The sequence below is a fragment of the Nomascus leucogenys genome, chromosome 11 (genome assembly GCF_006542625.1).
Source record: "Nomascus leucogenys isolate Asia chromosome 11, Asia_NLE_v1, whole genome shotgun sequence".
Lineage (NCBI taxonomy): Eukaryota > Metazoa > Chordata > Mammalia > Primates > Hylobatidae > Nomascus > Nomascus leucogenys.
Genome location: NC_044391.1, coordinates 2204629 through 2342878, shown reverse-complemented (window position 1 = coordinate 2342878; position 138250 = coordinate 2204629). Strand labels below are relative to the sequence as shown.

Genomic DNA, 138250 nt, shown 5'->3' with positions numbered 1-138250 from the left:
TTTCCTTCATCTTGGTGTTGCAGTGTTATTTCTGTCAGTATTATAAATATGTGGTTGACCCATCCTGTCAAATGTACCAACATTTTCGAAAGAATTGATTCAAATCTCTTATGCCAACAGAAAAGTTCCTTCTTGTGTAATATCTTTTTACCTCAGTCCTACATTTTGATTCTCTGGAGGAGATTTTAGCTTGTCTTAAAAAGCCAAATTTGGAGTCATCAAGCCTGCTGAACCTGATGGGGCAGCTTTTTGAACAGCTTTCTGGAAGCAAGAACTTCAGTGGAAAAGCCCTTTGCTTGCTTCAGCCCGGGACATGGCCTTCAGATGGCTTATTCTCAGTAAAGCTTTATGTAGACTGTGACACTGTGTATGTGTGACTCATACAACTTTGACGTGTTTCTGAGGTAGTTTAATCGTATTTGTTATTAGCTTCTTTGTGGAAATGCAATTTTTATACTAAAAACATTGCTTATTTGCAATGTAGTATGTTATAAATTTGTTGTTTATATTATTTGTATTAGTCTTAGCCTAATGAACCTAATTATTTTTCTTTCTGTATTCTTTGCTTCCTCACATAGCATCTGCAGCAATTGGAATGAGAAATCCAGATATGTGTTTCAAGTAGTACATTGCCTGAATCACAAATCACTTGATCACAGTATTGTATATAATCCCTGATCCTATTTGTCTCATTTTATTGTAAATTCCCATTTGCATCAAAACCTAATGATAGTGATTGGTAAGTAAAAACAAATGGTGTATTGCTTTTCATACAAGTGTTTTCACAAAAGCCATTTGCTTAGGCAGCAAAAAATATTAATTTGTTAAAAAAAATTTTCCTTCGTGTCCATCCTCCATCTAGTCTGTTCATTCATTCATTCTCTCTCTTTCTCCCTTCCTGACTCAGTGAAACTCAGACCACATGCCCTTTAGTTGCTCTGGAAAGTGCACAAAACCAAGGCCGGGTCCAAAGATCCAAGGCCCTTCCAGCCAGTGTGTTGCCTTCAGAAACCTCTGGGGTCTCCCTCTGTCCTGAGGTCTTGGGGTAGCCAGATGGCATGGGATGCTACTAATCCCCCAAGACACTGTGGATTGGCCTTGTCTTTGGGGCTTTCAGAAAACTCCCTTCTACACCTAACTCTCCCCACCGCTATAGTGGAAAAGCATCAAGGAGGTAAGGTGGGTCCTTGAAACACCCTCAGAGACTGAAACAATGGAGATTTGATTTTTGTCTTTTGGAAGATGGTGGAGGATGTGTGTAGTGAGAAGACAGTTATTAAACCTGCATACCACCAAGGCCCTCCTTCAGAGATACTGGCTCGGAACGCTTATTTGCCTATACAGAGAAAAATGTCTGTCATGCTGTCTGCCTAGATGACTTTGGTTATTCATCCTTGCCTATAGCAAAACACAGCTTTCAAGCCAACAACACTGAATCACAAACTTAACCCCCTGCTTTGCTCTAGTCTTGAATGCTCTTTGGAACATATTTCACAGTAATAGAAATTCTTTCTTAGAACATGTGAGCTTCTTGAGATTGATAAATGTATTACGATAGTCCAGCCTGTGTTAACAGACCCCCAAATCTCGGGGGCGTTAAGAATAAGAATTGTATGACTGATTCACATAGCCCAGGCCAGGCATCCCAGGCAGGCTCTGTCCCATGCAGGTTTTTCTGGGCCCCAAGGTCACGGGAGGCTTTGCTGTTTAACATGTGGCTGCTGGGCCAGGCATGGTGGCTCACGCCTGTAATCCCAGCACTTTGGGAGGCCGAGGGAGGTGGATCACCTGAGATCAGGAGTTCGAGACCAGCCTTAGTAACATGGTGAAACCCTGTCTCTACTAAAAATACAAAAATTAGCCAGGCGTAATGGCAGGTGCCTATAATTCCAGCTACTCAGGAAGCTGAGGCAGGAGAATTGATTGAACTCAGGAGGCGGAGATTACAGTGAGCTGAGATGATGACATTGCACACCAGCCTTGGCGACAGTGCGAGACTCCATCTCAAAACAACCAACCAAAAAAACGTGGCTGCTAAGGTGGCTGTGATCATTTCCATCCCAGTCAGTCAGGAGTAAGAGATAGAGGAACACTGCTGAGAGATTTTAAAGCGAGGCTGCCGCGCATGTGTCATTTATGTTCACATTTCCTGTGAGAGGACAGAGTCACAGGGTCATACCTAACTTAAAGGAAGACTAGGATGTGTAATCTTGCTGTGTGCTTAAGAATAAAGGGAACTTGAGAGCTAGCAATCTCTTGCCACAATGACTTTTTCTTGCCCACCTTTGTAAGCCTAGGACCTTCTATAGAGTAAGCTCCTGGGACATAGTATGAATGCACATATGGCAGGAGAGGACACAGTACATACGGCCCCAGTGCTGGGGGTCTTCCTGCTGGACTTGACCACTGTGGGTCTTCAAGGTACCAGAGTTTTCAAACCAAGAATTGTCATTTCATGGAGTTTGTATTTTACTTGGGAAGGTGAGTATTAGCAGGAAAACAGTTACAAGTGGAAAAGTTAACAAATGCTGTATGAGTTTATAAAAAGGAACCTGACCTAGGCTGAGGGTGTAGATGGTATGTGTGACCAGGAGGGCTACATTAGGGACTGTGGAGGCTGAGGTGGTACGGGACCCCTTAGGCACACACAAGCAACCTTTAAGCAGCATGTGTGGAAACAGAGGATAACATTTATCTCAAAGAGAATGTTGTTACTAAGCCATCATGGTAGATTCTTGCCCTCATTTTCTTTTTTATGAGGGAGTGATGGAGGCACAGTTTCTTACTAATCTTTGCATGAGCTTTTTCTCATTTCAATATCTTTGATATCCCAGTCAGTAGGCTGGGCAGTGGCTTACCCCTGTGATCCCAGCACTTTGGAAGGCCAAGGTGGGTGGATTGTTTGAGCTCAGGAGTTTGAGATCAGCCTGGGCAGCATGACGATACTCCGTCTCTACAAGGGATACAAAAATTAGCCGGGCTTGGTGGTGCCTGACCTTTAATAGGCTAATCATGTGACTCTCCAAGGATAAGTTTAGTTTCTAGCATTTCCAAACTTACTTGAAAAGTGATATTGTGAAATATATTTGAAAACCATCCCACTACAAAAACTAGAAATGCAGGCTAAAATATAACCAGTATCTTTTTAAAGATAGAACTGAGCTCAAAAGAGAGTAAGAAAAATTCACAAAGCCAAAAACCAAGAGGTCAATAAATATGATCTGATATCGGAACTGCGACCAGTGGTGGTGGAGAGAGCAGCTGCTCCCTTAGGTAACCAGAAAGAGCACATTTTATTGTCCATGTAGGTATAGGATGCAAAGCCTTGACTATAGCCAAGTTAGAAAGCTGGAACTGAAACTACATAAAATTCCCAGCTACATCCTTGGTGAAATAAAAAAATCTCACTAGAACATAGACACTTCAAGAAACCTTTTCTGTCTTGGCCTGGTCTATGTGTTGAAAAATAATAGACTTCCCTAAGAAATCACAATCAGTGGTCTGACCTTACACAACTTGGAGTTTGAATTTACAGCAACTTCATAGTCTCAAAAGGACCTAAACCAAAACAGTTCTCATAAAAAGGCTAATGGGGTTGGCGGGATGTGTACATGGTGGGGCGGCGGGGTGGATATACTAGCAGAAGCAAGCACAGAGCCGCTCTTGAAAACACCCTCAGTCTGGCTTAAAGATTCCCATAGATAAAGTCTCACTTAAAATAAACTCATAATGCGAAATTACAAATCACACAAGGAAACTGTTTATCAGATAGCAAGGTGAGACTTGCCTAAATCCTTGGGATAAAATTGTTAAATAGAAGCTTTAAATTAAAATAAAAATAAGCACGTAACACATAACACAAAAGAATTAGGCACTTTTTTTCCCCTCAAAATAATGTATTTTAGGTTCATCCATCTTGCATGTATCAGTAGTTCAATTCTTTTTATTGGTGTATAGTATTTCATTGTATAAATATTCAATGTGTTACTTATACCTTCCACTATTGACAGACATAGAGAGTTTCTATTTCTTAGCTGGTCCTTTGAATATTTTGATTGTGAGACATTCCGTGGACTATTTTACTAATAATCTTTGGGAGAAATGCCAAAATGTTAGAAATATATTCCTCAGGATTTTCCAAGATTTGTTCTTGTATCACCAGAAAGCAACATATATTACCCTAGCAAGGAGCAGATGTTTGAGAACACAAACACTGGAACGAGTCTTCCTGGGGTTGGATCCCAGGAAGACTCTGGGATCTGCCACTTGCCAGTGGTGTGAACTTGAGTAAGTTACCCAACTTCTCTGTGCCTCATATTTGCAGTGGGGATAATAAAAGACTTCTACATCCACTAATGAAGGTCTAGACAATTTTAACCACCCCTCCCAATGAAGACAACTAGGAAAGCTGATTTTAAAATATATGTATAGCTACACACTTGAAGGCATCAAAGTTTACAAGATGATGAAGAATATCAGGCCAAGATCTAGGAGCAATTGTAAGGTCAGGAATGTGATCCTGTTGTTTGGGGCTGTTTTTCTTTTGAGGGCATTTACTGTTCCTGGAGTAGGGGTAAGGGGTGTGTTGAGAGGCTGAGTGATGGTTATGAGGGCTTTCTCTTCTGAGGGGCAGGGATTGGCTAAGGATGGGAGGGCCTGTGAAGGACTCACATTAGGAATAAGGATGAACCATAAGTCAGCAGACCCCATAGACACTGAAACTCAGCCTTGGTCTATCCAACTTCTGAAATCAGGATGATGCAATCCTGGAAGTAAGTGTAAATGCTGGGGGAAGTTAACTGGTAGAGGTTGAGTTCCTAGGTTGGATGGCGGGTTTTCTAACTTTTTTTGCTATGAGATAGAAAGCCATAGTTTCAATAAATCCCAAGGTTCATAAAGCTTTATCATTGTGGACTATTGCATTCAAATGACTGTAATCTAGCTATCAAAAGTGAAATTGACTCTTTATTTTTCTTTCATTCTTTGCCTCTCTTAGTCCCCAAAGCTATCCCCCTGCTCCACTTCCCCTCTTTTTGTCTTTATGCCTGAAACTTCTCTAGGGTGTTTCCAAAGTGCAAACACTAATTGTTCTCTTTTCCTATTCACTCTCCTCTTACCTACTACTTCTCCGTCTTTACTCCTGAGAGAAAGCTCCTTTCTCCACAGTTCCCTTCTAACATAGATATCCCATCTCTGCTTATAGGATTCTTCTCACCGCATAATAAAGGCATGGAGCTCCAGGAAAGTAGTAAATACCAAATGGCATTGCCAGAATTTTCCTTGATTGGGGAGGAGGTGGGTGGGAGGCCATGAATATCCATGTGTCAAAAGGAGCTGTGCCTATGTGTCTATTACACTTTACATCTGCTGCCCCCCAACTTCTCTAATGTATACTGGGTAGATCAAAATTCCTGTCAGGCACTTCGCAAAGAAGTTCCAGCTTAGCTTCCTCCACCAAAATTCATTGTCCTCTCTGCAAACATTGGAGGCAGAGAATGGGAGAACTCCCTGATGGCCAACATATTACATTTAGGATTTAATGACACTCTCCTTCCCCCTTCCCCATTTGGAGACTCTCTAGTCCTCTCCTCCAGGCCCCATTTCTCGAGTAAGGAAAGATGATTCAGTATTAAATACCCTCAGGGTGGAAACTACCACTAGATGCTCCTCTTCTCCATGATAGAAGTAAACACTGATCATGTCCAGTCCTCCAAGTTTGGCTAGGCAGACTGGGGTGATCCTCATGTGGACTCATCCATGTTGAGTTCTTAAAATCTCTCATTGCAGGAAACCTGCTTGCCCTGGAGGCAAATTGGTGCCCAGTCGCCAAGAAGAGCTCTCTGTGGGCCCATGCTTGGGATTTGGATCCTGCTTATGTTCACCCTTATAAAAAGACTAATGAAGATGAGTGTCTTTACTATGACTTCTAGCTCCCTAAATCTGCTCAAGGCCTCCAGTGTGAGCCCCGTTAGATGGTCTTGGAGGCTGTTACATTTCATTCATTTTCCTCCTCAGGTTAGATCATCTTCACCAATAATGAGAGGTCATATGACTCTTGCTTCAGGATTAAAACCCAGAAAATCATGGCTTGCTCACTCATCTGCTCCAACCAGGACATTTGCCAAGCCCCATTCCATCACTCCTGGCAGACATTCCACCTTAGGAATTGTTTTAGCCACTTACTTCTTATGGGTACATCCTCTCAAAAACATCTATAACATGAATGGCAGCTTTTCTAGCTTTAACTTTATAAATTGCCCCTGGTTTAGGATAGTAGGTGCTGCATTTCTTATTTTTGTGTCCATACATCTTATAACATTTTAGTGCAATGCTCAAATCACAACTCAAGGTTTTTTGATTTGGCCCTTCCTTGGCCTGTTATTTTCCACAAATTTCTCAAGTTTCTGGGAGCTATTAGCCTGTTGCAACAGTTCCAAAGCCTGGTTGAAGCTGACTTCCATGGCAGCAGCCAGATGCCTTTGGAATGAATGTGCTCAGCACAGTAGGGCAGGCAGCAGATTTGACTGCTCCAAGCAGGATTGACATGGGCTGTCTGCCTCTCTTAAGAATGCAGTGTATGTTCGTGAGAAATGAGAGGGCCACTGAAGCTGTCTTAAACTTAATATCCAGTTTGCAGTTTCACAAGGGATATTTTTCTTTTAAAGATAATTTCAATTTTACTGCATTATATTTGTTTCATAAGTCTGATTTTTAAATTGGAACCATGCATCTGTCCTCCTCCCTACCAAATTACAGTTTTTATTTTATCAAAGCCTCAACCACATTGCTTGGGCTTTCTGGAGTTATAAGAACTCACTCTTAATTTCTCATTTATTTATTCCATTGTTCCAAGAGTCTGGTTTTCATGCCAAGTATACACTATTGACTCAGGTAATAATTTAAATCAAGGTGCAATTGGGTATCACAACATACACTCAAAGACTTGGAGATTCACGTCTAGAATGTAACCCATCTAAATTCCATGACTCTTCATGGCCCAGTATTTCTAGCCCATGAAACTCAGCCGAGGAGCCAGAAACATAAATTATTTTATCTCTGGAAAAAATAAAGAGAGTCTAATTTGTTATCTAGACTAACATTTCTTAAAAGCTCCATGCATTTCTTTTATTATTCTACTCTCTCATACAGGGGTCCCTGGGGCTACTCTTCGACTTCTATCTTCTTTCCCATTCTCCATTTTCTTCCCTCACAAACCTTCCCTTCCATGCTTTTTGCATAAGCTCTCGCTTTTTTCCTTCTCCTTCTCCTTCCCTTTCAAGCCTCAATTTTTCTCCTTTTGCAAGTCTCAACCTTTTCCACTACAAATATTTCTATTTTTCTCTTTCCTCTTTCCTCTTTACCTGACTGCCCTGAGTTTGTATAATAGGGTCTAAGGGTAGGTGGAGCGGACGAAGGAAGAAACAGGAGAAAGCTATGTTATTCCTTGCTGAGGCCAGGAGGAAGTCATCAAACACTTACAAATTAAAGCTGATATAATTTGTTACCTCTGTGGACTATATTTTTACTGACTACCGCCTCACTATCACCATCTTTGGGTCTTTGATCTAAAACCAGAAGTAAGACAATTGTTCTTCCTTCCTTCCCCAACATTTACTTATAGCAAGTTCACATTTGAGTGAAAGATGTTATATTGTGTTTCCAAGTTAGTGACATTAATCCCATTCAGTTTTTCCTGTATGCCCAGAAGTGAGTTAGCCTTGAGGGTGTAGAAAAAGAAAATCTCACACTTGCTGCTCCAGCATAGGAAAAGAATTGTCCTTCTGCCACTGTTTTTCCTCTCCATGTCACTGTCATAATGTTACCAAACAAGAGTATGGAATGGCTAAAGTATTTAATTCTGAAAGCTATTTAATTTTATATGTAAAAATTTATCCAGAGGAATTCGTTCATCTCATTTCATTCTTGTCTACTCAAGGAAATAGCCTTCTAGTCACAGAGATCATTATTAATTAGTTTTCTTTTTTGTAAAAGAGAAAAAATCTAAAGCCAAAGAGAAATTCGACAAAACTTATTGTGAAAGTTTGCACAAGTGTGGGCTGATTGTTTAGAACTACAACTTCTCTAGTTCAGCTAAAATTCAACAAAGACTTCTATTCTTGACATAACTCAGTGAACACAGAAAGATTGAGAGTTCTTGTAAAAATTTCTAAAACATGCATTGCTGCATCATTTGACCAAAAAAAAAAAAAAAGAAAGAAAGAAAGCACTTAGGCTGAAAGATTAGAATATGTTTCAGTTTATAGTAACCGCCATAAAATAATAATTTATGAAGCCTTCTGAATTCTGATTTCCTGAACCAACTCAGTGTTTTCTGCTATAAACTTAACCATGAGATTTACAGATTTGTTGTTACCTAAGTGTGGCACCATTTCAAAATCCTCAAAAACTCTCATAATTTACCTTTGGACTGGAAAATAGCTCTTTAATGATGAAAAATGAATACTTTGAGCTTTTCTGTTATAATAATCCAATTGAAAGTTGCTACTTAACAATTCTTTTGGAAGTGTAATGGCAATTGAGGATACTGTCTTTTGTGAAAATTATGATAACGTGAGTGGTTTGATTTAGATTCATGTGTTCTATAGAAGCAGCCTGGTGTGAGCACTACCTTTGAGTCAGAACACTTAAGATCTCCCTCGACTTACCCACTACTTGCATAATACTACGTAAATCATTTAACCCTTCTATTCAGAATACAAACTATCTATGGTTTAGTATCGAAAATAATCTGACTTGATTATTCCACAGTCTTCATCAACAAAATTTTTTTATTCCAGAAAACACTTGCCCAGAAAGATGAAAGTTACAAATAACTATACTGTGTTTTCTCCAGAAACTTTCTAAAAGACTCATCAGACTCTTCAATAGAAGGCATCAAATGATAGGGTTCAAGTTTTTTTGCCTTACAGTGTTCACTGACGCTGTTGTACTCTGATCCTTACCCAGGCCTAACCAATCCTCCTGCCACTCTCAAAGAAATACTTAAAGGAAACTTCCAAATATCAATAAATCTCCCAATTTTGCTATTCGTCCCTCTGAGATACAATTAAGACTATTGAGGTAATGCTGTGATACCATAGTAAGCAATAAGCTCAACTTTGTCCTATCAATAGATTGTTTTAGGGAGATTCTGGGAAGCCAGCATTGGACATGGGGCTCAGTATTTTTTACTTATTAAATGATATTATTGGACTACACTGGTGGTTCTCAGTTGGGGTTTTATACTAGAATAACTTGGCTTTTAAATGTTACAGATAATTTATTTCAGAATTATTTCAGAATCCCTTGAGCAAGGTGGGCCTCTAAGGATGTGACTGCAGTCCCATAGGATTCCATGCCCAGAAGGGCCCAGAGCTGTGCTTAGATGCTATGTTGTTGATGTTATTATATTTTATTAGTATTATTGAGACAAGATCTCATTTTGTCACCCAGGCTGAATTGCAGTGGTATAATTGTGGCTCACTGTAGCCTTGACCTCCTGGGCTCAAGCAATAACCCTCCTGCCTCAGCCTCCTGAGTAATTGGGACTACAGGCACTTGCCACCATGCTCGGCTAATTTTTGTATTTTTTGGTAGAGATGGGGGCTCGCTATGTTGCCCAGGCTGGTCTTGAATTCCTGGGTTTCAGCGATTCTCCCACCTTGGCCTCCCAAAATGTTGGGATTACAGGCACGAGCCACCATGCCCTGGATTTTCACTTTGCATGGAGCTTGCAAATTATGTAGCTGGCCCTGCTTTCCGGAGATAAAGCATGAACATTTTTTACCTCTTCAAGTGATTTTAATGTGCAGCCAGGGTTAAGAAACAGGACGAGGACTTCTCATTTAGCTATAAAACACAACAGTAATACAGCTGGCATTTATTGAGTGTTTTACATGCACTATCTCATTAAGAGATGAGATTTGAACCCCAAAAGTCTTAGTTCTCAATCTCTGTGCCAAATCATTATTGCAGTCACACATTGCTTAATGATGACACATTCTGAGAACTATGTCATTAGGCAATTTTATTGTTAAGAACATCAGAGTGTACAAATCTATATGGTAGACCCTACTATACACTTAGGCTATATGTAGCCTATTACTCCTAGTCTATAAACCTGCACACCATATTAACGTGCTCAATACTGTAGGCAATTGTAACACAATGGTATTTGTTTATTTAAATGCGTCAAAACATAGAAAAGGTTCTGTAAAAATATAGTATTATAATCTTATGGGACCACTGTCATATATGAGGTCTGTCTGTATATGTGCTGACCAAAACATTGTTTTGCAGCACCTGACTATATATTGCCTCTGTTGAGGAATGGATTCCTTAAGCCAATATCTACTGAATGCATCTATATTGATTTGCTATTGCTGCAGTAACAAATTTTCACAAGTTTAGTGGCTTAAAACAACCCAAATTTATTATCTTACAGTTCTGGAAGTCAGAAGTTATGAGTCTTAGGCAGCTAAAATCAGAGTGTCAATAAATTGTATTCCTTCTGGAGGCTTCAGGGAAGAAATTGGCTCTTCCAGCTTCTAGAGACTGCCAGCATTCTGTGGCTTGTGTTCTATCATTCCAATCTTTACTTTCACCATTACATCACATCCTGGGCTCATGCCTCACCCTCCTGAGTAGCTGTGACTACAGGCACATGCCACCATGCCCGGCTACATTTTTTTTTTTTTTTTTTAAGAGACAGGAGGTCTCATTTTCTTGCCCCGGCTGGTGTCGAATTTTAAGGCATTAAGGGATCCTCCTGCCTTGACCTCTTGTACTGCCAAGATTACAGGCATGAGCCACCATGCCTGGCTGACTTAAGTTTTTAAGTTTCATCATCTGGTCATCAGTTCAAATGAGAGAGGATGACGCTTGGATGAGGATGGTTGAAATTCACATGCTATTTAATGGTGGGAATTGGGATATAATTTCATGTTAAAACAAACAGGACTTGTTACTGAATTAGATGTAGATGATGAAAGGGAAAATAATTAGTAACGTTTCCTAGGTTTTGGTCTGTGCATCATGGGTGAATGATCATGAAAGATGAAATTATTGGATTCAGCTACTGTTAGAACTGAATATCTTATTTTGTATTTCCATCAGACATCTACAACTGATAGAGTTGTAAAATAGCTCAAAGATAATGGCAGATAAGTATCAGATAATCTGGAGTGCTGTGATCTAAACAATCGTAATTTTCCATTGAATCACATATATTTTTTTCCTACATATAGATACTCTCTGTGAAGGAATATTTATTAGAAATCTGTAGAACCTAGTTTGGGAAACTACTTTGGAAGTTGTTGCTTTTCTATAAGTGTGCCAAACAGAAGAGGTAAAAAAAGGCAGATAGACAGATAGATTATGTGCCTCACTAGTCGAATTTGAATTCCAAGGACGGCTCATTTTATTTGTATCTAAACATTTTGAGACCTTACGTATCCTCTATGTGCAGGAACCATTTATTAATAATATTATTAGATTTTTTCAGCAGTAGATAACTCCAGACTAGAAGAATCATAAAAATGCATTTTCTTTCTACTTAGAAATGTTGACTAAAATAAAAATCTGACTATATGACCGTAATTTTTAAGTCCATCATTTTATATTTCTGTGCTTTTACAACTGTCCATTGAGAAATTGTTTCCTGTAAATTGGAAATGATGCTATCTCTTTTCTGGAAAATACTGATGCCTATCAATACTGAAACCTTATTAACAGAAACTTTCCTGTTACTGAAAGCTGAAGAGGCAGAATAATTTGTATCATATCTATCCACACGATTTCTGGAAAATCCTATTAAGATAAAAGGGGTAAGAACTGTGAGCTGGCCTGCTTCCCAATGTTGTCTAACAACTGTCTAACTAAAGAGATAAATGCAGCTACTAAAGTGGAGAAAAAGCTAGAAGTGTGTGTGCTGAGGACTTGTGTGAAAACGAGGCTAATGTTATCGTTTCTAGAAGTGACATAAGAGGTCAGAGGCAACAATTGACTTAGATAATATTTTGACAGTCGCTTGATATTGAAAATGTTTGGATAGATTTTTTTTTCTAATTCTCTTTCTGCAGTAAATTCACTGTATTATTTTCAATGTTTCAATCTATTTTTTGTGTGATTTTTCTCTCTTAAGGAAGGGGTAAGGTAGAATTCTTAAATCTCTGTTCACTTAAATTTCACGAGTTATTCCACAGGCTGAGAAAATAAAAGAGCTGCAGCTGCAAGATTTCTTTTTCTTTCTTTCTTTCTCTCTCTTTTTTTTTGTTTTTTTTTTTTTTTGAGACAGAGTGTTGCTCTGTTGCCCAGGCTGGAGTGCAGTGGCACAATCTTGGCTCACTGCAAGCTCTGCCTCCTGGGTTCATGCCATTCTCCTGCCTCAGCCTCCTGAGTAGCTGGGACTACAGGCACCCGCCACCACGCCCAGCTAATTTTTTTTTGTATTTTTAGTCAGAGATGGGGTTTCACTGTGTTAGCTGGGATGGTCTCCATCTCCTGACCTCATGATCCGCCCGCCTCGGCCTCCCAAAGTGCTGGGTTTACAGGCGTAAGCCACAGCGTGAGGCCTCTCTTTTTTTTTCTAATTGAATAGATAGGGTCTTGCTATGTTTCCCAGGCTGGTCTCGAACTCCTAGCCTCAAGGGATCCTCCAGCCTCAGTCTCCCAAAGTATTGGGATTACAGGTGTGAGCTACCACACCTGGCCCACCAACAAGGTTTTATTATAACATTGTCTCATTGCAACTTGGAAAGAAAGCCAACCATGGAAAAACCTATGATGTGCCTCTGAGTTACCCATTGCTGGGGCTTTACAGAGACATAAAAAAATGGAACACCTGAAAAATGGTCTGTTTTTATTTTCTATAATGAAAATAGGTATACTTCCCTAGGTGCTACATAGAAGTTGACAAGCAGTCTTTGTTTTCCTTATTATAATGAGGCTATTCACATAAGGCAAATTCATAATAGCTTACAGAACCTTGGGAACATTCTTTTGTTTTTTATTATCCGGGAGACATCTGGGATAGTGATGGTCTCATTTAACACATTGAGTCTTTCTTTGAACTTGACAGCTGTTAAATGGGTTCATTAAGAAAAAAGGCCCATTACTCAGGACAGAATCCCATTGGCAGTACCCTATGGCAGTACAACTGTTAGGGTTAATATCCATTTAGATGCGGGGTTCAAAGTTAGATTTGTCTTGTATCTATCTTTTTGTGTAGAGCAGATAACTTCTTCAGTTAGGATTTCAAAATGCAAAGTGACCTGTCTTAGCAGTTGGTTAGATATTTTATCTCTTTCTAATGTAACAAACTATGAGGTCCTCCATTTTTTTGGCACATGGTTTTATAATAGGATTTTACAAGGAAACTGGAGGGCAATCCATCATTCTACTCTTTTGGCATCAGAAGCTACATTCTTGGGCACTTCGAATATTCTCAGAGTTTCTGTTCCACCCTCACTGACAGTGTTTGATTGCTTTAGAAAATTTCACTTGAGGCTGGGCACGGTGGCTCAGGCCTGTAATCCTAGCACTTTGGGAGGCCGAGGCGAGAAGATTGCTTGAGGCCAGGAGTTTGAGAAAATATTTCAGTTGATAAGAACCAGAACAGAATTGTCAAATCAATATTTTTCTTATAATATTGAGTATAAAAATCACAGAATATGCACACATATACACACACCCATGCTAGAGAAAACAAAACAAGAATCACTTTTAACGCGTATTTCTGGGATTTTACTCCATGAGACTAATTTCAGTGACTTCTAGCGTCTCTGGTCTTACAGATACTATATTAGACTATTGCTACAATTAACTTTCAGCTAACCATAAATTACAGCTTAGTTTATATGTAAGGTAAACTGCAATTTCATTTATTTGTATATATAAAACATTGTGTGTATAGTATATGTGCGTGTATCTATGTATGTGTATATAATATATATCTTCTTGTTAACCTTATTACATCCTGTTTTGGGCATCACAGTGAACTGAGATCTGGGTCACTGAGGAGCTGCGTTTGGATGCTAGTAAAAGACACCCCAGGCGGGTTGCGGTGGCTCACGCCTGTAATCCCGGCACTTTGGGAGGCCAAGGCGGGCGGATCATGAGGTCAGGAGATCAAGACCATCCTGGCTAACACGGTGAAACCCCGTCTCTACTAAAAATACAAAAAATTAGCCGGGCGTGGTGGCGGGCGCCTGTAGTCCCAGCTATTACAGAGCCTGAGGCAGGAGAATGGCGTGAACCGGGGAGGAGGAGCTTGCAGTGAGCCGAGATCGCGCCCCTGCACTCCAGCCTGGTGACAGAGCGAGACTCCGTCTCAAAAACAAAAAAAAAAGACACTCCAAACATATGGGAGGTCATGCTCTGCTGTGTGAAAGAAGTCAGGAGGCAAGCGGTTGGGGGTTTGTATGGCATCTTTGTGGGCCTCAGGACCCAGGATCCTGTCTCTTTCTGCCCTGTCATGTTTATCTCTGGGCCCCACTCTCGTGGCATCTCATCATCCCAAGACGCCGCTGGATCTTTCCGCATTCTGAACGGAAAGAGGAAGGGAAGCGCAAAGAGTGGGCCTCCCAGCCAAGCCAGCCCTCTTAAATTATTTAGGGGAGTGGCAAGGGGACCGGTGGAAGCTGGAGAGCATTTTTAAAATTTTATTTATTAACAAATAAAACTCATGCCAGTTGGGTAGTCTAGTGTACTAATATGAGATTTAACCATAGTTTCTATTTCCTAGGACCTGACAATATAAAATTTGGAAGATACTTGATGTACCTAGATTTAATATTAATTCACAAAAAAAAAGCCACTTGGTAATATATGAATGCTGGACTTAATTGGCAGAGAATGATACTGAAACATTCTCTGCATAGATCAGGGTGGCAGTTCCAGTGTTTGCCACTGAGGAATGAAGACTTTATTTAATATTTCCATCACCCTTCATGCCACTGGACCCAATGTTTCTAAAGAAGGGACAACCACAGAAATTGCCTTTCATAAGAAGAATTAATGTTTTCCAATTTTGCCTTAGCCTAAGATCTGTATATCTTTTGTTGAGTGAGTTTACATATTAATTGTATATATTATAATGACAATGAATGCATAATCATATTATATAATATATACCAATATAATGTTCAATGAATATATTTACAGTGAAAAGCAAAGAGACTATATTATTACAGCTTATGAAACCTAATGCTGGGTAAACTCATGATTTCCACTGAGAGTTTTAAAAAATTATTAGTATCAGTCCTCACATCATTAACTTATGTTGGTCACACTGAACATTTGCTACTAATGGTACCAAAGCAGATAAAAGAACAGTCCTGCCAAACAATCCCTTCATAATAATAAAGTAGAAGATGAACATTGTTTTCTTTCTTTCTTTTTTTTTTTTTTTTTTTTGAGACGGAGTCTCACTCTGTTGCCCAGGCTGGAGTGGAATGGCATGATCTGGGCTCACTGCAACCTCTGCCTCCCAGGTTCAAGCGATTCTCCAGCCTCAGCCTCCCGATTACCTGGGATTACAGGCACCCACCACGATGCCCAGCTAATTTTTTGTATTTTTAGTAGAGACAGGGTTTCACCATGTTGGCTAGGCTAGTTTCGAACTCCTGACCTCAGGTGATCCACCCGCCTCGGCCTCCCAAAGTGCTGGGATTACAGGCATGAGCCACCACACCTGGCCAAATATTGTTTTCTTATTATGCTATCTTTTGTGAATAGGCAACCATCTTTGCTTACCACAAAGGATATTTCCAGCAATTGAGTTGAAGTATCAGAATGTTTTTAAAACCATTTTACATGTCTTAAAAAGAATGAGTTTTTAATTTTTTACACTTATGGACAAAATGAAGAGAGGAGGGCTAAAAATTCATTCAGTGTGCTACTTTTCCCAAGTCCATTTGCTTATAATACATTTGCATGGCTCCCACACATATTTCACATAACAATATACTCTTTTTTAGTGATTTCCAAAAGAAATTGGTCCTAACTATTTTCTAGTTTTCTGATATGCTTCAATATGACTCAGCATTTAGTGATCAGAAATAATTTACATATATTTTTAAATGTTATATTTATAAATATGCTATTAATAGTCATCCGTAGAGGCTGAGGTGAGAGGACTGCTTGAGGCCAGGAGTTCAGACCAGCTTGGGCAACACAGTGAGACTCAGAGTCAGTCTCTACAAATTTTTTTTAAGTTAGCTGGGCAGTGGGCATGTTGGGCGGCAGAAGTGTGATATGGTCCTAGATACTCGGGAGGCTGAGGCTGGACGATCACTTGAGCCCAGGAGTTCAAGGCTGCTAGCTATGATCATACCATTGCACTGCAGCCTAGATGACAGAGTGAGACCCTGTCTCAAAAAAAAAAAAAAAAAAAAAAAAAAGAGAGTCGTCAATAAAATTCATAAAAGGGTTAAATAATTCAATACCTCTAGGAAGACCACACACATCTGTGTCTCATCCTCTAAGACAAGCAGCCTGAAGGATGAGAATCTATTCCAGGATGTGCCTCCAAGTGCAGTGATTTCCTTTCAGCATCACCTTTCAGGTAAAGCTACCCTTCCTCTCTAAATTCAAATTATCTACCTGAAGAAATTGTCGAATTTTAAATATTGGGAATTTTTCGTCCTAGCAGAAGACTATAGTTTAAACAAAACTGTACTGTTTAAGGTCATTTCAATTTGGATTCCTGATCTCTAAAATCAAAGCATGACATTCCATTAGCAGCCTACTCTCACTCACTGGTTCCAGTTACAACTGTGTTTTAGAAATAGCCTCCTTTGGAGATTTCTACATGCTGCTTACAGAAAACACAATTTCTAGCATCCATTATCCATCTTATTTCATCATTAACCTTGAAAATATGTTTATGTCTACATGGGAAATGTTTTTTTGATTAAACAGAAACATTAGTTTTTGGTTATATCCATGGTATGAAATATTCTGTCTTAACAAGTGTCATTAAATGAATGGAGAAAGAGGGGCTATTCACTCAGTGAGGGTGAGATAATTTGTTAGTTAATTGGAAAAATAAATTACTTCTTATCTTGGACCTTATGTGTATCAGTAAGACTAGGATACATTATGTGACTTTGGATATCAAAGATATAATTTTTGGCATTCAAAGTCACATACTATTTGCCAGTCATGTATTGCCTGGGGCTCTTCTCATCTTCACCCAGGCTGACAAAGCAGCTACCATTAGAATAGAGCTTGCTGATCTGCCAAGGAAAAGAGAGCTAAGACAGGTCTTGCACTGGCAACTAAATGCTTCAACTCCAATTTGATGATCATCAGACATTAACAATTCATTGGCCAGAACTGGTCATATGGCCCAGAACCAGCATGGCCCTATCCACAAGGAAACCAGAACATGCAATTTCACTATGTGACTTGAAGGAAACAGCTGGATATATTTGTTAAACCAAATATTTGGCCCACTTTGCTAACAGAAATAAAATAATGATTACACAGTGCACAAAGATCAGCTCCAGATGGAAGAAAACATGAGAAATGTTTTTAAGACTGCAGAAGGATTTTCCAAATGAGACTGAAAAGCCCAGATTCTCAGTAGCACTATTGATATATTTGACTATAGTAAACATTTAAATTTCTGTACAACAGATAACACAATTAAAACCATAATTAAAATGTTTAGAAATATGTGGACTAGCTTTACTGAAGTAAAGTCTTTTACAAAACATCTACAGATGTGAGATAAAATGTTATAAGCATATTTTACAATGTGTGGCTGAAATGGCAAGAAAGTAATGGATATTCTCAAGAACCCAAATATAAAATAAAACAAAAAGAACTACCAAAAACAAGTACAACCTCAACAGGCAGGTAAATGGCACTGAAGCATACGATTTCCTCAAGATCATCTACTAAGCCCTTATAGAGCACCTGTGTGTAGCTACATGTGGATGTGGAGACTAAGGCACGGAGACTAGTATATGACTATGGGAACCTGAAAGACGACATCCTCAGCAGAAGGATAGTAGGGGAAAATCCTTCAATGCAGGTGGCGATCCAAGGGAAAATTTCCATACTGGGTATGGGATAATGAAATAAAACAAAACAAAACTAGTGGCTGATTCTCTTTTCGGACTCAGCCCACCTGCACCCAGGTGAAATAAACAGCTTTATTGCTCACACAAAGCCTGTTTGGTGGTCTCTTCACACGGACGCGCATGAAATTTGGTGCCGTGACTCGGATCGGGGGACCTCCCTTGGGAGATCAATCCCCCGTCCTCCTGCTCTTTGCTCAGTGAGAAAGATCCACCTACGACCTCAGGTCCTCAGACTCAGACCGACCAGCCCAAGGAACATCTCACCAATTTTAAATCGGGTAAGCGGCCTCTTCTTACTCTCTTCTCCAACCTCTCTCACTATCCCTCAACCACTTTCTCCTTTCCACTCTTCAATCTCTCCCTTCTCTTAATTTCAATTCCTTTCATTTTCTGGTAGAGACAAAGGAGACACGTTTTATCCGTGGACCTAAAACCCCGGCGCCGGTCACGGACTGGGAAGGCAGCCTTCCCTTGGTGTTTAATCATTGCAGGGACGCCTCTCGGATTATTCACCCACGTTTCAGAGGTGTCAGACCACGCAGGGACGCCTGCCTTGGGCCTTCACCCTTAGCGGCAAGTCCCACTTTTCTGGGGCAGGGGCAACTACCCCTCAACCCCTTCTCCTTCACCCTTAGCAGCAAGTCCTGCTTTTCTAGGGGGCAAGGACCCCCAATCGCTTATTTCCGCACCCCGACCTCTTATCTCTGTGCCCCGATCCCTTATTTCCGTGCCCCAACCCCTTTCCTGCTTTTCTGGAGGGTAAGAACTTCCGAACCCCTTCCCTCCGTGTCTCTACGCTCTCTTCTCTCTAGGTTTGCCTCCTTCACCATGGGCAACCTTCCACCCTCCATTCCTCCTTCTTCTGCCTTAGCCTGTGTTCTCAAGAACTTAAAACCTCTTCAACTCACGCCTGACCTAAAACCTAAATGCCTTATTTTCTTCTGCAACACCGCTTGGCCCCAATACAAACTTGACAATGGCTCTAAATGGCCAGAAAACGGCACTTTCGATTTCTCTATCCTACAAGACCTAAATAATTTTTGTCGAAAAATGGGCAAATGGTCTGAGGTGCCTTACGTCCAGGCATTTTTCACACTTCGTTCCCTTCCTAGTCTCTGTTCCCAATGCGATTCCTCCCAGATCCTCCTTCTTTCCCTCCCTCCTGTCCCCTCAGTCCCAACCCCAAGCGTCGCTGAGTCTAATCTTCCTTTTCTACAGACCCATCTGACCTTTCCCCTCCTCCCCAGGCTGCTCCTCGCCAGGCCGAGCTAAGTCCCAATTCTTCCTCAGCCTCTGCTCCTCCACCCTATAGTCCTTCTATCACCTCCCCTCCTCACACTCGGTCCGGCTTACAGTTTCGTTCCGCGTCTAGCCCTCTCCCACCTGCCCAGCAATTTCCTCTTAAAAAGGTGGCTGGAGCTAAAGGCATAGTCAAGGTTAATGCTCCTTTTTCTTTATCCCAAATCAGATAGCGTTTAGGCTCTTTTTCATCAAATGTAAAAATCCAGCCCAGTTCATGACTCGTTTGGCAGCAACCCTGAGACATTTTACAGCCCTAGACCCTAAAGGGCCAGAAGGCCGCCTTATTCTTAATATGCATTTTATCACCCAATCCACTCCTGACATTAGGAAAAAACTTCAAAAATTAAATTCTGGCCCTCAAACCCCACAACAAACCCCACAACAGGATTTAATTAACGTCACCTTCAAGGTGTACAATAATAGAAAAAAGTTGCAATTCCTTGCCTCCACTGTGAGACAAACCCCAGCCACATCTCCAGCACACAAGAACTTCCAAACGCCTGAACCGCAGCAGCCAGGCGTTCTTCCAGAACCTCCTCCCCCAGGAGCTTGCTACAAGTGCCAGAAATCTGACCACCAGGCCAAGGAATGCCTGCAGCCCAGGATTCCTCCTAAGCCGTGTCCCATCTGTGCGGGACCCCACTGGAAATCGGACTGTTCAACTTACCTGGCAGCCACTCCCAGAGCCCCTGGAACTGTGGCCCAAGGCTCTCTGCTGACTCCTTCTCGGCTTAGCGGCTGAAGACTGACACTGCCGGATCCACCTCAGAAGCCCCGTAGACCATCACGGACGCCGAGCTTCGGGTAACTCTCACAGTGGAAGGTAAGTCCATCTCCTTAGTCAATACGGAGGCTACCCACTCCACATTACCTTCTTTTCAAGGGCCTGTTTCCCTTGCCTCCATAACTGTTGTGGGTATTGACGGCCAGGCTTCTAAACCCCTGAAAACTCCCCCAATCTGGTGCCAATTTAGACAACACTCTTTTATGCACTCTTTTTTAGTTATCCCCACCTGCCCGGTTCCCTTATTAGGCCGAGATATTTTAACCAAATTATCTGCTTCCCTGGCTATTCCTGGACTACAGCTGCATCTCATTGCCGCCCTTCTCCCCAACCCAAAGCCTCCTTCGCGTCTTCCTCTCGTATCCCCCAACCTTAACCCACAAGTATGACATCTCTACTCCTTCCCTGGCAACCAATCACATGCCCATTACCAGCCCATTAAAACCTAATCACCCTTACCCCACTCAACGCCAATATCCCATCCCACAGCACACTTTAAAAGGATTAAAGCCTGTTATCACTCGCCTGCTACTGCACGGGCTTCTAAAACCTATAACTCTCCTTACAATTCCCCCATTTTACCTGTCCAAAAACCAGACAAGTCTTACAGATTAGTTCAGGATCTGCGCCTTATCAATCAAATTGTTTTGCCTATGCATCCTGTGGTGCCCAACCCATACACTCTTTCGTCCTCAATACTTTCCTCCACAACTCACTATTCCGTTCTTGATCTTAAAGATGCTTTTTTCACTATTCCCCTGCACCCCTCGTCCCAGCCTCTCTTTGCTTTCACTTAGACTGACCCTGACACCCATTAGGCTCAGCAAATTACCTGGGCTGTACTGCTGCAAGGTTTCACAGACAGACCCCATTACTTCAGTCAAGCCCAAATTTCATCCTCATCTGTTACCTATCTCAGCATAATTCTCATAAAAACACACGTGCTCTCCCTGCTGATTGTGTCCAATTAATCTCCCAAACCTCAATCCCTTACAAAACAACAACTCCTTTCCTTCCTAGGCATGGTTAGTGCGGTCAGAATTCTTTCACAAAAGCCAGGACCCCACCCTGTAGCCTTTCTGTCCAAACAACTTGACCTTACTGTTTTAGCCTAGCCCTCATGTCTGCGTGCAGTGGCTGCTGCTGCTTTAATACTTTTAGAGGCCCTAAAAATCACAAACTATGCTCAACTCACTCTCTACAGCTCTCATAATTTCCAAAATCTATTTTCTTACTCACACCTGACGCATATACTTTCTGCTCCCCCGGCTCCTTCAGCTGTACTCACTCTTTGGTAAGTCTCCACGATTACCATTGTTCCTGCCCCGGACTTCAATCCAGCCTCCCACATTATTCCAGATACCACACCTGACCCCCATGACTGCATCTCTCTGATCCACCTGACGTTCACCCCATTTCCCCACATTTCCTTCTTCCCTGTTTCTCACCCTGATCACACTTAGTTTATTGATGGCAGTTCCACCAGGCCTAATCACCACACACCAGCAAAGGCAGGCTATGCTATAGTACAAGCCCCTAGCCCGCCTCTTAGAACCTCTCATTTCCTTTCCATCGTGGAAATCTATCCTCAAAGAAATAACTTCTCAGTGTTCCATCTGCTATTCTACTACTCCTCAGGGATTATTCAGGCCCCCTCCCTTCCCTACACATCAAGCTTGAAGATTTGCCCCCACCCAGGACCGGCAAATTAGCTTTACTCAACATGCCCCGAGTCAGAAAACTAAAATACGTCTTAGTCTAGGTAGACACTTTCACTGGATAAGTAGAGTCCTTTCCTACAGGGTCTGAGAAGGCCACGCAGTCATTTCTTCCCTTCTGTCAGACATAATTCTTCAGTTTAGCCTTGTCATTCCCTTCTGTCAGACATATTTCCTCAGTTTAGCCTTCCCACCTCTATACAGTCTGATAACAGACCAGCCTTTATTAGTCAAATCAGCCAAGCATTTTTTCAGGCTCTTAGTATTCAGTAACAGACTAATGGTCTATTAACAACACACCTCACCAAGCTCAGCCACCAACTTAAAAAGGACTGGACAATACTTTTACCACTTTCGCTTCTCAGAATTCAGGCCTGTCCTTGGAATGCTACAAGATACAGCCCATTTAAGCTCCTGTATAGACGCTCCTTTTTATTAGGCCCCAGTCTCATTCCAGACACCAGACCAACTTAGAATGTGCCCCCAAAAAACTTGTCATCCCTACTATTTTCTGTCAAGTCATACTCCTATTCACCGTTCTCAACTACTCATACATGCCCTGCTCTTGTTTACACTGCCGGTTTACACTGTTTCTCCAAGCCAGCACAGCTGATATCTCCTCGTGCTCTCCCCAAACTGCCACCTTTAGCTCTTGAAGTAAATAAATAATCTTTGCTGGCAGGACTATGCTGAATCTCCTTAGGCACTCTCTAATCAGATGTCCTAGGTCCTGCTAATTCTTAGACCTTTAATACCTGTTTTTCTCCTTCTCTTATTCCATTTAGTTTCTCAATTCGTCCAAAACCGTATCCAGGCCATCACCAATCATTCTATATGACAAATGTTTCTTCTAACATCCCCACGATATCACCCCTTACCACAAAATCTTCCTTCAGCTTAATCTCTCCCACTCTAGGTTCCCACACCGCCCCTAATCCCGCTTGAAGCAGCCCTGAGAAACATCGCCCATCCTCTCTCCATACCACCCCCCAAAAATTTTCACCGCCCCAACACTTCAACACTATTTTGTTTTATTTTTCTTACTAATATAAGAAGGCAGGAATGTCAGGCCTCTGAGCCCAAGCCAAGCCATCGCATCCCCTGTGACTTGCACGTATACACCCAGATGGCCTGAAGTAACTGAAGAATCACAAAAGAAGTGAATATGCCCTGCCCCACCTTAACTGATGACATTCCACCACAAAAGAAGTGTAAATGGCCGGTCCTTGCCTTAAGTGATGACATTACCTTGTGAAAGTCCTTTTCCTGGCTCATCCTGGCTCAAAAATTGCCCCCACTGAGCACCTTGCAACCCCCACTCCTGCCCACCAGAGAACAAACCCCCTTTGACTGTAATTTTCCTTTACCTACCTAAATCCTATAAAATGGCCCCACCCTTATCTCCCTTTGCTGACTCTGTTTTCGGACTCAGCCCACCTGCACGCAGGTGAAATAAACAGCTTTATTGCTCACACACACACACACACACAAAACTAGTAATTTATGACCAGTAGTTAGTAGTGAAATGGTTTCCCATATTCATACTGAGGGATCTAAAATATACCAGTTCAATCATCCTGCTAAAAACAGTAGTTATTTTAGATATAACAAATTATATTTCTGAAGATATCAAAATGCTCATAAAATAATAATGAATAAATAGACCAAAATCTGTGAGAGTAAGAACCTGGAGAAGTAAGCAGAGTCCTAAAGCTGCTTTACCCCCAAGAGCATGTGCTGAACCCAATCCTGTATTGGAGCTCTATTTCTAATGGCCTCATGGGTGCTGGGGGAGGTGCAGGCAAACCACATTACTTTAAAGGTGAGTACTGAAAAGGTTGTTAATTCAAGCTAATTGAGCAGTACATGCGAATACTTCTCACTCTGATTTCTTTCTTCACTCAACCCCCCAGGCAACAGCTTGCCAAGTTGTATTGTTGTTATAGAGCATACAAGAGGGAGTTCTTTCCCAGAAGCTTGTAACCACTGGCATACCTATTCAGCCTAGCTTAAATTCAGGACCTCAAAGGGCAACACATTTACAATGTGAACCAGAAAAACAAAACAAAAACAAAACCCTGAAAAATCTATCTAAAGGCCACTTGCCTATCTAGGACTAGGTTATAATTGCAACATGGAAAGACAGAGTGAGAGAGAAAGAGGAACAAGAAGAAGAAAATAAAGGTGAGGAGGGAGAGAAAAGGGAAGAAGAAATAAAAGAAGACAAAGAACATTAAGTTAAAGATTAAGAGTGGGGGGCACAGTGGTACATGCTTGTAATCCCAGTACTTTGGGAGGCAGAGGTGGGAAGATCTCTCAAGGCCAGGAGTTTGAGACCAGGTAGGCCAGGCAACATAGCAAGACCCTGTGTCTACCAGAAAAAGAAAAAAAAAATTCAAGCCAAGTGTGGTGGCATGTGCCTTTAGTCCTAGCTATGCAGGAGGCTGAGGTGGGAGAGTGGCTTGAACAAAGGAGTTTGAGGCTGTAGTGAGCTTCGATTGTGCTACTACTGCATTCCCACCTGGGTGACAGTGTGAGACCCTGTCTTTAAAAATAAATGAGTGAATAAGTAAATATGAAAACAAGGAGAGAAAAAGTAAGGAAAGAAAGAAATAGAAGGGAAGGGAGGGAGGGAGAGAGAGGAAGAAAGAGAAAAAAACCAGAATATCCTACCACATGCTCTCAATTATGCAGGTTTGAGGCTGACATTGGCATTATTCATATGTGAAAACAAGTAAACCTAGGAAAAATGTAACTCATACACATATAATCTCAAAGATCTATGGCCAAAAAAGCATAAAGAAAGCCTACCAATCAATAACAACAACAAAAACTCTAACATAAAAAAAGGCAAAAGACATTTCAAAAAGGTGAAAAAATTTAAGGCCAATAAACATATAAAAAGATATAAAGTGAGGATCGTTCCAAGATGGCCAAATAAGAACAGCTCCAGTCTACAGCTCCCAGCATGAGCCACACAGAAGACAGGTGATTTCTGCATTTCCAACTGAGGTACCAGGTTCATCTCACTGGGACTGGTTGGACAGTGGGTGCTGCCCACAGAGTGTGAGCTGAAGCAGGGTGGGGCATCACCTCAACCAGGAAGTGCAAGGGGTTGGGGAATTCCCTTTCCTAGCTAAGGGACGCCATGACACACGGTACCTGGAAAATCGGGACACTCCCACCCTAATACTGCGCTTTTCCAAAGGTCTTAGCAAATGGCACTCCAAGAGATTATATCCCGCACCTGGCTTGGCGGGTCCCACGCCCATGGAGCCTTGCTCACTGCTAGCACAGCAGTCTGAGATTGAACTGGGAGGCAGCAGTGAGGTGGCAGTGAGGCTAGGGTATGGGCGTCTGCGATTGCTGAGGCTTGACTAGGTAAACAAAGCAGCTGGGAAGCTCAAACTGGGTGGATCCCACGGCAGCTCAAGGAGGCCTGCCTGCCTCTGTAGACTCCACCCCTGGGGTCAGGGTATAGCTGAACAAAAGGCAGCAGAAACTTCTGCAGGCTTAAACGTCCCTGTCTGACAGCTTGGAAGAGAGCAGTGGTTCTTCCAGCATGGAGTTTGAGATCTGAGAATGGATAGACTGCCTCCTCAAATGGGTCCCTTACCCCTGAGTAGCCTAACTGGGAGACACCTCCCAGTAGGAGCTGACTGACACCTCATACAGCCAGGTGCCCCTCTGAGACGAAGCTTCCAGAGGAAGGAACAGGCAGAAATATTAGCTGTTCTGCAATATTTGCTGTTCCGCAGCCTCCGCTTTTAATACCCAGGAAAACAGCATTTGGAGTGGACCTCCAGCAAATGCCAACAGACCTGTAGCTGAGGGTCCTAACTGTTAGAAGGAAAACTAACAAACAGAAAGGAATAGCATCAACATCAACAAAAAGGACATCCACACCAAAACCCCATCTGTAGGTCACCATCATCAAAGACCAAAGGTAGATAAAACCACAAAGATGGGGAGAAATCAGAGCAGAAAAGTTGAAAATTCTAAAAACCAGAGTGCCTCCTTTCCTCCAAAGGATTGCAGCTCCTTCCCAGCAATGGAACAAAGCTGGATGGAGAATGACTTTGATGAGTTGACAGAAGTAGGTTTCAGAAGATCGGTAGTAACAAACTTCTCTGAGCTAAAGGAGGATGGTCGAACCCATTGCAAGGAAGCTAAAAACCTTGAAAAAAGATTAGACGAATGGCTAGCTAGAATAAACAGCATAGAGAAGACCTTAAATGACCTGACAGAGCTGAAAACCATGGCACGAGAACTATGTGATGCATGCACAAGTTTCAGTAGCTGATTCGATCAAGTGGAAGAAAGGGTATCAGTGATTGAAGATCAAATTAATAACATGAAGCGAGAAGAGAAGTTTAGAGAAAAAAGAGTAAAAAGAAATGAACAAAGCCTACAAGAAATATGGGACTATGTGAAAAGACCACATCTACATTTGACTGGTGTACCTGAAAGTGACAAGGAGAATGGAACCAAGTTGGAAAACACTCTTCAGGATATTATCCAGGAGAACTTCCCCAACCTAGCAAGGCAGGCCAACATGCAGATTCAGGAAATACAGAGAGCACCACAAAGATAGTCCTCGAGAAGAGCAACCCCAAGACATATAATTGTCAGATTCACCAAGGTTGAAATGAAGGAAAAAATGTTAAGGGCAGCCAGAGAGAAAGGTCGGGTTACCCAGAAAGGGAAGCCCATCAGACTAACAGCAGATCTCTTGGCAGAAACTCTACAAGCTAGAAGAGAGTGGGGGCCAATATTCAACATTCTTAAAGAAAATAATTTTCAATCCAGAATTTCGTATCCAGCCAAACTAAGCTTCATAAGTTAAGGAGAAATAAAATCCTTTACAGACAAGCAAATGCTGAGAGATTTTGTCACCATCAGGTCTGCCTTACAAGAGCTCCTGAAGGAAGCACTAAACATAGAAAGGAACAACCAGTACCAGCCATTGCAAAAACATGCCAAATTGTAAAGACCATCGATGCTCGGAGGAAACTGCATCAACTAATGAGCAAAATAACCAGCTAACATCATAACAACAGGATCAAATTCACACATAACAATATTTACCTTAAATGTAAATGGGCTAAATGCCCCAATTAAAAGACACAGCCTGGCAAATTGGATAAAGAGTCAAGACCCATCAGTGTGCTATATTCTGGAGACCTATATCATGTGCAGAGACACACATAGGCTCAAAATAAAGAGATGGAAGAAGATCTACCAAGGAAATGGAAAACAAAAAAAGGCAGGGTTTGCAATCCTAGTCTCTGATAAACCAGACTTTAAACCAACAAAGGTCAAAAGAGACAAAGAAAGCCATTACATAATGGTAAAGGGATCAATTCAACAAGGAGAGCTAACTATCCTAAATATATATGCACCCAATACAGGAGCACTCAGATTCATAAAGCAAGTCCTTAGAGACCTACAAAGAGACTTAGACTCCCACATGATAATAATGGGAGACTTTAACACCCTACTATCAACATTAGAAAGATCAACGAGATAGAAAGTTAACAAGGATATCCAGGACTTGAACTCAGCTCTGCACAAAGCAGACCTAATAGACATCTACAGAACTCTCCACCCCAAATCAACAGAATATACATTCTTCTCAGCACCACATTGCACTTTTTCCAAAATTGACCACATAGTTGGAAGCACTCTTCAGCAAATGTAAAAGAAAACAAATCATAACAAAGTGTCTCTCAGACCACAGTGCAATCAAATTAGAACTCAGGATTAAGAAACTCACTCAAAACCGCACAACTGCATGGAAACTGAACAACCTGCTCCTGAATGACTACTGGCTACATAATGAAATGAAGGCAGAAATAAAGATGTTCTTTGAAACCAATGAGAACAAAGGCACAACATATCAGAATTTCTGGGACACATTTAAAGCGGTGTGTAGAGGGAAATTTATAGCACTAAATGCCCACAAGAGAAAGCAGGAAAGATCTAAATTCGACACCCTAACATCACAATTAAAAGAACTAGAGAAGCAAGAGAAAATACATTCATTTGATCTTCGACAAACCTGACAAAAACAAGCAATGGGGAAAGGATTCCCTATTTAATAAATGGTGCTGGGAAAACTGGCTAGCCATATGTAGAAAGCTGAAACTGGATCCCTTCTTTACACCTTATACAAAAATTAATTCAAGATGGATTAAAGACTTAAATATTAGACCTAAAACCATAAAAACCCTAGAAGAAAACCTAGGCAGTACCATTCAGGACATAGGCATGGGCAAGGACTTCATGTCTAAAACACCGAAAGCAATGGCAACAAAAGCCAAAATTGACAAATGGAATCTAATTAAACCAAAGAGCTTCTGCACAGCAAAAGAAACTACCATCAGAGTGAACAGGCAACCTACAGAATAGGAGAAAATTTTTGCAATCTACCCATCTGACAAAGGGCTAATATCCAGAATCTACAAAGAATTTAAACAAATTTACAAGAAAAAAATCAAACAACCTCATCAAAAAGTGGGCAAAGGGATATCAACAGACACTTCTCAAAAGAAGACATTTATGCAGCCAACAGACACATGAAAAAATGCTCCTCATCACTGGCCATCAGAGAAATACAAATCAAAACCACAATGAGATACCATCTCACACCAGTTAGAATGGCGATCATTAAAAAGTCAGGAAACAACAGGTGCCAGAGAGGATGTGGAGAAATAGGAAAACTTTTACACTGTTTGTGGGAGTGTAAACTAGTTCAATCATTGTGGAAGACAGTGTGGCGATTCCTCAAGGATCTAGAACTAGAAATACCATTTGACCCAGCCATTCCATTACTGGGTATATACCCAAAGGATTATAAATCATGCTGCTATAAAGAAACATGCACACGTCTGTTTATTGCAGCAGTATTCACAATAGCAAAGACTTGGAACCACCCAAATGTCCATCAATGATAGACTGGATTAAGAAAATGTGGCACATATACATCATGGAATACTATGCAGCCATAAAAAAGGATGAGTTCATGTCCTTTGCAGGGACATGGATGAAGCTGGAAACCATCATTCTGAGCAAACTATCACAAGGACAAAAAACCAAACACCGCATGTTCTCACTCATAGGTGGGAATTGAACAATGAGAACACTTGGACACAGGGTGGGGAACATCACACACTGGGGCCTGTCATGTGGTGCGGTGAAAGGGGAGGGATAGCATTAGGAAATATACCTAATGTAAATGATGAGTTAATGGGTGCAGCACACCAACATGACGCATGTATACGTATGTAACAAACCTGCAGGTTGTGCACATGTATTAAAAAAAAAAAGATGTAAAGTAAAACCACAATGAAATAGTTTTTATACTTGTAAGGGGCACTCTTTTCAGCTGTCCAGGATACCTGTTTCTCCCCAGCCATTAGTGCTTGAGACAACTTAACCTCTTCTAATATCTAGAAGTGTGGAAATAACTAAGACTCAACCAAACTCTATCCCTCATTTAAAATAAAATCCCTCTTAAAAGGATAAAAACAGGAAATATGACATTTCTCTAAACAATGTAATAGTAATAGATGTAATAGTATACATTACATCTATGACAAATACTGAAAAAATCCAGTTGAGGATGTGAAGTTTTTATTGCTTCCTTCTAGGTTGTGCTCAGTTACCCCTTGAGAGAAAGGAACAGGAGAGAGTTCCTCAAGATGGCCCTGTGGTTTGGAAAATATCCAAAGGTTGTGGAGATGTCAGGACATTATTCTGCAGATTTTTTTCTTTCTTTTTTTTTTTTTTTTTTGAGAGGAGTTTCACTCTTGTTGCACAGGCTGGAGTGCAATGGCGCCATCTCGGCTCACCACAACTTCTGCCTCCAGGGTTCAAGCAATTCTCCTGTCCCAGCCTCCCAAGTGGCTGGGATTACAGGCATATGCCACCATGCCCAGATAATTTTTTTTGTATTTTTCATAGAGACGGGGTTTCTCCATGTTGGTCAGGCTGTCTCGAACCCCCGACCTCAGGTGATCTGCCTGCCTCAGCCTCCCAAAGTGCTGGGATTACAGGCGTGAGCCACCACGCCCAGCCTATTCTGCAGATTTTATTGGGATATTAGGGAGGATTAGAAGTTAAGATTTTATTAAGTCCAGTGGCAAGAAAACACAAAAAACACCAAAGCCTATTCTTCTGGCCATGGTGAAGTAGAGGCCTGAACCCAGCAGATGCCATTTGCATTGACGTTTACCATTCTGCTTCCCAAACTTGTGGGGAGAGTGGGGGTGATGAGTGTGCAAATGTAACATTTAGCAGCTTGAACAAGACCTGAATTTGTTTTGCTGTGGTGTGCCTCTTTAGCATCTGACTTCACAGAGACCTGGAGGGAAGTTTTAAAGAATGTATTGCGTCTGAAAGAATGTGAGATATTTTAACAATGCAATCATTGCAAATTAACAAAAGCTGTTCTAATCTCCAACCACTGCTTTTCATTCTATCCACCAAGAGATTAAGCAATCTGGGGACTGCATTTCAGAATTTACCTACTAAGATGGTACTCCAAATCAACTGCTGGGCTGCAGTAGCACAAAAAGAAAAAAAGTGGATTTTTTTTTTTTTAATTTAAGCTTATTATGTGTGCTCATGTCTTATCTAATTCAACTCAAGACAAAAAACCTGGTGTTCCTCCATTCATTGAAGCCATAATATTTACAATAATTCAACAACAAAGACCCTGTACAGAGCATTAGCTCTCTGAAAACTTCCAGAAATGAAGCCAATGGACTATATTCAATGTATAACACAGTCAAAGGAACATCAACTCTCCCAGATACAAAAGAATCAGTGTAACAACTCTGGCAATTCAAAGAGCCAGTGTCCTCCTACCTTCAAATGAGCCCACTAGCTTTCCAGCAATGGTTCTTAACTAGTGTGAAAGTCTGAAAAGACAGACATAGAATTCAGAATCTGGATGGTAAGGAAGCTCATTGAGATCCAGGAATAAGTTAAAACTCAATCCAAGGAAGCCAAGCAATCCAGTAAAATGATTCAAGAGTTGAAAGACAAAGTAGCCATTTCAAGAAAGACTTAAACTAAATTCCTTGAACTGCAAAATTCACTGTAAGAATTCATAAAACAGTTGTAAGTATTAACAGCAGAAAAGAACAAGATGAGGAAAGAATCTCAAAAGCTCAAAGACCAGTTTTTCAAATCAACTCAGTCAGACAAAAATAAAGAAGAAAGAAATAAGAAAGATGAACAAAACTCCCAAGAAATATGGGATTATGTAAAGAGACCAAACCTACAGCTCACTGGCATTCCTGAGAGAGAAAGAGAGGAAACGAACAACCTGGAAAATATATTTAACGAAGAGATAATTCGTGAAAATGTTCCTAATCTCTCTAAAGAAGTTGACATGCAAATCCAAGAAATACAGAGAACCTCAGCTAGATACTATACAAGATGACCATCCCCGAGGCACACAGTCATCAGATTCACCAATATCAATGCAAAAGAAAAAAATCTTAAAGGCAGCTGGGAGAACGGGCAGGTCACTTATGGAAGGAACCCCATCAGGCTAGAAGCAGACCTCTCAGAAGAAACCTTACAAGCCAGAAGAGGTTAGGGGTCTATTTTCAGTGCCCTAAAAGAAAAGAAATTTCAAAGAAGAATTTCATATCCAACCAAACTAAGCTTCATAAGTGAAGGAAAAATAAAATACTTCTTAGATAAGCAAATGCTGAAAGAGTACATTTCATTAGAGCAGTCTTACAAGAAGTCCTTAGGGAGTGCAAAACATTGAATCAAAAGAATGATACCCACTGCTGCAAAAACATGTGTAAGCACACAGCCTACAGGCACTATAAAACAGCTGCACAACTAAGTCTACATAACAACCAGCTAACAACATGATGACATGATTAAAATCACACATATCAATACTAACCTTAAATGCAAATGTGCCAAATGCCCCACTTAAAATACATAGAGTGGCAAGCTGGATAAAATGATAAGACCTAATCATCTGTTGTCCTTCAGGAGACCCATTGCACATGTAATGACACCAACGACTCAAAGTAAAAGGACGAAGAAAGGTTTACCATGCAAATGGAAAACAAGAAACAGTAGGAGTCACTATTCTTACATCAGATAAAACGGACATTATGCCAATAAATATTAAGGACAGTGAAGGGCATTACATAAAGATGAAGGGTACAATCCAACAAGAAGCCTTAACTATCATACATATATATAAGAACCCAGTCTGGACCCCCCTGTTTAATTAAGCAAGTTCTTGGCCTAAGAAAAGACTTAGCAACCGCACACTAATAGGGGAGACTTCAATACCCCACTGACAGTGTTAGACAGATTATCAAGGGAGAAAACCAACAAAGAAACTCTGGAAAAAGTCAACTCTTCACCAGTTGGACCTAATAGACATCTTCAGAACACTCCACCCAATAACCACAGAATATATATTTTTCTCATCTGCACATGGAACATGTTCTAAGGTTGACCACATGATCAGTCATAAAGCCAGTCTCAATAAATTCAAAGAATTGAAATCACACCATGCACACTCTCAGACCACGTGCAATAAAACCAGAAATCATTATCAAGATAATCTCTCAAAACCATCCAAATACACGGAGGTTAAACAACTTGCTCTTGAATAACTCCTGAGTAAACATTGAAGTTAAGGCAGAAATAAAAAAATTATTTGAAATTAATGAAAATAGGGACACAACTTAGCAAAATCTCTGAGATGCAACCAACGCATTGTTAAGAGGAAAGTTTATAGCCCTAAGTGCCTTCCTCAAGAAGTTAGAAAGATTTCAAATTAACAGACTAGCTCTACACCTAAAGGAACTGAAAAAAGGGAATAAACTAACAAAACATCAATGAAACCAAGAGTTGGTTGTTCAAAAAAAAAAAAAATTGATAGACTACCAGCTAGACTAACAAAGAAAAAGAGAAGATCCAAATAAGCATAACCAGAAATAACAGAGGCAATATTACAACTACAGGAATACAAAATACAAAAATACAGAAATACAAAAGATCCTCAGAGACTACTATGAATAACTCTGTGCACACAAATTAGAATATCTAAAGGCAATGGATAAATTCATGGAAGCACACAATTTCATGAGATTGAATTAGGAAGATATTGAAACCCTGAACAGACCAATATCAGCTTCTGAAATTGAACGAGTAATAAAGAACATATCAAGAAAAAAAAAAAGACCTGAGCCAGATGGTTTCACAGCCAAATTCTGCCAGATGTGCAAAGAAGAACTGAAAACAATCCCTACCGAAACTATTCAAAAAATTGAGGAGAGACTCCTCACTCATTCTGTGAAGCCACAATCAGTCTGATACCAAAATCTAGCAGACACAACAGAAAAAAAAAGGTTCAGGCCAATATTACTGATGATAGATGTGAAAATTCTCAATGAAATATTAGCAAACTGTACCCAGCAGCACATTGAAAAGTTCATACACCACAATCAAGTAGGAAATACATGCAAAAATCAGTAAATGTGATTCACCACATAAATACAATTAAAAGCAAAATCTATATGATTATCTCAATAGATGCAGAAAAAGCATGAGATAAAATGTAACACCTCTTTATGACAAAAACCCTTAACAGATTAGGTACTGAAGGAAAATACCTCAAAATAATAACAGCCATCTATGACAAACACACAGCCAATATTATACTTAATGGGAAAAAGTTGAAACCATTCCCCTTGAAAACTGGAACAAGACAAAGATTCCCCACTCTTACCATGTCTATTTAACATAGCATTGGAAGTCCTAGCCAGAGGTATCAAACAAGAGAAAAAAATAAAAGGCATCCCAAATAGGAAAAGAAGTAATCAAACTATCTCTGTTCACTGATGATATAATTCTATGCCTAGAAAATCCTATAAGCTCTGCCAAAAGGCTCCTAGAACTCATAAGTGACTTTAGTAAGGTTTCAGGATACAAAAATCAATGTATAAAAATAAGTCACATTTCTATATATCAAGAATCTCCAGGATGAGAATGAAAGCAAGAACACAATTCCACTTACAACAGCCACAAAAGAAATGAAATACCTAGTAATACAGCTAATCAGGGAGGTGAAAGTACTCTACGAGGAGACTATAAACCCTGCTGAAAGAAATCAAAGATGACACAAATAAATGGAAAAACATTCCATGCTCATAGATTGGAAGAATTAATATCATAAATACAGCCATACTGCCAAAAGCAATCTACAAATTCAACACTATTCCTATCAAACTACCAATGTCATGCTTCACAGAATTAGAAAAAACAACAGCAACGACAACAAAAACTTCTAAAATTCACATGGAACCAAAAAAGAGCCCAAATAGCCAAAGCAATCCTAAGCAAAAAGAACAAAGCTGGAGGCATCACACCACCCAACTTCAAACTATACTACAAAGCTACAGTAACCAAAATAATATGGTACTAGTACAAAAACAGACACATAGACTAATGGAACAGAAAAGAAAACTCAGAAATATGCCACATACCTACAACCATTTGACCCTTGGCAAAGCTGACAAAAACAAGCAATGGGGAAAGGACTCTCTATTCAATAAATTGTCCTGGGATAGCTGGCCAGCCATATGCCAAAGACTGAAGCTGGACCCCTTTCACCATATACAAAAATTAACTAAACATGGATCACAGATTTAAATGTAAGACTTCAAACTATAAAATTACTAGAAAACAATCTAGGAAACACTCTTCTTGACATTGGCCCTGACAATAAATTTTTGGCTAAGTTCCCAAAAGCAATTTCAATAAAAACAAAAATGGAAAATGGAACCTAATTAAACTAAAAATCTTCTGCACAGCAAAAGAAACTATTACCAGGGTAAATAGATAACCTACAGAATGGGAGAAGATATTTGCAAATTATGCATCCAATAAAGGCTTAATATCCAGAATCTATAGGGAACATAAAGAAATCAACAAGCAAGAAACAACCTCATTAAAAAATGGGCAAAGGATATGAGCAGATACTCCTCAAAAGAAGACAGACAAGCAGCCAAGAAACATAAAAAAATTCCCAGCATCTCTAATCATCAGAAAAATGCAAATCAAAATCACAATGAGATACCATTTTACACCGGTTAGAATGGCTATTAGTAAAAGGTCAAAAAAACAGATGTTGGACAGTCTGTAAAGAAAAGAGAATGTTTATACATTGTTGGTGGGAATGTAAATTAGTACAGCCACTGTGGAAAGCAGTCTGGAGATTTCTCAAAGGACTTAAAATAGAGCTTCCATTCGACCCAGCAATACTGCTACTGGTATATACCCAAGGGAAAATAAATCATTCTACCAAAAGGACACATACACCCATATGTTCACTGATGCAGTATTCACAATAGCAAATACATGGAATCAACCCAGGTGCTCTTCAGTGGTAGATTGGATAAAGAAAATGTGGTACATATATACCACGGAATGCTGTACAGCCATAAAAAAGAATGGAATAATGTCCTTCGCAGCAACATGGAGATGGTTGGAGGCCATAATCCTAAGTGAATTAATGCAGGAGTAGAAAACCAAATACTGCATATTCTCACTTAGAAGTGGAAGCTAAACATTGAGCACACATGGACATAAATATGAGAACAACAGACACTGCAGGCTACTACAGTGGGGAAGGAGGGAAGGGAGCATGGATTGAAAAACTACCTATCGAGTACTGTGATCACTACCTAGGTGACAGGATTTGTACCCCAAACCTCAGCATCATTCAATATCCCCAGGTAACAAAGCTGCATATGTGCCTCGGTATCTAAGATAAAAGTTGAAATTATAAAAAAGAATAAGCCTCTTAAGAAAAAAGTCCCCCTTTACATTCCATCTCGCCTAAACCGTGGTCCTCATACAATATTGTGTATCAAATCACCTGGAAGGCTTGTTACAGCACAAAGAGCTGTAGAGTTTCTGATTCAGTAGGACTAGGATGACGCCTGGAATTTGCATTTCTAATAACTTCCTAGGTGATGCTGATGCTGCTGGTTCAAAGCCACACTTTGAGAACCACTGGCACTTATGTATCTTCTTTAGTATCACCAGGACTTGACCTGATTAACAATATTAGATTGCCTCTTCATTCTAATCACATTAGTTGCAGGATGCTAATTATTTTAATAAATGCTAAATTTGCACATAAATATGCAAATAAAATGTCATGATTTAATCTTTAAATTTTGAATGAGTTATAAGCCATAATTAAGATCCTTTGACCACATTTTCATCATAATTTTGTTAACTGTGGGACTGGTTATTTAGAACTTGCTTATCCTATTGGCAGATTTTTCACATCCTAATAGCAATTTTAATATGTCATTTTATCCGTCACTACATTGATGCAAAAAGCCAGCATTTGTGAACTTTGAGAATAAACCTATGTACTATAAAAGTCAATGTCAATTTTAACAGCATATGACCCTTTGATTAAATTAAAACCCTTTTTTTATATACTATATCTATCATTACAGCTGCGAAAGACCTAATGGCTTATATTTTTTGGTTCTGGTTTCATTCCCAGTTTGCTTAATAAGCTGCTATGGAGCCTGCATCTTTGGTTTCTAGTTGCTTTGTCAGTAGTAAAAATAGATTTGATCCATATCCTCTCTCCTGCTCCTTTTGGTGACCCACAGCATGGGAATTTCATATAACAGGTGACTGTGCTCTGTGTTCACTCTGTGGCCACAGGTCAAAACTAAGTCACAGATCACATACTGAACCCCTTAGTATTCTTCTTCATCTTAGACAATTTTCCTTCTCCAAAATAAACTTAAAGGATACTTACCCGCTGTAAGATATGATTTTACACCCTATGCTTTCTACCATATAAAGCCTCATGAAGCATGGGATAAGGCAATTTTCAAAAAGATCTCATAATATAAATATACATTATTTGTGAAAGGCACTTCTCTTGAGGGTATAGAAAATAAATTGGACTAATTGCAAATCTAGCAAAGAAATACTCAAAGGGATTAACTTACTTGAAGAAAAATGGCAATGGCCTTCCAGAAGCCCAAGAATCCCTTTGTCCAATCTCTCGTATGTTAGGGAATTGTCCTTATATAATTGACATTAAACAAAAGTCTTTTGGAAAAATGTGTTAGTAAAGTATATTGAGAAGATGAAGGTGGGTAATATTAATGAAATACAGTTTACCACTGAACAATATGGGGGTTAGAAGTACTGACCCACTGTGTATACCTTTCAACTCCCCCAAAACTTAACAACTAGTAGCCTGCTGTTGACTGGAAGCCTTACCAATAACAAAATCAACTTACACATATTTTATATGTTACATGTGTTATATACTGTATTCTTACAATAAAGCAAGCTAGAAAAAAGAAAATGTTATTAAGAAAATCATAAGGAAGGGAAAATATATTTACTATTCATAAAATGTAAGTGGAACATCAAAACTCTTCATCCTTGTCATCTTCACATTGTGTAGAATGAGGAGCAGGAGGAAGAGGAGAGTTGGTTTTGCTGTCTCAGGGGTGGAAGCATCTAAAGAAAATCTACATATAAGTGGACCCTTTTTTTTGTTCAAAGGTCAACTGTGCCTACTATATGCCAGGTGTTTAAGCGATGATATATCCTTTGTCCTCACAGTCACTCCTCAGGATAGGGATGAATATTTCCCTTTGTCTTGGTTTGAGTTTCACCAAAAGGAGACTGAGAGGCAAGCATTCAAATGCAAGGAGTTTATTTGGGAGGTGAAGGGAGCACCAATGAGGAGTAGGGAAGTCTGATTAGAAGGGAAGGCAGCCAGGCCGGGCACGGTGGCTCACGCCTGTAATCCCAGCACTTTGGGAGGCTGAGGTGGGCAGATCACGAGGTCAAGAGATCAAGACCATCCTGGCCAACATGGTGAAACCCCATCTCTACCAAAAACACAAAAATCAGCTGGGCATGATGGCATGAGCCTGTAATCCCAGCTACTTGGGAGGCTGAGGCAGGAGAATTGCTTGAACCCGGGAGGTGGAGGTTGCAGTGAGCCGAGATTGCGCCACTGCACTCCAGTCTGGTGACGGGGCAAGACTCTATCTCAAAACAAAAAACAAACGAACAAAAAAGGAAGGTACATACATAGCATAGATTATCAACCAGCTCACACTGTGGACAACTGAAACCTGTGATGTAGAACATACGCCTAGGAGTAATCCCACCAGAAGAATGAGAAGTTTGGGGTATTTATGCACCAACTTTCTTGGGCTTGTTTTTGAGGGCTGTTCCACAGGGTATGGAACTATACTATTTGGCATGCTATGTTTATGAAAAGGCAGGCTCCAAGTTCAAGGGCAAGTTCTCCTACAGGTGTAGGTGGTTGGAATGTAGACAGTGAACAGCTGGCAAGCAGCTTTAAGTGGCGGCTCCGAGATTGAAACTCAGGCCTAACTGTAGTTAAAATCACTGCTTTCTCAAGCATATCTTACGAATGTGAATCTTCCCCAGGTGTTCCATGATTGAGTGAAATTACAGACTGAGACCACAGGTCTTTTGGAATAGCACTTCCTTATACCCTCTCCAGAGCAAGATAAGACTCTAAGAATTAGTGGTAGGCCATGTGTGGTGGCTCACACCTGTAATCCCAGCACTCTGGGAGGCCAAGGTGGTTGGATCACTTGAGGTCAGGAGTTTGAGACCGGCCTGGCCAATATAGTGAAACCCCATCTTTACTAAATAAAAATACAAAAATTAGCCAGGCATGGTGGACGTGCCTGTAGTCCCAGTTACTTGGGAGGCTGAGGCAGAATAATCTCTTGACCCTGGGAGGTAGAGGCTGCAGTGAGCTGAGATCACACCACTGCACTCCACCCTAGGAGACAGAGAAAGACTCCATCTCAAAAAAAAAAAAAAAAAAAAAAAAGAATTAATGGTAAACCTAAATGCCCATTAAGAGACAGATAAGGAAAATGTATAGATATATACACAATGAAATATTATTCAGCCTTATAAGAGAAGGGGATCCTGTCATTTGCAGGAGAACTCAGAGAACATTATGCTAAGTGAAATAAGCCAGGCACAAAAGGGAAACTATTGCATTCTTTCACTTATAGGTGGGATTTTCTTTTAAAAAAGACTTCAAATGCACAGAGCTAGAGAATGAAACAGTGAATAACACTAGTGGGAAGCAGGGAAGAGGAAAAGGGGTGATATAGGTCAAAGGATACAAAATAGTAGACACATAGGATACATGAGTCCACAACAGGGTCCCTAACCTTTTCGCCACCAGGGACCAGTTTTGTGGAATACAGTTTTTCCATGGGCAGTGGGGGTAGGTGGATGGTTTTGGAATGAAACTGTTCCACCTCAGATCGTCAGGCATTAGATTCTCATAAGGAGTGGCACAGCCTAGATCCCTCGCATGTGCAGTTCACAATAGGAGGCGGAGCTCAGGCTGTGATGCTTGCTCACCGGCTGCTCACTTCCTGCTGTGCAGCTTGGTTCCTAACAGGCCACGGACCGGTACCAGTCCATGCTGGGGGCTTTAGGACCCCTGGTCTAGAGAGCTAATGTGCAACATGAGGACTAAAGTTAATAAAAGTGTATCATATTAGGAATTTTTGTTAAATAAGTTGATTTTAGCTGTTCTTGTCATACACACAAAAAAGTAACTATGGGTGAGATGATAGATATATTTGCTTCCCTATTGTAACCATTTTTCTATGTATATGTATCTCATAACATCATGTTGTAAACCTCAAATATACAGAATGAATGAAAAAATTAGCTGTAAATTTGGCCTTAATGTTCCATGTTAAAGCCAAATGTTTACGTTTGTGATCAGCTAAATTTTATATTGTGCAGAAGCCCTGAATTTCATGGATGTCCGATATTTCACGGATGCCCCATTCAGTTCATAAGCTCTTGTTTATAAGATTTGCGCATGATCCAAGTGTGGAAAGAAAATGAGTGGGCAGAGCCCATTCTGGGTATCAAGCAAAGAGCACAGGCACAGACCATGTGCAAGAAGCAGCCTTAGGCAAAACTGAACCAAGAGTGGTTTCATACAGGTATTTCTCTAAGTCTTTAATTTTTTACTTATTCCTTTCCCCTTTTTAATGTGATAGCCACCTAATCACCTTCTGCTGCCTCCCCAACCTCAACTTCGGTGTTCTTTGGCAGATAGTGACTTCGGTGTTCTTTGGCAGATAGTGACTTCGGTGTTCTTTGGCAGATGGTGACTTCGGTGTTCTTTGGCAGATAGCCTACAAATGAAATTTCAAAGGCTAAGCATATAATGTTTGCTCACTTGATGTAAGCAACAGAGAACTAAATCTGAACTTTGGCAAAAGTCTATTAATAATTGACAAATAACAGAACAGTGAGGATGTACAAAGCAATACATTAAAAAAAAAAAACTCCATCTGGGATAGCAATAACCTGTGAAAATGCTCCCCCGGCTAATTTGTATCAATGATTATGAACAACATGCTAAATCAGTACTTCCAAAGTCTATATATGACTATTACAGGTCTGGGGCAAATGATGAAGAAACTTTGGCTGATAATATTGCAGCATTTTCCAGGTAAGAAAATTTATTTTTTTAAATTGTGTTTTAAAATTATACAAAGACTGTACCAAAATGAGATCTCCTAGTTTTACGTTGGTGGTGTGTAATTATTTGTTCAGATTTGTGCTTAGTAGAGAGGGGAAAGTTCTTGGGGCTGTAAGAAATCTTGGGCCTTTAAATTGTTAAAAAATATTCCAAGCCTGTGAATCTTGAACAACTGACAGCAAAAGCCAAACCTATGTTACTTCACTTGGAAGTATGATAACAATTAATTTAACTACATATAAAAATAGCGATAAATTCAGATGACTTTTCTTTTTCTTAGTATGACAGTAAGTGCTTATGTTCATGGTGTAGGAAACAGCATTAAATGCCAGATAACAATCTTATCCGGATGAACCAGATTGGATTGTTGGCTCAAATGTTCTCTTCCTGCTGGCTTTTCGTGTTATCATTCATTTTGATTACTGTTGTCTAAACTTTCACTTTAGATTTCAATTTGTCTATGTAGCATTAATCTTTCAACTTTGCTGTTTCATCTCTCCTTCAAAGCACTTCATCTCTCTTCCCAAATTAGTTTTCCTTTGACTTTCATATTTCAAAGCACAAGATGGTGGGTGACATGGTTTATGTTTTCTGTTTGTAATAAAAACAAGAAATAAAATTATTTCAAAGGGATGTTTTTTTATAGCAGTTACAAAAATGGTTTATTTGCTGGAGCAAGAGAGGAGTGCCTTCACTACACTACACTCAGTCTCATCCATCTAACATTATGGCTGTTAGTAAAGGCAATCAGTATTGTGGGTACTCACGGATGGTGATAAATTAAAGACAAAAAGGCAGAAAATATGCAGGGGGAGAGAATCAGCCTTCCTCCCTGATTTCTTCTTTAGTCTACAACAAAATCACTCAAAATCAGTTTTCCATATTTAAATTAGGAGAAATAAAATTATCCCGGCCAAGGTGGCCTCTGGTAGGCAGCACTGATTCACCCACAAATCCATGTAGAAGACTGAAAATGGCAATGGGGTGAAGGATATGGCCTCTCCCCAACCCTTTCAAGCCTTGACTTTGTCTCAGGTTTTGCCTGGAACCCAAATGAGCTCAACAAATGCCAGAGAAGTCATGGGAAGGGAAGTTGACTGAGAGTAGAGGGGCTTAAAATTCTGCACCATTATTTACTATTTTAGACTCATTTAAAAGTTTCTGCTCTTGGAAGATGCCCCTTCTTGGGCCGATATTAACTTTGTCCACCAAAATTTGCCTATGAGTGGTCTCTTGAAAGCACCTTAACCCAAATAGCTTATTACAACCAAGGAAATTTCAGACCCTTGACAGATTTATAGAGTTAATGTCTCAGCATCGCTAGACCTCCAATGCTCAAGTGATTATTTATTTCATTTATATACAGCCTTCCTCACTTCTTAATTCCGTTTGTCGCATGCTAGCTAATTAACTAGAGCTAATTAGGAGTCTCCATGAGCTACACTGTGTACTACATGCTGAGGAAAAAGCAGTGAGCCAGACAAAGTTCCTGTCCATAGGAGCTTACATTCCACTGGATGCATATCAGCTTCCATAATGCTGTTGGCTTGAATTGATGCAAAATGGGCCCAAAATAGTTGGCCAAGTGGAGGTCTCAGAGAGGATGCAAAGGGGTGCCACAAAGCAGATGGATCACCTATGCAACCCTTTAAATTGTAGAAACTTTGGGAGACACAGAAGGCTTGGTGACTTCTAACTTGTGAACTGGAAAAGTGCCTCATGCCTCTTATGTGAATTACATGGTATTCAAGTGAGTATTCCCATGCTATGTGTGTACCAAGTAACTTAGGGATAGGACACAGATAATGAAAATGAATTTGCAGTGCCACCTTTTCCATGAACCTTGATCATTCTCTTTTGTTCAGCTTTAAATAAAAAAAAAAATATTGATTAACTTTCTTTGGAGGACAGCTGATGCTATTTTATTATCAACTAGTTGAGTTTTTATGCAATACATTTTAGCGGTTGTTACCTAGCTAATATCTCAATTCCTCTTTTGCTGTGTGACTCGCTAGGTGACCCTTGATTCCTCACACTGCATCATGTAGCTGGTCACGTGAAACTAAGAATAGAAATTCTGCCAGGGTTGTGGAGACTTTGGGTTGATGGCATGAAGGAAATCAATCTGAAATTTCACATTCTGATTCTAATGAAAAGTGCAAAACAATCAAACCTCAGATAACCCATTGTGATACAAGGCCAGAGTATTTCAAACACATTTACGAAATGTATACACCTCCCCATCTCACAAGTACAACAAAAGGTCATTCACAGTGACAGCTTTTATTTCTCTGTACTCAGCTCTGATAATCACATTTTGGAGTTCTGGGGACATGGACCATGCATGTGACCCAGCAGTTGCTTGGAGATATTTTTGGGTAAGACTTGAGACTATTACTGTGGCAATAGAAAAATATGTTTAAAAGGACAAGTAAATGGAACCACCCAGAAGAACAAAATTTCTTATTTTAGTTATAACAAAACAGGGCAAATGTCAGCTTGCTACATTTTGCATGGCTGGAATTGACTGGGATTAATTCAAGGAAGAACAGTAATTTGTTTCTCTTACACATTTATTCAAAGTAGCCTTCTCAACTATGGGCTTCACATTATTGTAGCTTTTTTTCTGAAATTATCAATGATGGAAGATAATTAAACAATTTGGACACTTAGAAGCCCTCATGATTTCAGAAAAGGAAACTCTTTTCTGCTGCGTTACCTACTGATACTGAAGATTGCATCATTTTCTTTTAAACAACAGATGGGTAAAAGTGATGTCATTCTCTCACTTTAATATTTCAGAAGTGATATGAACTTACCAGTGATATTGTGTTCTCATAGGCATAAATGTCACAAAATCATTTATATAGTATCCACTACAGGTGAATAAGGGGTTTTTGCTTTATATATTTTAACTGTTTAGAGTAAAAAATTAATGTGGAGAAAATTGGAATGCAGTATTGTAGTATTACACGACTTACAAAACACGAATCCACTATGTCCAGTTGGTGTGATTCAGAAACAGCATACAGTTATAAAGCTGGGTGAGACATGGGTGTCTTCCTTCAACAGGGCAGCTGCTTTGTCAGGAGTGTGTATATCATTTGATTTTTTTATGAGTTAAATTTGAGGCCCTTGTTAGATGTGAGGGGTGGGCCAAAATGCCTGTGAACAGATGCTCACCTTTACCCCACTTCCTTTACTTGGCATCTCATTTTCTATCCTTCGAAAACGGTTTATTATTCAATTGGTTCAACTGTTTGCCAGTTGAACCAATTCTTTTTCCAAAGTGGAGGCCCAGGAGAGCACAGTCCGAGAATATAGTGAGGTGCTATTTTATGTATGAGTGTGGGAAATTTACTTACATTTGGGGTGGGGTTGGGCAAGGCTTGGAAAGCTAGTGAGCTATCTGACATAGTTGTTGTTACTACTATTTGAAAAATATCAAAACATGGAGGACTCTTTAGATAACATGCGTGTTCCCCTTCCATTGATTTTATCTAATTTTACGTAGGAATTACGTTTTGTGCATTGGTTGACAAGCCTCTGTAACATCCTCAGAACAGAAAATACTGTTTAAGGGAAAGTAAGAGCCCACGGTTATTAAAGTGACTGCGCCACCACGTGGACAAGCATAAAGCCACTGTCTGGAGATGGAAGGATTTAGCCTTGCTTTATAAATGGGAATTTGACCTTTAAAAATGTCCCTTTTGGCACGTACGAACACACACACAGACACACACACACACACACACACAGAGCTGCTGCCCTGCAGATTTGCGTGTTCTTGTCATAAAGCTTTCATTGTTTCTCTAGCTCTAAGTAAATACTAATGCCTTCCAAGGCTGGCATGCCAATGGCTGCTATTAAGATCGTTTTCTCTCATTTTAATAACACACTTAGAGATGATTGGTAATAAAAACTCTCTTCAAGGCTTCTGCTTCTCCCCCTTCAAAATGGAGATCAAAGAATCATGCTGTGAGGGTCCGTCAAGAAGAAAACACTTTCAGCAACAGAGCATGTGGTGTGACATAAAATAATGACAATTATAATGTTCAAAGGAATAGCATAGAAATCACACAGTAAAACTTCTTTATTATGCTTTTCAGGGACTGGATGTTTTTACTTTATTATGTGAGGAAGGGTTAGATTACAGACCCTTAGCTATTCCACAAAGCAATAGAAGGCAGAATTTCTTCTTCCGCTACAGGAAGTATGCTTCAATTAAGGGCTTTTTCTTTTTCTTCTTTTTTTTTTCTTTAAGTTACTGCATTACTATATCATCCTTCACTGTATTTACTAAAAAGTCATGCTGTTTCTGGAAGTAGAGTTAAATCTAGGTAATACTAAGTGAATACTGGTTAGATATGCATGTATGCCTAAACAAGAGGTTGATTATACTCATGCGTATTAGAAATAGGGCTGCACTTTCTTCAATTTTAATCAGTACTAATGAGAATAATAAATCAAAACAAATAGGAGATATATATTTTGCCAGGAGGAGAGAGAACTAGTTCTTCTGTAAATTTTACTGGTGAATTTTTGGTTGCTGGTTTGTTGGTAATTTTCATTCCAACACAGAAGAATCACAGAAACAGTCATTTGAAATAATTTTCAGGAGTCAAAAACTTTTTAACACCCAAATTTCAGTTTTTGTCCAATAACATTTTTGAGAAAACTGTTAAACTAATAAAAAACCTTTCCTCATCATTAGACTTTAATGAATATAGCATATAGCTCAATAATTTTGAAGAAATCAAATTATAATTTTAAAAGTAATTGCCTGACGCTGCTGTTGATCACATAAAAAGAAGACAAACTAGACATAGCATATCTTCTTAAACTCTAATCTAAACTCTATGCATTTGTATACCATCTTGATTTTCAAGATTGGGGAAGTGAAACGAAAACTATGTTCACAGAAGAACCTGTACGTGAATGTTTGTAGTGGCTTTATTTAGAATTTCCCCCCAAACTGGAAGTATTCAAAATGTCTTTTAGCTTGGGAATGACTGGACAAATGATGGTACCCTTGTACAATGGAATATTATTCATCAACCAAAAGGAACAAACTATTGACACATAACAACAACATGAGAAAGTCTCCAATGCATTATGTTAAGTGAAAGAAGCCAAACTCAAAAGGCTACATACCGAATGATTTTGTTTACATGATATTCTTGCAAAGCAAAATTACCGGGACAAAGAAAAAATTCATCAGTGGTTGTCAGGGGATTGAAGTGGGGAGAGTTTCACTACAAAAGAAAATGGGGACGTTTTTGGGAATGATTGAACTTTCCTAGATCTTGATTGTCATGGCAGTTACACCACTGTATGCATTTGTCAAAATTCACAAAACTGCAGACTAAAATGAGTGAATACTATTATATATTAGTTATACTTTAATAAATAATTGCTTGCGAAATTCATTGTCCTCTAATTGTTAACTTTCTATCCTAACAAACAGTAAAATTGCCTCTTTTCCGTTAGCTTTATGAAGTCATGTGCTTGTTGGGAAAAAATCCAATCATATTTTTTCTTTTTAACTAAAATGTAATGTCAAAGTTTTAGTTATGCTTTTGAAACTCCAGAGCCTTTTATTTTATTTTATTTTTTAAAATTCTAGATGGAAGCTGTATCCAAGGATGCTCCGGAATGTTGCTGAAACAGATCTGTCGACTTCTGTGTTAGGACAGAGGGTCAGCATGCCAATATGCGTGGGGGCTACGGCCATGCAGCGCATGGCTCATGTGGACGGCGAGCTTGCCACTGTGCGAGGTAGGAGGAAGATTGTCACCATAGGGACAGAAGGGGGCTAACGTTTATTGACTTCCTTCTCTGAATGCACCAAGCAAACATGTTCCTTGATGTTTTTACACTCAGAAACATTAAGCTCATAGACTCTATCATCAAAATACTTGTTCTTGCATGTCCTGCTCCTCTTCTTTCCAGCTGTGTGACTGGGCAAGACATCCTCTCTCTGCGTTGGTTTCCTTGGCTGTGAAATGGGGACAAAAATTGTACCTGCCTCACTGGGTTATGGTGAGGATTGAATGAGTTCAGGTATACAAAGTTCATGGCAGAGAGTAGTGGCTCAGTAACTGTTGGTTGTATTATGGGTATTAATAGTACTGTCTCAGGAAATAGATCTCTGACAAGTAGACTCACCCAAGGTCACAGCTAGGTAGTTACAGAATTGGAATTCAGCCCTGTGGCTACCTTATCTCAAAACCCTCCTGCTTCCCCCAAACCAAAGTGGTTCTCACAGCCAAATTGCAAATGGAGCAACGTGGTTGGTTGTGTTTTCTTCCATGGTTTTGGATCATGATTCTTTTTTATGGGTGCGTTATATTCCCAATAGAGCAGTTCCAGCTGCCTTAGGGGGGAGTGATGAGAAAATCAAATATGATGTAAAGAAATCTCTTATTAGGGCTAATTTATTAACTTTCCAGTTCTCTAGCAACTATGAACATTTGAAAGGCTGTGCAGAGTAAAAAATCTCCCCAAATTCTGCTTCAGAAACTCATATAAAAGTTGGAAATGAATTCTTTTGATGCTAAGCAGAGCAGAAAGAGAACATGACTATATAATATTTTAAAACATTTTAGTTTTAAGAATTAAGGATCTTGTGAATTCACCTCCGTTCTTGAAATGTCTGACATAAAATTCTGTCAGGGATATCAGAATGGCACAATGAGGTTTTGCTGGATAGACTTAGCAGCTTCCTTAATTCTAGGACCACACACAAATAAGTGGCTTTGGGGCCTCAGCCTTTTGTCTATGGTAATCCTGAAACATAAGTAGAGAGAAGAAAAAAAAAGGAAAATACTGAATGGGTATATATCTATACAAAATCAAGATAATGAAGGCCCTTTCAGGCTGGAAGCTATAGGCAACAACCTTAGAACAAAAGAAAACAAATGAACACCAAAAAACTAAAACTTTAGTGCTCTTAAATCTCAATGAAAATGAAAAGTAAATGGTAAACTGAAAGAAATGAAAAAAAAATATGAGACTGTGAAGGGTTAATGTCCTTTCCACGTAAAAAGCCCTTATATTTGAAGAAGAAAATAATATATTGCTCAAAGGGACAAAGAGAAATAAGTGAACAAAAGATATAAATAGGAAATGTACAAATGGAGACATAAAAGTGACCAACAAACATATGAAAAATATTCAATTTCATTAATAAGCAAAGACATGTAAATTATGACCATCTATTTTATTTTCCGGATATCGAATTTTTATTTTAAGATCAGGCAGTATGATTAGGTTAGGGAGAAAACAGTGTTGAGAAAAGTGTAAAGTGGAATAATCTTCCTAGAAAATAATCTGACACGGTATATCAGAGCTCTAAAAATGTAAATTCCATGTGATGCTAAAAATTCTCTTCTAGGAATTCCAAGGAAATAATTATGATTTTTGAGGAAAAAAATTCTGCAAGGATTTTCATGCTTCTTATTTTTAGCAGGAAAATAATTAGAAAAAAATACCCAAACATCTCGTAATTGGAGATGGTTTGCAAAAAATATGATGCATAAAAATGGCATCAAATTAACAAATTATACTATAGGAAGAGTGCAATAACATAGAATGATATTTTAATTTAAAATTGTAAGAAATCAGTGGCAAACAATAGTCAGGTCCTAAAATACATTTCGTTTCAAAGATCACAATTTACGAATGTTTATTTATAAGTGATGAGATTACTCCTGACTTTATACTCGTCTGATTTTTGGCTCAATCTTATAAACTCTTCTTTGAATTATTTTGTAAGGAGGAAACGATAAAAATTAGATTTAAAAGAGTAGAGATAAAGGGACAAGGGACCATGAAGAGAATGGAAATAAAGAAAGGAAGCAGAGAAAGCAAAAAGCAGAGCTCACTTGGTAAGGCATCCTGGAGCCAGCAAATTATTTTTACCACATGTGTTAGTTCCTTCTCACACTGATTTAAAGATACTCTTTGAGACTGGGTAATTTATTAAGGAAAGAGGTTTAACTGACTCACAGTTCTACATGGCTGGGGAGGCCTCATGAAACTTACGATCATGGTGGAAGGCAAAGGGGAAGGAATGACCTTCTTCCCATGGTGGCAGGAGAGAGAAGTGCAAGCAGGGAAATGCCAGATACTTATAAAACCATCTGATCTCATGAGAACTCATCCACTAGCATAAGAACAGCATGGGGGAAACCACTCCCACGATCCAATCACCTCCCACTAGGTCTCTCCCTCAACACCTGGGATTACAATTCAAGATGAGATTTGGATGGAGAAACAAAGCCTAACCATGCCAACACATACTACTGTATTTGATATTTGACAGGTGTTTCTGTCCCTATTTTGTGGGCAAGTAGCTGGAGTTCCAGAGAAAACAGTTTTTCATAGCTCGTCAATGACAGATTTATTCTCCAAGTCACTTCTGATGGTTCCAAGACCAGTCTTTATTCTTGGTGGAGTTGGGCTGAGAAGAAAGAGGAAAAGAAAGCAGAAAAGAAAGCTTCCTTAGAAACTATGATTTGACAGCGTAAGTAGGACTATTTCCTCCAGAAGTAACTATAAGAGCATCTTAAATGCCTATTACAGTCTTATCCCCTTAGATCTATTTAACACTTATAAAGCAATTATCATGTTCCAGACACTATTTTAAGTATATTACGAGTATTATAGCATTGAAGCCTCAGAACAGCCCAAATAAATAGGTCATATTATTAAACCTATTTTACACAGGAGAAACTGAGGCACACGCCAGCTGAATAACCTTGCCTAGGGATGCACAATTCATAAGTGATAGAGATGGGATTCAGATAGAGGTATTCTGTCTCCAGAATCTCGGCTCCTCACCACTTTGCAAGGGCTTTAATTTCAGAAACTCCTATGAAGTGTCATGAGGAGAAGCCCATTATGATCCCCTGAGAAGTAATTATAGTTTTAGGAGCAGGCAAAGCAGGCCCCTCAGGAGAATAAGTTACACAATAGACATTTGGATAAGGTGGATCCAGCAGAACAAAGAGAGGGTGGTGACATTGAGATTGCAGAGGAATTGGAGAAGGCAATGGACGTGTACACATGTTGCTCTCAAAAATCTAGGGTCCTCCATTGGGTTCCTATCAGGGCAGCAACGTCAGAGTTTCTATTCTGTCTTTGTATTAGAAACCTCTCTCCAGGGTTTCTAAGTTTTCACCTATGTTTCAAAGACCATCTATAGGTTATTAGTCTATTTAATATTTAGGTATATCCAGAAAGCTGATGGTCATCAGCTCATAGCAGAGTGCTCTTTGGCTGGTGTGTTTTGGTTGTGGGACAGTGGGTTACTTGCAAGGAAAGAATGAATGCCTGGAGTAGATGGTGCTTGTGCTCTGGACGTATTCCCTTCTTACTTCCCATTTCCATCAGACCTACCACTTTTTTGCCTGACATTATCTGTTGCAACATAAGCCCATGGATAGGTGTGTTTGAAGTAGCGGAATGGGAGAGAGGGTTCCCTAGCTAATGACGTACAGCAGTAGGTGGATAAATACCCGAGCTCTCTTTGCTCAGGGTAACTGAAGCATTTTCTAATATGGTCACCCAGTGCTCCTTGGAAGGATTGAGTCCCAGTTGCCCACTGAAGTTGCCTGCCCTTGAACACACCCTCTTTTATTGGCTTCCTTCCCATTCTTCTCTCACTTCCCCCTTCCTTCAATTCATTGAGATCGTTTCCAAATAAGATGACTTGCTCTCACATCTCTGTGTCATTTTTGGCTTCTTGAAGTATGCAAACCAGGATAATAGCTAACTGAAGGCTATAGATAGCCACAGGCAAATTTAAGTAACAGTGTAAGAATATTCATACTTGGTAGAGATTTATTTATGAAAACTCAGAAAATTCACATGGAATTATGAAGTTATTATTGGATTTATTCCATCATTCCCAGAAAGAATATGGAAATCCTCTCAAGCAAGCCAGTCCTTGGGAATATTGGGAAGTCTATGCAATTTGTTGTGGAATATTTTTTCTCTTACCCTCCTAAATATCTGGCCGCTAAGCATTCCTGTCTCCAGGGACTTAGACCCTAGCAAAGAAGAGAAGTTGGGGCCAGGTCCAGAAAACAGGGATTAGTTATCAATCTTTCTGGAGAAGCGTCCCCCTCAGCATGGTCAGTGAGAGTAAGTTAAACCCATTGGTGTCCACAGGCAATGGTCTGGCCTGAGTAATTAGAATGGGCCTCCAGAAAGTTCTGGGAATTGCTGTGGTACCATAGTCTCATTTTCCCTGTTGACTCTCCAGATTGATTCAGAGTCCAACTTCAAGGGCCTTTCTGCCCTTCCTCTCACAACTGTGGGATAATAATAATCCACCTTATTAACTGGGACCGAGGACTGAACTCGACTCTTTTTTTTTTTTTTGAAACAGAGTCTTGCTCTGTCACCAGACTGGAGTGCAGTGGTGCTATCTCTGCTCACTGCAACCTCTGCCTCCCAGGTTCAAGCGATTCCCCTGCCTCAGCCTCCTGGGTAGCTAGGACTACAGGGGTGCACCATGACGACTGGCTAATTTTTTGTATTTTAGTAGAGACAGGGTTTCACCATGTTGGCCAGGATGGTCTTGATCTCCTGACTTCGTGAGCTGCCTGCCTTGGCCTCCCAAAGTGCTGGGATTACATGCGTGAGCCACCGCGCCCAGTCTGAACTCTACTCTTTTACACTGCTGCATGTTTGTAGAGTGACCAATGAAGCTATACTTTTTTCATTTTCAAAATGATGATGAATACAAGGTTATCAAATAAAACACAGAGGGCCCATTATGTTTGAATTTCAGATAAACAACAAATCATAGGTGTCCTGTATGTTTGCTCAATCTGGCAACCCTAGATGAATAAGAGCTCTCACCTGCAGGGGTTCTTGTGAAGATTCATGAAATAAATGCTGGAAATGCTTACACACTATCTTTATTTGCCCCTTAGGGCTCAAAGTCCCCGAAATCTTTATCTTTCACACACAAAAACTCACTTTCAGAAAAGTATATTCCATTTACATCTAGTGGAAATAAAAATTGTTCTTTTTCTTTGCTAAAAATATTTTTATTTTAAGCTTTATGCAGAAACCTCAGGGAAAAAAAAAGGTACTTTTAGGAGCCAGGCTTGCTTGCAATGTAAATGTCCACAAAAAGATGAAATTGAAACAAACAAACAAACAAACAAACAAACAAAACAGTGCAAGCTCCTGGGTGGAGACTGCAGTGAGTCTGAGATTGCATGTTCCATCAGAAGGGGGCAGCTACATCTTAGCTCTTGATGACCCAAGAGAGCAGGGATGTGGGATTGCCAAATCTTCCAAAATTTTAAGAAGCCAGAAATCTTGATTTCTATGTACAATCTCCTGGTTTTTAAATGTGGGCAAATAAATCAAAATTCCCTAAAACACTGTTTGGGGCAACAATGTGTGGGCCAAAGTAAATACTTTTGTGGGCTACATGTGTCCCCTGGGCTGTCCATCTGGAACATCTGATTTATGTAGAAATTTACCATGAACTAGTTTTATTTCTGTGGCAGGTCATTTTCACTCTCTAGGATTACATTTCTCCATTGATAAAGTGAGCTACTTGAGCAAGACCAGTGGATTGAATGCCACGTCCCAAGGAGGCTGGGTTGTTCCCAGGGATCTTGCAGAACTTAGGTGTGACACTGAGCATGCAGCTACTTGTGTTGCATTTTGGCATTCAAAAGAAAAGTTCTTTAAATAGTTCTGCTGGTAAGACAAAAAAAAAAAAAAAAGAAATAAAAAACTTTCACAACAAAAATCTCCAAAAACAAAAACCCAGAAAATTGGCATGGAAGTGGATGATCTTTGCAATTTTTTCAGTATATAAATAAATGATTTTGATCCCATTTAAAATTTTATCAAATGCAAAAAAAAAAAAACAATTCAAAGTATAGAGCTACCTTTTCTTACTCTTCTAAATCTACACTTTATGTCAGCCCTGGAGGGTTTAGATGCACTTTATGTCAGCCCACTTCTTTCCACTGCACTATGTCAGCCCTGGAGGATTTAGATGAGTCAGTGAGCATTTGAGTGCATTTGATTTCCATTTTTCAAAGTACATTCTTGGTCTATAGGAGAGGGACAAGATATGTAACTATCTCTGACTATTGCTAAAAACACAAACATGTGTTTAATAAATGTTGCATAAACTCAGAAAGTGATACTTCAAAGTCTTGTGAAAAATGATGATCACCAGCATTTAGAGCAATTAGTATGTGCCACGCAATTTGACTTTATTATTTATTCATCTGTCCTTACCACCATCTTAAAATACGTGAGTGTAAAACCTTGAGAAACTTTCTCCAACTCCTGTGGGTGTGGAAATCGAGGCTTAGAGAGGTTAAATGCTTTGCTCAGATTATTAATCACTTAGGCAGTGCTACCTATAATATCCTGCTCTGTTACTGATATTTCCAAATGTCATTAACTGTAGCAAGAATCCTAAGGCAAGCACTATGCTATCATCTTAAAATATTTATTGCAAACATCTTATGTTTTATTGTTTTATCTTTTTAACTTTGGGAAGATAAAATAAGCCACAGAAGTGAAATTAATTGGGAAATATTCACTTTTTGCAAAATTTGGGAGTATAAACAATGGGTCATGAGTTACAATCAAACAAAAAATAAAATTCTAAGAAGTCTTTTAAAGCAGAAGAAAAATAACTGAAAAATACTGAATGGAGGGCACTTTTTCATGCACTGTGTTATGAATAAAAAATTTGATTCAATAGATTACTTAATCAACATTTTAATAGTTGTAAATCTTATAATATTTAAGCTGTTTTATAAGTGCCTCCACTTATAATGGCACATCCATTTGAAACTCTAGCAGATCATTTTTATTTATTTTTTTTGAATTTTTTTCTTTATATTCTTTAAAGAAGAATACAAAATTATTTCTATGAATATTTAACATATTGAAGGAAATAGCAATAATAAATATAAATGCTAACACATATAAAATAGGTGGTATCATTAGGCTAAATTTTAGTCTTCCAGAATAAGTAGAACATCTCTGACCTCTCAAATATCCAATTAATAAAATGCTTACTATACCATTTGGTGCTTTAAGAACATTACCAGGGAAACCTCTCAGGTTTTATGCATAGTAGCTATAATAAAATTTTCCTTCATCTTTCGTGGAGCTACTTGAGATTCTTTTCTCCCTTTAAACATGAGAAATCAAAAAGAAAGAGAAAAAAAGGATTAAATATTCATTTATCCTTTTGCTTCTGACTTGTTATGTGGACAAGTGCCACATGAGGGAGTGCTGGGACCTCATATCAAGAAAAATTAAAACCTACCTAATGCGTTCCAGGAATGTTCAGCATATTAGCAAATTCTTATTAAACTGTCAAAAAAAAAAAAGTTTTAAAAGAAATTCCAGCCCCTGGATGCAATTAGAGGCTACCACACAGGATTTGATGGGCCATAAAACCATTAAATCTAAACACTTTCTTTTTGAGCCTAAAAGGCCAGAACATTCCAAAGTGAAGTTTTGGGACTCAGCTATGACTTGACCACCTATTAAGATGCAGGTGGAACAGATTGCAGAGTAACACAAAGAGCCACACAGACCCCAGATGACTGCGTTAGGGTGTAGGTGAGAGTTTTAGCTGCGGAATTTTCTGGATTTTCCAAGATTAAGTGGTCAACCTTCACGTTGAGTGAAAGCCCATTCAACAGGAAAAATTGTCATTTCCTTTGCTCCAAACCCAAACGGTGTATTTTTTGAAAGCTTTATTGATTTATATATTTATGTGTTGTGCTAGGTGACCGACTAGATATATGTTTCAGCATACCTACCAGGAAAATATCCCCATTATTCTCAATTTTACCTGATCCAGGCAAAGCACTGGACTTGCTTTAAGGACAGTTTTTACTCTTTCTGAAGTGGAGTGCCTGTCATTTATCAGGTGCAATGCTTGGACTTTATGTTCTTGTGATTAATCCTTACAGGAGGCCTGTGAAGTAATTCTCATTCTGTTTGACAGTAGAGAAGAAGGAAGCCCTTGACCAAGGTCTAGTGCCAGTAACTGTGGTGATGGGGTTTGAACCTAAGTCTATTTCACTCTAAAGTGTAACCAAATTTTATGTTTTAGGCTTACTTTTCTAACAATAAAAAGTCAGTGACATGCTCTTTCTGTGTGTAAGCACTCACACACACACACACACACAAACACACATCCATATTAAATATGCTTATATATGTATTAAAAGATTATTGACATTTGATAGATATACATATACTAAAATGTATAATTCATGGCTAAAGCATTTTCATATAAACAGTGGCTTCAGTGTTAAAATCACTTTGCAATGAAACAAGATTGTTAATTAAAACACCTATTAAAAATTAGAATCTAGCTATATTAAAGACAGTCATCAAATGGTATGATTTCTAGGATTTTGCACCAAAATTTAAGCTATTGGGTGGCTTCGTTGAGAGCATGAGACTGCTTCTTCTCAGAATTATTAATGTGCCTGATGACATTAAACTGTGACAGTGAAACAAGTCAGAGGCTCACGTGTGTATCCCAACACTGAAGTTGTTAAACACTGGGAAGCGGGTTGAAGTTGTTGTGTGCAAACTCAATACTCCTTAAAACCATTATTTAAAGACCTATCACTGCGTTGTGGTCTCCATATGATCTGCCATTTATGCCAGGACTTGACAGTTCAGTAACGTGACAGAATAATAACACAGGAATCACTACGGTAGAGCTAAAGTTTTAGTTTATTGCAGAGTTCTGCCCTAGAAATACAGTGAAAACAAGGAAGGGAGAGCTAAGATGTCCCTGAGACTAATTGTTCCTTGAAAATATTTTCATAAGTAAAAAAGAGGTCTAGAGGTGTAGTGGCAGTGTGGTCACTAAGATTATACAGCTCCAGATTCGTTCAATGGACCATGATGAAAGCACTGGAATGATTAAGTCTGGTTTCCTGGTCTTTCTTGGCAGTGTTTAAATTGGTTCAGTTCCATAAATTGTAAATTAAGATTTGTTTGACAACTTTTAAGTATTTCATGCATAATTGTAGTTGAAGGTTTGTTCTTCTTTTAGATCACTGACTTCAGAACTTTATTTTTCTGGTTAATCTCATTTGTAATTTTAGACATCCATAAAACAATGTTGACTGCATCTATATGATGGTAGATCCTCTGTGAAGACCTGTATGATGGTAGTTCCCCTGTGAAGATAGGATGACACACTCAATGGACATTATGGTGCACAGTTATACAAACACTTCACTATGACAGGCCCTGAGTTTTGAACCACACAACTGCTTGGTACTTGGTCATTGCATATTTTCCCCATTACGTAATGACTTCCTGTGCAGATGACAAAATGCGTTTTCTCAACAAAATTATTTTCAGAGCAGCTGTTTTGATGACTAAGTTTTGTAGGAGCTTTTTAATCAAATGCACCTAAGAAAACCCCAACACTTTAGGCCCTTTGAACATATTAGACTTTTTTACTTCCTCTTTCCTCTTTTTCCTTAAAACCATAATTTGGAAACTTGACTCTGCCTTCCCATAAAAGAGAGTTATTTTCAAAGAAATTATTTGGGTCTGAATTAACATGTTGCTTAATTTTTCTGTTTGAATCTAGGTATATGATTAGTCCCACATGAATTGACATTCCAAATAATTTACTCTCATTGATAACTAATATTTTCTATTTCCCTCTATTGTTTTGTGGTGGTGGTGGCTGTGGATGAACATCATTCTCAAATATATTATAATTCCCTTCCTCATCAAGCCCAGCATGATAAACTTCAGTTTTGCCTGATGGTTCTTCATCTTATTTCTGTGTGTAAGATTGTTGGACCTGACATTAAACATTTGGAAACTATCTTATAATTGATAAATTGTGCTTTCTCAGCTTTGAGTAAGTGCTCTCTTCTTCATCTTATACCATTTTATTTTTCTTTGTCATTCACTTCCGCTTCTGATCTGAGACCTAGGAAGCTGGATAAATCCCAGATAAGCAAGCTAAACAAAGAAACAACAACAACAACAAAAACAAAAACAAAAACACAACCCAAACTAAACCAAACCAAAACCATGAGATAATGGTTAAGTGTACTGAGGGGCCATCATGCGAACACAGTTTAATTCCTTGGCTTTAAAACTAATAAGAGAAGAATGCATAAACAAATGTGGCAAATGTACCTGTGACCCTCTCCAGAGGGTGCCAGCAGAGAAGAAAGGCAGATTTATCAGCAGGGCATGGCTGGCCATTGACAAACCATGGGACAACCACTACCAACTTCACTGCCATTGCTGCATATTTCCCTCCCATTTTCAATGAGCCCCAACTTTGCTCACGACATCACACATATTCTACTAATTTGGATGAGTCCTTTTGAAAGAAAATATCTACCTCATGGTTCTCAAAGTATGGTCCTTGGAACATCAGCGTCAGCAGGACTCTGGAGCTTGTTAGAAATGCAGATCTTAGGTCCCACTACAGACCTACTGAGTCAGAATCTGAATTTTGTTAACATACCATTTGATTCCTCAAAGATTGAGAAGCTCTGGTCAGAGCCTGGGATGAAAGTTCCTGTTGGTTCCAAGCCAGAGGTATAGTTCAGGTCTTCACACATGACAGTATTAGATGTAGATGGATATTTTTCCCTTCTGAAGACCTTCAAGGTCTTCTGAGAGCCTATTAAGTTTAGAATGACTGCCTGAAATGAGTGAGAAGTCACAGGGAGACTCTAGATAACTGAGAGATGTGTTCACAGTAGTCTTTGTAAAAACCTGGGATGGGCAGGCTTAGTATCCAGGCCCCTAAAATGTATGTACACAGTGGATTTCCTATTTTTGCTTCTTCACATCCAGATTACCTGGATCAGAAATAAATGTTTTCATTAAGGCTTGATGTGACAAACAAACAAAACAAAACTCTGCCAAGCTCTAGAAGAACAATTGCATTTCCCAGCCACAGGGAGAATGCTGCCAGTTTATGCTGTTTTCTAAAGCTATTTATCTGTCCTAGCTCATTTAAATCACTATACATTGGAGTTTAGGATTTGTGTCAACCCCAGAGGTAGCTGCATTCATACCTGGTGTATTCTTTTAAATCTCAGCAGTTGATTGTAAGTTCCATAGTATAGGAAATTTAGCCAACCCTCTATTGAATGGCAGTTTAGAAAGGTCGAGCTACACTTACCTTATGTCAGGTTATTGCAGACCCTTGTGGCATTTTTCCACCCTAGGACATGTGGTTTAACTCTAATAGAAATCTTTTTTTTTTTTTTTTTTTTTGTGAGTAAAGGAAATTTAATTGAAATACAATCACCCCCCTATTGCTTTTTATTTTATTTTATTTTATTTTATTTATTTTTATTTATTTATTTTTATTATAATTTAGGTTTTAGGGTACATGTGCACAATGTGCAGGTTTGTTACATATGTATCCATGTGCCATGTTGATTTCCTGTACCCATTAACTTGTCATTTAGCATTAGGTATATCTCCTAATGCTGTCCCTCCCCCCTCCCCCTACCCCACAATCTAATAGAAATCTTTATTATGGATGGGTCTGAGATTAACTTCATTTTTTTAAAAAACAGAAATCATTCCACTGGCCGTAGCTCATTTTTTGAGATGGAGTGGGGGGAATGGATGATAGTAAACAAGGATATTAATCTCACTTATTTTTATATCATTATATTTATAGTTACCTTGCAAATGGAAGAGTAGAGAAACCAAAAACATATACTGGGAACTTTACAATTTTTCTTCCAAGTATTATTGATTGATGTTTGGACTATGCAAGTGCTGCCAGCCCCTTAGACTCACTCTGCAGCTCCCCCCATGGAAATTTGTAAACAGGTTAGGGTGGGGATAGGGAAAAGCATGTTCTTGTTTCACTTCTTGGATTATTTGTTCCAGGCTCTCCAAAGTAATGTGTACCTTGGGAATGCAGAAATTATCTCCTTAGATATTCTCTCCCTATGTATGTCCTCACAGGGAGTTCTTGGAATTGGAGAAGATTCCACTCTCCTTTAGGAGCTTTCACCATAAAGGTATTGAGCACTGGACACGATATTTGCAAGGGAAAAGAGGAATGGGTCTCTTGAGCATCAAAATCATTGTAGAAGAATCTCCAAAGTGTTTTTCAAAATGTCTGTACTAACTTACATTCCTGCCATCAATGGGTTCCGTTTTTTCCACAAGGGGTTCCCTTTTCTTTGCATCCTCACCAACACTTGTTATCATTGGTGTTTTTGATAATAACCATTCTAACAGTTGGAGGTGATACTTCATTATGATTTTAATTTAAATTTTCCTGATAATTAGTGGTACTGAGCTTCTTTCATATATCTATTGGCCATTTATATCTCTTCTTTTGAGAAATGTCCGTTCAGATCCTTTGCCCATTTCTTTTTCTTTTTCAACTTTTATTTTAGAATCAGGGAGCACATGTGCAGGTTTGTTACAAAGATATATTGCATGATGCTGAGGTTTGGAGTGCAAATGAATCCATCACCTAGGTAGTGACCATAGTTCCCAACAGGTAGTTTTTTTCAGCCCTTTTCCCCCTCCCAACCCTACTGTTGTATTCCCCAGCATCTATTGTTACCATTTTTTTGACCATGTGTATCCAATGTTCAGCTTCCATTTATAAGTGACAACATGTGGTATTTGGTTTTTGGTTACTACATTAATTCACTTAGGATATTGATTTCTCCAGCTGCATCCATGTTGGTGCAAAGGACATGATTTTGTTCTTTTTTATGGCTACATAGTATTCCATGGTGTATATGTACCACATTTTAAAAATTCAGTCCACCATTGAGGGGCATCTGGATAGATTCCATGTCTTTGCTGTTGTGAATAGTGCTGTGATGAACATGCAGGTGCATGTGTCTCTTTGGTAGAATGATTTATTGTCCTTTGGGAATATATCCAGTTAGTGGGATTGCTGGGTCGAATGGTAGAAAAACTCTCAGTTCTTTGAGAAATCTCCAAACTGCTCTCCATAGTGGCTTATTTAATTTACATTCCCTACAGCAGTGTATCAGCCTTCTCTTTTCTCCACAGCCTCACCAACATAGTATTTTTTGAATTTTTAACAAAAGTAATTCTGACTGATATGGGTTGATATATCATTGTGGTTTTGATTTGCATTTCTTTGATGATTAGAGATGATGAGCATCATTTTCATATATTTATCAGCCTTTTGTATGTCTTTGTTTGAGAAGTGTCTGCACATGTCCTTTGCCCACTTTTTAATGGGGTTATCTGTTTTGTCTTGTTGATTTGTTTAAGTTTCTTATAGATTCTGGATATTAGACCTTTGTTGGATGCATAGTATGCAAATATTTTCTCCAATTTTGTAGGTTGCCTGTTGACTCCTTTGATTGTTTCTCTTGCTGTCCTTTGCCTATTTTTTAATTGGGTTATTTGTTTTCTTGCTATTGAGTTGTTTGAGTTCCTTATATTTTTTTTCATATTAGCACTCGTTAGATACATGCTTTACAAATATTTTCTCCCAATCCCTGGGTTGTCTTTTGATTCTGTTAATTGTTTTCTTTGCTATGCAGAGACATTTTAGTTTCATACAATTCCTCAAAAAACTAAAAATAGAATTGCCATATGATCCAGCAATTCTACTTCTGGATATTTGTTGAAAGGAATTGAAATCAGTATGTTGAAGAGATATCTGCACTTCTATGTTCATTATAGCATTATTCACAATAGTCAAGATATGCCATCAACCTAAGTATCCATTGACAGATGAATGGATAAAGAATGGGGTGTATATACACAAAGGAATACTATTCAGCCTTTAAAAAGTGGAAAATTCTGTAACAACATGGATGGACAAATATTATATGATCTCACTTATATGTGGAATTTAAAAAGTTCGGTCTCACAGAAACAGATCGTAAAAAGGTGGCTACCAGAGGCTGGGAGAGGAAGGAAAAGAATGAGGAAAGTGATATATTGATCAAATTTGTACAAAGTTTCAGTGCAACTGGAGTAATAGGTTTTAGTGACCTATTGTACTGCATGGTGACCACAGTTAATAGTAATATATTGTATATTTTAAAATTACTAAAAGAATAGGTATTTCATGTTCTCCCTACAAAAAAATGATAAGTTGGTGTATTAGTCCGCTTTCACACTGCTATAAAGAACTGCCCGAGACTAAGTAATTTATAAACAAAAGAGGTTTAATGGCTCACAGTTCTGCATGGCTGGGAAGGCCTCAGGAAGCTTCCAATCACGGTGAAAGGGAAAGCAGGTATGTCTTACATGGTGGCAGGTAAGAGAGCCTGTGTGTGAGGTGAAGGGGGAAGGGCCCCTTATAAAACCATCAGATCTCGCGTAAGCTCACTCACTAGCATGAGAACAGCATGGAGGAAATCACCCCTATGATCCAATCACCTCTTTCCCTCAACACATGGGGATTATAGTTCTCTCCCTTGGTGCGTGGGATTACAATTTGAGATGAGATTTGGGTAGGGACACAAAGCCAAACCTTATCAGTTGGTGAGGTGATGAATATGGTCATTAGCTTGTCTAAATTTGTCTGCAATGTATACATAGATCAAAACATCACATTGTACCCCATTAACATGTGCAATTACTATTTTCCAATTAAAAATAAATATAAATAAATTAAAAATAATTGCAAAGGAAAGCTGGCTGTGGAGAAGATTAATAAATAATGACATTAAGAAATCCAGGTCCTTGGCAAAATTAGAAAAATATACAAAGCTATCCAGGACTTATTTTTCCAAATGCATTAGGCATCCTCTCACCTAACACGTTACAATTGCATGGCTTCAGAGATTCACAGAACACGTTCAGAAACATTGCCCCAGTAGATGATCTTGCACTGCTATGAAGTGGGCGGAACAGCTGTGGCTATAGCAATTGTGCAGATAGAATGTACTTCATGGATGGCAAGACTGGGACTGTAGGACAGGCTCTCAATCCATTCTACCCTGTTGTTGTTCTGAAATGAAAGTTTTATCTCCCAGTTTATATATGTAGCCTTATCTTTGATGCTTCAATACCTGAGACCTGGCCAGTGTCCCTTTTAGTGATTGTATGTGTGTGTGTGTCATATGCAATTTCCTTATAGCAATGGCATAATGTATCACTGTTTAATTAAAGAAGAGAAAGAAATGCTAAACATACGAATAAAGTCTGAATATATCTGTATCATTAAAAGTGTAGGTGTCTATCTTTGAAGATATGTCTCAAGGATGATGAAAGAGTCAGTAAGTAAAAGTAAGAGAAGAGAGTCCTGGGATTTCATACAAGATCAGTGTTACTTGATGCTGTAGGCTCCTAGATATTTAATCTTTAGGATATACCAAGTATTACAAAAGCCAAGATTTTTAGATTTGGATTAACATTAGGGAACCTCATTCTGGGCAAGAGCCAGGCTTTGCCTTTATGTTAATATGACCTCAGCTGTTAGCTCCATTTTGCCAGGCATCATAAAACTGCAACACATATCATTGGAATCTTCCGTTACAGTCTAATACATAGCCACACATTGGGAGCAAGAATGAAAGCCAACCCCTGTCCTTTGCAAAATGCAATCAGTCGGTGCCTCCTTTGGGAGCAGGGGTTCAGAATTTCACTGTGGACAATGGACAAGGAGAGTAAAAGGGCTTAAAACATTCGTGCTTTCAAGCTGTAGACTAGGATAACTATCATTAGAACTTTTTGATGAAGTCTGACCATGCTACGTCATTTGTAAAATTTTGAAGCTTGTAAGTATTATCCCAAAACGAGCAGTGTGAGCTCAAAGGGTTTATCATTGTCTCTCAGGCAAAGGTAATATTTGAATTATTTAGCAAAGGACTTTGAGCAGTTGGAAGAGATACTCAGCTGCTGGTCTGTAGTGCTCTAACAGGGTGGATGCCCCCCGCTCTGCCAGGCACTGATGTTTAAGTTGCTGGATTGTGAGGAAGCCTGGGGATTCCTTGGGGAGAAAAGGAAGTGATGACATATTGAAGCACAATGACGTATTGAAGAGACTCGGGGGCTGGGGTGATTAACTTCAGAGCCATGGCTATTTACCAATTGGAGTGTAAGTACTTTAATATTTTAACAAACATAATTGCCATTCTGGTATGTACCAACTTCATCTCAGATCTGTCCTTAAGAAATAGGCAAATTCTTTATTGCCTCTCTGAATGGTTCGTATAAATTCCCAGGCTCCCTCAGCTCATTCTAACATAAAACTGTATTAAAAATAATGAATGTAATTCATCAATAATTTTCCTTTGTCATAGCAAATAGTCACAAGTGGATTGAGATCAGAGTGATCACTCATATTTGTTCTGGGGAGAAGGGAGCCTGCTATTTTGCTCCTCTGTTTTCTCCTAGGACTAGTATCTTAGCTTCAAATGATAATAATACCTTAGCACAGACTCTGATATTCCTCTTACATGCAGGAGCATTCTCTTGGAATAATTTTGGGGACCCCAATTCAAAATTTCAGCAATGTATGATTTAATTATTGGAAAATAATCACTGAGCAGCAATAACTCCAGCAGTTACTTGTATCAAGGTAGAATCAGGAAATAGATGGTATGGACCAGACTTGCTTCTCTCTAAATATGCATACCCAAGGGATTTGGGTAAAATGTTTGTGACGGCTGACATTTCCTGCAAGTCAGATGGTTTAAGAGAAGTAGAAATTATGTGTGTTTTGCAGCATTTTGGTAATCTGTGTGGAGTGTCTGTAGATACTTCTTATGAGTTCAAGGGAATCCTTTTGTGGATTTTGATGTTCCTATTGGCAGAGCTGCTGCTCGACTATATGATGTCTTTGTATTAACTACAAAAACATGCCCTATCATCTGAGTGATTCTCTCTGCCAGACCCCTTTGTGCATCCACATTCTGCACCTCCAGTATACGGAGGACCTTCCCACTGGATTCTAAGATTTCATGCCTTCCCAATGCATGGCAGTGTCTCTCATGCACATGGCAAACCTACTCTCTTGGATGTCACTGCCCTGAAATATTGAGGGAGTACATTTATCTATGCATGGTACCAGGGAGTCATTTAGGCATGTAGGGAGTCTAGAAAGATCATTGCCCTGGGAGAGTCGTCAGCCACGCTGAGTTCTCCTACTTTGTTGCTCATTTCTGTGTGACCTTAGGTAACATCCTCTTCAGGACTTTTTTTTTTTGACAAGGAGTCTCGCTCTGTCATCCAGCCTGGAGTGCAGTGGTGTGATCTCGGCTCACTGCAACCTCCACCTCCTGGGTTCAAGCAATCCTAGTGCTTCAGTCTCCTGAGTAGCTGGGATTACAGACATGCGCCACTATGCCCAGCTAATATTTGTATTTTTAGTAGAGACAGGGTTTTCCCATGTTGATCAGGCTGGTCTCGAACTCCTGACCTCAAGGGATCTGCCTATCTTGGCCTACCAAAGTGCTGGGATTACAGACGTGAGCCAGCAAGCCTGGCCAGGACATAATTTCTTTCAGGTGAATTGATTGTTAGAGGATTTTGATCCAAGCAATCAATGTCCCTTGGTGTTCCTTTCAAACAGCAGTAAGTGACCTGAATTTATTTTCCACATTTCCAGATCTTAATGAAAATCAGACAATGGTCTAGTTGTTCATTTGTGTTGTTACTTAATAAAATGTGGGTTTTAGACAATATTTTGCCAGTCATGAATTCCTATAGAAGAAATTCCCAAAGGAACTCTTTGGGAGAGCAGACTAGTGGTCTATAGACATGATCACCAACTCAGATCTCCCGTAGCTAACCACTGACTGGGAGGACATGTGTGAGAAACATCTTCGAAGGCATTGAAGAATTAACATTTATCAAAAACAAAATCCATTTTATTACATTTGAACTTAGACCTTCACTATCTAATGGCTATGGTACTATTTAAATGTCAAAGTGTGGTCTAGCATCAGCCCCATCTGGTTAGAAACGCAAACTCTTGGGCCACATCTCAGACTTACTGGACCAGAAGCTCTGTGGGTGGGACCCAGAAATCTGTGTTTCATTTGCCCTCCAGGAATTGTCCTGCTAAAGTCTGAGAATCATGCAAGCTTTTTAACCTCTCATTGTGGCTTTATAAGCAGCAACTCACTGGATTCCCATCAACATCCTATGAGTGTCATTTGGACAACTATATTTATACCCATTTGATGCATGGTGGGCACGCAGATGAGTCAAATGACTTGGAGGAATAGAGTTTTACGTAATATACTTTTATATATTTATACTTTTAATATATTTATACTTTAAAACAGATTTGACTGTTTTATATATTGCATATAAACATTATATCAGTTTCTCCTCCACTAAGGCTGACTCCAATTTTACTACCAAGTTTTGAAAGAGAGCTTACCTATCACCATGTTCTTTCCAGTACCCTCTAAAACTATTAGTTAGATGATTCTATTTAATTTTCCATTTATTTGCCCATTTCTTGCTACCTCTCCCCCCAAAATGTAACTGCTACCTTGCTCAAAAGGATGTGTCTACTTGGGATATCTAGCACACACGTTTTATGAGATTTTAAAAGACAACATAAATGGTAAACTATATATTTAAAAATTTTGAAAGATAAAATTTTAAAATTAAGAAGGAAGAAAAAAAATTAAACTAACCCCATAATTCTCCCATCCATCATTAGCATGTAGTTTGTTTAGATTCATCTACCAGTAAGTACAATTGTACAAATTTGGTATCATGTAATACATGTCATTTTGTAAACTTTTTTCTTTCCTTAATATATCTATATATTGTAAACATTTTTCTATGTCTATATTATTTTAAAATTGTAATACCCAGGGTTCTCCAGAGAAACAGAATTAATAGGATCTCCCTCTTGGAGATTTCTCATCTTTTTCTCTCTCTATAGATACAGATAGATACATACATAAGTCTCTCTCTCTATCTCTATCTATCTTTATCTCTAAAACACCTATCCATAGATAGACATTTTCAGGAATTGGCTCATACGTTTGTGGGAGCTTGCAAGTTCAAATGTGCAGAGTAGGTGGGCAACTAGGTGGGCAAGCTACCAGGGAAATGTTGATGTTGCAGCTCCAGTCTGAAGGCAGGCTCCTTGCAGAATTCTTCTTTTTCTTAGCAGTCTTTCTTCCCCTTTCTCTTCCTCTTCCCCTTCTCCTTCCCCTTCCCCTTCTCCTTCCCCTTCCCCTTCTCCTTCTCCTTCCTCTTCTTCTTCTCCTTCACAGACTTATTTTTAAGGCCTTGAACTGATTAGATAAGACCCACTCACATTATGAGGGATACTCTGCTTTACTTATAGTCTACTAATCAAAATGCTAATCTTATCTAAAAAACACCTTCATAGCAGCATTCAGACATGTTTCACCAAATATCTGGGCACCATGGTTTAGCATATTGACACAGAAAATTGATTATCATAATAATATTAATTATTTTTTTTTGAGATGTAGTTTCACTCTTGTCACCCAGGCTGGAGCACAGTGGTGCAATCTCAGCTCACCGCAACCTCTGCCTCCTAGGTTCAAGGGATTCTCCTGCCTCAGCCTCCCGAGTAGCTGGGACTACAGGCGCCCACCACCACGCCCGGTTAATTTTGTATTTTTTTAGTAGAGATGGGGTTTCACCACATTGATCAGGCTGTTCTTGAACTCCTGACCTCAGGTGATTCACCTGCCTCAGCCTCCCAAAGTGCTGGGATTACAGGCGTGAGCCACCGTGCCCAGCAATAATCTTAATTTTAATGGGTGTGTTTATTTCATTTTATATATGAACTACAATTTAACCAATCCCCTAAGGCTGGATGTTCAGGTTCTTAATCTTTTTTGCCCGTATTTACAGATACCCTTGACTATTGGACTCATTTTGTTCTTCAGGAGAAATACACAAAGTGTGGAAAGAAATGTATATTTCCAATCATTGGAAAATAAATACTGAGCAGCAATAACTCCAGTAGCCACTTGTATCAGAGGAGGTAAAATCAGGAAATAGACGGTATGGGCCAGACTTACTTCTCTCTTTAAAAGATTTGACTTGATATTGCCAAATTGCCCTTCTAGATAGATGTCTTTACTCATCCAACTACAATTCAAAGGCTTGGGAGAGTGAGCAATGCCAGGCCCGTCTTGATCATCCCTTTTCTTTCTCAGCCTGTCAGTCCCTGGGAACGGGCATGATGTTGAGTTCCTGGGCCACTTCCTCAATTGAAGAAGTGGCGGAAGCTGGTCCTGAGGCAGTTCGTTGGCTGCAACTGTATATCTACAAGGACCGAGAAGTCACCAAGAAGCTAGTGCGGCAAGCAGAGAAGACAGGCTACAAGGCCATATTTGTGACAGTGGACACACCTTACCTGGGCAACCGTCTCGATGATGTGCGTAACAGATTCAAGCTGCCACCACAACTCAGGTAACCATGATCATGTGGGTGCTGAGCTGAGGTGAAAGGGATCTTGACGGGGAATGTTAGGGTCTGGGTTCTACTGATAGCATCATTGCTAAATATCTGATTAATCTTCAGCTAATCATGTCCCTTTTGTAGACGTCACTTTTTTGAGCTACACAATAGAAACAGAAATGGCCTCTATAAAAGTCAAGTAAATTTTCAGACCAGAGTACATTAAGGGCTTTGGCTTTGGGAAGTATGAATTGCTATACAGATGGAAGATACTTAATCTTGCCCAAGCAACAGTTTATTATTATCATCCTGGTGCCCTATTTTTTTGTTAAAGTCAAAGAGCCACCTTTACCTTTTATTTTTAATTGTACATGGAACAGCTAAGGCTAAGAAGACTGAAGAAAGAGAAAATAATGGAGATTTAAAAAAGCCACATCTTTGATCCCCCATTGTCTACTTCTTCTTTCAGCAATATTCCTTTCACTGTGGTTCGTCCATGGGTCAAGATTCATTCATTCGTTCACTCAAATCCTTCATCTTAGCAAAAACAATATATCACATAATCTGATGTTGAACTATAATGGTTTCATTAGGTCATTCATTCACCCTGTCCAGAAGCAGTGAATTATTATCTCTTTCCTGGTAGTATTTTGGGATTACAATCGTCTTGAGTCAGTGCTGGAAACTGAGTGGAAGTCTCTGGGAAAGACCCACACCTCCTTAAGCTATACACCTCTTTTCCCCATCAGGATTTCCTTCCTTTAGTTTCCACCAAAATGTGCTCTTGGATTTTTCATATGAATTTATAATGTCCCTGAGGCCTATAAGTATTTGAAAAGGGATCAGAATCTTAGTTTTAATGGAGGACATCTTTATGATGGACTACTACAGCATCCATCAGAATATGTAAGACGAGGAGGAACGTCTTCCTGGGTTCCCAGATCTCATGCCACAGAGGCCCTTGCTTACTCTATGTTTGAACTGTATTTGAAAAAAAAAACAAAACAAAAAAAAACAAAACTAGGGCTAGCAAGATTGAAAAAAGATAAAAGACAAAAGAAGGCACATGTAAACATACTGTGTTTACTCTTCTAAAATGTTCAAAAACTGAAAGATCCAAAATCAAATTCATATTCCCCTGGAATTTCATATCTATTACAGTGACTGTGGAGTGTATCTCACCACAGAAGTTGGTGTAGAGTCTTGTATAAGTTTCTCATGGTTTTACTGTGTATGTGCCTATGTGAGAATAAACTACTGGGCATAAAATCTTGCTGTTGAGCCATGTGTGAATTAGCTGTGTGATGTTACCTCCCTGTTGCTACCAGGCTGGTTTAGGATCTTATTTCTGTATGTGGCACCAGGATTAGACCAATGACAGAAAAAGAAAGTGCTCTCCCTGCCAAACTTGCCAATAAAACTGTTCCACATATCCCAGACTCAGGGTTACCTAAACACCCTGTGTTTAAAGAGAACAAAAACAAAAGCCTCTGACATAGTCTTATTCCTTGCCAAGTTCGTCAGAAAGCTGATGGATTCAAATTCCCCCAATATGAAACGCGTATTTACATTATTTCTCTATTTTGACTACTTTTTTTTTTTTTTTAAAGACTTTCCAAATAGTTTCCCACTATCGAGGCTTCTTACAGGAAACATTCCTCATTATTTCCCCTTGGCCATTTGAAAAGGAATTTGTTCTTCCTTTTCCTCCATCTCTTAATACTACTACTACTAACAATAGTAACAACAATAATAAGTACAGTAGGTTTCTTTTTGTTTTGTTTTTAACTTAAGACATACTTTCTTGTTCTGGATACCAGAATGTGTTTCACAGAGGCATCCACTTAGATGGGGTGGGGATGACACAGTTGTTAATTCTGGCAGGTACCTCTTGCTTCTTCACTGCTGGGGCTACTCATTGAGTGCCAGGAAGGTTGATTTGCTTTCCCCCCTTTTCTTCTGCTCCTGGGCTCCTTCCCAGATGCTGTGACGGGCCATGAAACAAAGACCCTTTTCAGCTGTCGGTGTGCATAGAACTGGCTGCAGCTTCCTAGCTTGTCACATCTCCGGTCTGAAGATGATCAAATAATGAGCAACACATCCAGGTTATAGGGAACACGGGAAACACCCCGCAGCTGGGTGTACCCCAGCCCCTCAGAGTGCACATTGGTGGTGTTTGTCCTAGTGGACTTCGGAGTAGGCCAGTGCCTTCTGGTCAGTTCCTCAGTGGCCCACATTCAGCTCTTAAAGGCAGAGCACTTTAATGGGAGGTCCAGGCTTCCGCCTGAGGCCAAATACACCCAAAAAGCTCATCTGTTATAGCCTGATATGAAATCGGTTTCTTTCCGCAACTGACCTGACTCATAGAAGGTGAAGCCTGGCTTTTCATAAGTGAGGTTTGGCAGGCAAGGGAGGCAGGAAATCCAGAGGAGAATGAGCCTGTAAAGCATGGCTCCTTCCAGCCCTTGTTACTTCCTCTGCCCAAGTGTGGGGGAGTGTCCCGTCTCTTGGCATCTGGGCCCAGCAAGAGTTCAGAGGTTTGGTAGTCTCTACTTGGTCCATATGCAAAACACATGTATGTGTATACATTATTAATGGCACGGGGGTTCCTGAATCTGAGAGGGAGTAAGGAGACTTCTCATCTGCTCTTGGAAGAAGCAAGGAATGAAGCCAGTTCAGTAGACTGATTCCTGAGGCTTTGGGGCAGGAACTTTTTCTTTCTCTGTATCCCCACGGAGATGGTTCATTTACCCTGAATTAAGATTTGGCCCTTCAGTGCAGTGCCAAGGCAGTTTAAAGAGAAGAAAAGTAATTTCTGATCATTGACTAAGATCAAGGTAAATCATGACACTTACCCTTTCTATGATTTGCCAGTGACATGTTTTCTTAAGCCCAGAAGTGATTTATTGATCACAGCAGCCAGAATATATCACACTAAAACAGACCAGCCTGCCACTGTCTTCTCAGGTCTCTCATGATTAAAGTGGCCTGCTTTAAAGTAGACTCAATGTGAACAGGTCTCCATGACCTCTGCCTCACTGCGTGGCGCTCACATCCTCACCCACTCTTCCACTCTGGCTTCCCTGCCGTTCTTTCAATACGCCAGGCATGCTGGAACCCCGGAGCCTTTGCACTGGCTGTTCCCTCTGCCTGTAACAGTCATTTGCAGAATCAACGCATGAGTAATAGCCTCACTTCCATTGAATCTTGACATTAGGAATGGATATTCATGTCTCTATATTGGGAAACCACAATAAAAATTGATGGTAGAGATGCAAATATGAGCAAGATAACAGGGTGGGGGCAGAGGCAGGGGAGAGAGGTCAGTGGAGGACTTGGCACAGTAGCCTCTTAAATGGCACAATAGCCTCTTAAATTTTTGGTTGGGAAATCATTCACATCGATAAGTACGGCAGGACAAATATGTCCATGAATGAATCCCGGGAACCTGTTACTTTACGTGGCAAAAGGGACTTTGCAGATGTGATTAACTTAAGGGGCTTGAGATGGGAAGATTTTTCCTGTTTTATATCAGTAGTCTTGATATAATTAAAAGGGTCCTTATAAGAGGGAAGCAAGAGTGTCAGAGTCAGAGAAAGAGATGAAATGACAGATGTAGAGGTTGGAATGATGTGGTCAGGAACCACGGAAAGCATTGTGTATCTAGAAGCTGGAAAAGACAAGGGAATAGGGCTTCCCCTAGATTCTCCAGAAGAAATACAGCCCTATTGATATCTTGAGTTTAGTGCAGTGAGACTTGTTTTAGACTTCTGACATTTGGAACTGTAATGTAATACCTTCATGTTATTCTTATTGCTGTTGTAACAAATAACCACAAACATAGTTCTACTAATTTCCTTCTCAAGGTAGCTTCTCAATTTTGCCAACACTGGTTACCATACATACTTAAAGTTTCTTTTTGAATCTCTGAAAAATCACATCTCTCTTAATCTGCTCTACTTTTTTCTTGGCTTTGTATAGTGCTTATGTTCTGATACACTTTGTAATTTACTTATTGATTATGCTTACCATGGGCAGGGATTCTTAACTGTTTTATTTATTTATATATCTTAAACATTGAAAACACTGGCATGTAGTAGATGCCCAATAAGTAATTGTTGACTCAATCAATACAATGTACTAGAACGTACAAGATTTTCCCAATGTAACATAACTAGTAAGAGGCTGAACCAGGATTTGAACTCAAAATTCATTCCCTGAACCTTCTTCTAGCAGCCACATTGAGGAAGAAATTACCAGGGCTGTGTTCTCAACACAAGTGTTTTCCTAACCACAGAATTAAAGGCTGGTGGCCCATGTATCAGTGTCTGCATTTATGAGCCCCTCTTTCAATCTCTTTCTTTTCATATTGTGTTGATGCCGTAGCCTCTGTTGGTCATTTTATTTTTTCGTTTCCCAAGACAGAATTATGTGGCTTTATCTCTAATGTTGCATTATCAATACTTGTAATAAATAATATTAGTATTACTCAATATTCATGATTATTAGTGTTACTATTGGTTATTTAATAATGTTTAACTTACATTAGCAGTTGTTACTATTTTTATGATGCTAAATTACTAACAGCTAAAACAACTTCTATATTAAAAGGTATATTTGAGTGTCATTCAAGAGATAATGAGTACCTTACAAGGAAGAAATCTTGTTTCTTACCTTTGCGTCATTAAACAGATCAGGATTTGGAGAATTAAGCCCTAAGTAATAGGGTTATTATTTTGATCTCGCCCCTTTTTTTCCTTACGAAATGGAATACTTTGGTTATCAGAAGCCACTTTAAGCGTTTATATATATGTATGTCATAATCCGAATAAAAATAGCATTCATGGAGGTTTCTTTCGGAGCCCTTGGTAAAACACTCCATCGTGGGTCTCTGTCAAGATATCTGAAAACTTTTTCTTGGCTTCTGGCTTTGAACAAAGTTTCAGAGTAACAACAAGGCTTCATTGTGCACTGAAATTTCTGTAAGGCAACATTCATTCAAGTGTTGATCCGCATTTCACCATCCAAGAATAACAACAGTTATTTATATAATTTTATCCATGTTTCTGTTTTTTCCTATCCATCTCACCCTTTCACCCCACCCCTGCTGAAACACTGGAGCTTGTCTGGGATGGGGGTGGGGTGCCATGCAGACTATATACACATACAGATGTTTTTCTTTTTCTTTTCCTAGTCTTGCTATGGGATAGACAGACTGGACCTTTTCTTATTAACAATATTATTTAAAAGTTTGGAATTTATTATCATTTAATCATTTGTAAGTAATGAAATAGGTCGCCATGGTAAGGATGTGTTTATTGACCAGCGGTTAGCTTTATTCAAATTAGGGTGACCACAGAAGACCAAGGACTCTGATATAATGTACAACCCTAAGTGGTTTGATTTAAATAAAAAGAAAGTCCAGGCATTTCAGCTAAAATCCCCACCAAAGCCCAACGACTAGATGGGCATCCATATGACTTGATGAAATTTTCTATGATCTTAAATGGCCATCTGAGCCCGTGAAACTATAGGACTAACTATTCAATCCTTATTGAGAAAGCCTTGTTAATAGCTTGAATCGAGTTATATGGGATATGAATGTTCATATCTTTATGACAATATATGCCACCTAAGCTACATAACCAGCTATGTTAGCTAAAATACTCTGAAGTGTAAAAAATCATAGTTTTCTATTAAAAGAATTCATGGTTGTTAAAAATAATTTTTAAATAGTGTGCCTAGATTCTTCTAGTATAATATATAATTTTTTTTTTTTTTTGAGACGGAGTCTCGCTCTGTCACCCAGGCTGGAGTGCAGTGGCTGCAGTTGCTCACTGCAACCTCCGCCTCCTGGGTTCAAGCGATTCTCATGCCTCAGCCTCCCAAGTAGCTGAGATTACACGCGCCCACCACTATACCCGGCTAATTTTTTTGAATTTTTAGTAGAGACTGGGTTTCATCATGTTGGCCAGTCTCGTCTTGAACTCCCAACCTCAGGTGATCCGCCCACCTCGGCCTCCCAAAGTGCCGGGATTACAGGCATGAGCCATTGTGCCCAGCCGATATATAAATTTTTATATGGCTCCATGATCTTCTCTACATTTAATGACAGAACTGGTGGAGGGGAAGAAAGAGATAGGTCTAAGGCAGCGATCAATATACATACAACTATACTTTGACCAAAAAATAGGAGATTGACTGGCAGGGGAATTAACAGTATGCAGAAGAGCAAGGTGAGTCCAGTCACTGTCATTATTCAAAAACAGCCTTTCAGGAGAAGAAATTTGCAACTGAATTTGGGACTGTGGGCAGATAAGTCACAGGAATGATTCTATGGTGTATCCTGAAGTCATCCATCCAGCTAGGAGTCAGAGGTGCAGTCTGAAAAGACATTGCCTCTAGAGTGGGGAACTGCCAAAATCTAGCCAGTATATTAGGCCAAGATAAAAGACCTCAGGCACAGGGGAAGCCAGCTTCAGAGTCTTAGAGGTGAGTTAGAGAAATACTGGGCTAAGCTGGGTCAACAAAAATAGTCATACGGGAAGGAAGCAACTCAGTGGTACTTTGTCTCAGTTTGGGTTCTCCTAGAAGCAGGCTGTGAGCCTATGATTTCAGTGCAAGTAGTTCATAGGGAAGGTGAAGGGAATACTGCTAGAGGAGTAGGAAAGTGAGGCAAAGGAGGGAAGGCATTGAACAAACGGCATAATACCAAGACAGCTACAGTTGTGGGCAACTGAACCTTAGCCCTGCTGGAAAATTCTGGGAGCTTAGGCAGAATTTATCTCAGAGTTAGTCTACCTAAGGGTGAGGGAGCTGGGGTATTTACACTTCAACATCCCTAATGCTTCCAGTCTGCTGTGTGGGTGGTGACTCAGGCCCAGGAGCAAGAAAAAGCCACTGGCAGAGAAATGAAGGTATTGATAATTGAAAAGCTCATGTCCTTGTCAAACTTGTCTGGAAGATTAGAGAAGTTTGAGTCAGCAGACCGAGAAGTTCAGAGAGAACAACTAAAAAGGTGAGGGAAAGGCAAGAGGTGACAACTCATCTGCTGGGAAACACTCCCCACTTCTCCTATGCCCACCACCACCATCACTACTGCAATAGCAGGGCAAGAAGGAGTCTACAGGGGCAACAGACAGTCGTGTTAACACCTGTTACTGCAGTTCCAACCTCTTCTAGAATTTTCTACAAGGGCATTGGAAGGTTTCCTGAGGTCAGGTGCAATAGCCAGGAGGAAACTGAGATCTGAGCAAAGAGAATAGAATTAGGAACGAAGTCAAGGGACCCAGATTGGAGCTCAGATACTGCTATTAGCTCGTTCTATATTTGAGGCAATTCATTTTGTACCTCTGTTTTTATTTTCTATGGGAATCATGGAGTATCAATGTTACTAAGAGTCTTTTAAAGAAAAATTGTGATAATTTTGGCATACAAAACCCTTTGTCAATTATAATGCACCATAAAAATGCTTTTTTAGTTGTGATTAATTTGCATTGCTGGCTGAAAATAGTGTCAACTCTATCGTGTATATCCATAAACTGGCTTAAAAATGAGATGTTTGAATATGAACACTTTTTTTTTTCTTGAAACAGATTTGTTTGTGTAAACACAGCCTAAGATGTAAAATAAAATTTAGGTCGCTGATTAAGACCACTAGAGTATCACATTTAGTCTAGAGTTCTACATCAAAATATGGAAAATATGTGTGCAATTGACTTATAGAAGAATGAGGAGCAAACAGCCAATTTATTTGAAAAGGGTAACATTTTTCATTGAATGAATCATTGGAAAGATATTTCCAACTTTAGCAAATTTCTCATTTTATGCATTTCTTATTTTAGGATGAAAAATTTTGAAACCAGTACTTTATCATTTTCTCCTGAGGAAAATTTTGGAGATGATAGTGGACTTGCTGCATATGTGGCTAAAGCAATAGACCCATCTATCAGCTGGGAAGATATCAAATGGCTGAGAAGACTGACGTCATTGCCAATTGTTGCAAAGGGCATTTTGAGAGGTTCGTTTATTTCTCTACTTGAATTCATACTGACTTTATGATCCTTTGTGCATATGGTCATAATATTCTTAAAGGAAAATAACAAGGAAGAATTAACATGGAAATTGAGAGAGACATTCCAACTCTCAATTCTCTGTTTTCATGTTAGTGAGTAAATATTTCTTCATTCTTAGGTAATATTCTGAAGCAGAGCTAAACTCTCATGAACTAGAAAGTTAGCCTTTTCAAAGAATTGGGATGCCATTGCTTTATTTCAGAGCTGTTACTGAATCATGAAGCCTGGCAAGATCTTGGTAGAACGTCATGAATTCATTGCTTTACCTGAAAGCTACAACAGTTGCTCTCAGACCAAAGAGAAGCCCCAAGGAGATATTATGACAGACAGACTTGTTTTAAGAGCTTTTCCTCTTTTTCTTGTGCTCCCTCCAGTACAAATGGCTAGGACTAATTTTTGAGTGTGGCCAAACCCACATCACCTCTCTGAAGAGAATGGCTGACTAGTATGGTCAAATGCTCAATTATCAAGCCATGGGTAATAAGAAACTTAACTATTTCCTCCAACATCCCCATATATTCAGATCCCACAGGGAGGTACCAATGACTATAATAATTTTGGAGTGTAAATGTGTTTACCCACAAAAATGTTTTCTTGCCTTTGAAAACATTTTTTTTTAGTATGGTTATATAGATAACTGCCAAAAACTTTTTTTTTAACTGAAATGTTTGAGCAAATGACTTTAGGATGAGCGTCTGTCCATTAATGTATGTCTATTAAATGACTTTGAATCAAAACTTTTTCATGGATTTTACCTGAACATATCTGAGTCATGTGGTCCCTATTTATAAAGTTCTACCTCCTTTGACTATTTAATTTTATGTGTGAAGAAATGAGCTTATAAAAGTAAAATAAATAATCCCAGTGCAGCATTTAAGTAGTGGAGATATATATAAATCCAGATGTTCTTATTCTGTGCGTAAACAAATTAAATTAGTTTTTTCAATCGATATATAATATATATTAAAATTGATATATAATAGATATATTATATTATAGATTTAAATCGATATATAATACAGCATATAGTGATGTTTCAATACCTACAATGTATAGTAATCATATCAGGGTAATTAGCATATCCATCATCTCAAACATTATTCTGTACTTCTAAAAAAATTGTTCAGTTTCCTACTGATCATTGTACTAGTTCAAAATTTCTGTGGATTGTACTTCAATGAATATGTATTGGTTTGGTTTACAGACACCTTTAAACAATGGTTTCACTTCCTTTACTTGCATCCATGTTGTTATCCATGATTGCTAGTGCTACTTACTGTGGCCACATTCAACTGTGGGGACTAAATAATATTAACCTGAAGGTTCTGTGCCATTCATTTATTTATTCATTCATCCATTCTCTTATTCACTCACTCATTCATTCCATAAATATCATAATTACTGTGTGCTAAAATATTTTTATAAAATAAAATAATTTTAGATCCTTGGATAAAAAGACAAGTCTATTCTTGTAGGAGACAGATATATAAACAAGCATTTTGGGTGCAATAAAATGTTATATAGAAATCTATGCAATGTAAGGGCATGGCTTAAAAAAGAATATGGACAGGCCGGGCGCGGTGGCTCACGCTTGTAATCCCAGCACTTTGGGAGGCCGAGGCGGGCGGATCACGAGGTCAGGAGATCGAGACCACGGTGAAACCCCGTCTCTACTAAAAATACCAAAAAAAATTAGCCGGGCATGGTGGCGGGCGCCTGTAGTCCCAGCTACTCGGAGAGGCTGAGGCAGGAGAGTGGCGTGAACCCGAGAGGCAGAGCTTGCAGTGAGCCGAGATCGCACCACTGCACACTCCAGCCTGGGCAACAGAGCGAGACTCCATCTCAAAAAAAAAAAAAAAAAAAGCATATGGGCAATAATATGAGTGGGTTAGAAAACACTTTTCAGAATGAAAGATGATGCTTGAGTTTTGCCGTGATATCAAGCCAATAGACTCTACTTCAGACTGAAGTACTGGCAGAATAAAGCAATTATGCATAACAATTTATAAAACACGTAAGCCATTGAGAGAATTTAGACTTTAAAGTGGCTGAGAACCACTGAAGTGTCTTGATCAGAGAAGCAACCTCATCATATTAGCATTTTACAGAAATCATGCTTTGCACCATGGACCTGAAGGATGGAGGTGGCAAAATTGTGGTCAGGGAAGACATTTAGGAACTGTTGTTGCCCGGAAAAGAGATAATTGTAGAGATGACCTAGAGTAATGGCAGGGAGGGGACTGAGAAGGTATAATTATATTAGAAAATTAAGACAGTTAATCACAGAGATGGCCCAGGGGATCTGGCTTTAAAACACTAAGGAAGAATAAAATTTTAGTCTTATTCCATAATTATTTCAAATAAGGAACAAAGAAGGAGGTCATTTTATTTTTCAACCACCTTTTCAATTTAGGATTTCCAGTATATATCATTTTCTACAACTTTATTCCTTAAGATAGGATGCAAATCAATTGAATTAGATTTACTATCACACGTTATGTTGAAAAATATTTTGGTTTCCAGAACTTCATTCTGTTATCACTTTAGCTAGGACCACTGCCACCACCACCACCACCACCACCCCCACCACCGCCACTGCTACCACAACCTCCATTACCAGGACAACCACCAGCACTGCTACCACCACCACCGCTATCACCATCACCCCTCTCATCACCATCATCAACAATCCCATCACCACCATGACCACGACCACCACCACTGCCACCAAAACCACAACCTCCATCAACACCACCATTACCAGGAACAACCACCACCACTGCCACCACCACCACTGCTATCATCACCACCACCACCACCACTCCCATCGCTACTATGACCACCACCAGCACCAGCACCATCAACACCACCATTACCAAGACAACCACCACCACCTCCACCACCACCACCACTATCACCACTACCACCACCACCACTCCCATCACCACCATGGCTACCATGACCACCACTACCACCATCATCACCACCTCTCTTTTCTTCTCGTCCATATGGATTTCTGGCTTGTTTCTAAATATTTTTGTGACATTTTACACATAGTAGATAGCCCAAATATTTATTTACTGAACTTCTTGATGAAAACTATGAGTCTGTCTAATTAGAGAAAGCTCAAAAAGGAGATAAGGAGAGATGGGACATTTGACATTTAAAGGGAAATAACTTATTTATACATGTACAGTTTACATCGTCTACTTTTCTGTAACTATTTGGTTCTTTTATTTAACAAACAAGAATCATCTCTATGACAACAATTGCACCAAGTAACACATATGCTCAATCTGGATCGGAAGGAAGCGGTGGCAGGGCCAGTTCTGGGAAATCCAGTTTTCTCCATTTCACAGGTCCTCATCCAGAAATCACATGGATTGACTGAGAGTCACCCATCCTCTTTCATTTTCCTTTTTCAGAAAAGTGCAGATTATATTTTCAGGAACATGAAATCATGAGCAACTGTGAAGATCTAGACCAAACATCAGACTGTCTCGCCATTTTAATAATTGTATTTTAATGAATGCAAATTAGAATGGAAGATGTAATCTCTCACTGTGTGTGGTTAAACTGCCCTTAGAGAACTTTGACACAAGCTCCTAACATGTACTTGAGACAGAATTTGGTCATTGTCAGAACTCACACTAGCAAACAAATGGCTTTTTTGAGCAAAGCCATAGTGCCTTTGAGAGTTCTTTTCTTTTTCTTTTCATTGTTTTAAATTAGGCTGTCTCGCTTCTACTGTGGCTTTGTGTTTCTGAGAAACTCTTCTCTAGTCAGTTCTTCATATCCAGGCATACCTCGGAGACATCGTGGATTCAGTTCTGGAACACCACAATAAAGCCAGTCACATAATATTTTGTCTTCCCAGTGCGTATGAAAGTTATGTTTTTGCTATACTGTAGTCTATTTTGTGCAATAGCATTATGCCTAAAAAACAACGTATAAACCTTAATTAAAAAATACGTTACTCCTAAAAAATGCTAATGATCATCTGAGCCTTCAGCGAGTTGTAGTCTTCTTGCTGGTGGAGGGTCTTTCCTGGGTGTTGATGGTTGCTGACTGATCAGGGTGGCGGTTCCTGAAGGTTTAGGGTGGCTGTGGTAACTTCTTAAAACAAGACAGTGAAGTTTGATGCATTGATTAACTTCTCCTTTCGGGAAAGATTTCTCTGTACCATGAGAAGCTATTTGATAGCATTTTACCCACAGTACGACTTTTTCAACGCCGGAGTCAGTCGTCTCAAACTGCCGCTGCTTTATCTGTGAAGTTTATGTAATACTCTAAATCCTTTGTTGTTATTTCAGCAATGGTCACAGCATCTTCACCAGCAGTGGATTCCATCCCAAGAAACCACTTTCTTTGCTCATCCATAAGAAGAAACTCTTCATTCATTTAAGTTTTATCCCACGATTGCAGCAATTTAGTCACAGCTTCAGGCTCCACATCTAATTCAGTTCTCTTACTGTTTCTGCCACATCAGCAGTGACTTTCTCCACCATAGTCTTGAACTCCTCAAAGTCATCCATGAGGGTTGGAATCAACATCTTCCAAATTCCTGTTAATGCTGATATTTTGACCTCCTCCCATAAATCACAAATGTTCTTAATGGCATCTAGATGGTGAATCCTTTCCAGAAAGTTTTCAATTTATTTTGCTCAGATTCGTCAGAGGAATCATTAACTATAGAAGCTATAATCTTATTAAATATATTTCTTAACTAATAAGACTTGAAAGTCAAAATTACTCCTTGATCCATGGGCTATGGAGTGGAGGTTGTGTTAACAGGCATAAAAACATTAATCTTTTTGTGTTTTTCCACCAGAGCTCTTGAGTCACTAGGTGCACTGTCAATGAGCAGTGATATTTTGAAGGAAATCATTTTTTTCTGAGCAGCAGGTCTCAACAGTGGGCTTAACATATTTAGTAAACCGTGCTGTAAACAGATGTGCTGTCATCTAGACTGTTGTTTTATTTATAGTGCACAGGCAGAGTAGATTTGGTATAATTCCTAGGATTATACTTTGAAGCCATGAATTGACTTCTCCTCTCTAGCTATGAAAGTCCTAGATGGCATCTTCTTCCAGTATGAGGAAGGCTTGTTTGGAAGAAGATGCCATACAGCCTGTTTCATCGACATTGAAAATATGTTGTTCAACGTAGCCACCTCCATCAATTTTCTTAGCTAGATCTCCTGGATAACTTGCTGCAGCTTTTCCATCAGCACTCAGCTGCTTCAGCTTGCACTTTTATGTTATGGAGATGGCTCCTTTCTTTAAACCTCAGGAATCAACCTCTGCTAACTTCAAACTTTTTTTCTGCAGCTTCCTCACCTCTCTCAGCCTTTATAGAATTGAAGAGAGTTAGGGTGTTTCTCTGGATTAGGCTTTGGTTTAAGGGAGAGTGGTGGCTTATTTGATCGTCTATCCAGACCACTCAAACTTTCTCCCTATCAGCAATAAGGCCGCTTTGCTCTCTTATCATTTCCAGTGTTCACTAGAGTAGTAGCTTTAATTTCCTTTAAGAACTTTTTGTTTGCATTCACAATTTAACTGTTTGGCACAAGGAACTTAGTTTTTGTCCTGTCTTGGCCTTTCACATGCCTTCCTCACTAAGCTTAATAATTTCTGGTTTTTAATTTAAAGTGAGAGGTATGTGACTCTTCCTTGAATGCTTAGAAGCCATTGTAGAGTTATTAGTTGGCCTGATTTCAATATTGTTGCTTCTCAGGGAATAGGGAGGCCTGAGGAGAGAGAGAGAGAGGGGTGAATGGACAGTGAGTGGAGCAGTCAGAACACACACATTTATTGATTAAGTTCCTCATTTTAAAGGCGATGGTTCACGGAACCCCCAAACAATTACAGTAGTAACAGCAAAGATCACTAATCACAGATGACCGCAACAGATGCAACAAGAATGAAAAAGTTTGAAATAGAGTGAGAATGACCAAACTGTGACACAGGGATACAAAGTGAGCATGTGCTGTTAGAAAAATAGTGCTGATACACTTGCTCGATGCAGGGTTGCCACAATGCCACTTGAGCGTTGTACATACTTCAATTAAAAATGCCTTACTCCTAAAAAATGCTAATGATTACCTGAGCCTTCGGCGAGTTGTAGTCTTTTTGCTGGTGGAGGGTCTTTCCTAGATGTTGATGGCTGCTAACTGATCAAGGTGGTGATTTTCAATTTCTAGAAAACTCAGTAGCTGCGAATTGCTATAAAGCAAAGTGCAATAAAACAAGGTATGCCTGTATATATTGTTCAAGATACTCTAAAAGAATATTCACTTAATGTTCCTGGATTGTGTTTAAAATTGCTGTCATGTGTCTGGGATTTAGTTACTACTCTCCTCTAAGTCAGAACAGATTCCTAGGCCAAAAGCTCCAAGGGTTTGAAGGCTGAGCTCAAATCTTGAGTACTTACATTTTGAGTACTTGAGTACTTATATTTCACTTTTATACCTTGTTTTAAATTAAATATGTAAATAAAATATTAATAAGATAGCAAACAATGCCACTGCCCATTGACGACTGTGGTTATCCATCAATGTACTTAATGGCAAATTCACAAATATGGAATGCCACACTCTTAAACACTAAGAATTAATAAAAATATCCAAGATTCATGAACATTTTGCTAAGTGGGAATCTTTTGGCCCTTTCATTAAGGCAAAATTGCTCTTCTCTGTGTTAAAATAAAATGTAATACCGTGGACAAGGCTGCATAAGCAGCTAATAAAAGGGGCTTATATCTGGTTATAAATTATCCTTATTGTCTTTGCTTCTCTAGAAATTGACAATCCTATCCTCTGAGCAAATCATTCTGTCATTTCTCCCTATATTCCCAACACTACCTGCAGAATATAAAAACCACTGGAAATGACGGCAGATAACAGACTGTTACTTAAGAAACATTTAATTCAAATGGGAGGCACTTTATCATTGTAATCCTGACTAGGATGCAACCGTTATAAACAGAACTCAAATAGAGTTGCCAAATGCATCCTGCAAATAAATCTTTCTCCACCTACTCATCTTTTTAGTTTATACTCCCTGCACCATCAGAGGAAAATGGTAATAATAGTTAATATTTATCTGAGTGTTCAACATGTGTCAGGCACTTTCTAAACACACGTTCAACTCATTTAATCCGCAAGCCAATCATATGTGGATCTCTATCCTCGTTTTATGGCTCAGGACAATGATGCACCGAGAAGTTAAGAAACTTGCCACTTACACAGCAAGCGAGCAGCAGATGTGGGATTTAAGTCCAGGTGGTCTGATGACTTAGCCTAAGCAGTGACTCACTTCTTCCTCCTGTACGGGGTCTGTTTATTGATAGTATTTGATTTCTCATAATGCAGGTTGTAGCTACATGGTGGCAGACGTAGGAATATAAACTGGAGAACTATACATATGCTCAATTATGAGGCTTGAAAAAATACCATTGTCTATGTTTTTTAAGTGTTTTTTTACATTTGACTTGAAGTTCAGGATCAAGTACATAACTAGGTAACGAGAGCAAACCACACCAATTCAGAATATTATTTTATACTGTTTAATAAGGTTGTTTACGACTACACCTAGGTTTTTAAACTAAATACCGTGTTAAGTCTATTAGGACAGGTAAGGTCATGGAAACATTGAAGGTGAGCTGTGCAATATGACAACCACTAGCCACATGTGGTTATACAAGTTCATTAAAATGGAGTAAAGGCAAAATCCCAGTTTCTTAGTCACACTGCCACATTTCAGTTGGTCAGTGGCTACATGACTAGTGGTAATGTATGCTGGAAGTGCACAGATCTAGAACATTTTTATTATCACAGAAAGTTCTATGGTAGTCCATTGAGGCCCTATCTTTAGAGAACCATTTATGAAATATGTTTGAGATCGAAGTGTACTGGGCTTCTGGTTTAAAATGATAGACTGAGTACGTATGAATTCTCTCGTTAAAGTCAAGACCCCATTGAAATTAAAATACAGAAATGCAAATACATATACACCAATGACAGCAAAGCAAAGGAGGATGAGGGGCAGAAATAGCAGAGAAATTTTAAGAAACTTTTGAAAGCCTGTTGATAGCAGGAAAACATACAGAAAACTGTACCTTGGGATAGGCCTTCAGGGAATCCTAGAGGAGGTAGGGGTAGATTACGTAATAGAATGCTTGAGAGGCTGTAGGTATATAGTCTGCAAGGGTGGCAGAGAGGGTAGTGAAGACTAGACGCAAGGGGACTGACTGAAGATCAATATAGGAAGCTATCATGCCTGCCAGCAATCCTGCTCTCACCCCGTTTCTTGTGCAACGATGGACACTTGGCATTGACTTCTCAATAAGCAAGTAGCTGATCCTTTCTAAGAAATGAATGGCTGGGATGAAATATGGGCGGGTGGCATTTTCAATATGACATGATGCTGTCCTCATTCTGACACTTGAGGAGCTCACAGTCTAATTGGCTCTTAGTTGACATTTCCCGCGTTTTCTTACATGGAGTTCCAAGAAAGAATTTCCACTCCAGGCAAGGACTTGGCAAGAATGAAACTAATTTACAAAACAGGGCAGTTCCTCAATCTTTCTTCCTTAAATATAAATGGAAAATTTAGCATCACTAGGCATATCAGAAACACCAAAACATAAAAAATCAAGATGAATCTACAGAAAAACTTATCCCAGGAAAAAGAGATAAAACAAGAAAAAGAACTTTAAAAAAATCCAAATGATAGACTCAAAAAAGTTGAAAATATATATACATATAAATAGGAAGAGTCTGCCATGAAAAGAAAATTAGGGCATAAAGAAGAGTTCCCAATGATTAGAAAAATGACTTCTGATTTTTTTAAAAAAGGGGAAGTCGAATATAAAAAAGAGCTCTCAAAGATTAAAAACATGATTGCTGAAATGACTGAATGGCTGAGCAGTAAAGTCAATAACATTTCCCAAAGGGTAAAACAACAATGAGAACAATAAGATAAATAGAAAGAAAAAATCATTACATGAATGTACATGAAGACCACTTTAAAATGTCCAATATCCAACTGATAGGAGTTTCAGGTAGAAAAGTAAAAGAAAGAGGACTAGAGGAAATTATTAAAGATCAACAATTTCTGAATGCTGATGATGTAAGCCATTAGAGTGAGAAAACAAATCACAACTTCTCATGTTCCTCATGAAAATTCAGAAAAATAATGTGTATGAAGAGATAAAACAAACATAAAACTGTTTACTTATAAAATAATTCAAATCAAACTGGCGTCAGTCCTTGCATCAGCAATGGGTACTAGAAGACAATGGACTGATGTCTTTAAGGTTATGAGGAAAATGGTTTTTCCACCTAGATTATTATACCCAATCCAATTGTCATTCACACACAAGAGAAGCTATTTAGGTGGTCTGTAAGTTTACCTCCCTTGGATCCTTTTTAAGAAAGTTACAAAGGAATCTACTACAAACAAATGAGAATATAAACCAAATGAGGGCATTCTCAGACTACAAGATATTCAACTCAGAGAGAATAAGAGCAAACTCAAAGCTAAAGGCTGACATTATGCCTTGTGAGTGGCCACAACAGAATGGATCAGGAAGGCAGAGGGCTCCAGGGGTTATCTCCAGGGGGAGAATAAGGTGACCTAATAGGTTAGATCAAATAATTGAAAAGTTTGAAGAACTTGATAATATTCTGAAGTTTCACAGTAAATGGAAAAAAGAAAAGAAAAGAAAGGCAATTAGAAATCTTATCTAATCCTAATCACCTCCCAAAGACCCCATCTCCAAATGCCATCACATTGGGGGTCAGGGCTTCAACATACAAATTTTGTGAGGATATATTTAGTCTATAACATATAGGTTTGACAGTTTCCTATACCTATAATTTTAGAAGAAAAATATCACTATCATCATTTGAAAAAAATAAGAATAGTTGAAAAACAGCCTTGTAAAAACAAAGTTTGGAAAATGATAGCGCATAATTTAAAAAATAATTATCTTATCTTTTAAAATTATTCTTAGTCAAGTCTGCCCATTATCACCATTGCTTAATTTTACAGATTACCAATGACCTATACCCATTTGTTTAAATTTCCAAGGCCTGATTTTTACTGCACTCTTGAACCAGTTGGTTTTGCTTAGTATTGCATTTTGAATGTTAAACCTGAGAACCGGTGTTGTTTTCATGATTCTTTTAGCAAATGATTTGTTTTTAGGACATGCTAAACATAATAGTTTAGAATATAAAATATGTTTTTAAATGTTGCAAGTAGATTTAAGAGAACAGTAATCTATTTTAAAACTGAACTTTCAGAAATTAATATATTTTAAAACATGATTAGAGATGTAGCATAGAATTTTATTTATTTTATTTTTTTGAGACGGAGTCTCACTCTGTCACCCAGGCTGGAGTGCAGTGGTACCATCTTGGCTCACTGCAACTTCTGCCTCCCAGGTTCAAAAGATTCTCCTGCCTCAGCCTCCTGAGTAGCTGGGACTACAGGCACCCGCCACCAAGCCCAGTTAATTTTGTTTTCGTTTTTGTTTTTTTTTATTTTTAGTAGAGATGGGGTTTCACCATGTTGGTCAGGCTAGTCTTGAACTCCTGACCTTGTGATCTGCCCGCCTTGGCCTCCCAAAGTGCTGTGACTACAGGTGTGAGTCACTGCACCTGGCCAATTTTTTATACATTTCAGTGAGCAAACATATATTTAATTATAGAACAATATTACTGAAAATAGTTACTAAAGCTATTACAACTTGGTATTAAAGATTGTTTTTTGAAATAGGTTTGTCCACTGCCTGCTACATTTACAGTGCTTGTCATTTTTATGTTTTTTTTTGCTATCCAAATTGTTGAGTAATAATTTTGCCAAATGATAAAGTGGTATAATCTTATTAATTAAAAATATTTAGCAAGAGTATACCCTTATAAAGATAAATATGCTTTATGTCAATGTATTATCTTGTATAATGTATTGATGTATCTTGTATAATGTATTGATACTTTTATATATTTTACAATTAAATTGCCATAAGTGGTAACTTTTTTTGTTGTTTTTGGCCAACAAAACTACCACTAACATTCTAGTGCTAACCCTAGGGTATACTTTTATGCTAAGATTATTGACCCAGGTATGCAGATGGGAGTCAGCCTCCATTTGACTGGAATGTGGAGGCCTCTAAACCCAAGCTGCCTTTTAAGTTACAGTTTCCCTAAGATGCTTGTTTTACTCTCTCCAGGTGATGATGCCAGGGAGGCTGTTAAACATGGCTTGAATGGGATCTTGGTGTCGAATCATGGGGCTCGACAACTCGATGGGGTGCCAGCCACTGTGAGTTTTGGCAAATGCTAAGATTTCCTTTTGGAGTTCCCATTTCCATCACTGTGTTACTATCTCTATGTCTGCCTCCTCTGTGTGTGTACTTTATGTGGTCACTCAAGGTGAAATATGTGCAAATATGTGAGATCTTGGATTTTAAGTTTAGTGGCACATAACTACCCAAATTAACAAATATATTTATGTTTAATTAGCCCAGTGCATTTATTTGTAACCTGTAAAGTCTCTGTTAAATAATAAGACATTTGTGGGCAAGGATTATTCTGGCATTCATAGATACACCAATAGGTATGTAAACTGGAGTATGAAAGAAAGGATTATATCATGAACATCCAAGGACATGAGCTAACAGAGAATTGTGAGATTTCAAAGGCTGTAGTAGAATCTGAGATCATCGGTACAATTGAGACAAGAAATCAGGAAGAGGGACATATTGGAATTTCCTGTGGAGTGGCAGTTGAAAAGCTGCAGAGAAAGGGTGGAGAGTTGGGAAAAGGAGAAAAAAGCTTAGGCCCAGGCAACGGGAAGTGAGCTGCAAATAGGCTACTCTGGCTGAGTTGTGAACCACCTTGGCTGCACATTGCAATCATCTGGGGAATGTTAAGGAATCCTAATGTGCTCCCCAGGTCTATTTATCAGAATCTCTGGTTGGGGCTTAGGGGTGTATAGGCACTAGTATTTTTTTAAAGCTACCAGGAGATTCCAGCGTGCATCTTTGGTTTTTATGCACTGGAGTAGGCAAATCAGAGTCCAAAATCTAGGTGTAAAAGTGAACTAAAGTGGCCTGAAAGTGGGACTGAATAGAACTGTAACGAAGAGCAATTAGACCCTGAAGATCCTAAGAGCAATTAGACCCTGAAGACCCTGAAGCAATTAGACCCTGAAGAGCAATTAGACCCTGAAGATCCTGAAGCCAAGAAAACCGACAGAGGCACTTAGGGCAGATTTTAAGATCAGGGACTGGGGTCCAGAAATGGATCCGAAGCCATGGAGATGGACACATTTCCTGGGGTGAATTTTATGCATCCATGATCCAGAATGGGGGCCGGGAGCCGTTGGTGGGGTGCTATCAAGTGGTTCCCTTATGTGCTGTCCACTTGTGGGGATTTGGCCAAGCCTCTTGTAGATGGAGCAATGATGTTGCAGATATTTTTTGCTTCTGCTCTGGCCCCATGAGGACCCCTCTTTGCAGTGTGATAAGCCTAAGTGTAAAATGGGAAAGAGTGAGATGTGCTCAGGGAATACTAAATAATCCATCTTTTTTGCAGTGTCTGATGCTGTAACCGCCCAACCAGTTCTCCTTGTCCACCGTATAGACAGAGCCAATTTATCAGGACAGGGGAATTGCAGTAGAGGAAGAGTTTAATCCACTCAGAGCCAGCTGTACTGGGAGATTGGAGTTTTATTATTACTAAAATCAGTCTCTGTGAAAACCTGGAGTTTGGGGTTTTAAGGATAATTTGATGGGGAGGGGTTGGAAAGTGGGGAGTGCTGATTGGTCAGGTGGGAGATAAAATCATAGGGAGTCGAACTGTCCTCTTGCTCTGAGTCAGTTCCTGGTTGAAGGCCACAAGACCAGATGAACTAGTTTATCAGACGGTGGTGCCAACTGATCCAGGTACAGGGTCTGCAAAATATGTCAAGCATTGATTTTCAGTTTTACAATGGTGATGTTATCCCCAGGAGCAATTTGGGGAGGTTCAGAATCTTGCAGCCTACAGCTGCATGACTCCTAAACCATAATTTCTAATCTTGTGACTAATTTGTTAGTCCTGCAAAGGCAGCCTAGTCCCCAGGCAGGAATGGGGGTTTGCTTTGGGAAAGGGCTGTTACCATCTTTGTTTCAAAATTAAAGTATGAACTAAGTTTCTCCCAAAGTTAGTTTGTCCTACACTCAGGAATGAACAAGGAAAGCTTGGCAGTTAGAATCAAGATGGAGTCAGTTAGGCGAGATCTCTTTCGCTGACATATTTTTCTCAGTTATAATTTCTGCAAAGGTGGTTTCAGTGGGAGTGGGAGAGTTCTGGGAAATGCATCTGCCTGGACAGATAAGGAAGGAGATCCTTGACTATTATGAATCATTGGATGTGCAATAGAACAGCCTTGGCTTAGCAGCAATGAGTCTTATAAAGTGGATTTTGTCATGACAAGAGGCAGAAAGGCCAATGAGGTAGTCTTTATAATTACCATAGCCAAGGAAAGAGAGAAGGAGGGCCTGAACTGCAGAGGGACAGAGGGAATTGCTTTCTGCTCCCTACCTTGGTTTCCTCATCTTTTAAAATTTAAACCTTTAAACTGTAATGTTTTATAATTTGATTTACACAGGCAAAGTAACTAGCATCATATAACAAAACTTTATATATCTATGCATATTTACTAAGTAATATATATATTTGCTAAATATATATATATTCTATCTATCTATCTATCTATCTATCTATCTATCTATCTATCTATCTACTAAGTAATGGTGGGTAAACTTTCCAGACCACCACCTCTCTCAGAACTGGATTCTTATATAAATATTTTCCCTTTTATTGGAAACGTGCAGTGGTAGTTAATATACAGATGGTTGGAATTGGGATGACCATTTGAATTTATCCACACAACTGGAAAAAGAGTAGAACAAATACTTTAGCCAACTAGTAGTGGTCTGTTGTTTCACTGAACTAGCAGGTTGATTTAGTGACATTATAGACTAATTGTGTGACTGTGATGGCAGAGTAAACAATGGCAGGGAATACTGAGTGTGCATATTGCATTGAGTTTTTCCTAAAGCACTAATGGTAGGAACCAAGTAAGTCTTTGTATACTGTAGGATTATACAGTCAAGTGGTGGCTCACGCCTGTAATCCCAGCACTTTCGGAGGACAAGGCAAGTGGATCACTTGAGGCCAGGATTTCGAGAGCAGCCTGGCCAATGTGTGAAACCCCGTCTCTACTAAAAATGCAAAAATTAGCTGGGCATGGTGGTGCACTCCTGTAATCCCAGCTACTTGGGAGGCTGAGGCAGGAGAATTGCTTGAACCAGGGAGGTGGAGATTGCAGTTAGCCGAGATCCATGCCCCTGCACTCAAGTCTGGGCGACAGAGTGAGACTCTGTCTCAAAAATCAAAACAAACAAACAAAAGATGAAAAGTAATGAAAACTGGAAGTTGTCAGCTCTTTGCAACTCAGTTTTGCTCCTAGAGACACACTGTTTTAGGTGATATTAAATGTGGGTTGCAGGTAAACAGAGGTGGAAAGTGAAGACCTCCTCTGAGTAGGGTGGAGAGGTTGGTCACAGCACAAGGCTGTTTCTCAGGGTCATGACTCACTAGGATGGAGATGTAGACTTAGTGGGCAGGCCAAATTGTTTCCTAAGAATAAAATATAAAAAAAATCTACTGAAATCAAATCTAACTAGATTTTAAGGGTAAAATAGCCAAATGGTGTTGCTTATTTCCCTCTCGCTGAGAGAATAGGGACACGTCTAAAAGGTCTTTTGAGTTGTGTTCCCTGAGACTGTTTTTTAAAAAACAATAACTGAACCTAAGACCTGAAACTATAAAAAATCTGTAAGATAACATTGGAAAAACCCTTCTAGATGTTGACTTAGGGAAGGATTTCATGACCAAGAACCCAGAAGCAAATGGAATAAAAACAAAGAGAAATAGCTGGGAGTTAATTAAACTAAAGAGCTTTTTCACAGCAAAATGAACAGTCAGCAGAGTAAATAGACAATCCATGGAATGGGAGAAAATCTTCACAATCTATACATCTGATGAAAAACTAATATCCAGAATCTACAACGAACTCAAGTAAGAAAACAAACAATCTGATCAAAAAGTGGACTAAGGACATGAATAGACAATTCTCAAAAGAAGATATACAAATGGCCAACACACATATGAAAAAATTCTCAACATCACTAATGATCAGGGAAAGGCAAATGAAAACCACAACACAATACTAACCTTACTCCTGCAAGAATGGCCATAATCCAAGAATCAAAAAACAGTAGATGTTGGTGTGGTTGCAGCGATCAGGGAACATTTCTACACTGCAGGCGGGAATGTAAAATAGTACAGCCACTATGGAAAACAGTATGGAGATTCCTTAAAGAACTGAAAGTAGAACTACCATTTGATCCAACAATCCCACTACTGGGTATCTACCCAGAGGAAAATAAGTCATTATTCAAAAAAGATACTTGCACATGCATATTTATAGAAGCACAATTCACAATTGCAAAATCGTGGAACCAACCCAAATGCCCATCAATCAATGAGTGGATAAAGAAACCGTGGTACATGTATATGATGGAATACTACTCAGCCATAAAAAGGAATAAATTAACAGCATTTGCAGTGACCTGGATGAGATTGGAGACTATTATTCTAAGTGAAGTAACTCAGGAATGGAAAACCAAACATCGTATGTGAGAACATATCTCACTGATATGTGGGAGCTAAGCTATGAGGTCGCAAAGGCATAAGAATGATACAACGGACATTAGGGACTTGGGGGAAAAAATGGGGGGTGGCGAGGGATAAAAGACAACAAATATGGTGCAGTGTATACTGCTCAGGTGATGGGTGCACCAAAATCTCAAAAATCACTACTAAAGAACTTACTCATGTAACCAAATACCCCCTGTACCCCAATAACTTATGGAAAATAAAATGAAAAATTAAAATTATAAAACAAAGACAATAACCAGCTGGGTGTGGTGGCTCATGCCTGTAATCCCAGCACTTTAGGAGGCCGAGACAGGCAGATCACCTGAGGTCAGGAGTTCGAGACTAGTATGGTCAACATGGTGAAACTCTGCTTGTACTAAATATACAAAAATTAGCCGGGCATGGTGGTGGGCATCTGTAATCCCAGCTGCTTGGGAGGCTGAGGCAGGAGAATCACTTGAACTTGGGAGACGGAGGTTGCAGTGAGCCAAGATTGCGCCATTGTACTCCAGCCCGGGCAACAAGAGCAAGACTCTGTCTCAAAAACAAAACAAAACAAAACAAAACAAACCATAACCCTCCTCTCTGCATGTCGTATACACGAGGGGAGATACTTGCTTGAGTTTTGCCTCACACTTTAGAGCAAATTTAAGGCTCACGATGATGAGAGAAATGTGAGAAAGGATTCGGTGTACGGCAAAGTACAAAGTTCCCTCAGTGTGTGGGTTTTGCGGTGAGCGGTAAAAGTCTTGGGGGAGGCTGTGGTGTCCAGGTCTCAGTACTTGCACAGAAGAATTTGCTATACTGCAGATTTTGTTATGTCATAAGTCAGAGCCACGGAGGCAGCATGATGTCACAGGAAGAGCACTGAAATGGGAGTCTTGTCTCACCTTTCTTAGGGGATAAGAGCTAGGTAAGTCACTGAGACTTTTAAGTCCAAACATCTTCACAGTATTGTGTTGCTTACAAAAAGAAAGTGGACAACAACAATATGAATTATACATTTCTATTAGGTTGGTGCAAAAGTAATTTCACCATTACTTTTAATGGCAAAAACTGCAATTACTTTTGCACCAGGCTAATATAAATCACAGAGTTTGCTTGTATGGAGAAATACTTATTGTCACTAGGAGTCCTAGAACAGTAATTTAACTTCAGTTCATCTTAATATGTTGCTTCTGAGAAGAGTTGCCAGGCCTCTGCTACACCCCAGAAAAACCAAAAAATAAGATTGTGTTAAAAATATGCTTATCACCTCATGGTTATGATGTGATCCAGATTGGCTTTGAAGTAATTAGAGAATAATAGGATGGAATCAAATTGGTTTCTAAAATACACAGCAATAGATCTTCTCAAATTAAGATTCTCTGGAGTATTTGAATCCTAAGAACATTTTTTTTTCAATTTTGCATTTTCATTTTGATCTATCTGGACACAAACTACCTCAAGCTTAGAAATAATGACTTCTTTCACAGTGAAAATTATCAACGGCAAAACATTTTTATAGAGTAAGCATTCGGTTGTTGAGTTCTTGGGGATGTTCTGTGAAGTACTACAAGGGATTTAAATTTTCTTCTATAAAAAGAGTCCATGCAATTCCATCTTTGAGAAACATTTAATGTATCAGTTGGTTTTGCTGTGTAACAAGCCACTCTGAAACTTACTGGCTAAACTACAATCGTCATTATTACATTTTACAATTTTGTGGGTTGGCAGTTTGGGCTGAGATCTGCTCGGTGTTTCTCTGGTCTCGGCTGGACTCACTCACATGTGTCCATGGCCAGCTACTAGGCCTACTAGGAGGCGGCATAGGATGAGCTCGGCAGGGATGGCTCTGCATTGTCTCACATCTTCCAGCATTCTCCTGAAGTGGCAGGTCTCCTAGAGAGTGAGTGGAAGCATGCAAGGCCTCCTGAGATCTAGGCTTAGAATGGGCATCCTGTCACTTCTGTCAATTCCACTGGTGAAGGCAAATCACAAGTTCAATTCAGATCTAAGGGGTGGGGAACAGAACCTCCTTCCTTTCCCTTTCTCCCATAATGTTACAAGGAAATGAAGATAAAGAGGAAATCATTGCAGCCATTTTTGCAGTTGCAAACAATCAGCAAAATGTATATGGACCAGTGATTTTCTAAGTGTGCTTAGGAAAAGCCCCTTGGGGCTGCATGTCGAAGTGTGATGGGTGGGGTGGGTAGACAGTCAGGGGAGGATTTATGGGCAGTGACTTGAACTCTGTCTCCTTTGCGTTTAACTAAGCACCTCTGATTCCATCTGCTTTTGTTTGTTTTAAACTATTTTGATTTGAACAAAGGTTTCCATACCTAAAATGTCAGAAATCAACAATGGATGCAATAGGAAGATGGAAAAGTGGGAGGTCCTTGCCAGTAGAAGGTGTGTTTGGGGGAGGGGTTGGGGGAACAAGTTGTGCAGGGAGCATTCTGGAAGAATGTGACTTGAAAACAAATGAGAAAGAGGATTCTCTTTGGGAGTCAGATCCCTGTGAGTTTCTTTCTACATCCCTTACTCTGCCTGACATTAGTGCTTTAAATATACCAGGTTCTTTATAAAGTGTTTGATAAAACAGTGAATAGAGGGATGAATGAGCAACAGCATACAGGGATCTTACCATATTTTCCTGGAGATTAACTCCAGTGGAGTTAAACCCACAATTACTTGCCCGAAGAAGCACTAAGGAAATAGCTAAAATGAATGGTCTCACAGATGTATAGAAAGCTGAAAAGAGGGAAACATAGACAGGGCCATAACATAGTGAGTCTGTCTACTGTATTTATTTATCTAATCTGTTTGATCAGAATTATTTTGTGTAATATACACCTAGTAAAACTGCAGCTATTGAAAGAAAAGAGGGAGGATTGAAACGCATAGCAATAGATGGAACATTATTGTTGACAGACACGCAAAACACCAATCTGGGCTCTGTTTTTTAACCCAGGATTCACATTTTTAAGTACCTTTGTTAGTTTACTTTTAGGCCAGGGTAGGCATTGGAAATTACCTAAACACATTTGATTTGATTGACTTTGAAAATGTGTATTGAACCCACGCTAGCTAATACTTTTTTTTTGGTTCTGGTTTCAAATGGGGAAATATGCTTAATTATAGCTTGCATCATCGCTTGGAAATTGTAGCATTTATATGTTGATGTAACTTGCCTGAATGCAAAAAGAGGACTATGTATAGGAAAAGGGACATATGTAAATAGATCCAAAGCATGTTTGGCAAGGCAGAAAAGCCAAAAGGGAAAGAGGAAAATGGCATTACCTGCCAAACGTTTAGGGGCTACATGCCAACTATTACTTTCACTTCCTTCCAATCTGTAGCCCTGTTTGGTCTTCAGCCTCATACATAAAACCCTCTAAAATTTTAGGGTAGAAGTGGGATAACCTCTGAGTGATTTCAGCATAATTATTTCTGGAAAAGGTGGACTTGAGTGTATGGCAGCTTCCTCAGCATACATTTTAAATAGGAACTGTACTTAATTTAGATTTTTACATTTTGGGATGAATGTGGGTGATTTCTACAGATTTCAACCTCTAGCTCACCTCGTAAATTGTTTTAATTCTCAAATGCAGATTCACATCAAAGTAGCCAATTGTATTAGTTAGCTTCTGCCATATGATACTATAAAATGAACAATCCCAAACTCAGTGATTTAAATCATTGAAATAAATGATTTCCATGAAAGTTTGTGTTGACCAGTGCCTACTGATCTAGGCTTGGTACTAGCTAGGTGGCTGGTATCCAACTGTCAGCTCCAGCTGGGCTTGGCTGTGCTAGCTCTGCTTCCTGAATATTTATCCTGGGGCCAAAGATGAGGGGGAAACAATACCTGGTGGATGGTCTTCTCATGGCAAATGACAAGGTGCAAAAAAATAAGTGGGAACACATGAGGTTGCTTAAGGCCTATGCTCAGAAATGGCATTCTACCAGCTCTGCTCACATGTTATTGGCCAAAGTGGCCAAGGCTAAGGTGCAGGCAAGTGCACTTTGATGCCAACCTATGTCCATCATCACCAACTGCCAATCAGGACCAAGATCTTTATGGTGCAAGTGGTGATATTCCTTAAAAGCAAGAAAAATGTTTTCACAGAGTAATCTTTAATATATGGTTGGATGCAAAATATGTTGGATGAGAAAATAAGAGACTAAGTTGTTTTATTATTACTTGTGTTTGCATTTTACACACTGCTTGCACTATTATCTGAGTATGAATTTTAACAATTGACTTGCAATGAGTAATGTTCAGAATAATTTATGTCAATAAAATACTTCATTTACTTTTATACATTTTATAATCTCGGCACTTTGGGAGGCTGAGGCAGGCAGATCACTTGAGGTCAGGAGTTCGAGACCAGTCTGGCCAACATGATGAAACCCCGTCTCTACTAAAAAATACAAAAATTAGCTAGGCATGGTGGTGGGCACCTGTAATCCTAGCTACTTGGGAGACCGAGGCAGGAGAATCGCTCGAGCTCTGGAGATGGAGGTTGCAGTGAGCCAAGATCACAAAACTGCACTCCAGCCTGGGGGACAGGGCAAGACCCTGTCTCAAAAACAAACAAAAAAGTTATGAAAGATCAAGTGTTTTATGTTTATAATTTTTTGATGACAATCTTTGAATATAAGAAACAGAAAAAAAGACAACCTTGCACTTTAAAAGAAAAATAAGCTACTCATTTCCAAATTTAGTTGGTGTTTTAGTTACTAGCATTTGTACCTCTCTTCTTTGAGGAGGAAATAGTTTTACCATTGACCCCAAACCTACTTGGCTTCTTTCACTCTAAGCCCCAGCTGGATGTGTCAGTGGTTTTTGGAGGTGGAGTTGAATAACAATTCAGTGTTAATAGAGTCACATTATTGAACTTTTCTTTCCCCAGATTGATGTTCTGCCAGAAATTGTGGAGGCTGTGGAAGGAAAGGTGGAAGTCTTCCTGGACGGGGGTGTGCGGAAAGGCACTGATGTTCTGAAAGCTCTGGCTCTTGGCGCCAAGGCTGTGTTTGTGGGGAGACCAGTCGTTTGGGGCTTAGCTTTCCAGGTAATTGGACAAAGAAATAAATATATACAATAGACAATTTGACAGTAAAACAAATGAATAAAACAAGTCAGACTGATTTACACAATAGTTCTGTGTTTTTTCACTTGGTTAGGGGGAGAAAGGTGTTCAAGATGTCCTTGAGATACTAAAGGAAGAATTCCGGTTGGCCATGGCTCTGAGTGGTAAGACTTATTCTGGTTTACAACTTTCTTTTTTTTTTTTGATCTTTAAGTCAAGGTCCTTGGTGGAGAGAAGTGAATTTGAAAGGGAAGAGTGTGGGATCATTTGAGTATATAAAATTTGACGTTGACTCCATATTTACAGCTTTGAGGAACTCTGCGTGTGCGTAGTCTCTAGTCATTACTTCACCTCTATATTTCACAGCTTTGTTAGGAATATTTTGGTGAGTGCGAGTACTTGAAGGTGGTTGCAACATCATATTCTTCCTCATCTCATAACACGTGAACACTTACATCTACCTGGATAGTCAACAGCTCCCTTTGGACATCTAAGTGGCATCCCAAACTCTTACCTGTCCAAAACTAAGCTGCTAACTTTCCACATTAAACCTGCTCCACCTGCAGTTTCTCCATCAGTTCATGTTAATCCCATAGTTCCAGTTGCTCAGTACAAAAATCTTCAGTCATTCTTGACTCTTCTTTTCTCTCACACCTTCTTACATATAGGGGCTCGATCTTCAAAGTATAATCAGAATCTGACCTCCCTGTCATCTCCACTGCCACCGCCCTGGCTGGAGCCATCATCGTCTCTCATCCCGTGGACATTGTGGGTGGACGCGTCTATCCTCACCCGTTTCCCCTCTCCCAGTCTATTCTGATCATGGCGGCCAGAACAGTTCTTTTAAACCTTAATTGAGATCATGTTACTTTTCTGATCAGAAAACCCCCAGTGGCTCTTGGTTTACTCAGAGCAAATGCCAAAGTCCTTATAGTGGTTACAAGGCCTCATATGGTTTGACTCCCGTCATCTTTCTGATCCCAACTTCTACTAATGTCACCCTTACTTATTCTACCCATGTGACATTTTGCCTTCATGATGTCCCTTGACTATGTGAGATATGTTTCGGCCTTGGGGTATTTGCAATGGTTGTTCCCTCTGCCTGGATGCTCTTCCTCCAGATAGCTACATGAAAAACTTCCTCTCATCTTTCATGTGTTTACATAAATTGTACTTTCTTAAAGGTGCCTGTTCTGATTACTGTGTTTAAAATAGCAATTTATCCTCCACCCATCTATTCGACTCCCAGTTTTCTCTTCCAGTTTTCTTTCATCCTTTTTCCATAGCACCCACTGTCTCCTATATATCATCTATCATAGAATTTCCTTTTAAAATTATATGCATTATATATTGTCTGTTTCCCCTTTAGAACATAAGATACATGAGGCAGGGGGCTTCGTTGTCTTGATTGCAGTATTTTCAGTGTCTAGAGCAGTGCCTGGCACACAAACAATACATATTTGCTGAAAGAATAAATAAATAAATAAATACGCGTTAAAATATTACTAGTGACTATTTCTAATTTGACTCAGAAAGAACCTGTAGCTAGAAAGAATGGCTGTGAGTTAATTATCAGCTACCCCATTTTTGAAGGTAAAAAGGGTTTCCTTTTCTGTAATCCATATGATCTGGATTGTCCCCATAGATAGAGCTCCCCAGATAAATGGTCTACTCACTACTGTACTCAGTCTGCAGACAGAGCCTCAACAAGAAGAATGCCATTCTGTGAATCCTCACTACACATTTTAATTTGCTACAGACATATCCTAAAAGAGAGCTTTCAGTCACTGACTCTCTATTAAATGTGGCAGAAAGAATATACTCTTTGTGTTAATAAAAATATGTGCCAGTCATTTTGTGTTAAGGACTGTTTAGGTAATAAAAAATGGTCTCATGCCACATAAGATTTGGCAAGCCTACCTTGAATCATAAACCTTACATTTGTCAAATTTTACATTCCATGGGAAAACGATTACCTGCCTGATTATTATTGCATTCAGTTCATATTAAATGTATGCATTATTTTTTCAGGGTGCCAGAATGTGAAAGTCATCGACAAGACATTGGTGAGGAAAAATCCTTTGGCCGTTTCCAAGATCTGACAGTGCACAATATTTTCCCATCTGTATTATTTTTTTTTCAGCATGTATTACTTGACAAAGAGACACTGTGCAGAGGGTGACCACAGTCTGTAATTCCCCACTTCAATACAAAGGGTGTCGTTCTTTTCCAACAAAATAGCAATCCCTTTTAGTTCATTGCTTTTGACTTTTCAATGGGTGTCCTAGGAACCTTTTAGAAAGAAATGGACTTTCATCCTGGAAATATATTAACTGTTAAAAAGAAAACATTGAAAATGTGTTTAGACAACGTCATCCCCTGGCAGGCTAAAGTGCTGTATCCTTTAGTAAAATTGGAGGTAGCAAACACTAAGGTGAAAAGATAATGATCTCATTGTTTATTAATCTGTATTCTGTTTACATGTCTTTAAAACAGTGGTTCTTAAATTGTAAGCTCAGGTTCAAACTGTTGGAAATGCCTGATTCACAAGTTTGAGAAGGTAGCACTGGATAGAATGGGTGGTGGTAATTGGTGATACTTCTTTGAATGTAGATTTCCAATCACATCTTTAGTGTTTGAATATATCCGAATGTTTTAGGATGTATGTTACTTCTTAATCAGAGAGAAATAAAGCATTTTTGGGAAGAACATATCTAGTCCATTTGTAACAATATGAAATTTTAATTTTATTTTCTGAACCTAATTATCTCCTCGTTTCTTTTCTGCATACCTTATTGGTTCTCCTATACCTCCTACTTCCCTTTCTTTACTCTTTTGATTTTTTACCATTGATAGCCATGTGCAAAGGTAGCTACATAATGTGTGAGGACTATGCCAAATTAAAATGTGGGCCCCTTGTTCAAAAACCAAGACAAAACCCTTTTCCTTCCTTCCACAGTTTTTCTCTTAAGCTGTCATGGAGACTTGCTGTTTCATGTCATGCTTCCTTGGGCATGGGATACCCACATGGTAAGAGTAGAGCCTTCCAGGTGCCTGGGGTATTGCCTTATAACTTGCCTTGATCTTACCTGTGCGCATGCCCAGAACCCTGCTGGGGGTGCAGGGCAAAAATACTAAGCAGAATGCCTGAGCCAGCAACCAAGAACTCACTTAGCAGACATAGGCAGGTGGCAGGAGATGGAACAATGTGTGATGCTAGGCTCTCAGCGTCCCTGGCACAAGTTCCACTGTTGCATCGCGCTTCACTTATAAAACACAAATTCAATGATAAGATTATTAAGTATTTTAAGCCAACAACCACAGAGCATCAAACCCTAAGCCCGAGTCCCCTTTCTGAGCATGGAGCCCTGTCCACTGCACGAGGAGCACGCCCATGAAGCCCTGATCACGTGACTTTTAGATTCATTCCCAAACCAAGCATTTGACAAATTGGAGGTGAACTAGGTAGCCAAAGTAATTTTGAAGTTGATTTTTTGTCATCTCTCTGGTTGTTCAACCACTGTGAGGTACTGAATGAAACAATTCAGAGAATCACCACCTGAAAATATGATTATTATATTATGTTTTATTATTATTATTATGCTTTATTATTCCCAGAACTCTTTCTCTCTCCCTTTCTCCTTCTAAATGCTAGGAGATTCCTAAATATTAGCATGAACACACAAAAAACTTTTTTTCTGAAATTATATACCAGTCTGGTAAAAAATAGTCACTTAACTTTATGAAAAAGAAAAGTTATCCCTTAACTTTTTCTCAAAATACACAGAGTAAATATTTCTATCATATCATGTAATTGTTTTATGCTTTTCCAATTAATATTAATCAATGAATAAGTATATAGTAAGCACCTGTAATTCCCTCGACAGTTTCAAAATGCCTTCTCTGTTGGCACAGAATTTCCATTTTGACTACATCACAGTGTGTGGTTGTGTGGGCGCTTGCTTAAAAGTTGATAACTTCCCAGAAAATAGAGATCTCCAAGTGGTGTTTTATGTAAGGTTTATACAAGTAACAGTGAGAATGGGGATTACTGGTCTTAATTCGTGAGTTTCTCATAATTTTTAAGATTCCCTGAGCCATAATAACTCCTTGAATGTAGATTTTCCTTTATTTTTTCAGAGTTGGAATATATATGAATGCTTTTTGTTTGATAATTTTTTCAGAATCAAAGATATACAGCTGTTTGCTTTTACTTTTTTTTAATGAGTGATGTGGACCCAATTGTAACAGTACTGAAATCAAAAGTGTGTAATGGTTAAAAGAGGAATGGTGTGTGTTGGTTGTACAATCCCTTCCAAGAGTTTTGAAACTTAGGCTTGATAGATGGATTTCTTTGAGGAAGCCAACAAACTCCTCTCTTCCTGGGTTTCTTGAAATATGTTGGCGGGAGGGGTAACAGGGCTTCATAAGGGCCACCTCTGCCTTTCGTGTATGTTATTTTGTGTATATAGTGCTCTAGAGCAGTTTCTCAAGCTTTGATAGTGCATCAGAATCAACGGCAGGGCTCGTTGAAACAGATTGCTGGGCCCCACGCCATGGATTCTGTTGCAGCCATCTAAGTGAGCCAGCTGTTGGGTGTGGGCTCCAGGCAGAGAGGCCAAGCCTCACCTTAAAAGGCCAGCTGTTCCTTAGCCAATTGATACTTTTTCATTGAATTGTATTTCTTATCGACATATGAAATTCATACAGCAAGGTGTGTAAGGTGCTGAAACCTGAGTGTATCGGTGCCTACACTTTACATTTACACCTATATGCCTACCTCCCAGATCAAAATATAGAACATTTCCATCATCTCCAAACACACTCCTTCTATCAGAGATAAACCTATGCTGATTTCCATTGCCATTGATTGGTTTTCACTGGCCTTACACTTCACGTAATTGGAACCATACAGTGTGCACTTTTGTGTTTAGTTTCTTTTGCTTAACATATGTGAAGTCCATTCATGTTTTTGAGTGTATCTGCAGTTAGTTCTGATTATTGCTCTGTAGTAATCCATTGTAGGAATGTACCACAATTTATCTATCTCTTCTCCTATTGGGTTTTTTTCCAGTTTTCTGCTGGAAGTTGATTCTAAATGATTTTTGCAAAAATGCAAATTCAGTGTTATTTTATAATTTTTCAAGAAATGCAAGATATTTAGATTTTTATTAAAAAATTTTAAATGTTGGATGATATTTACCATTTTGAACACTGAGCAGGTCATGTTAAACATGGATATGGCCCACAAGCCACAAGTCTCAAGCCTAAAACATTTTATCCTCACAGATGCTTTCCTCATGGCTGAAATCACTCTTATGCCCTGACACAGAATAATGCCTGAGACCTGTAGCAGTGATGGGTGCCTGCCAACAGAAATTGCCAGAATATCCTTTGTTTAAGCTTATTTATATTCAGCTACCTGGAAGAATGTGGGTGTGAAATAAACCTTCTTCTCTTTACGAGGCTTGGGGAGCCCAGGTTCCCAGGCCTGTAGGAATGAATTGAATAGTATTGATGCTTCTTAGCGTGATGTTTGCAGACTGCATCTGGGTCATTGCTGTGTTATTCATTTGCTTGTTTATCTTGCCAAAACATTGGTGTTTGTGAAACAGCTTTAGAGGGCTGTGGTGGATTAGGAAAGCATGAAAGGAAGTTGTGGCTTGTTCTCTAACAGAGAGAAAAGACTTTTCTCTTTATTGTAAAATTCGTAACTTATTTGCTGTCTGATGGACTATGTTGCATGTCAGTTGCATAGCAGCAAAATAAAGTTTGTCTGTTTAGGAAAGTCCGAAGATTTCTTTTAACATAAAGACAGAGGATGCTTTCCGAACTTATATTTGCCTCAGCGTGTGTTCTGTCACATGCCAATAATAGAACAACATCAGGATGAGAGTTTATTTTAGGTAATGTAAATGTTAGCCCAAATGATAGAAGGCTATTATTATATGTTTATGTGATGGGAAATCTCATCTATTCTAAAAGATGCAATTTCCTGTCCTTACCCAAATCAAACTTGAGCAATAGGTGTCTTCTTTCCTCCCTAATGTGGTTGCCCATCGTTGGAGGAAATAAAAAGATACTTTTTTATTTTTAAATCCAGTTATCTGTTTGCTTCTCCACTGATATTTTTCTGATCTTAGATAATGAGTGTAAGTTCTATCGAAAGTTTTCCAGGACCTTCTAAAAATTAAGAATTGTGTTACCCTGAATGATGCCAAAAAAAGAGCTGGAATTCAAGTGAGCGATAGGCTTGATTTTGTTTGTTCCTTTGATTCAGCATCACAGGGGAAAAGAGCCTTGCTTGGTTTGCTCTCTGCCTTTTCTGGTTAGATCATCTGTCTTTAACGCTGATTTATTTTCCATTACAGTCAACATCCTGAGTCTGTTTCTAACAGTGGAATCTTCATATTGATAGAGTCTTTCATGGTAAGATTCTTTACATGGTATGTTCGAGCTTTCTTACTCAACTTAATGAAGATCAAGACTAACCTGCTCAAAAGCACTGGCTTAGAATCCTGAAGATCTGAACGATTAGCTGTGTGAACTGTTATGTAGTCTGAGGACCCTCAGATGCTCAGCTGAGAAATGAGGGTGGCAGCATCTGCCTACCTCTCTGGGTCATTATGAACATTATGAACATGGTGAAATAGGTGAGAATTTATCATGAACTGTAAATCAACAGTCAAAGGAAAATATTATTTTATATTAATACTTTAATGATTATTATCAGGAAAGAGAATAAAAGACATTCCAATAAGTATTTTATTTTATAGTATTTATTTAGAGAAAAGTTGAATATTTTACAGAGTAAAATAAACATCACCACAGATTTTATCACAGAGAGATAAATGTTATTTATATGGGATGAACATCATCTCAGACTTCACTGTGTTTGAATAATCAGTAGCAACTGGATAGATAGAAGTGGTTTTGAAGCCACCTTTGCTAAAATTATAACAATAAGAAAATTATGACAGTGAAAAAGACCTGAGCTAATCAACCTCCATCTTACCTTTAACCTCCAAACTCTCCGTTGTCATTCCTGGGCTTGGGCCAAGCTAACACTGGGAGATACTTAGTTTATAGTTTAAATGATGACAGTCCTTCTTAAAAACTAAACAGCCCTTGTAAAGCTAATGAAGGATCACCAGGTTAGGAGGATGAGAGAAGCCTAAATTCTGCTAAGATGTAGGCCTAAAGGATGATCAACCTTTATTCTGGGGGTCACAAAATTTGGAACTTCCCCAATTACTCCTGCAGATAACATCACCATTGTATACCCTAAGACTGGCCTTTTGAGATGTCTTTTCAGGCTTTGGCATTTCTGAGGACTGGGCGGCCCTACACTGATCCATGACTCTTGACTCAGCTGGTCCTGTGGCCCCCACCCAGAAGCCGACTCAGTGCACAAGGACCATTTTCCACACTCCTATGATTACATCCTTAGCCCAGCATTACCCATTTCCTAGCCTGCCAAACTACCCTTGAAAAATCCTAGCCTCTGGATTTTCAAGGAAGTTGATTTGAGTAATAATAAAGCTCTGGTTTCCTGTTTAGATGGCTCTACATGTATTAAACTCTTTCTGTATTGCCAATTTGTGTCTTGAAAATGTGGCTCTATCTGTGCAGTGGGCAAAATGAACTGGTTGGATAGTTACAGCTTTACTAAAATAAGACTATACAATAAGTGTTATATTTAAGTAAGAGATTCAATTTATTTTTACTTGAATTCGTAGAAGGAAAAGTAAAGTTGGAAGCATTTAAAATTAAGGTAATCTTTTTTCAAAAAGAGATATTGTAGATTAAGAGTGCCTGCACAATGTATTTGGAAAATTATGAAAACTTAAACGATTAAAGTAATTTTTGATTTATGGCATACACATGTTTTAATTTTAGCACCAGTTAACTCATTGCTATAAAAAATGAAGTAATTAGTCTTGTACATCTACTCTCCTTTTTTCCTCTTCTCTTTCCCTTTAGTGTTTGTGTGTATATATCTATATATCTTTTTTTTTTTTTTTTTTTTTTTGAGATGAAGTCTCACTCTGTCATCCAGGCTGGAGTACAGTGGTGTGATCTTGGCTCACTGTAACTTCTGCCTCCCAAGTTCAAGTGATTATCCTGCCTCAGCCTCCTGAGTAGCTGGGATTACAGTCATGCGCCACCACGTCCAGCTAATTTTTGTATTTTTAGTAGAGATGGGGTTTTACCATGTTGGCCAGGCTGGTCTCGAACTCCTAACCTCAGGTGACCCCCCCACCTCAGCCTCCCAAAGTGCTGAGATTACAGGCATGAGCCACCACACCCGCTTTTTAGAGCCGGGCGCAGTGACTCACGCCTGTAATCCTAGCACTTTGGGAGACTGAGGCGGGTGGATCACGAGGTCAGAAGATTGAGACCATCCTGACTAACATGGTGAAACCCCGTCTCTACTAAAAATGCAAAAAATTAACTGGGCATGGTGGCGGGCGCCTGTATTCCTAGCTACTGGGGAGGCTGAGGCAGGAGAATGGTGTGAACCTGGGAGGCGGAGCTTGCAGTGAGCAGAGATCACGCCACTGCACTCCAGCCTGGGTGAAAGAGTGAGACTCCATCTCAAAAAAAAAAAAGAAAAAAAAATATATATACAATTTTTAAATTATCAAAGTATAAATCATTGTCTTCTCTATCATTGATTTCCAAAATTGTTTAATACTGGTTTTCATTTAAATGGGTTCGGTACTTATAATTCTCAGAGCTTCTCCATTCTCTGGTTCTTACCTCTGATTCACCTCCTGGTTTCCTAGATTTCATTGGCTAGCTGTAATTTCAAAAATAGCTGGTATTCTTTAAGTTTGTGCATGTTTAAAAATCTATTTGATGTTCTTGTATTTGAATGACACCATGGATAGGTATACTACTTTGGGGTCACATTTTCTGTTTGTAGACATTTTGGATTGCTTTCTGGCATTGAATTTTATGTGAAGAAATAAAAACTGGCTTACTCTTTTGCTCGTAATGTTTTTAATACAATCTCCCCACATCCACTTCCCAAACCCAATGTCTAAAAAATTATTTCTTTATCTTTGAATTTCAATGACTTAAGCTAAGTTAAAGCTAAATGTCACATGGCTTACAGTTGTAAAGCACAGCTATGCCTAACCCATTGCATTTTATTTTAAATTTGAATATACAAAAAACAACCAGCAGAAGTCTTGTATCAATTATTAACATACACTTTTACAACATTGTTCTCTACTTTCTATGTTATCCTTACCAACCGCATTATAATGACATTAATAGCAATGGTTATTATATTATAAATTATTGAACATTTTTTCCTTGACAACAAACTTCCTTAGAGGTTTTTGTTATCCAGACCAGTGCTGTCTGGTGGATGTGCTGTGATGATGAAAATGTTACCTGCACTTCCAATACAGTAGCCATCAGCCACATGTGGCTATTGGGTGCTTGAAATGTGTCTAGTTTCAAATGCTTCATTTTATTTAATTTTAATTAATTTAAATTTAAGTAGTCATATGTGCCTAGTGGGTGTGTATTGAATAGCACAGATCTAGATGTTATGAATAAAATTGGGCACTGGGGAAAGGTAATCTAATAGACTCAAGACTAGTTTAAGTTGACCAGCCCTGCCACGTGATTATCCTGGGGAAGTCATATGAAGTCTTTTTGTTGTAGCTTTCCAGTTAAAAAAAATCAATTTTATAGTAGCTCTTACCCTAAGGGTAGACAGATAAACTGCAATGATAAATGTAATACGATTTATAAGTTATTCTATATAGCATGCAAATTAATTGCAATAACAAATATAATAAAATTTTAAAATTATTTGGATAAATGCTATATCGATCTAAAGCTGCTTTGTGGAATTATTTTTGGTTTGTTTTTCTTATTAATCTTTCCATTCAGTTTACCGTTACCTTTTTGGTAAGGATAACCTAGAAAAGCACAATAATTTTGTCTAAATTTAGAGTTCATGGCACAGCCCAACCATTGAGTGGACAAACTTGAGAAATCTCAAGTCAAACTTGACAAATCTTGAGAAAATAATCTTGAATGTTAGATTTGCTCCTTTAGGTGGAATAGTAATGCAGCTAATCAGTAAGATGTAATGACAAGTAGTGATGCTTTCAAACAGTAAAAATAATGCACACGTAAGCTATTACGAAAAGAATAGCAATAAGAATACATGGCATGTAATGTAATGACTTATATCTTGGAAATCTGGAAAGAATGAACAAAACTTTTAGATATAATGAAATATTTTCAGCAGAGCGAATGAAACCCTGTATCCTAAACAGCAAAATGGCACCAATAAGAAGTCTTTCTCAAGAAATGTTGGCATCTCCTTGACATAAGAGCACAGGTTTCTTTATCATATGAACAAGTAGCATTGCCCAAGTCAATAACATATTTTGGCTCTGATTTTTCTTTATTTTTGATATTATGTTATTTAGTTTTATTATTAATGTGCAAACCACTCAGTTTTTAAAAAATATTCTGAATAGTAGTAGACAATAGCTATCCCATATACAAAAATATAGTTTTGGTTTGAATTTTGTTTTAATTTTTAATCTCCTCAAGCATTTATCCTTGGTGTTAAAAACAATCCAATTACACTCTTTTAGTTATTTTAAAATGTGCAATTAAGTTATTATCAACTATAGTCATCCTTTTGTGCTATCAAAAACTAAGTCTTATTCATTTTTTCTATTCTTTTGGTATCCATTAAACATTCCCACCTCCCCTTGCATCCCCTACTACCCCTCCCAGCCTCTGGTACACAATATTCTACTCTCTTTGTCCATGAGTTCAATTGTTTTCATTTTTACATGCCACAAATACATGAGAACATGTAATGCTCATCTTTCTGTGCTATTTCACTTAACATAATGATCCTCCAGTCCTATCCACCTTGTTGCAAAGGACAGAATCTCATGGTTTTTACGGTTGCATAGTACTCCATCGTATATATGTACCACATTATCTTTATCCATTCATCTGTTGATGGACACTTTGGTTGCTTCCAAATCTTGGCTATTGTGAACAGTGCGGCAACAAACCCGGGAGTGCAGCTGTCTCTTCGATGTACTGGTTTCCTTTCTTTTGGGTATATACCTGTATTAGTCCATTTTCACGCTGCTGATGAAGACATACCCAAGACTTTGCAATTTACAAAAGAGAGAGGTTTAATAGGACTTATAGTTCCATGTGGCTGGGGAAGCCTCACACTCATGGCAGAAGGCAAGAAGTAGCAAGTAATGTCTTACGTGGATGACACAGGCAAGGAGGGAGATTGGGCAGGGAAGCTCCCCCTTATAATACCGTCAAATCTCATGAGACTTACTTGCTATCACGAGACAGCATGAGAAAGACCGACCTCCATGATTCAATTACCCCCCACTGGGTCCCTCCCACAACATGTGGGAATTCAAGATGAGATTTGGGTGGGGACATGGCCAAACCATATCAATACCTAACAGAGGGGTTGGTTTGAATTTTGGTTTGAATATTATTTGATACTATAACCATACTATCTAGTTGAAATACTAAACAGCAATATCTCTCAAGTTTTTTTCAGCATTTCTGAACAATAGTAATTTTATATAATATGTGTCATAGTGTGAACATCCCTGTTTTAAGTAGTAATATTTTGGTTTTAATACACCACAAAAGCAGTCAGGAAGAAACTCTTTTTAAAAATTTTTCAATTATTTGACTTAATAAAGCTAACATTCACTGTTTCCAAGATTCCCAGCCACATATATGACAAAATAAATAAATAAATAGAAAAGCACCATCAACAACAACTGGGCAAAACCACAAAAAATATTGGAAGACTCAGAAATTAGTAAAATGTTAATCTACCAAAAAATTTAGTTTACGCAGTTATTATAAATTCATCATTATGGGCAGGGCAGTGTATAAGAAAGCCAGAATCCACAACTTGAAAAGGTAATCACTGACGCAACTGTTTTGTCTACATAACTGCATAAACAATTTGCCTACTTTCCACTGAGTTAACCAGATACTTTGTTGTCATGTAAACACAATCTAAATGAAATCCGCAGATTTTCCCCCGAAATCTTATTTTAGCTAAATTTTTCTTGGCTAATCTTATTCCAGGTCTGTTAACAATTTATCCAGAATTATTTGAATGGCTTTGAACTCTTTTGCCATCTCTTGGCCATCCTTTATTGGGCAGGCAAATGATGGAGAAAATGATGCAAGTGCAAGCAACTAAACATATAAAGAAGGTCTGTGGAAAGCAGAGCACTCCCCACAGTTTTGGGCCCTTCTCTGGAGGGGAGTGGTTAAAAGGACATGGGAGGTTAATGTCCAAACTGCCTCCCCATTGGAGAGACGTCCTTTTTCCAGAAGTTCAGGAATGAGAATCTCTCCCTCCTCTACTAAACATCCTCTTTGTAAAGGATACATCCTACTTCCAAAGTTCTTCAAGGCTTCAGGTTAATAAAATAACAACATATATTTTAAATTAAAATTATATATGATGAATCAATTACAACTATTCAGTCTCTAGTTGTTTTCACAAATATTTACATTCCTATTGCTTATTCAAACCTTCCTGACGATGAACGTTTACATGATCCTCTAATGTCTTTTACCTTGCCCAATAGAGGGGAAATGAGAGATGATACAGCTGCAACAACAATAACAACAAAATAAGACTCACATCCTGCAAGAATCTAACTCTCCTACCAATTATAATTTATTTTATGTACTCCTGACCTTTCGGTCTTTTTGACTCTTGTTCAGGAATAAAGCATAAATCAGGTATTCTTAGTAGTCTATTCAATATAAAAGCCAACATTATTTTCCAGTCTAGATTCATTTGAAACTCAGAAATATTGGCCCCTATCAGAAAATGTTCATAATCAGAATTTGTCTGCAGTATTAAAACATTTACCAAAATCAATAATTATGCATGTCCTCTGCTATCACATGATAGGATGTCAATTATTAAAGCAATATACTCTTTCTAAAAATTTGTAGGCAGTTTCATATAGAGAGTGAGAGGAAAGTTTGCAGGGGTGGAAGTTTTTGGACACAACCTATAATTTTCTAGAGGTTCTCCAGATGCCATTAGCTATTTCTCTGAGCACTGAGGTCATTCCCTGATGAGTATTGGGGTAAGAGCTGCCGTCCAGGTCTTTGGACTCCTGACAAAGAACTCTTTCTGTCAGGGTACGTTGCTTTCTGCTCTGCACTTTGGTAACAGAAATACAGTGTCTGGAACAATAGAAAGACCACCGTTCAGTGGCGGTCTGTCTACTCATGTGGCATTGCCTCCAGTTCTGGCCACACTGAACACTTTCAGGGGTGAGAAAGCATGTGGGAAAGATGCCTGGAAATCAAGTCATGCTTATAGAATGCATCCTAGTCTTGGGTTTGACATGTGATGATCTTTACTTCCTTACATGCTGTTAAGTAGACGTATGGGTAAACTTAATGTCGTCCTAAGCATGGAAGAAGCTTCAATATGGAAAAATGATGAGGAAATAGTGCTAGAAACTAGATTGTCATTTTCATGAAGGAAGGAAATGTATCTTTTTTGCTATCTTACCAATACCTTGCATAAAAATTATAGGTATTCAGTAAATATTTGTTACATAGTAAACATTTGTCATGGATATTACTGACTTTTTAAAGAACTCTAACATTCTATGCTTAGAATCAAATATAGCAAAGACTTAAAAGTATGCCATTGAGAAAATGTAAAATCACAATATTTAATGGAAAATTTTAAGAACTCTTATTTTATAAGAATTTTTCATGATCATAAACTGCTATTGTAAAAATGTGCTTAATTTTCATAACAGAAATAAACAGGAAATATTATAATATGAAAGTATGATTTCCTCAAATATAGATTTCAGCATTTAAATACTTATTTGATTCTATTCTCATAGCAAATAACTATCAAATCGAGATTAATAAATAACTGAAATATCACAAAGTCCTAGAATTTTAACATCACTTAAAATATGTCAGATTATGTGGCTATAAGTTACTCATGTGTATTCCATGAAGCAGTCTTACAATCCAGTCTTTGAAAAAAGAATTCTGTGGGCACACCAGTTGGATGAAGGTACATGCTGCATCTCAACTGTGCAAGAGTTAGTTCCTAAAAAGTGGTGAGTAATTACTACTCCTTTAGTCTTTGTGAGAAAGTTAATTTGTGTCTAAGCATCCTAAACAATGTTCAACTAAAATTTCATAACTCATGATCTTTTGTTGGAAAGAACAAAATGCAACTTGAACCAGGTGAAGGAAAAGGAGGAGTGTTTAGTGTCTCAATCACAGGAAGTGTTGAAATACCAAGCCACAGAAAAAGCGTGGATGCGATTGGGCTCAGGGAACCTTGGGACCATGGGTTTGAAAGCAACAAGGACTGAGTCTCTTGCCCATCTCTTGACCAATCAAACTTGGTCAGGAAGAAAGGGCACTATATGAATTGGGGGCTACTATGAGTTCTGAATGTTGTAGTGTGGAGAGGAGGGAAGAGAACGGGTACCCTTTTTCCCAGAGTAGGAAAGCTTTATTGGAAACAAAACAATAGGTGTTTCCCGCAGAAACGACAAATAATTTTTAGTATAAAATATTTTGGACATTGGCAAGATTTTGGACATACTTGTCCTAAAAGAGTACCTATTTTTGACTGGCTGCAGTGGCTCATGCCTGTAATCCCAGCACTATGGGAGGCCAGGCAGGTGGGTCACAAGGTCAGGAGATCTAGACCATCCTGGCCAACATGGTGAAACCCCGTCTCTACTAAAAATACAAAAATTAGTCAGGCATGGTGGCATGCGCCTGTAGTCCCAGCTACTCAGGAGACTGAGGCAGAAGAATTGCTTGAACCTGGGAGGTGGAGGTTGCAGTGAGCTGAGATCACACTACTGCACTCCAGCCTGGGCAGCAGAGTGAGACTCTGTCTCAAAAAAAAAATTACCTGTTTTTCTAGAATTCAAATGTACTTGGCACCCTGTATATTCTTTGACCTTAGTCTTCTAACACCTGATGGATACAGCATCACGTTGCAACTGGGAAGTTACATGATTTGGAAGAAATGGCCTGCAGACCCACTGTGAGTAGTGTCTTATTTTGTTTGCTTAATCACCTATCAGTGATCCAGAACCGTAATGTCAGTTTAAGACCAAAAATGTTTGATGGGAGTTTAACATGTTATTCCAAAGTTAATGTGTTTATTCTTGGAAATTTAACTTCTTGGTTACTTTATTATTGAAGTGCATAAATTAATCATGTAAACTTAAAGTTGAGTCTTCTGGTTCGAAAAGACACTCTGCCCATTAGCGTGTCTTAAGTCTTACAGTAAGAAAATCTAATTTGTTAACCCAGGGATTTCCCCTTTAGTCTTTGTGAATGTGTACAATTAATATGGGAAATAACTAGAGTTCTGTGGAATGCTGTGTGAGAAATTTTAAAAATCCAGCCCCTTCATCTGTAGTTTGGGGAACTGACCAGAAAGATTATGACTTACTGAGGCCAGACAACAAATGGTCACAGACCTGTAGATAATTGATAAAGTTTTATAACAAAATTCATCAAGGTTTACTGGTAAGAAAAGTGGAAAGTTTGTTTATTCAAATTCCTGTTAGAATTCTCTTAATCAGTTTAAATTGACTGTTTGAAGTGGTACAATTTTGTTTTCCACATTACAACGCAGAAGGAACTACATGAGGCAAAAAAGGTACAGTGGGACACTTCAAGATCAACAAACAGTAAAAGGAATTCACCACAGAGGAGTTGGAAATCCTCAGGCATCATGGAACCCTCAAATCCAAACCCAATGTGTTAAAGTGGCTGTTCTACAAAGGTGCCCTTCTCTAACAGGTGTAAACATTGACCCCATGGAAGTGGTCTGAGACCCTTTTGTACCTTGCTAATCATCTTGATTCTATCAGGAGCTGAGCATACTTCAGTATAGAGGGCCAACACTATACCTTGAATCCACTGAGTAGTCTCTCCGAAGCAATGGAAATAAACAATCTACTTTTCTTGAGTTAGCGTCAGCTCTGCATATAGGCAGAACACACAGTTGTCTATGTGATGTGCTATGTGATATGCTTTTGAAATCACTAAAATCATTGAGGAGAAAACAGAAGGAAGATAACATTTCCCAGACAATCTCAGGAAGAGGCAGGCTAAGTGAAGCATATTGCTGATAACTTGGTACAGCTGTGATCAACAGCCAAGTAAGGTGTTAATAAATCTCCTCATAGAAAAGCAACATATTACGTAGATAGCAAAAGTGGCAACTGAAGATAAAAGTAGAGAGAATCAGCTAGGAGATTCCATGTGTAGGATGGTCATATGTTACAGTGTGTTCATAACAATCTTGGTTTTATACTCATTCTCCCAGTGTAATTAATAATGCCCTGTTTACTGTCAAAAATCTCTCAATTTAGGTTATAAATTAGATAGGCCACATTGATGAGCTACACTTGTGATATGCATCAAATGCTCTGATTCTGGGTATCCAATGTTCTCTTGTCTTGTTGAAGATTCTAGCTGTGTATTTGAACAGGGGAGGTATTCATGGAGGAAAATACAGTATTTCCAGAGAAGGCAGAGGGATGAAAAAAAATATATAACTCAGGCAGTGGTCTTTAACATGTAAATATCCCTTTCAAAACAAAGAAAAATCACCAAATGCGAGATTTTGTTTACTTCTGTTTAAGATCAAAACATAGAATCTCTTGTAAACAAGATTTTATAGGCCACTTTTGAACTAGGTGACTTTCTTCTCTGATAACATAAGTGTAATGAGTATCAAACTGGAATGCTTTTTTGACATCGTGATCTGATGTGATTTGCAAAATGAGTTTCATAGAGAAGGACGGACAACTAATTCTGCTGTCTGATACTTCGAGCTCAAAATACTCAGTCCTGGGCAAGGAACAGAAGGAGAGGAAATATTTTCCTCCCTATGCTAATTCAGCTGGCCTCCCAAATGTCTCTGGACATGCATGACAATCCATTACTCCTGTATGCTGCCCAGTTTTTCCTGCAGAAGGTCATTGCCTTTGACACTGTCCCATAGCTCTTTATCAGGCCTTATTCTGGTGAGGGCTGGAGCCAAGGAGAATACAGTTGATCACTGGCCTCTGGCTTCCATTCTGGCCCTGGCAAGGCTACTCCAGGATGGAGAAAGAGACAGCAACCAAGCCACGAGCATTTGTTCCAGTCAGCTCTCTTGCCAATCTGGGAACTGGTCCTTATTTGAACACCTGAGACCCTTTAATTCATCTCTTTGGTTTGGTGGTTTAGAAAATTTATTTCCACTGTCAGGTATAGGTAATATGGCTAACCCCATACAAAATACAGAACAATGATTATAAGAGATCCTGGTCTCTAATAGTGAATTAAAATTCAAAAATAGAGAATATTCCTGACAATATTTCACCAAGTAGGACCTTGTAGTTAGTGACACTTCTTATAAATAATCTCCCAACCCTAAAATCACCCAATAAACCCATCATGTAGGTAGCATTTCTACAGAGACAAGGAGAGACCAAATATTGAGCTTTGAACAAAACATACTGAAGAGGAAAGTCAAAAGGAGAATATTGGACATTGACACATATATTCTTTATCTATAAAAATGTGTCTCACTGTTTATGTGCACTAATCATTGGGGATTGATTGATTAGCTGTTGTGCTGTTGACATTTTTGCTCTTTCATTTTTTATTTCACAGTCATACATTTTAAAAATATTATTTAAAAGTCATTTTCTATTAGAATCACAAACTTCTTTCTTGTATTAAAAGCTGTGCCACAATCCTGGTTACTTGTGGATGCACCAAGCAGTCCAGCAGTCATCTGTAGAAATGAATGCTTGAGAGGGGGTTGTAGTACTATTTGAATCAATTTGTTCCACAATTGCATTCTCACTATTACTCATCACTTGTTGCCTCTTGGCACAATGCAATTTTCAGAAGTGTTGTTGACAAAGTCTTTACCACCACTTTCAAATATGCCTCCTCTTTCTGAAGGTGGTTCTTCAGACCTCTGTGTTACAGGGACCAGATCCAGGAAGCTCAAAGACATATGGTTATGCCGAGCCCAGAACAGGTTTTGTTTGTTCCTGGACACTGATGGCTATTTGCTGTTTGTTACCCTACGGTCTCTTCCATTCACAATTCACCTTCTACTAAAGTTTTATTTGAATGACAGACCCTGGAAGATGAAAAGATTCCAGATTTTAAAGCATTAATTCGTGAGGAATCTGGACTACAGAAAGACCAGCTCCATCCCAGACCCTATGGCAGGCACAATTTTCATTCTTTTTATATCTCATCATTGAGGACCTATTTGAAATTTTATTCAAAAGTGTTTTCCAACATCTCTCTCTAACACCTGTCCAGATGCTAACAAAGCAGTAGAACCAGGTCAAACCAATATTTTTTTCCTCTGCTCTTCACACAATAAATGCCTCAGGTATCTGTCTAGTGTTTGATATTAAAAAACCCTGACCCCATCGTATCCGTTGATATATACTACCAATATTTTGAGCTGCTAGCATGTTTGCCTGTTACGTCAAGGCACCTGAAAGTTTAAAGCTTGGCAAAGCAATGTTTTTCTTTTTCTTCTTCTATAATCCTAGGGTAAACATTAAGCAGACAGCATTTCTGCTTTGAGCATTAAAGGGAAAAAAAAGACTGAATTTGAAAAGCCTTCTAGTACACTTTGGGGATTTCGGAAAGTGTCGTTTGGCTGGGAGCTGAGTGGAGAAGTTGCCATTCTGTAGATGGGATAGGAGGAAAGTCGCATGGCCTCATTCATAACTTCACAGCTACTGCAAATACCAGCTGATGAATATTTATGTTTTCCCTGGCTTAGGCCTGAAAGACAAACAAGGGAAAAAAAAACGAAAGTTAGGAAAAGGTCGTCTGAACTCTGTGGGACTTTTTACCAGCACTTTCCATGCGCGAGCAGTAGCCCTGAATGAAGTCATTCTGTGCAGAGGCCCAGCACAGGAAAACACAGTCTGTTCATTAGCGCCCCGCACTTTGTTTGAACCTTGTACATTCATGGGGTCCTGAAAGGGAAACTCTTTTTTAAAAAAATCAAACACACAGGATATAGAGCTACCTTATTATTATTTTGGTAAATTATTGCAAATTGCTCCTCATCATATAGTGACCTCAGTGGTTCATTGAAAGAGCAAGTCAGTGAAGGAGAGTTTTAAAAAATTACATATTTTTAAAAGAGGGCCATTCCAGTTCAGGTTAATAGTTTACAGTTACAGTTTCTCAAAATATTTTAAAGTCTATATAAATAATATCAATACATTACTGCATATCATAGTAAAGCAAATTATTTTTTTAAAAATGTACTCTAGATTTTAGTCTTATTTCAGGAAAAATAGCCCTTAAGCCCCACTGTAGAAGGAATAATCACGTCTTGATCACTTGGGTTTATTATTTAAATTCTGTTTTCCTCCTTTTACTTTTTCTTGGCCCATCAGTACTGCTTTCAGCCTCTGCTGCCATCGCTGCCACATCTAGGTTGACCTGAGGCTATGGAAACAACACAAAAACAACCAACAAGATGAGGGATTTTTCTACTTGCCAATATTTCCATTATCAGTTTTGTTTCAGGAGAGGAGGCTCAAAAATTTGGCTGAAATGAAATTTGTGACTGCCTTATGGATTTCAGTGGTAGATACATCATGCAATTTTCTAACATTCATAGAGAGGCAGGTGTCCTCAGTGGGGATCCCCAGAAATGTTCCCCTGTAATGAGAATGGTTAAGACTTACGAAGGAAGTACTTCCAGCAGACATGGGAAGGTGAGAGGGAGGCAGCCAGACACAGAATGGAAGATGACAAGCAAAGGAAACGCCCAGCCTCAGCTGGGTCCTGCAAGGAGCTCTGGGGTATAGTTTTACCCAAAAGTTCGTCCCCATTTGAGGGTAAGGGCTGTCCATTTTTGGAGTTTGGCGTGGGAGGTGCACTGGGTGACCAGCTGTCTTGGTTTGCCTGGCACCATCCTGCTTTCACACTAAATTATCTTGAGAAATATTTTGGTCTTAAGCAAACTGGAATTGTTGGTCATCTTTGAAGGCTGTAAATTCCCAGGTACTTCTGACTCCCTGGGCAGCAAAGTGGCTCCAGTTGCCCAAGATCAGTCTTCTGAATGGAGTCACAGGTGCAAGCCATGTGAAACAAAGTCCACTAAAGCTTGTGAATGGGCATACAGACGTGACAAGAGCCTCTGAATGGAGCTCAGCCGTCTTCCCTGTAGCAGGTACTATCCTTTACCCAGTTTTCTAAGAAACAACATGGGGTCGATGGAGACTATTGTAGATGTGGGATTGAGGGCAGGAGTTGCAGACGAGGAATGCGTTTCATTCTGTATGTCAAGTTCTTAGTCCTAGTGGGACTTAAGGACTATGATATGTAGGTTCAGGACTAGTCAAGATTACCAAGCAGATTTGTGGAGGGCATTAGCACTGAATTAAGTTGGCTGCCAATCTGTAAGTGTGAAATTTACAGAGTGGACTTGAACAAAATCTCTGTAGTTATCAAGTGGGTAGGAGGTAATGAAGCAATTGCCCATCAGTGAGTCTCTCTCAACATGCTGCTTCTCTGGCTACTGCGAGGTTGAGTTCTGGAGGTGCATGACATATATGTAATGAAATTTGAGGACATGGGGAGTGTAGCTTCAAAGAGGACATAATGAAAATGAGAGTGAACGTTCCCTAGCCCTGCCCAAGATAGGTGGAATCCCACATTTCTTTTGATTTAACTTCTAAGAGTTAATAACTACCCAAAATAAATAGCGAATATTAGTCAAAATTTACCTTTTTCTTGTCCTCTGTTCTTGCCTTCTAAACATAAAGGTGAGATTTTTTTTTCTTGTGTTTCTGTCTTGGCTTATAAAAATAAAAGACAGTGAGTGAGAAGTTGGTCCATTGACTGGCTTGGGCAGACATACTTGGTAATAGTTGCACGTATTTAACTTTGCGTGTTGGCAGTGACAACAGCCTCAAGTTTCATGCTTGCTTCTTGCATTGTTTTGCCCAGTATTTCAAGTTCCTTATGGAGCAGCTCATGTAGAGGATTTATTGTAGGAGTGCTTTCTTCTGCCCAAAGCAATACATTATCCACATGAAAGGATATCTCACACAGCCCCATGCTGCATCACTGCAGAGGAGAAACGAGGACCTGAAGAAATGGTTTCTAGCTAAATAGCTGTAGAAGAATTGCCCAAACAGTAAACATAGTACCCAGTAGGTAGTTTTTCAATTCTTTTCCCCCCTTTTTCCCTCCTCCCTTTTGGAATCTCCCGTGTTTATTGTTCTCATCTTTGTGTCTCTGCGTACACAATATTTAGTGCCCCCTTAAAAGTGAGAACTTGTAGTATTTGGTTTTCTGTTTCTGTGTTAATTCACTTACGATAACAGCCTCCAGCTGCATCCATGTTGGTGCAAAGGACATGATTTTGTTCTTTTTTATGGCTGTGTAGTATTCCATGGCGTATATGTACCACACATTTTCTTTGTCCAATCCACTACTGATAGGCGTCTTGGGTGATGCCATGTCTTTGCTATGGTGAATAGAGATGTGATGAACATGCAAGTGTAGGTGTCTTTTTGGTAGTATAATTTATTTTCTTTTGAGTGTGTACCCAGTAATGGGATTGCTAGGTCAAGTAGCAATTCTATTTTTCATTCTTTCAGAAATCTCCAAGCTGCTTTCCACAGTGGATAAACTAATTTGCATTTCCACCAAAGTATGTAAGCATTCTCTTTTCTCTGCAACCTTGCCAACATCTGTTATTTTTTGACTTTTTAATAATAGCCATTCTGATTGGTTTGAGGTGGTATCCCATTGTGGTTTTGATTTTCATCCTTCTGATGATTAGTGATGTTGAACATTTTTTTTCATGTTTCTTGGCCGCTTGCATGTCTTCTTTTGAGAAGTGTCTATTCGTGGCATTAACTCACTTTTTAATGAGATTCTTTTTTCTTGTTGATGTGCCTTTTCCCCATTGTTTATTTTTGTTGAATTTGTTGAAGACGATATCATTGTAGGTGTGAAGACTCTATTTCTGAATTACTTATTATGAATATTTTGGAAGGGCAAATACTGATGGTTGAAGACATACAAATTCACTAAAATTGAGAATGATAAAATTATGACTAAGCTATTAAAGTTATAGAGAGGTGAATTTACAGCATGGTAAAAGAATAATATTTATTGAAACGCCATCTTAAAAATGGCACAGATCAAAAATATGGCTAGCTTTGCGACATTTTAGTTCTCATTTTATTATAGCTTTTGAGGTCTGAGGGAGAGCTTACCTAAGCAATTAAGCTACTGGTTAAGAAATTTTATGTACATCTTAAGACTTTATATGACTGATGAGAGTTATTACTCAAGTACATAATACAAACGAGGATTTTGAATTACAGCACATTGTAGGCAGTAAATAAAGACTTGCTGAATGAATGGATATTTTTTCTACCAATGATGAACTTCGATGCAAAGAAATGGCATGACTAAATGTTCAAGATATTTCTGTTGCAGGAAATTCATAAAAAGTAAGAGAGTAACTATCTATTCCTAAAACAACACCTATCAGAAATCAGTCTGGTCAGATTCTACCTTCAAATGTACAATGTCAGGACTAGAAAGGTTATGAAGACTAACACACTTTACTTTTTACTCTACTGACGACATTCTGTGAAAATGCAGTTTTCTTGAATGTCACTCTAATACCAAAGTATTTTTCCCAATTAAAGACCAAGTAATTATGTCATTTAGGGATAGCATTTTCTCTAGATAAAGTTTGGCCTCTCTGTTTTCACTTAACACCAATTGGATTACTTCAAATGGATAGCTACAGATCAATTAAATCAAGCTTTGAATTTTTTAAAAGTTTTACTGAGTTTTTATATTTTCCAGGCATAATCTTTATCATGTGGCGAAGCTTTAATTGCAAGATTACAGAAAGCCAAAGACTTCTAAGCCTTTAGGGCTTTGCTCATATTTTCTTCTCTTACTGCCCATTTTCCTCAATCAACCTGGTGAATGGATGGTTAGTGGACATAAACCAGGTTAATGCTTATACCCTCATAATTGTTTTTTCTTACTGACCATGCTCTATACCTCTCCCTTTGGTGACCCTGCCTTCCTCTCTTGTGCTCCTGAAGCTTCCCATCATCATTCTGATACTATTGTGCCATAATTTCTGACTTTATGTATCATATATCCTCCCTAGGATGGTGAGCTGTTTTAGAATAGTTTCTTTGTCTTTTGATTCACCACAATATCCTGAGTTTGTTTTTAGCACAATACCTTACATAACAGACATACAGAAAATAATTGTTAAATAGGCACATTTTAATAGTGGACTAGAGACCTTGGGAAGCAGCAAGGAAACCACTGATAAGATAAATATTAATGGACAAACTGCCTTTCATTGTTGTGAGGGTTCTTAACAGTTTTTCTCCCACTTCTCGTTGGTTTACTATCACTCCCGGCATCATAAATTCAAGTCAATAAATGTTCTGCCTGTATGGGGCAACATTTGAACTCTTTGGAGCAGAGATGTCACGTAGGTTGTAAGAACAAATGTATGGCTCCATGAAGGTTGATAGGAATGTAATTTTTAAGCTTGAAAAGAAGGAGACAACACTCAGAACTGTATATTCACTTATTTGTATTAGGTAAGCTACCAGAAAAAAATTTCAGGGCATTTCATATGGATAAAAGTTCATGTTAAAAGCATATTCAAAGATTGCAACAAATGTAAGCCCAATCCACTGTCCGTATTTTTTGAGACAGGTCTTGCTCTGTCAGATAGCCTAGAGTGCAGTAGAATGGTCATAGCTCCCTGCAGCCTTGAACTACTGGGCTCTAGCAATTGTCCCGCTTCAGCAACCCAAGCAGTAGCTGGGACTACAGGCATCAGCCACCAGGGCAGGAAAAATTTTATTTTTTGTAGCGATGGGGTCTCGCTTTGTTCCTGAGGCTGGTCTCAAACTCCTGGCCTCAAGCGAATCTCCTATCTTGGCTTCCTAAAGTGGTAAGATTATAGGCATGAGCCACTGTGCCTAGCCTTACTCTCTATAACAAATTTTGATTCTTAAAATATTCAGAATGTAACCAACTATTCATATTGGACTAAAAACTTACCAATTAAGTTTCCATTATTTAAAAATATAGAATATTTGAGGCAGGAGTCACTATTCATTTTATTTTCTTTATTTCCTTTTTTTTTAAGAACAAATTCATTTATATAAACAAATAGTGTATGAGGGTAGGATATACTTTAAATTCCATGTTTTTGAAAAATGTATTCCAGACTACAGACCATTTTAAACAGTTCTTTTGTTATAATCTACATACAGCAAAATTTACTCTTTCTGTTGTACAGCTCTGAGAATTTTTTCTAGTGCCTACAGCTGTGTAATCTTCATCTCAATCAAGCTATGGAACAGTTTTCCCACCCCCTAGTCTCCTAAATTCCTATATGTCCTTTTGTGACCAACTTCTCTTCCCACCCCAACCCCACCCACCACTGATCTGTTTTTTATCCCTATAAGATGTCCCCTTTCCAGAATGCCACTAAATGGGATAATACAGTATGTAGCCCTTTGAAATTGGCTTCTTTCACGTAACATCATAATGCCTTTGAGAGTCATCCACGTTGTTAGGTGAATCACTAGTCCCTTCATTTTTTATTGTTGAGTAGTATTCCTTATGCCATAGTTTATTTACCTCTTTACTTATTGACAGACAGATTTTGGTGATCACACCTAAAGGAATTATAAATGGTCATACGCAATTTTATTTTGTTCTGTTTTGTTTTTTGAGACAGGGTTTCTCTCTGTTGCTCAGGCTGAAGTGCAGCAGTACGATTATAGCTCACTGCAGCCTTGGCCTTCTGGGCTCAAGTGATCCTCCCATCTCAGTGCCCCAAGTAGCTGGGACTACAGATGCACACCACCACTGTCTATTTCTTAATTTTTTGTACAGATGGGGTCTTGCTATGTTTCCCAGGCTGATCTCAAACTCTTGGCCTCAAATCCTCCTGCCTCAGACTCTCAAAGTGCTGGGGTTACAGGTGTGAGCCACCACAGTTGGCCCAGAGTTTTTTTAAAAACATAAATTTTCCTCACTTTTGTGTAAATACCTGGAAGTAGGATTGTTGTGTTATACAGTAAATGTATATTTAACTATATAAAGAAATTGTCAGACTTTTCTAAAGTGGTTGTGCCATTTTTTAAATTATACTTTAAGTTCTGGGATACTTGCGCAGAACGTGCAGGTTTGTTACGTAGGTATACATGCATCATGGTGGTTTGCTTCACCCATCAACCCGTCATGTACATTAGGTATTTCTCCTAATGCTATCCCCCCCCAGCCTGCCATCCCCCGACAGGCCCCAGTGTGTGATGTTCCCCGCCATGTGTTCATGAGTTCTCATTGTTCAACCCCCACTTATGAACATGCAGTGTTTGGTTTTCTGTTCTTGTGTTAGTTTGCTGAGGATGATGGTTTCCAGCTTCATCCATGTCCCTGCAAAGGACATGAATTCATCCTTTTTTTTATGGCTGCATAGTATTCCAGGGTGTATATGTGCCACATTTTCTTTATCCAGTCTAACACTGATGGGCCTTTGGGTTGGTTCCAAGTCTTCGCTATTGTAAACAGTGCTGCAATAAACATACCTGTGCCTTTGTCTTTATAGTAGAATGATTTATAATCCGTTGGGATTTATTATCCTTTCCTAACAGACAGGATTGAGAGAGTAAGAAGAATGTTTGTATTTATTGATGGAAAATTTTGATATATAATTGAAATAGGGGATAGTTTTTGTCATGTGAGGAGGAGCATGCCCGATGTCAGAGGAGTTCCTTGAGTTACTTCCAGAACTCAGAAGTGGAAGGGGGTTATTCCTAATTTTATTACTAGAGCTACTACGGGAATTCTGGGTCAAATGGTATTTCTGGTTCTAGATCCTTGAGGAATCGCCACACTGTCTTCTACAATGATTGAACTAATTTAACTCCACCAACAGTGTAAAAGCATTCCTATTTCTCCACATCCTCTCCAGCATCTGTTGTTTCCTGACTTTTTAATGATCACCATGGTTGTGCCATTTTTTATTACCACCAGCAATATAAAATATTTCCAATCACTTTGAATACTTTAATATTGTAAGGACTTTAAACATTTAAACCTTCTTATTGGTATGTAGTGGTATCTCATTGTGGTTTTAATTTCCATTTTCCTCTTTAGTACTGCTATTGAACATTTTGTCTATTCAAGTCTTTTGACCATTTTTAAATTCAGTTGTTAGCTTTCTCGTTACTGTGTTTTAAAAGTTGAATATATGTTGGGGATACAAGTTCTTTATCAGATATGTGATTTATAAATATTTTTCCCAGTTCATAGCTTGTCTTTTCATTCTCTTCACAGTGTCTGCTGAAGAGCAGAGATTCTTAATTTTTGATAGTGTCTATAATTTTTTCTCTAATGATGTTGTATCTAATATTTTCTCTTTGATGTTATGTCCAAGATTTCTTTGCCTAACTCAAGATAATGAATTTTTCTGCTACGTTTTCTACTGGAAATTTTGCAGTTCTATGGGTTTAAAAAATTTTTTTTTTGAGACGGAGTTTCACTCTCATTGCCCAGGCTGGAGTGCAATGGTGCAATCTCAGCTCATGGCAACTTCTGCCTCCTGGGTTCAAGCGATTCTCCTGCCTCAGCCTCACAAGTAGCTGGGATTACAGGCATGGGTCACCATGCCCGGCTAAGGTTCTATAGTTTTTATTTGGTTTTATAATACATATTGAATTTTTATACAAGGTATATAAAAATTTCACACAAGACGTGAACTATGAGTTGAGGTTACATAGGTTTTGCAAAATTGTTTCAACAAAGTTTGTTGTAAAGATTATCATTTCTCTATTGAATTGCCTTTGTACAAAGGTAGAAAAATAATGGACTCAACGTATGGGTTTATATCTGCACTCTCTAATCAGTTCCATTGATATATGTTGATTAATTTCTCAAATTCTACAGCAGGATAGCTCTTTTTTAAAACTCAAAAATGTGAAAATAATTTTCCTTATAAATAGGAGACCTGAGAGCCTTTTGTATCCTTGGTGAATTCAGCTAAACTTTCTGAGCTCTGTTTCTTTATCTGTGGAACGTGGAATTGCATTAACAGAAATCTAAAGTCCTGTTTCTTCTTTCTTTTCCTCTTCCCTTCTTTTCACTTTTCCCTTCCCCCCAGCCTTCTCAGCCCTTCTCATCCTTTCTTTCTCCCTTCTTCCCCCACCCCCATATTCGTTCTCTGTCTGGTCAGTAGATGGTGCTGTGCTGCAAGACATGTATTTGCTAGTTTCTAAAAACTTTTAAATATCACATTATGTCATCTGTTAATTCTACGCCTTATGACTACACTTTGAGAACTGATCCTTAAATTGTTAATGGACCAACGATGTTCACACCCCTCCCTCTTTGAGAAGCTAAACCCCAGGCGTGCGTTGGCTACCTAAACTAGGTACACTCCTTCACTGGAGAGTTTGTCAAGAGATAAAGGCCTTTGATTAAGAAGAAATATTTTTAAAAAGTAATAGTGGGTAGTGACCCTGAAAACCCCAAATGTCCTTCAGCCCCATGTGTGACATTTGAGTTGGTGTGTGTTTACCCAAGGGCAAAAAATGGATGGCCATGAAGGACATAGAATAGGAAGCCCCTTTGCTCAAAATAAAATCCCAAGGTTAATTTGTTTGTGAATCACAGAGCCAGCTGTCTGTCCTGGCCCAGCATGACTTTTGTGGTGACAGCTGTTTCTACCAAGATTTGACGAGTGGGAATGAGGGCAGAGCTGGTGGTTGTGAGATGGGATGGAAGTGGGAGATGGATTGCAAGTATGGACTCTGGTTTCTTTAAAAAGGAAACCCATGGGTTTTTACATATTCTCAATTGAACTTGTAGTTCCTTTAGTTGCACATAATGCTTTTCTTCCCAGGAGAGAAGAGGTGGGTGTGCATGGTTAGTTGTTTCTTCATGTCCCCTTAGGTTACAATTTAATGATGGGTGTTTAATTTTCCAAAAGTTTAGCAAACTGTGAAGGTTTCCATAAAGGGCACTATATTTGCTTGCAAAAATCGCGTTTGTATTCCTCTGGCCCAAAAACCCTGAGGTACTGTGGACTCCAGTTTCTTAGAGCCTGATTTTTAAAAAACCAAATGAAAGGCCCTTCTTGGGGTTTATGGCATCATCCTAGTATTTCCATGTATAAATAATAATAATGTTCATTTGATAGTGCTTTATGGTTTCGAAAAGTAATTTTACCAACATATGCAATTATGCCTTTGCTTAGAAAGTAGATATTTGAATTAGGGCATTGGAGGTCAAAGCCAGAGAAGATCAGTGAAGAAGAAACACGTAGGTTACTGATGACTTCTATCCTCATTTAGGTCTTCAGTTGGGTGTTTCAAATTAACACAATTGAGCTTCTACATCCATCCCCTGGCCACTCAGTTTCCTATCTCCTCCGTCTGGATACATGAAAATGCCATCCTTTTATTTGCTCAGCCCCGAGCTTTGCAGTTGTCTTTGATTCTCCTGTTTCTTATTCTACACCTGAGCTACAAGCAAAACCTGTTGGAATTGCCTTTAAAATACAGTGTATTCAGAATCCGAAAACTTCTCACCACCTCCATTGGTGCACCCTGGTCTGATCCACTATCATCACTTACATGAATTAGGACAAAAGTTTTCTAATAGATTCCCCTGCATCAGCCCCTGTCCCCACTTTAATTTAGGCACAGCAGCCATAGAAACGCTGTTAATAGGTAAATTGGACCTTGTCAAGTCTTGGCCCAGAACCCTTTAAAGGCTTTTTGTATCACATGGAGGAAATGCAAAGACCTTACAGTGGCCCACGCAGTCCTGTGTGATGTGACCTCTTCTATACTTTGGGATTCTATTTCCTATCACTGACCCTCTCTTACTCACTCCTGTTCTCCTGACTCCTTCTCAGATGTTCCAGGGGTGCTCCTCTCTTAGGATCTATTTACTTGTTCTTTATCTTTGAATGCTCCTCTCCCAAATATGATTCTCACTCTCATATCCTTCAGATCTCGAATCAATGTCACCTTCTTACTGTGGCCTTCCCTGGCTGCTTTACCTAAAATTGGACCCTCTCTCACACTTTCTGATCCTTTCCTAGCTTAATTTTTTCTTCAGCACTTATTACAAACATAATCTGCACTTCCTTTGTCTTGCTTAACTCTCTAGAATATAAATTTCATGAGGGCAGGGATTCTTGTCTATTTTATTCATTACTCTACTTCCAAAGGCCAGAGGAGTGCTTGACACAAAACGAACACTCAATAACTGTGACTAAATACATAAATGAATGTATTCTCCACCTTGTTTTCATGATATGTGTGAGGCTTTGCAAGTACCAACCACCAAACAAAAAGACTAATGCTTGACTAGATTCTTGGAGAGTAAAACTCAGTGCTCCACCATCACTTTGTGAAAAATAACAGTTTCATGGTCTAAATTACAGATTCTCACCCAGTAGGTCTGGGAGTCTATATTTATGTATTCTTCAAGAAATTTTAAATCTTAACCAGGTCTGGGGCCCATTCATCTAGAGAACAGTTTACCTTTAACTCAACAAATATTTATTGGATATATTCTGTATTCCAGAAAGTATGCCAGGAAACGGCCCTGCACTGAAGTCTGGTAGGAGAGACAGATGTGTAAAATTACACTTGCCATGTAGTATAACAAGTGCTTTCCCGAGGCATTTATTAATTGCAGGGGTTGTGAAAGACAAAAGAAGGAATTAGCTGAAATGGATCTGAAGAATTCTCAGAGGAAGTGACTCACGTTGAAGAGGAAGTGACAAAGCAGGTAAGGAATATAGGGCACTGTAGTTAGGAAAACATTTTGGCCTCTGAGTTCAAGACGATTGCCAGGTTCTGAGTCATGTCTTATACCAATGAAGGGGGCAAAGTTAGACAGCCATCTATTTTTGCAAGAAGTTCCTACCTTGCTTTTTATAGCCCTCTCTTCCAGGTGTCCAGGATTTTAACTGTCTTGAGAGAATAAAAATATATTTCTGGCTTATTTATCTGGTTCTCCTTTAAAAAGAGTATAATGAGATCCTTTCTAATATTGAGTAGCTAATGATTTTCTGGGGTGTTCACATTTCAACAACAAGGCAGCCTTTAATAATAAAAAACAATTAGGCAGGTATCAGTGACAAGCCAGCAAGGAGATATTCTTTTGGGCTGGAATCTTCAATTTTCCTTGAGTCACATCACATGGGAAGGACCTGAAGGTTGGTGCTAGAATTGGTCTGCGGTAATTCTCTGCCAATTCATCACAACGCTGGGGGAAATGATAACCACTCTTGTCTCTTCCAAGCTTTGCTATAGGGCTTAGACCAATGCCTTTGTTTTTCTGTGCTGCAATTACTCAATTTTTAAATATCATATTTGTGTAGAGCATTGTGCTCTGTTCATTTATATTAGTCAAGGAAAGTAGTGTTTGCTGCTATGATACACAGTCCCCAGGTCTCAGCCCCTCAACACAATAAAGTTTTATTTTTTTGCTTGTATCATGGTCCAATGTGAATTCCAAGAAAATGGGGATGGTTCTGTTGTTTGGACAGGAGCCTCTGCTCTGTGCATCCATTCAGAGATAAAATTATTTTCATAATGGGGCTCTGCAAGATCCAGTCATGCTTCAAAAACTGGCCTGACATCTTTCAGATAGCAGATGAGGAGCAAATGGAACAGGACCTCACTTTGATATGCCTTAAACCAAGAGTCAGCTAATTTTTTCTGTAAAGGATAGTACATATTTCAGGCTCTGAGAACCACCTAATCTCTGTTAAAAACTACACAGTTCTGCTGATATAGAGTGAAAGGAGCCTTAGACAATATGTAAATGAGTAGGGTGGCTATGTTCCAATGAAACTTTATTTACAAAGACAGGGGATTGGCCACATTTGCCCTGTAGGCTATAGTTTTCACAACCCTGCATTATACTGAAAGGTATGTCTTCCATTCACATTCCATTGGCAAAAAACAGTCATATGTCCCCACCTAGATGCAGAATGTCAGGGGAATGTACTTTGGCTGTGTGCCAAGAAACTGGTGAGAATTTAGGCAGTCTCTGATGCATCATCTATTAGGGGTAGGATGTTCATTGATTATCCCCCAGATGGTGGCCACACTGTTCTCTACTTCCAAATTGTTCGAGGTCAAAAATTTTCCTTTAGAAGACATGATCTTACAAGTTTTCTAAGCTTCTTTATCCTTTATTCTGGGGAACAATGAGGATGGTTTGATGAAAGTGGTCGTGAAAGATCCTATGTAGACCAGGTGGGAGAGTTTGCTCCCAGGAAAAAAATAAGTATTACCTCAAGTAGGTGATTGAAGTACAACATGCTATCCACTGGAAACAAGTAATCATAACTGGATGGCAAGGTTAAGAATCACTCTGTGTTAACTCAACTTTCAAATTCAGCCAGGAGCTAAAGCTCTTCTATGTATTGGTTTCCTTTTTGTCTTCTTCCAAAGTCCCTGGAGATGGATGAAAACCTTGCTCTGCAAGTATGCATTCAAAAATCTAATTATACCAGCAGTAATTTAGTATGTGGTAATCTGATTCCTTGCATCTCCAAAGGCATCCCACTTGATCTACTGTGGACTCAGAAATAAAGGGTTCTTACAATAGCCCTGTGAATTAAGCAGAGCAAACATTTGGCTAAAAATAAGGTTAGGGAAGGCTTACTATATAGGAGTTACAAATATCTCACAATCCTTGTTCTCAAACTCTCATACTTTACAATTGTTTGACAGATTGAGTGCAAGCAGTCATGCCTCCAATACTCCATGGCTCCCCTTGCATCTGGCTGGCCTAGTTACTTGTTTCAGCCAATAACATGGTAGATGTGATGGTGGAGGCTTCCATGCTCCACATTCTCTTTAAACTCTTCTGCTCCCACGTGCGAAAGCCTAGGCTAGCCAGATGGGAGATGACACAGAACATGGAGTAGAGATCAGCTGTCCCAGCTGAGGCCCTTCCTAGTCTAGCCAGACTGGCAATGTGGCCTCCAGATGTTTGGACAGCTCAACAGAAACATGGACCAGATCAGCAGGACTACCTAGGTGACCTGCAGATTTGGGGGTTGTTACTCAGCAATAGCTAACTGATAGTGTGTCAATTATGTATGCTTTTAGTTTTAAGAAAAGACTTGCTCACAGGGGTTGGAAAGCAGGGACTTATTTGTCTTTATACTAGGAAGAATAAAATTAGGTACAGGGCTGGTTCAGTGCTTCAACATGACATAAATGAGTCTACCGATCATATCTTCCACAACTTAGTTTGCTGGATTTCATTCTGTCATTGGTAGCAACATGGTTGCCAGATGGCTGATTTATCTCCAAAATTATAATGGTGCTCAAGGTGGTTTGAAGAAACAAGGAAAAATGGCAAAAGAATGTGATGGCTGTTCCTTTTAACCAGAGAAGTAAAAGGTCTTCTTGAATCCCCATTTCGAAAGATTTCTGGTTATGTGTCATTGGGCTAAACCATGCTATATGGCTATCCCTTGCCTGGGAGGTCTCTGGGAAGGAGGAAGTTGTATCTGCTACAAGAAATCAACAGACAGATGATTGGTAGGCTACGTTTCCAGAGGACGATTTGTCAGAGAAAGTCTCACAGAGGTGGTAACTTTGGGTATGACAAAGGGCTTCTCGGGTAGACAAGATGGAAAAGGGCATTCTGCTAGAAAGAGCTGCATATTCCAAAGTACAGAGCAATGAAGGAACATACCTGTATGAGAGCTTCAAATCCATAACTGAGGCCCAGAAAAGGGCAATTATTCACCAAACGTAATAAAACTAGAGATTGAGCGAGCAGGGTCCATCTTTAGATTATAGTCCAGGGTGTTCCCACACCTGGCAAAAGTAGAATCAATTCTTAGGACCTCAGAGTTTCTTGTTCATGTCCCCTTCATGGCCCTTATCACATTGAAATAGAGTCATCTTTTTACTAAAAAGTAGATCTGGAGGTCACATTATTGGTTGGCAAAATCGTGTATATTACTCAACCTTTTGGCCTTACTTTTTCCCAAAGTACTGCTAAAGACATCACCCAGTTACTCAGAAAAATCACCTCTGATTCACCCTGTTTATAGACATGAGGTTTTGAGATCTATTCATTTCACATCAATAATCCCTCACATTCATCATACTGGTACCAGCCAGTATAAGCCTCTGTTACCTCTCAAATATCTAGTGTAATAAACTAAATATCTACCTATTTCCTCTGGCCCTACAAATCCAGCCTGCATTTGAATTTGGTGTGGCTCTTTCCAAAGCTCACTTCAGCCAGGCACGATTGGGCTCAATCCTCTGTCTCCCACTGCCTCTCTAAGTACAGATTTCTGAGAGTCACTCCAGAAATTTTTATCACTTTACCTGGAGAGAGACCTCCCACCTTCAGGTTTGTCTGGGAGAGTCCCAGATGGCGGCTCTTGTCCTGGTGCCCAGTCCAGTTTAGCATTTGTTCTCACCCCTGTCACTCTCAAAACTTAACCAGCTGGGATGAAAAATTACATGACGCTTTTAACTATTTCCTTTTTTATAGCCTTTATTATTCTCTGAAAGTACTGAGTTATTTATTTGAGGCACTTACACCGAACAGTCTTCTCAATGCCTGAGTTTCCCTCTTACAGATTTAAGTGAAAATGAAAAATGTGTGTTTGCATGTGAAAAGAAGAGGGTGAGAGGTGTGAACCGGCAAGCAGGAAACAATTTTAAACTTTTACCCAACTGACGGAGACAGTGCACCAACAATTCTCATGTAAACATTGTGACTGCTTGGATGTTTTTCATTTTTATCTCATAATGTTGCTCCTACTATTAGATGTAAAGAAAGGCATTTTTTTTCTTGGTCAAAGGAAGAATGATGATTTGCTCACTTCTTTGGGGGGTTGAAGAATATCAACTGACAGACATGATGAGAAAAGAGGATCAGTTCTCTTGTCCTCTTGTGTGGGAGGTGCGGGCTTGCTCTGCAAATTCATCTGGGAGATTTTTACTTGCGGGAACTTCAAGTCATCTGCAGTTTTCCATATCTGCAGAGAATCTGCTAGAACATCTATCTGTCTCAAGTCGTGGGGCATGAGATGAAGGGCATCCAAGGACAAGAGTGTCACAGACTGAGTTATTAGAACCCTGAGTATTTCTCCCCAAGGATGTCCTTTGCTACTCGTGGTACCTGGAATCTTAATAACCCTCACCAATTTCCTCAGCAATACTGTGGGGCACGGAAGGCTAACTATGGTTTACCATCATGCAAAGTACAAAACGCATTCCCAGTTCCAATCAGCAGACTTACACGCATACCTGAGTAGTGTCTATGCCAGCACTGCTGTGAGAGAACTCTAGGCAAAGATGCTTTAGGTCCCAAAGGCAGTCTACCTTTGCAGACGAGGCACACTCTCCACCTGTGAATAAGCTGGAGGCAGTTGCAATTATTACCATAGGACGAATTTGAAAAATGACCAGGAAGAGTCAGAATCATACGTGGTATACTGGAAGTCATCCTAGATTAGAAAATTAAGTTTGAATATGAACTTAGTGCTTTCCTCAGCAGAGAAAACCAGAAATAAATAAGTTGCTGCTTGCTATCTGCTAAGAAATCATTGTTTTTTCCTACTTCTGGCATCTTTTCTTTTTCTGATTCACTTATTTTTTTGAAAGGGAAATAACTCAGTACAGCCAGAAAATACATACACAGGAAAGGGGATTTACCAAAGGTAACAGATGTTTTTGTGCTTTTGAAGAGGTGTAAGGTTGAATCATGCTTTTTAAAACTAGAGATATGCACAGATTACCACCCTGTGGGGGTTATAGGCACTTGGGGGCTTCTTGTCAATTTAATAATTTTTTGAAGTATAATATCTCAGCAGTGAAAGGAAACAGAAGCAGCTAATTCTGAACCTAAAGGTTCTTTCCTGACCCCTTGGTACCTAGGCACAATAGGGTGAGTTCAGGACTGAGTTAAAGTCTTACTCCTTATTTCCTGTCTTTTGTTAGTTTTAATCTGACACTTAAACATACTTCAATGTGGACCTTTGTGTGGGAATGCCTTTGATTTTTTTTTTCCGCTCCCAAGGAATGCCAGCTAAGAGAGGGAGAAAAATAGGATAAAGTTTTAATCATATGTAATATGTATCTTAAGAAATGATGTAGTACTTTAAAAAAGAAAAAAAAAAAAACCAAAGTGCTAGACTGGTGACCTTGCAGTGCCCTTCTCTTAGAGTTAGAGAGAATCTAAACTTGAGTCTTAGAGAAAGGTGTACTCCCAGTCCTCTGAAGCATGCCTGTGTCTATGAGCAACTCCCACCACACAGGTAATGAGCCACATGGCTCCTGGGTCCGTATCCTGTCTTTGTGAATGGAGGCTGAAGCTGTGGTCCTTGGGTTTGGAAAAGTGAGAGCTGTATCGTAAATGCTTCCCTTGAGCTAGCTGACCTAGTTACCTGGTCAGTCATTTCAGTGGATCATCGGTTGAGTGTGAGTAATGGGCCATTAGATTTGAAACGTTTTTGCTTAATGCCGTCTGTTCAGCTGCCTTCATTGGGAAAGTTCCTATTTCCGCTCAAATAAGTGGAAGGGGGATGTCTGGCAGGGGGATGATACATAGGCTTTAGTTAAGGAAAATGATGGAAAAGCAAATAACAGGCAAGGATGAGTAAGAGTGATTAAAAGAGTTAAGCAATAGAGTTAACACTGTGCCCTCATGACCACATGTTTAATAGAGTGTGATACATACTTGTGATGCAGAAACCTATAAACTTATAATTACTTTATGGAAAACATATTGACTACAATCTACCAGTTACATTTTAACACATACACATGCACATATTTATTTGTAGGTGTAGATGTAGTGTGTGTGCATGTGTGAGTGTGTGTATATGTAAACTTGGCAACCATTTGTTTAAAGGGCCCTATTATATTATTCTGTTGATGTTCTAATTTAGTATTATGATTTTAACAGATACATTAATTTCACTTCCACATTGCCTTACAGCTATTATGTTAAGTTTAATAGAAAACATTCTCTATATTCTATTAACACACAGTCAACCTATGCTAGTTGGTCTTTTATGCACAGACATATTCAATAAAAATGTTCTATTACAGTTTAAAGCATAGTTTTCAAAAATAGTAAAATCATGACTCTCATCCAAATATAAAATGAATGCATGTCAAGGATTTTATTTGACTCATTAATAAATGAGATAAATGAGGGGACCAGTAAGATCTTTTTTTTTTGTTGTTTTCTGAGAAGGAGTTTTGCTCTTGTTGCCCAGGCTGGAGTACAACAGCATGATCTTGGCTCACTGCAACCTCCGCCTCCCGGGTTAAGAATTCTCCTGCCTCAGCCTCCCAAGTAGCTGGGATTACAGGGGTGCACCACCACGCCGGGCTAGTTTTTTGTATTTTTAGTAGAGATGGGGGTTTCACCATGGCCAGGCTGGTCTTGAACTCCTGAACTCAGGTGATCCACCTGCCTCAGCCTCCCAGGGTGCTGGGATTATAGGCTTAAGCCACTGCACCCAGCCGTGGGACCAGTAAGATCTTGACTGGTTCAAATGAAAATTTGACTTGCAGGGATTTTTGTAATTCATTTGCATTGCTATGGGCAGGAATTATTCACATTGCTATTCATTTTCTACAAATTAACAGTCACCCCTAAATAATTTTAAAATAGCCAAGAAATTTTTAAGTCACTTTCAAGACTTGAGTACATTTTCTAGAAAATAGTTTCTATTGCCTTCTTCATTAATTCAAGTACTTTTGAGGATAAACTTATGAGTATACACGGGAGACTGGTATATATACATGCTGGTAAATATGAGAGGGTGCTTGTTCCTTAGGAGCTCAATATTTACCAAGAGAGAGGGATTCACTCAGACAACCACAGTTTATTTGAAATATGCCGATAGAATCTTAATGAATCATTCTCTTATGAAGAGGCACGCGTGGCTCTACAGAAGAAATATTGTTTGAAGAGCGTCTTACTGGTTGAGACAGCAAGACAAAAGGGGTAATGGTTGGGGGTTGAAAGGCAGACTTTTCATTCTACCTAGAGCGAATAGAATACCAAAAGCCTCAAGGGTATAAAAAAGCAAGGCATACTGCACAGATCAACAAAACTCCAGGGCACTATGAAGGGTCATGGATGGGAGGTGAAGTTCTGAGATAGGAAAGGCAAACTTAACCGAAAACCCACATTGCCCTAACGGAGGTGGAGGACTAGTGAATTTTAAGCAGGAGTGAGCTGACAACTTCCATATTTAGATTCACACTACAAAATAATGTAAATTTGTATCAGGAAAACTGGTTAAAAACATTATTACAATATACCAGAAGAGAGGATCGTTACTCTGCCCCAACATTCTAACACTTTGAGGGGCAGAATTATGTTTGTTTTTGGAGAAGAGATTTTCCTTCCTTTTTGCCTCATTTCTTTGCAGTTACTCTTTCCCCCCTGCCCTCCTTTCATTTGTCACTTCCTTTTTCCATCCTTTCACTCATTTCTCCCTCCCTCCTTTCTTTCTCTGTGTGACCCGATTTCCACTAAGTTTAGTGGCCTAGGAAGCACCTGTTGCCTGTTTAAATTACTGTGATCCCTCGTGTAGCATCAGAGTGATCCTGGGTGGTTCTCTGATTCTCAAGACACTCCTGGACGAACAATAATACATTCTTACACTCTCTTATTTTAAAGTCAGTTGCTAAAGCACCATGACATCATCCTAAGCAAGGTAAAATACAACTGCAGAGTTTACTGCTTTGTAATTATAACATGCCGTCTAATTTTCCTGAGCCCTCTCTGAACTGGAAACTCTTTGCTCCAACGACAAGGCATTTGCAGGTCAACTCCCAGAATGAACTATTTCCACAAATGGCTGATTTAGTCTATTTGTCTTGACTCGTGCTAATTTCCTTCCAGGGGATAGAATTTTTCTGACCATATTAATTTTTTTCTTTTTAGGTGGTAGTGGCAGGGAAAGATGAAGGAGAGAACTACAAGGGTATTCCTATGTGACGTCCAATAGCCTAAATTTATCACAGTTCCACCAGAACACCCAACTCATTCACTGAGAGGGATTTTATCCAAGTGTCTGCCTACATTTAACCCAGTTAAGACAATTCACATTCAAGTGTGATCAATAACAAATCCATCTAAGCTTGACCTTCTTTTCAAAGTAGGAGATGATTAAGCAGCAAAAGTTTCAAGCTGAGTAAATTTGGAGTATGATGTAGAAGGAGAACATGCAAGGCAACTTCACAGGAAGATGTGTGATCATTTAGTATCTACTGCATTTACAAAGAAGATCATTCTCTTTTAAGACAAGAACATTATCAACAAGATTAATTCTAGGCTGGTCTAAAGCAATGATCTCACGTTAGCTGTAAAATGGTTGCCTGTGTCCTATCTACTCTAGGGTCAGTTTGTATGTCTGTGAAATAAGGGGGCTGGACCAGGATAGGGACAAATGCGAGCCATGAAAAGTCAGAAAGCTACCATCATATTATTCCTTTTCAAATATGACAGTAAGCACACACACACACACACACACACACACACACACACACACACACTAAACCTAGCTGAAAAATGTATGCAAGTAATACATGCTCACGGTGTAAAAATGAACACCCCAAACCAGACTAAACTTCGAACTGGAAACCCTTTGCTCCAACGACAGCCCTTTGCTCCAGACCATAACAACACAACATCCAATCATACACATTGTTATGAAGTAACAGCAGAAGTTGCCTTCTACACCGTTAGGACACCCAGTTCATTTCTCAAAGATAATTAAGATTAATTTCTTGCATATCTTTCTGAAAATGTTCTTAGGGCATTGTGTTAGTTAAGGTTCTCTGGGTTTCAGGCCACAAAAAATAAACTCTGGCTGACTTAAGCCACAAAAAAGAATTTACTGGAATGATGTTGGGGTATTTTGCAGAATCAAGGGAGGATTAAACCCCTTAGCCTTTGGAAAGATTAGTCTAAAGGAAAGTTATAAGACACCCCAGCACCATGTGTCAGACAATTGCCATTAATGTGACTTCGCTACAAAGAATCCCAGCCTCGGTATTTCTGTTTTAAATTTTAAATAAGACTGGCCAAGCTAGGTTGGATCTGTGAGATGTAGTATAGCTGGATGTCTGGGGGTGAGGAGGTTAGAAGATGGGCAAATCTCACAGTGGAGAAAGTTGGGGAAACTTTCTGGACAGGGTGAAAAGTCACTTGCAAGATAGCCATCTCCATTTGCTCACAAACAAAGCATGTATCTACACTGTATGTGTTTGAATCTGAATCCACTATCTTTCACTTTTTAATTATCTCTGAAGTCAGGAATGCATTTTATGATTGACTTTGTCTTAGCTTTAACTGATAGTTTCTACAGACCACTTTTTCTTTCTCTGTGGCTTACAAGGTAGTGAAATTTCTCCAGCTTAGCATTCCAGTAACTTCCACACAGGTGGGAAAACTAGTTTGTTCCCTAGTCAGGTGTTCCTTACAGCCATGTTAGAATTGTACACCTGGTGCTATTTTTTAGGAATTCCTAAATTGAAAACTGGAGGCTGAAATCACCTTCATAGAAAAGCCTTTTAGCTGTCACAATTAAATTAAACATTATTTAAACACTATAGAGCTTATTTGAGGAGCAAAGTACAATGCTGGTTGCTGTGTGTTAGAATAAAATGAAGACATTGGAATTGCCTCCAGATAATTATAAATTGACACAATGCTTTTGGACTTCTAGCTTTCAGAACTGTGAAAGAATGAAATTTTGTTGTTTCTGGAAATTTGTGATAGCAGCCCTCGGAAACTAACACACCCAAGAAGAGGTCGCCCTCCCTGAGTGAGGCTGTACTCACTGTGATGAAAGCACAAAACACAGTGAAGGTTACGGGATTTTCTTTGAGATCTGGTTTTGGTGGAAGAAGGACTGTTATGCATCTGAAGCTGTGGATCTTTAGCAATTTAGTTCAAATATAGCCTGAGTTTCTGTTAAATCCACAGCTGGTGGGAATTTTCCTTCTGGTCAAGGTGGATTAAGAACTTTATTTACCTGTTTCACTGAAATAATCAAAACAATCAGATTGCCAGGTGCGGCGGCTCACACCTATAATTCCAGCACTTTGGGAGGCTGAGGCAGGCTGATCATCTGAAGTCAAGAGTTCGAGACCAGGCTGGCCAACCTGGTGAGACCCCCCCCCCCCATCTCTACTAAAAATACAAAAAATTTTCCAGGCGTGGTGGTGCACTCCTGTAATCCCAGCTACTTGGGAGGCTGAGGCAGAAGAATCGCTTGAACCTGAGAGGTGGAGGTTGCAGTGAGCCGAGATCATGCCACTGCACTCCAGCCTGGGCAACAGAGTGAGACCCCATCTCAAAAACAAACAAACAAACAATCAGACAAAATATATGGGTAAAAAAGTTTTTAAGACGTTGGTCACCAAGTGCCACAGAACAATGATTCTTGAGTGATAGCAAATAAATGTGGTTAAGTCCTATAATTGCCACAGCTTACTGCCTTGAGAAAGTTTCCAGGCTCACGAGGAGAGAACCAAGGCAGGGCTTGGTGGGCAGCCTGGGTAGAGGAGAGATAGCTGAAAGTCTGGGGAGACCTAGGTATTCAAACAACAGAGTGTTGGAGGAGAGGAAGATATGCATGAGAATCATCCACACAAATGCATGTTGCTCTAATGCATTAATTTTCATTGAATGCCATATGGTCTACTTCAAGATAGAATACTTCACAATAACTCATCAAAGTTTAGGGCTTCTATTTGGAAAACCCTTTGGAATACACTATATATTTTAAAATATCATTTCTATTTAAGATCATGAATGAGCCATCATCAAAACGGACATGTGAATGACAGATGCACCTGAGAGCAATAACTTAAGTATATTCTTAGGAGTCCTTCTTAGGAGAATGACCCATGATCTAAGAAGACAGTGTGTTCAAAGTCCCAGACTAAGGAATCCAGCAATGGCCAACCTGGAGATCCACTCCTTATCTATGAAGGACATCTGAATCCCCAATCCATCCCTTGGAATGCAGGCCATACAGGTGATAGAGGGTTTTTGTTTGGCTTAACTGGAGGTTGCCAGGTGGAAGTTGCTAAGTGAAAATGCTATACAACCTTCATGCTTTTTACAAATGGTTGCAATTCTCTTGTCCAGCCGCTGCCACTGGACTGTCTCTGTATGTAAGTCCCCTTAAGAAACTCTATGTCTCATTTTCTGACTTGGTCTTTTCTTCAGCCTCTCGTACATGGTGCCATCCCTACTGGAATCAATAGAGGTCTGGTATGACAATGGAAAACATTCCTCTATGCATGTTCAGTCTCTCACATCCACTGTAGGACAAATAGGACTTTGGCCTTCTTCAGTTCTGTCATCTGAGGAGGGTCTTCCCAGTCCTTCTGGCAGTTGTGATGGAGAACCAGAGCATGACTGTAGAAGGATGGGACCTGAGAGGTGAGAGGAGAGGGGAAAGGATTAGCAAAAAAAATCAGCCAATCAATTGTCATAAGAAAGTGGTGAAGTGGTGAAGGGCCAAAAGTAGGAGTCAATTTCTGGAAGGCGGGAGGGTCAGAGGGAAATATTCTTTCACTATTTTGAAGAAAGTATCTTGGAAATCTCCTCTATGTCTTTCAGTGGATAAAAGTAAAGAGGAATTTTAAAGTACTGTTGGAGATTCTCTGTTCTCTCCAAGAATTTCAAAAAATGCAAATAAAGAATTTATTTTGAGGAGTCTTATTTTTGTATAAACGATGTCCCTTTGACTGCATTACCTCTCTGAGGCTGAACTCAGGAACATAATATAGTACATCATCCATGGGATATTATATCATGTTACGAGACTTTAGAAAACATTTAGTTCTGCTTCAGGTGACATATCTCATTAGAGACAGAATTATTTTAAGAATTTAGATTCTCACCTAACTCTTTCTTCTGTAAGTCACATTTCATCATTTTAGTCTTTCTTCAACTCTTTGAATGAATGAAGTTTTCCTGCAGTCACTTCTGTTTCCTACCAGTTTGTTATTAAGTTTCTTGCTTTCTGATTGCTTCTATTCCTTATATTTCTAAACCCAGACTGTCAGATAAGGTCTGCAATGCCCAGACACCAAGCCACAAAATCTTAGTTTGGTTGAGTTCCTCTAAGATCCATCTGTCTGCAAGGAGATTGGCATTCAAATGTTCAGAATGGACATGTGGGGAAAGACTGAAGAGCACATCTCATCTAAACAAATTTG

At 39.0% G+C, this 138250-nt stretch overlaps 1 protein-coding gene across 2 annotated transcripts; it reads left to right on the top strand.

Annotated features, from left to right (window-relative positions):
• The first annotated feature begins 40279 nt into the window (after nt 1-40279).
• Nucleotides 40280-98546, top strand: HAO1 (hydroxyacid oxidase 1). 2 transcript variants are annotated; one of them, XM_003252528.3, is made up of 8 exons: nt 40280-40476; nt 46133-46284; nt 66666-66921; nt 74754-74929; nt 86223-86314; nt 95661-95819; nt 95932-96001; nt 97869-98546. In XM_003252528.3, the coding sequence occupies exons 1-8, from the start codon at nt 40340-40342 to the stop codon at nt 97937-97939; spliced, it is 1113 nt and encodes a 370-aa protein (XP_003252576.1). In that variant the 5' UTR covers nt 40280-40339; the 3' UTR covers nt 97940-98546. The 2 variants fall into 2 exon arrangements, with proteins under 2 accessions (XP_003252576.1, XP_012365724.1); XM_012510270.2 differs by lacking the exon at nt 97869-98546 and having other exon boundaries at nt 40308-40476; nt 95932-96149.
• Nucleotides 98547-138250: the final 39704 nt, after the last annotated feature.

Excerpts from the sequence above, each read along its gene's own strand:
- HAO1 (XM_012510270.2), top strand. The coding sequence starts at position 40,340 with ATGCTCCCCCGGCTAATTTGTATCAATGATTATGAACAACATGCTAAA. Across the intron at positions 66,922-74,753 it reads AAGCTGCCACCACAACTCAG|GATGAAAAATTTTGAAACCA; the intron begins GTAACCATGATC and ends TTCTTATTTTAG. Across the intron at positions 95,820-95,931 it reads TTTGGGGCTTAGCTTTCCAG|GGGGAGAAAGGTGTTCAAGA; the intron begins GTAATTGGACAA and ends TCACTTGGTTAG.